General features: G+C 43.5%; 1 protein-coding gene and 2 long non-coding RNA genes across 3 annotated transcripts; 1 reads left to right on the top strand and 2 right to left on the bottom strand.

Moving 5' to 3' along the window:
- Positions 1–38,617: 38,617 nt before the first annotated feature.
- On the bottom strand, positions 38,618–67,364 carry LOC139060447 (uncharacterized). The gene is made up of 4 exons (XR_011514825.1): positions 67,288–67,364; positions 41,259–41,371; positions 40,047–40,109; positions 38,618–38,774 (listed from the first exon to the last, which is right to left on the bottom strand). It is a non-coding gene; the product is annotated as an uncharacterized lncRNA (long non-coding RNA).
- Positions 67,365–79,645: 12,281 nt separating this feature from the next.
- On the bottom strand, positions 79,646–83,808 carry LOC139060446 (uncharacterized). Its single transcript, XR_011514824.1, has 3 exons — positions 83,739–83,808; positions 81,088–81,150; positions 79,646–79,826 (listed from the first exon to the last, which is right to left on the bottom strand). It is a non-coding gene; the product is annotated as an uncharacterized lncRNA (long non-coding RNA).
- Positions 83,809–87,640: 3,832 nt separating this feature from the next.
- On the top strand, positions 87,641–104,011 carry LOC135901527 (uncharacterized). The gene is made up of 4 exons (XM_070539584.1): positions 87,641–88,184; positions 99,473–99,551; positions 102,532–102,594; positions 103,852–104,011. The coding sequence occupies exons 1-4, from the start codon at positions 87,654–87,656 to the stop codon at positions 103,932–103,934; spliced, it is 756 nt and encodes a 251-aa protein (XP_070395685.1). The 5' UTR covers positions 87,641–87,653; the 3' UTR covers positions 103,935–104,011.
- Positions 104,012–144,179: the final 40,168 nt, after the last annotated feature.

The following is a 144,179-nucleotide window of genomic DNA, read 5'->3' as shown; positions in this document are numbered from 1 at the left end:
AAAAAAAATGCTGCATGAAAGAGGGGCGCATTTGATGTGGAAAAAACAGTTTGCGTGAAATAGCAGCACAGACGTAGTGCCACGTGCACAGTTGGTGGTGTACACGTACACACTGGCTGAAGTTCTTTCTTTTCGAAATAATTTTTTCGGGCGCACACAGGCGCCCAAGTTGGCGAGGAAGTGGTTGAAAATTTTCATGGGCAAAGATAAATACCGGAAATGTCAGTAAGTATTCTAAGATTGCTGAACGAAATATTAACCGTGCTTCTCTTACCGTTTACTAAGTTCTGATGCACTGATGTACTAAGTTCTGATGCAAAAAAAATAATCTACAGAAACTAAAGTAATGTTTGACAGTCTCGGAAGAGAACAGCAATTTACAATAGGCAGTGAGGCAGTGGAAGTCGTAAGGGAATACATCTACTTAGGGCAGGTAGTCACTGTGGATACGGATCATGAGACGGAATTAATCAGAAGAATAAGAATGGGCTGGGGTGCGTTTGGCCGGCATTCTCAGATCATGAACAGCAGGTTGCCATTATCCCTCAAGAGAAAAGTGTATAATAGCTGTGTCTTACCAGTACTCACCTACGGGGCAGAAACCTGGAGGCTTACGAAAAGGGTTTTACTCAAATTGAAGATGACGCAACGAGCTAGGGAAGGAAGAATGATAGGTGTAACGTTAAGGGATAAGCAAAGAGCAGATTGGGTGTGGGAACAAACGCGAGGTAATGACAGCTTAGTTGAAATCAAGAAAAAGAAATGGGCATGGGCAGGAGATGTAATGAGGAGGGAAGATAACCGATGGTCATTAAGGGTTACGGACTGGATTCCAAGGGAAGGGAAGCGTAGCAGGGGGCGGCAGAAAGTTAGGTGGGCGGATGAGATTAAGAAGTTTGCAGGGACGGCATGGCCACAATTAGTACATGACCGGGGTTGTTGGAGAAATATGGGAGAGGCCTTTGCCCTGCAGTGGGCATAACCATGATGATGATGATGGTGATGATGATGATGATGATGCACGTGAAGGCACACGGCTGCTGCTAGGCGACTGGCTTTGGGACGTCCAACACGCAGAAAGGGACATCATAGAAACTGTCATCAGTACAACAGCCGCAAGAAGGCACTCAATCAGAAAGTATCAGAACAACGGACGGATGCTTGTTGGCTGCGGCCATTCTAATCTATGAAAACCTGAGGAAAATCATTTAGAGATGCGTAGCATGACAAACCCCTCACCGCTCAATGCTAGGCGAGGGCAATTGAAATAATGACTTGCAGGAGCGTAGTAAGAATATCTTGAGGCTCACTGCGGCTCTCGTCAGCTGTATTTAATATTGCAACACCCATGGATGCCATGCAAGGGGCGCACTTCAAAACATCACTACAGTCGAACATAGTACAGTCTGCTGATGTCGTTCTGCATGGGAAACAGAGGACCGAGTTAAATATTAGACGAAAAATTGGCAGAACCATTGTGACCATCATTGTCGACGTTGATGCGATTAGCATTCATGCAACGTGGTGGCAAACCTTATTGCTGGAGGCAGCATTATTTACAATCTGTAGTGGTTATTCTAGGAATCGTGTTGCTTCGGCTATACGTGACATGCAGAGCCTCCGTGGTCGGCGTACACTGCTATAAATTTCGCGCTCCTCTTTCGTCCACGACCATGGTGGCATATCGAATACCGTATGATAATGCGGTTATTCAAGGACTATGAAGGGATTACGCCTGATGTTTCAAGAATGTAGTATCCGATGACGACCAAGTCATGTTGTAAACTGGATACGATAAAGAAATTATGACGAAGGCATAGCGATGAGGATGCGGTGAAAACGGCAATGCTGGCGGATCTGCTATATGCGGCAAGCGCAAAACGTCCGTCAAGCGTGAAGATGACAGCGCTGGTAGGGAAAAAGAAGAAATGTATAAATGTAATTTAGGGAAGCCGACAAACATAAAATGATATGAAACTAAGAAACGTGAAGTGCAGGAAGAAGGCGAGAAGAACATAAATGGGAAAATAGATGTGGAGGGGGGAGCTTGCATTGCTGAGGTGAGCCTAATTGTGCAGACGCATAGGTATCTGTGCTCTGATGACGTGATCAGGAGTTATGAGTTACCCGAACCAGATAATGTACATATAAGGTATAGTCCCCATGAGTTCGAGCTCCTTAACAACGGCGACGGTTCCGTGGTACTGCCCCACAGTCTTGGGCCAGCAGCGCATCACCTGTCACCGTCCAGTTCCACGGAGCAACCCGCCGGGCCACATCAGCGACCAGCCGCTCTACCAGCTACAATGCGCTGTAGCTCGTGCGTCACGGATGCATTAGACAGTTTTAGTTACACGTACGTATAGGCTTCACGTACGCAAACGTGAAAAGCCTACGTACCTTACGTGCACGCCATCTGAAACGCTTTTAGCTACACGTACGCGACGCACGCCAAGAGGGACCCCGTAGCTCCATCTATCGGGAAATGTGAACACGGTGGTAGCCAATTGAATCCTGCCGCCGTGTTTCGATGCGAGCCGTCTGCGCGAGCGCGGACCGCTATCGCTTGTTCGTGATGTTGCGGAACTCCCGCGCGAAGCTGTCTACGTGCGCAAGAAACGCACGCAAAGAATTGAATGTCACGTACGTCTTTTAGACGCGCGCACGCCCGCTACCTTCTACGCATGCGCACTGCTCACACGTAGACGGTCTACGTACGCAAAGCCTCTACGTACGTGTAACTAAAACTGTCTATTATCGTTACTGTCGGAAACAGCCCCGCCAAGCGACACCGATAGAGGTCCACATCTTGGTCACGTTCGAGTTACAACGGCGGTGTCTTGTGACAGGCGGAAAGGCTAACGCCAAGTCGTGACAGTCACGCAGTTTGTCTTTTGGCTTATTAGAATCTTAGGCACCATATATTAGGTGTTGGCGTGTTGCGTATGAAGAGCTCGAATATAGCTTTAGCTTATGTTTACAAAGGCATTGTTGGTACTATTTCTTTGCCGTTCTTTTTCTTATGAGTATTTGTGTTACAAATGCATTTTTTCTATCAAATAGACGCTCTCGCCTGTCTGCGTAAAGAGCACCAAAATTTGTGAGAGTAAGAAAGGTAGTAAAAGCGCGATTGAAGGACGAAAGCATGCTAATGGCAGAATGACAACGCAATCACGTCGATATAACGGCAATCACGATGAGACAGTTGCAATGCATCAACTGAACGAACATGACCCTCTGACAGCGATACCGCGTCGATGACTCTGTGAGGACAATTCCATAAGAAAGCCATAATGAAGACTACGGGACGACCATGAGGACGATATAATAACGAAGAGGTTGCGAGGACTGTATCACGACAATGCAATTAAAACAATGAGAAAAGAACATAATCACCGTTGAATCGCGAGAGCGTGATTAAAATAAAATGACCAATAAGGAACGATGTCTCTAGAATTGCAGAGTATGTATACTGTCCACAGCAAGATGACAATTGCAAGTAATTTTTAAAAGATACATGTAATAAATGAGAGGTTGACCAGATTGGCATCGTTGCCATTGGATGACGATGGCGGTATGACGAGGAAGGTATACCATGCCAGCTTTGCCATAGCGGGACGACCAAGCTGAATTGACGCCGATGGATCAACTACGGGATCAAGTTACGTCACCAACAAGGGCACTAATTTGGCTTAGGAGAATAGATAGATAGATAGATAGATAGATAGATAGATAGATAGATAGATAGATAGATAGATAGATAGATAGATAGATAGATAGATAGATAGATAGATAGATAGATAGATAGATAGATAGATAGATAGATAGATAGATAGATAGATAGATAGCCATGATCGGGCGTCTATCTAGATAGATTTGCTCCGAACGTCTGGAGTTTACGAATAACATTATTCGTATTAAAATATATTGTCGTTTATTGTCCTTTGCCCCCAGCGCTTACTGTGTGAGCCTGTTGATCCAATATCTGCACACAAAAGATATCTTGCATCCGTTTTGAGGTTTTATGTTGTTTCCTAAAATACACAACTGATTAGGTCCACGCAAATTTCAAATACAATTCTTCTTTAGAAAGAGAGAGCTCCATTAGGTAAATCTAATTCGTTTTGGTAAAACCGGAGCACTCTTCAAAGTCAATCAAGTTTCTTCTAAGATTGCTTGCAGGGGGCCTTTTTATTTGTGTGTTAGTGTTTTGTGCAAATGTCAGTTGCTGGAATGAAATAGCTTACTCATAACTTCGGCAATTTTCCATTACTGCAGGGAGAGAAAGAGAGAAAGGGAGAGTGAAAGGACATTTATTCAATATTGTAGAAAGCTTTCATTATGCTCATGCTCTTTTTATGATTAGCCGCAACGGAAAAGCTCTCCATGAAAATGAGATGAAGCTTTGAGTGAAAGCTGCCATGCGTGTTCGATTATGTTCTTAATTGTGCTGTCCTTCGCTTGTCACTGTTAGGGTAATGAGGTTGACTGAACAATTATTCCGGCTATTTAAGGCCCACTTGTAGGGAGCTTCCAATAAACCAACCTTTTCTGCCAACATCGTTGAGGACTTGTCGTACAAGCACAGGTGAGTAAGTGGCACTGTACACTATTGTTTAAGATATAGATTGTATCACCCGGTAGATCGGCAAACTGTGAGCTGGTTAGCGATGGTTACTCTAAGAGCGCATGTTCGCCGTAGAAAATGCATGCGTGTAATGACATTATATCTAATGTTTACTCATTTCCTTTTCTCCTACAGTCATCATTCACTCATAGCACCACTTTACACGACAGACAAGGCTGCGATGCATTATACTGGCTTATACTTATTGTAAAAATTCTACAGCGTAAAGCATGTATGGGTGGAAATAAGACAAAGGCTAAAGCTGTTACGCGCGTCAGTCGGCTCAGAACATTCATTTCTAATAACCTAGGTAATATCCTCGGCCAAAAGACTGTGCTAAAGGTACTTCGGTAATTGGAACCACTGTGCTTGCGGAGTAACTTGGGGAACCCTTAGGGAATGATGGATAATTTTTGCTGAATAAGTGAAATGCGAGACACAAGCGATGTTTCTATGCTTGAGGCAGGGGAAGCAAATACAGACAGGGTTAATATTTCCTTATATCGAAACCAACTACTCCTGTCGAAGCTACATAAGTTTTCGTTTCTGCAGTCGTCCTTTCACGGAAGTCATTTTCACAACAAATTATTGGCATGATATATCGGCCTTTGAAACTCATACGGATGGTTGGCAAGACAGACTGTGCTGATTGCCATCTTAAACTGCCTAACCACTACCACCGATAGCTTGTGCTGTTGCTTGCCAATCACGTTTTCACCATCCGTTCTTAACAGTAGTAAACATTTCAGCATCAGTCAGGCACGTTACAATATCGCTTTCAGCATACAGCGGTATTAAGTCTCGTCACGTGGGTTACCTGAAGACGAGGACAGTATTGGCATGGAAATTGTCAATGCAGGTGGCGAATTGCGTGAATTTGTTTATAATTTTTTCCCGACTCAATGAATGACCCATCTTTCAATTGTGGATTTCAAGCTGCAAGCTGCAAAACCAGGTCTTCTTAGCATAAATCTTGGCATAACTTGACATAACCGTGAAATCTTAGACATTGTTCTCAAATAATAGGAATAGTAATAATAGGAGTTTGTTTGCATGCGAAAATGCATTATATAGACAAGAAAGAGGGCTAGCGGGCGGCGGCCAGAAGACGGGGTACAACACCGGCCGGATCTAAAAGCGCAAATCTGTGTAAAAAAGCCACATTGTGTGAAGAACAGCAGAGAGCAAGAATGCCGCAAAAGGCGAGTGGAGGAAGACAATAGAATAAATAGGTTTTGAATGACAGAAGAGTAACTCGTGCGCGAGTGTCACAAAGTCATGAGGCGTCACTTTTATTGCCAGTCGCTGTGGCACATGGTAAGTGAAGTGTGTTGCCACCTGCTTAACGCACAGTCGGATGAGTGAGGTAGAAGGGGACACGCAATACTCTATGGCTAAATGTTTGCATTGCAAAGCAGGACAAACAGAATGCACTGAGCGCTGCCTCTCTCAGTGAAACCATTCAGCCATCGTGAGCAAACCCATCACTAACGTTCAGTAACATAACTATAAGCCGGCGAGTTAAACTGCGGCCACGAAAACGTGGCGGATATACTTAAACTCAATGTCATTGATCAGCGCTATATTCACGTGGGGCGTGGCGGGTGAGCAGACTGCAGGAAAGTTCTTGGCAAATGCATCATTCATTTTCCCGAGATGGGCGTCGGTCGAATTCTTCATTCTCACGAATGCCCACGTGCGTCGGTATTCGAATTCAGAGCAAGGGTGACATGGAGCAGTCGACTTGATAATACAGGTTCCACTGTCTGGTTGCTATGGGTCTGGCTGCGCTGCGCCTGAGTTTGTCGGGAAAGCAATCTTTGAAGCTTTGAATTCTTCCCATGTGTATTTCAGCGCTACGTGAAGGGCAACTAACTGAGCACTTGTGTTTGATGCAAAGTATATACACTGGCGATACGTCGTTATTACGTTTTGTTCAGAAGGCTGCAGTATATTTAATTTGAAGGTTATAAATTGGGCGTCATGCACACGTTTAGCTGTACATTTAGTAGATTCAGTTTACAAAAAAAATGCATTGCAATTTTAAATACTAACATGTCAAAGTGCTTAACGTACGCTTTGGGGAAAGCGTTAATAAGAATGTCTGCGCCCTTTGTACTACAAATAATTTGGATTACACAAACGTTGTCCTAGTTACATCATTTGTGAAAACAAACTTGCACCCCGAGCAGTTCGGCTTGAATTTTGCAATTCTAAATGGCAACCTAAATTAATCAATAAAAATGCAGTCAATGCTATTCCTTACTAAAAGACCAATGCTGTTGCTTGCGCACGTAAATTTTGCATTTTGATATGTTAATCTGAAATCCCAAAAAAAAACGCTGCCTGCACAAAGTTTAATATATTGTTACGTGTTAAAAACAGCCAGACGTTTGTTCAATTTAGGTACCTTTGTGGGAAATGTACATGTTCTTGTACTTACCGATGTCTTTGGTGATTGTGCATGTTTATATTTCATGTGATTTATGTATATGTTGTACTCTGTATTGCAGCATGCAATAAATATATTTGCATTTTCTTGAAAATGCAGCATATATCTTACCAGTCTGTGTTGCATGTTATTTGGATATGGAAATCGTGATAGCCTTGGTGTTGATATACATGCTCAAAAGTGTCAAGTTTGCTAGCTTGTATTTGTGCAGCGAAGACAGGTTTTCCAATATACACCATGAATTACTAATATGTAATGTGATCCACACGTATAGGTGTTGTGTATGCCCATCGAAGCTTTAAGGCCGGCTGTTCAACGGTGCGTTTGGTAGCCGAACTTGAACCTTCTGGCACACGCAATAGTTGCGCGTGGATCGCTGTACATAGTAGTAATTGAAGGTGTGTACTGCCGAACCTGCCTTCCATACACGCCAGAAATAAAAGGGTGTACACCCTTCCAACACCCACACAGATGGGTGTTAATTTGGACGAGCACCCTTACACCCTAAATTTATTTTGCAGGACACCCTTCCTCTAGGGTGCTATAATGGCACCCCAACTGTAGGGTGTAGACAACAGCACCCTTAGGGTGTTCGTCTGGCGACAAACTGATTTACACCCTTAAGGGTGTTAAAAGGTTTAGTGTGTAATAATAAGCATCTAACATCGTCAATCACTAAATAGTTAACGACTGTACCATAACAATGACTGCACACCCTAGCACAATCGCGGCAAGTCTAATATAATAAAATCCCTTCATACCTTCTTGTAAGATATGGAACAAGTATTCTGCCGAAAATGTCAGTGGTAAACAAGGGCTCCTGTTTACTTAGCATATCTGAAGGTAGTTAAGACAATGCTTCGCTCTGATGTAGAGTTTCGAAATCAGTTGGAGTGTGCAAGAATTCCTTTTCATCAGACCCATTGTTTCCGTGTATCGGGCTGTACACGTGCCTTGCATTTTAGTGTATTATTTTAGGTGTGTTTTATGTAATGAATTCATCCGGTGTACTGACAGCTAAGTTGTAGTACTTATGTATGTTTTCCCTTGTAACTTTAGGTGTTTGTTTGAACTGCTGTTTTGACATCTATTCTTTATTAGTTTGGTATAATATGGGAGTTTCAATACTCACCGATCATTTACTGTGATGTATTCATTGTGTAATTATGAATACACACAACACTGTATTTTCATAAAACACCTCTTTTGTGCATTATATTGACGCCGTTGCCTCCGCCACTCTAACTGGGGGCATGGTACTTCTCAAGCCTGCGATTTAGCTGGTGTTTCATAATACGGTCCTAGCGCCAACCATGGAACGGATTGATTCATTTATTTATTATTTGAAACCGATAGCTTCATCATAAAACCAATGCCGTTAACTAGCGCCGAAATTTCTCATAAGGATCCATTTACTGATTAATGGAACGTTAACTTACTAACTCACTGTGGTAATACATTCTGCGTTTTCAGCTGTGATCATCATGGCCCCCAATGAAGCTGCCGCTCTTGGCGGCGGTGTTGGAGGAGCCGACGGTATCCTGCGGGGCCGCAAGAAGTGAATCAGCACAGACCAAAGATGAAGTGGTATCAACTTTTATGAAGAGAACGCCATCACCTCAATAAATAAAGTACGCAAATAAGGAAATGGGGAAAAGATTTGTATGCTTGGTTCCACGTGTTATTTAAACGGACGATGCCAAGACCTACTACCATGACAACAAATATGAGAATTTATTCTTGCAATGAGAGTTAATTAAGACAAACAACCATACACTAACATGAGAACAAAAACACAATGTATTTAACAATAGTTAGCTGAGCTATCGAACTCTCAGCATTCTGTTCATAGTATCAGTGGTACTAATATAGGAACATAACTGCGAGTCGGCCTAGTTGAAACAGATTCATTATTTAAAAACTATTTGTGCGCAAACACACAGCGACAAAGAAGAGGAGCAACACAAGGACGAGCGCTTTCTAACAACTGGTTTTATTTTCGAAGAACTTCCTGCCTAAATGCCCACAGATCTGCGCGATCTAGTTAAACATAGCACGCCTATAGCGCATATACCAATTGAGATAAAATGCCGTTGACCAAAGCCACCCGGTCAGCATAAAAAGATCAAGGCACATGTAACAATCACTTACGATGAAAATACGTTAAAGATGTGATGACAACATTGAATTTTATTTATCCAGCAATGAAATAGAAGGCTAGCTGATGCATTTTTCCTTTTTCATTTTTCAATCCAGTCCACTTCGACAATTTCTCTCGCGGTTTGATTCCTAGGCCTATAAAAAATTTCGGTGCTACTAAGACACGGTGAGCAATCGTGTTCTTGGCAATGCGTAGCCAAATGTGTGCCAGCGCAACCTTTCAGACTATATAAGTGTTCCCTTAGTCTCCTGTTGATGCATCTCGAAGTCTGCCCTACGTATACATGACCACACGTCATAGGAATCTGATAAACAACGTTTTTCACCCAATCAACAAATTGGTTCTTGAATAAATGTAGCGTTAGACATCCGCGTAAGAACCAATTTGTTGACTGCTAGATTCTTGTTTGGTCGTAGGTTAGCTTCAGTATCTCCCGATAACATGAGCAAAGATTGCATAACTCAAGCACACTCTGCGGCAATGGCAACACAGCCCCATGGGCTCCGGAGCTGCACCAAAACAAATCTGCTTGATTTTAGGGCAGACATTGTATGGGATTTACTAACATGCATTAGGATGAATAGCGGGTGAGATGTCTGCGCTCTGCTACAGACAGCGAGTCCACGGGGCAGTGTGTGCACCGAGAGTGCTTGTATATCCGATGATGCTGCGAGGGAACCATTAATTCATAAACAGTGCTTCTTATCTGTATTTCGTTTATTACACCACGCAGGCCTGGAACCACGTTCCATACAGAACCTGAACGAAAATTTCATTGAAGGACAAATTAAGTGCTACAAATTGGCCACATCCATGGAAAGGGAAAGGAAGTTAAAGCTCTCATGATACCAAATACGGGCAAGAGGCTGCAGCTAGAGAACGTGAAATTCGTCTGGCTTTCGTCCGGCCTAGGCGAACTCCAAGAACACAAAAACCTTACTCGCCTTGACAAATATATGGAAGTTCATGACCTGTAACTTCTCACGACGACTGGTTCCAGGAAGAAGCTTTCCACAGGACACGTCTTGAATTTTTCAATTTAAGCACGAAGTTATAGACGTTGATCGAAGCTCAGAACTTGATCAACTCAAAGCCTTCAACAATGTTTACCACGATGCCATCACAACCTGTCTAAACAAATGAGGATTTGCCTCCAGAGCATAGAATGAGGTCAAACACTTTCTTAGACAGAGGATAGCCAGAACCACCATCAAATGTATAAGCTTAGAGAGCATTTCTCTCGGAAAAAGAGGGACACGCAAGGGCTCGGTACTGTCTCCCTGCCTCGTCAGCATGGCCATGCTAGGATTGCCAAGAAAACGAGACAAAATTTCTAACCCTAATCAACAGCATAGCACATATGCAGACGACTTAACAATCTGAGCAACAGGAGGATGTGATGGAGAAATGCAATAAATATTGGAACGCGCGATTGAAATTGTCCCTGAGTACTAAAAACCTAAAACACTTTCCTGGTCCGCACTAAAGTCAGAGTAACTGTTTCTTAAACCAACCTGTAGAGGCAGAAAAACTATCACCACACACCCTAAAATTACAATAGGACCGAATAGACTGGAAATCCCAACAGTGCCGAGCATCTGAGTCCTGGGACTCCGAATACAAGCCAATGGACACGGCAACAACGTTACAATGGCATTGGACTCACACATGCATCAAACAAAAACACTCATTTCGAGCATCACGAAAAAGCATCAAGGCATGGAAAGAGCTAGTCTCCTCAGATTGGTTCAGGATTTTGTCATAAGATACTCTACGATATCATAGTCCACCCTACCCACTCATGCGACTAAACATTGATGAACGCACCCAATCACCCTCCTAATGATGAAATCCTAAAAATATGAACTACACAACTCAGTAACCACTGCAAACGAAGAGTTTCAGGCTCTAGGAATACAAAATACTCGTGATACCCTCATAGAAGTCCAAGGAGCTCTGCCCGACTGGAGAGCCTCTAGCAGTTCCACGTGGTGCAACTAATCCTCAATACGCTCGGGATTACATAGATCGACAAGTCCCGACCAAAGCGTGGTATTTCCACATAGTTTAAGAAAGGCGTAGATGTCCCATCATTTCTTATCAACACCCGGCATTTGCACAACGAAAAGCGCAGGCAGAAAGAAGCCAAATCCTTTCAAAAAATAGCGGAGCCCGCAAAACTTCTGGGGGCCACTACAAAAGAACTATACGGAACCTATTAGGGGGCTATATGCGGGTCTGCAAAGATCGGTGTTTTGTCACTTTCCACGTAAAGACGCATCGCACCGGGCCCTTGCTTCTTCCAAGACATACTTCCAAGGTCGACGACATGGCTTCGCGGGCGCTGCTGACGTAGACGCTAGAGCATGCATTTTGAAACTCGCACTGGACACAAGCAAATCCCCGAGTAATTTTATAAGCAAGTGGCGAGCCCTCTCTCGTGAAGCGATGAACAGTTAGGGCACCCTGCGATCTGGCCGCTTCTTGGTCTCGCCTATAACACCTGCTGGTGTGGAGTAGAGGTAACGCCTCTGGCGCTCAACAAAACCTACCTCGGCGCAACCTGGGCTTAGCTCCGCTTCCGGTGAAATGAATTTCGAATTTTAGCTTTAGATCCCTTAGCTTAATATACTTGGATAGGTCAACTGAACCACTTTCCACACCATTATGTCTTTTTTTCTATATTCTACATTGTTGTCATATCTAATATACTTATACATAATATACTTGCATTAGGCGATTCTACAAGTAAATGTGCCACCTCCTTTAGACCCTGGGAAAACGTCCAATTAGCCAATTGGAGCTTTCGCACTAAAATGCTCTGCCAACTCTAAAGATGCTGCCTATGTAGACGCGACAGTATATCCTGTTTGAGACTGCTTGACAGTGGCTGCATTGCGGGGTGACTCATAAAGACATTGCCCTTGTTTTTTTGTGAAATACAGCTGTAAATGCAAAGTGAGCATATCCATTCCCAGCGGTGAACCTCTTTCGGACTGACCCGGCCTTATCTGGCGGTAGCTTCGTGGCAGGGCACTGCTGTCTGTTGTTGAAACTGGCAATTGTGCTTAACATGTAAACTGCTACGAGCAAGGAAGTGTGATTAGTTTTCTATTCAGCAACGAACGAATGCCCATTGAAATCCACGAGGAAATGCAGATCACGTATGTGGAAAGTTGCGTTGCTTTGAGCAGTGTGAGGCGGTGTTGTTTCAATGTCGCAAAGGGTGTGAAGACTTGCATGACAAAAAGTGTTCGTCGAGGCCGCGTGCGTCGCTGCCTGGTGACAGCTCCGGTCATTTTACTGGAGGAGTCTACCACCCCCTATGCAAGTCGCATGAGACAGTAATTGCTCCGCTTTCGGTTCACGGAAGAATTTCCTGGCAGAACAGTGAATGCGCCTGCAATGATGAAGGCCTGGCAACAGTCCTACGGTGGTTCCACAGTCACCCGGATGAATTCTACCACAGGGGCATCTCCAATTTACTGCTGCGATGAGAAAAACGTCTGAACTGGTATGGATACCACGTGAGCAATTGGTGTACGTTACGTAGAATAGCAGATATATTTGTAGTTACCTGTATGTACCTTATTACGGTTAATAAAAATAGGGAAAAAGACTTATTCACCCTCGTATATTAGCAAAATACACCATCGCTGCGTACGCCTCCTGCGTAGCCACACTCAGAGTCAACAACTCAAAGACAGCCATACGAAATAGGTGAAAAGGTGCATTTCACCCAATCTCTGAAAATTCCGGCCAGGGTTCCTGAAAACTGGGGCAGATGGACGCTACTCACATGGGCACCGGCCCACTCCGCTCTTCCGGAAAACAAAGGCGCTCACACTGCTGCCCGAGAATTGTCCATCCGCCGCCGCAAGATATCTTGAGTTGAGCAGTTCGAATCCTGCCGCCGTTCAGGCAGGGACAGGAAGTATCCTAGAAGGAAATTTTCAAATTCTATCACCAGGGCAGGGGCATTGCCATACCGCTCACAATAGCGTATGTAGAAAGCAATGATTAACCTTGCGTTTCTTACAGGTCAGCACTTTCTCAAAACCATTGACGCACACTCACCTCTATCCCCGGTTGTAAACAGCAGAGTGCCAATAAGGCCCAGATGGAGCTAATCTTCATCACATCACATGCCCCGTGAGAAGTATCAAAACAACGTAGCAGCTCATTATCTCCCTTTCCCATCACCACCCTGAAGCAGCGGAAGACTGCAGTGCTCAGCTCAGACCTGGATCTCTAACTCCGATCATCCTATGGCCGAAGATGAGGCTAAGCACAAAGCTTGGCCGCTGCCTGCGGAAGAAGGGGATGGGACCTCTTACTCACTTTCTCCGTAAACCCCATCTCGGAAAACATAAAGTTTACTACTACTACTACTACTACTACTACTACTACTACTACTACTACTACTACTACTACTACTACTACTACTACTACTACAACTACTACTACTACTACTACTACTACTACTACTACTACTAATACTACTACTACTACTACTACTACTACTACTACTAATACTACTACAATCTGTATTTTGTAGAAATCGAGAAAGTCTAGGATTCCACAACGCACTGTGAAACTTTAGGGGTTCTGTAATCTCTGGGTGTTTCCAGTAGAAAGCGACCTGTACGAGAGCACCTACCGCGTCAGTGTTTGAATTGATTTTGCTAGATCATTCACCCAAGAGACTGGTGTACCGCAAAGCGCAGTGCCTAGCTTAACACACCTAACTGTAAAAATTAATTGTCTTTATGCAAAAAATTCAAAGAACCATGTTTACTCCGTTTACGTAGACGATGTACAAAAAGATTTTCGATCATTTTGCATTGTAAACTGTGAACGGCAAGTGCAGCTTGGAATAAATAATTATTTCATTTGGCAAACAAAAATGCATTTAATGTAAGCACCCAGAAAAACACTTGCGTACTCTTTCCAAGCAGGACAGTAGTAACGCCAATCCCATTTTTTAAACAATGGAGATGAGCTCTCTGTGAGCAGCCAGCATTAGTTCCTAGGAATCATTTTACACACTAAGCTTACGGATAGGGAGTTCCACCAAATACAGACGGGAGCCCGAGTAAGATTGTTTTTTTTTACTTGTGCTCGCGTCTGCATTTACTGGAACCCCGCATGTGTTCCCCATACACCAATTGTCAAAGTAAACTAGACAACTGAACTTACATTTATTCATCATCGTAAGTATCTCATGATTAAATGCCTTAAGACAATTAGCCATTTAAAGATTCGGTGGTGCAGAAAAGTGTTTAGTCATCGTAAATGCCTCCTGGAGTTGCCTGAGTCTTGTCCGCTCACGCCTTGTTTATCGTGCAATAACTACAGTGCCGAAGCTTCAAGCTCACAAAAATTTTAAGACCCCGTCCACATTCTAGGGATGCACATCGCATCTGGCGTGTTCAGTCCCAGTCCAAGACAGAGCATCTACGTATCATCAAATGTGTGGTCTTTTCCCCTACAGCGGTCGTATTCAATCTTTACATTTTGTCTTACAGTACCTGCAAACAGTGAACGCCATTGTTATGCAAGCATAAATGACACTTCTGCCAGGCTCTATCAAAACAGCCCTAGAGCAAGGGATCTGTTTTCGCTACGTGTAAAGAGTCTATGTGAACAAATGGATGCCCCACTTTTTTACATTACCCTGATGGCAACCTCAAAGGTGTTACAGCAATGGTACTGGCAGCTCATAGATTGTGAGATGTAATTTTTAGAGGCCACGAAGCGTGCCCCAGAGACGCACAGTAAAATGCAACTCATGTAACTCTAGACAAAGTACTCATTACCGGAATACTACACCGATGCACCAAGGTCGCATACCGGTGTGCTTTACGCAGCGCTTGGTCCATCTTTCTCTGAATCGCCCGTTCTACATCCTGAAACTAGTGCCTACTCGACCAAGGCGTGTGCAGTCTAGACGGTTGTCGAACATGTTAGGTAAACTAGAACTAGAAGAGCTATTGACGGACTCGTGAAGTTTGCTAAAATCCACAGGCTGAACCAGTAAACAAAAAAAATCTTGACAAAATGATCTTTATTCAGTCCTTTGTAGAAACAATATTTCTAAGCAGCATATACAAGCAAACTGGGTGCATGGACATAGATGTTTTGAGGAGAATGCCCATGCAGATGAAACCACCATGTCGATGCTCAAAGAACCTAGGAACTTCTCTATAGTTGCGCTAGATTTACAGAAAAAGCTTAGGAGCTATTGGCAGAGCTTGTAGAACACTGCAACGTGCAAGAATTCGCATGTCCATCCATATAAACAATACAGTGAAGCGAGGTTATCATCAATGAAATTAGGATTGGCTACACATACAACTGTCTTTTGAATGGTGATTATTCAGAGTTCTTGGTAAAGGTTGCGTGATGTTTACTGTCCCCCACATTTTGCAGCATTGTCGCGAATTAGTTTCAGAGAAGAAAAAGACCTTTTTATTGAACACATGGTGAACGAATTCCACTACATGGAATGACTTTCCTAGGCAACAACGCAATCTTTGACGTTATATTGACGTTATTTTTTATAGTGAAGTGTTCTTTGGCTATTCTCAGGAAAAACCGTGGCGGCGAGCAGAAAATGCCTTCCGGCAAAGTCATCTTTCTTGCGAATGCTCTGTAGCTCTAAACCTAATGTAGGCGTCTCGCAAATAGTCATACAGAAATCGGCCGCTAAGATGACTCAATCATAACGCTAAGCTTCATTTGCTACTCATAATTAAATCACAATGAAGTTCTACACGTTAAAGACGTCCCGGCTGCTGTCGGTACATTAGCATCTAAAGAGGGAGTATGGTTACAGAAAACTGCTGTAACTCTTGTTTTATTTAAACGATCCAGAAACAAGTATGACAGTTAGCCACAAAGACTATTCCTACGTTACTCCGAGCTTCATTTTCATTTCTTTATTATGTAGCTCACAGGGATCTTTGAAGTATTGTGGTACCCAGTTGAAAAACACAACAGGAAATTTTAAGAGTCTGTCGTATTTTGGGACGTTGTTTCTGTAGTTCTGTTGCCTGTAGTTATGTTGCCTGTAGTTCTGTTGCCTGTAGTTCTGTTGCCTGTAGTTCTGTTGCCTGTAGTTCTGTTGTCTGTAGTTCTGTTGTCTGTAGTGTGACGTCCTGTAGTAGAAAGTTGTGTAGTTCTTGATCAATATTTAATTAAAAATTGACAGAGACGTCCGTAAGGTTATGTAAATTTGTTAGTACAAAAAAACATAAAAGTTAAAAATAATTAAAAAAAAAACGTCTTCGCCTAGGATTCGAACATGCGACCTCACGATTCCGAGCCCGGCATCTTACCACTGCACCACCCCTTTTTTTTTTCTTTATTGCCTGTTTGCAGCACAAACCAAGAACACATTCAAACGCTAAAACATGTCAACCACACTTTGGCTAACATTATATATTAAAATCGCTTCAGCTTGATCAGTTCATCAAGAATAGCCACCCACTCGGGAGGCTCACTTTGGGCACGATATATTTCCCGAATAAACGCGACACTTTCGATGAAGTTTATTCTCGCCGGACGGGCATCGACATCGGAGTGTCGCACTGCCATTCTCGTTTTCCGCAGACTGTGGAGGCCAAGGAGCATAAACATATCGTACGGAACTCCTCCTTCGTTATCGGTTGGCAAATATCGAATACCAAGAGGTGTAATCGGTAGTTCTTTTTTAAGTGTACGTTGTAAGACATCCCAATGAAATATTGCATCCCAGCAATCGATGAAAACGTGTTCAATGGTCTCTGGCTTTTTACAAAGTAAGCAGTTTACTGTCCATGGCACATCTATTCCTTTTTCGTCTAACCATGTTTTTACGGGTAGCGTGTTTGTGTGCAGCTTAAAGAAAAACGTTTTTTGAGAGGGTCTAACTGGCATTTTTTTCACCCGTTTCAGTACATCATCTCCTTGGCCTCCCCAGTTTACAGACCTGTACAATGGTATTGGCAACATTGTATCAACTAAGTCTTTATACAGTGTTTTCCTTGTCACAGAGCACAGATATTCCATGGAAAACCGCACACGCAACATACGAAGTGACTCAACCACTTCGCGCAGATATCCCCTAATACTTCCTCCCTTCACATCACTGGTCGTTACAACATATTGCGGCAGTGCTTTTCCCAAACGAACTTGAATTACTGTGCGTAGAAAATCATTTCTCTGATCCCGAAAAAAAAGAAAACGCGACACAATTTGTTTAATAAACAAATGCGACAGACCTAGCCCACCACTTCGAGCTGAAAGAAACAAATTTGTTCTGCTTATCCTCTCCCAACTAGAAGCCCATATGAATACGGCAAAAACACGATGCATTTTTTGCACACTTGAACGACACATTGATAACACTTGCATAATATACCACACTTTCGCTACTAAAAAGAGATTGCACACAGAAGCACGTCCAAACATTGACAAATCTCGGCCAAGCCAACCCTTTGATTTTTCACTCATTCTATCAGCTTCATCGGACCAGTACTGTGCGGTATCATTATAGTGCTCGAGTGGCACACCCAAGTACTTAGTTGGCGTTGTTGACCACCGGATGTTTGCAAAGTGAGCTGGTATAATGTCCCAATGACCGTGCCATATGCCGATGCTTTTTTGCCAATTGATCTGGGATCCAGATTGTTCACAGTACTTCTTTGCAAGACGTACAGTAATCTTAGATGGCGTCAAAATGGCCTACGACCAATGCACGACACAGATTATAATTAATAAGTCCCTCAGCGAGAAGCTGTCAGTCAGGTCTTCCCTTAGACAAGGGTGTCCACTAAGTCCATTGCTTTTTGCATTGTACCTCGAGCCTTTCTGTTTAGCAGTGATACGCAATGACAACGTCCGAGGATTTCGGCTACAGCTTTCTGAAGTCAAGGTACTGGCATACGCTGATGACATCGCAGTCTTCCACTGCACCACCCCTGACATGCTTTTCGAGTGTACGTTTTGGCCATGTGAACAGTACGACGAGCCGATGCGCTGATGTTTACATTTGCATTTTGAGAGCCAAGATCCGCTATCACTCCACCGCGTCAAGTGCCGCATCTCTAGAAGAGCAAGTGTGTTCGTACCATCGACAGGTACATCTTGCAGTGCTAGAACATCGATTTTGATGTACGATATCCTTATTAAATAAGAAATTCAGAAAAAGTCAACGTTGACTTTTAGGGTTATTACTGCTAGTTTCGACAGTTGTCTCTCGTTCTTTACACTTTTGAGCGCGCATATAATTCGTGTGTTCAATGCAAAATAGCTACATGAACATTCGTGGATGAGAGTTCTTTCTGACAGCATATTGGCTTCTCACGGCAGCACTGTACCAGATTAATGAGACCCGAGCGAGACAGCTTTTCACGCAACTTTGTGGAACAACCCAAATCTTCTTTTCCGCTTCGCATAAGCTTGTGAAATATTCCTGGGAAATTAACTAATGTGTCAGTGTAACAGCACATGTAAGTCCACAGGCCTGTGTGCCACATCTTACCAAAAAAAAAAAAACGGATACGCAGCCATTCCCGCGGATGGTTTGATTTTGATCAGCGGCCGATTTTGAGGAGGCTGGTAGGGCGTTGCTGGTGCCGCGTCGTCACGGTACAATTATAACTATTCGCCACGTCGACTTTATTACCGGTGTCGGCGCCATCAGCATTGCCGGCTTCAGAGAAGCGCGATTGAATACCGCGCAAGAGAAAAGTACAGTGTACACCACCGATGCGAAAACATACAATTTTAAAGGACCGCGACGGAAAGAGCTTCTGTTGCGACTTCGGAACTCTTGGCCGTCGCGACCGAATGTTTCTGCTGCGACGTCAGAATTGGTGTCGTAACGTCGGAGTCGCTGTCAGGATATAAAGCTGTTGTTCCGACTTCATAACTCTTGCTGTCGCGACAGAATGCTTCTGTTGCGAAATCAGAATTTCTATCGTAATGTCAGAAATGTCTCCCCATTAAGAAATGTCAACAACTTCTGTCGTACAACAGAATTTCTGTAGTTGCGACAGGAATTCCTTTTGTCTTTTTCAACCGGGCACTACAGAAGCTTGTCGCATCACACAATTTCAGTGCACTTCTGTTGTCATCATTGGGTACATGTTGCGGCGATAGGTTTCCGTTGTGGAACAGTTCTCTGTAGTACAACAGAAGTTTGTCCATTACTTCAGGAACACTTCTGTTATGACAACTGGGGGCCTGTTGCAATGATAGGCTTCTGTCGTACAACATTTTTCTGTAGTACAACAGAAGTTGGTCGCATTACTTCAGGAACACTTCTGTTGTGACAATTGGGGGCCTGTTGCCACAATAGGTTTCTGTAGTATTTCAACAGCTCTCTGTAGCACTACGGAAGTTTTTCGGGTTACTTCAGGAACATTTCTGTTGGGACAACAGGGTGCCTGTAGTGATGACAATTTTTTCTGTAGTACTACAAAAATCTGTTGTAGAGCTTCAGCTTTCTGTTGTAACAACAGACATACGACAGATTGTACTTCTGTAGTAGCAACAACAAATGTCTGTTGTACATCAGAAAAGTCTGTCGCTCCATCAGGAATCTGTAGTTACTACAGAAAAATCCTGTTGTACAACAGAAATTTCTGTAGTACTACAAAAATCTGTTGTAGAGCTTCAGCTTTCTGTTGTAACAACAGACATACGACAGACTGTACTTCTGTAGTAGCAACAACAAATGTCTGTTGTACATCAGAAAAGTCTGTCGCTCCATCAGGAATCTGTAGTTACTACAGAAAAATCCTGTTGTACAACAGAAATTTCTGTAGTACTGAACACAACCTCTGTTGTCATTTTCAACTGGGTATTGATGTCCATTGTGAAAACATGGGCTTCTACGGAAGACAAACTTTCATCCACGTGTGGGTCCGCTATATATATATATATATCTATATATATATATATATATATATATATATATATATATATATATATATATATATATATATATATATATATATATATATCTACTCCTTCCAAGTTTCATTTGCCTTTAACTAGGATGTATGATCATTCGCTTATTACAAGTGAACGTGTTTTCTTTCATACACTCATTTGAACTGCGCCCCGGTCAATGCACATCATCACTTTCATCGATGCTTGGTTTAATAGCCAGTTGCGTCTAAGCCGCGCTGCGACGCAGCTGCATCGACAAAACTTGCGTCATTAGAGCATCTTCAGGCTACTGCCCTTTGTCGTCCCCAACAGTTTGGTCTACAGTGATACAGTGACCGCAATGTGTATACAACGACGCGTCAACAATTGGGCATAGATTTGAAGCTAGCCAAGAACCCAACCTTCGTCGTCACAGAGCCTTTGGCGGATATCATAGCCGCCACAAGGTTATTATTACTTGCTTGACAAAATTCAGGTCAAATAAATAGAGCAGGGGACAAATGATTGTGTATTTAGTTGTATTTCGCCTAAATGACATATACGTAATTATTTGTAATAGATCTGCGAAAATTTATACCAACATATCTTATAACGCCATAGCAGCTTCGCTTGTCAGTCACCTTCACTAGGCGGAATGGCTCCCTAATTGATTTTAAAGCATCCAGGTGTACTAAATGTTGCACACCCAAGTAATCCGCAGCACGCTATCTTTCCAAAGGCTGCTGCTAAAGCGGAATGAGCACTGTTTAGCACGTGCCTCCCGTTTCATGTGCTCAAGGGCCCAGGTTTCGCATCAGTGCCACTTTCATACTTCTAAATTTTTGATGTGCTAATGAATAAGGTATGATTATTTTGCAGACATATCACACTTCTCTAATAATTTCCATATTTGCAGCACACGTGTATTTTACGCCCTTACGAAGTCACTGATTTTAGGCCCCTTTAAGGCATGGTGCATCCTTGACTTCATGAACCATTGTTAACACTCTGCATCGTGTGTTTGCCGCTCTTTGGCCAGAAATGGCCCTTGCCGTATGAAAACTCAATCATAAATCGATCAGTGCCGGCTTCTGAAATAAATGGAAGCCATGCTCGTAATTAGGAAAACCGTGGTAATTATTGTCTTGTCGTCCGTATATTTGTCAATCACGCCCGCTTATGTTTGATACGTTCTCGCCTAAGCAGTCAGACAGACATTCTCCGTGAGATTATACAATGAAATGGTTACAACAAATGATGACGAACGACTACTGTCAACCTGACCGAAGCTATCGATAGTACATAACTCTTACATGTACATTACTCTTACATTTCTCAGCCACCTAAACGACTGCAGACAAGTCAGTGCCTCGGTGCGCTGCGACGCCCTTCTCCTGAGCGTGAAATGGCGCCATAAATATCGGCTGCATCTGTTGCACTCCAATCGTATGCAGACGCACTTGTCTACTTCTATGGAACACACATGAAGATAGCGAGTCAGCAATACGTATTTGCATATCGTCAATACATCGTGCTTTTAAAATGATAGACACACATTTAGGACTTGGAAGCGGAAATAACGCGCGAAGTGTCATTATTGCTAATCTGCGGCTGAATTCCAGAACGCCTTATTTTGATGCAGTATAAATAACGCAAATCCCTTGGTATTATCATTGATGTGCTCAATCGCATTCTAAGAGTTCGATCGTCCAGCTAATCATTTGGTAAACTCACCTGTTCTTTCTGAAGTAAGTGTAGGGCTGTTTGTCCTCATTCATTCTCCTTGAACGAAGCAGTTATAATATTTCTGCTCATAGTATTAGGTCTAGGCATGCTAAGGTAAAGTAACGCATGGCGCCAATGCATACAAAATGCTTCCCATTTTAAAACCATATTTCCGTTCTTTATTGCATGAGGTGTCGGCTTTGTTGCAGTGAAACTTGAAGCTCCTTCATCTTTTTTCGGTGGTGCTTGACTTCTTGCGGCCACCCAGGATTCCGTCAGCACCTCCAACACCACCGCCTAGAGCGGCAGCTTCATTGGGCGCCATGATTATCATAGCTGAAAATGCAGAATGTGTTAAAAGACAGGTTGGTAACTTACGCTTCCGTTTAATAATAAATGCTTCTTTGTCACGAGAACTGTAGGTGTTAGTTAACCGCATCGATTTTAACACGAATCTCTGTTACTAAAACTAAATAAATGAATCAATCAACCAATTCTCTTAAAGGCGTGGTTCCACGTTGCTACGAGCGTAGTGGAAAAATTCAGCAGAAACGCACGTCTGAGAGGTATCATACCGGCAGGTATAATGTCAGCGGAAATTGTGCCAATATAAGTACACAAAGCAGCTGTCTTTTAAAAAAATACAGTCTTGTCAGTATTCAGAGTTACACAACCAATAGGTAATAACAAGTTATCGAACTGTATTGAAGCTTGCATAATACATCAATTAAGAAACAAATAGAGGGCGGAACTGCATTTCAAGCAAACATTCTACATGGGGTTGCTGGAAAATTACAAGGAAAATAGCCATCAAGTAGACCGGGTGACCTCAGTACACAAAACACAGCTCAAATAAAACACTAAAATGCGAGAAATGTTTACAGACCGAGGCTGAGAAATCAGCCTAATGAAAAGAAATTCTTCCACATTAAAATTGATTTTGAAACTATAGATCACCGTCAGACGTGGCATTAAAATACATGTGCGTTTTTACCAGTGATATTTCCTCAAATCTTAGTTCATTGTTTTACGACAGTCTATTGCGCAATCTGTTTGCAAGAGACTTGCCGCATTCATGCTAAGCTATACCATCATTCATAAAGTATACTCGTTAATTACTTGGTAATTGATCAGGTTATCTTCATAATCATTACAGCACAAGCAAAAAAGACAAAGGGGAGACACGTAATAACATGACGACGCGCTGTAACAATCATTAATGAAAACCATTTATTCCAATTCAGCATTCTCTTAAAGCACGTTCTGTTTATGACGCATGGTTTAGTGGAGGACTGGGCATTAATTTTCACACGTGAATGTCTACTGACCTCGCATTGTGTGGGTCATGAGCGGTTTTGCATTCGATCCCGTTACCTAGTGCTTAGCAGAGCAAAGCTGTAGCCGCTACGCCACTATGGTGGGTTATTAGCATAACTCTTTTCACAAGGACTCATTTGTAAGGTCTGTAAGCATCACTAGGAAAAGCAATAACAGCGGTAATAATTAAAATTACACCACAGATATATATATAAGTAAACTTGGCATAGTATATTCACCTATGGCAACGGCAACAGCTGCGAGAATATCCATTCGCAATACACGGCTCATGTTGACTGGTGCTGGAAAAGAAAGTGCACACGTTGTAGTCAGAGACCAATAAAACATAAATAATGATGCCTCAGGTGAAAACATTCTACAACAGTTTCACGTTTACCCTTATTTCTCCTAAGCTCTGTTTCTCTTCTTTTATCGCGTGAATTAGGAATAGAAAGCCAAATAAGATTTGTCTTTCAGAGTTGCAACATATTTTTAACTTCGTACATGTACCGTTCTTCATGTTGCCGAAAGTAAAATATCAAAAAAGGAATGTCACGTATGCAAGCAGCAAAAAGGACCTCCTAGTGATCAAAATATTCAACGCATTTTTCCTTATTGATTTAAGTTAGCAGTTATAATGACAAAATTCATGCTGAGAGCGAGGGCATTCAAGTTTCTTTAGCAGTGATATTTCGACTAGGACAACTTTTCTATAATCTAGCTTCAATAGTGCTACAAAGTCCCTGGGCGTTTCGGCAAACATTTTCCTAAAACAGTACCCTAAATACTTCGGCATGATCTCATCTGAAACGCCAGTGCATTTTTTCGTCAACTAAACCTATCTCACAATTTCCTCGTCATCTAAAGCTGTACACCGACGCCCTAACTTATCACCTCCGCAGTGCATACACTGCTGCCTTCTGACCAGAAGCACAAGGACGATAAGCACAAGGACGAGACAAGGTGGCGCCAGTCCAAACATTTCTATTAAACAGACACAATTTTGTTGCTTTGCGGCTGCAAATCCAAAACTACAACATGCGCCTCCTCACGACTAAATACCAGTTGAATCTTGGTCAACAATTTCCCCATTCCTCACTTCGATTGACGTTTTCTATGCAAGTAGTGTCCTTAACTTCAGGTATTAGGCCTCTAATACCGCTGTACGCTAAATGCGATATTTGAAAGTTTCTGACTGACTGAAATTTCTATTGCAGTTAAGGGCAGACTGCAAAACGGGATTAAGAAACAACAGTACTAGCTATGAATAGTAGTTGTTAAGCTGTGTAAGATGGTAATGGGCACAATGTCTTCCCGACCTTCAAGATTAGTTTCAGAGAACGGTATACTACGACACTAATATCCTTTGGAAATAATGTGTATGAAACGACGATTGTGGCAAAGAAACCTTGGGCCCTATAACGTAAAACTATTCCAATATGTTTCTATTCCAATTTCCTGACGTCAAATTTGCGTAACCACCGACGCAAGCACCGGGTGGTCACTCATAGGGTTGTCTGAACAGACCAATCAAACGCTCTCCTCGTTCATAGGAGGTACCTCTTGTTTGCTTGAAAAACGAATAACATTGCCTACACTGAGCGGCTTGTTGTATCTAATTGGCTGACAAGAGGCGAGGAGAACGCTCAAGTGGAGAGGGATTCACTAGGGCAGAGCCAGTGCACTGAAAACCGATAACCGGATGAAGAGGGTGGTGCCGGCGTTTGCGATTGGTCGGCTTTCCCTTACTTAGCTTGTGGCGGCTGGTCGAAAATCGCGGCGGCATGCAACGGAAGCTTAACAATGAAGCTAAAATTGACCCTCAGCAAAGAAGAGTTGGCAGAATGAGGTAGTAAACGTGTCGAAAGTGCTTAAAAACGTTACACGGTCACGCAAGAAGTTTTATTATACGCAAATACACCCATGCTCTCCGGCAGGTGCGAATAGCCAGCGTCTCAGCGATCGGCGGCAGCTATCTTTTATTCCTTTCGGAACGGGGCAGCCTGCGGCTATTCCGAAAAAAATTCAGTTTTGTTCGGCATATTAATGCATCTTTATCGCGTACACGTCACTTTGACGTGGTGAGTTCGAGCGGTTTTGTGACGTCGCGTGACAGGTAGGTGAAGTGGGTGCAGCCCGAAATCTTTTTACCAATAGCCGAGGGCTAATGGCGAAAAGGGGTCGAATCAGAAAAAACTGTTTTTCATTTTTCTGTCAAATCATGCATAATCAGTGTGCACACATCATATCAGATGGGGAGGTGTTGCGGTTTTTGTAACGTCACGTGACAGACAGGTGAAATGGGGGGTGGTCGAAAAAAGTTTTTGACCAATCGCGGAGGGCTGATAGCAGAATTGGAATAGAAAAGTTTGGAATAGTTTTACGTTATAGCGCCCCTTATGTACCGTCGGCAAAAGTCGTTGGTTTCGATATGACGAATATTTCTCCCTGTCGGTTTATTGTCATGCCCTGTGCCAAGCATAGAAGCCCGGATTGTGCCTCGCATTACGCTCATTCAGGAAAAAATTTCCATCATCCCTTGAGGGGCACCCTATTTATCACAACAACAGTGCTTAATATTGCTACAAGCACTCAAGCACTGTGCTTTACTTGAGGGTACTATCAAGGAAAAAAATCAAGGAATGTTGGGAGCAGACTGAAGTGTGTACCAGCTTTAGCCTTTGTCTAATTTTGATTTGCAGGGCAATCATGAAGTGTGAGAGATATCCTTTGAGCTTATTAGTACGATAACGAGAGCGTGGAAGCCACTATAATGCATTGCAGACAGTCCCTCGCGTAAAATGATGATGCGTTGAATTACGACTGGAGAACGAAAGGAAATGAATAAACATTAGATATGATGTGATTTCGCACGCAAATATTCTATACCGAATATGCACAGTTAGGCACACCATTGGTAATAGACTCACAATTTGCCCATCTATATGGCGTTTTAATCTATATGTTATGGCAGAACGTTACAGAGCCGCTTACTAACTTCTTGTACGTCAAGCCTTGAGCGATGTCGGCAGGAATGGTTGGATTGATCGCTGGTCCCTTCTAGTGTGTCTTAAATTCCAGGAATATTTGTTCAAATATCTCCATTAGGCTAAACGTGACAAGCAAAAGGCAGCTTAATTAAAAACGAAACAAAAGACTCGGTTTCACTCAAAACTTCATCTAATTTTCATGCAGAGCATTTCCGATGTGGCTATTGCTATGATAGGTAATAATGCTTTCTGTATTAATTGAATATAGGTATTATAACTCTCCCTTTCTTTATATCGCTTCAGGAATTGAAAATTTCCAGACTAATAAGTGGCTTTCATATTGTATACTACCTAACACTTGCAAGAAACGCTAACACGTGCACAGAAAGGTCGCCCTGCCACCAGTTTTAGAATAAACTTGTCTGTCACTGAAGAATACGCCGGTATTATCGAAAAGAACTGGATTTGCCTAATAGAGCACTCTCATTTGCAAGGAAATTTGCGTTTGAAATTGGCGCGGACCTAATCAGTTGTTTATTTTAGGAAAAAGCATAAAATTTCAAAACGGATACAAGATACCTTTTGCCCTCATATATTCAATCAGGACACTGAAAATGAAAGTTCTGGAAAGAGAATAAATAAAATATGTTTTAATACAAACAACATTATTTGGTTACTTCAGTCGTTCTGAGCGCATCTTTTTGTCTAGAGTATTTACCTCGGCTATCTATCTATCTATCTATCTATCTATCTATCTATCTATCTATCTATCTATCTATCTATCTATCTATCTATCTATCTATCTATCTATCTATCTATCTATCTATCTATCTATCTATCTATCTATCTATCTATCTATCTATCTATCTATCTATCTATCTATCTATCTATCTATCTATCTATCTATCTATCTATCTATCTATCTATCTATCTAGCCGATTACAAATTTGCGAGCTTTTTTTATGAATTGACTTGTATTTGAAGTGTAAGATTTTGGACAGACAATACTGCACGTCTTAGTTATCTAAAAGCTGGGCATTTTGCGCGGTCTAAAATTTCGTTGCATTTGCCCTTTAAATCTCACAGCTCTGCGTCCCATTCCCTTAAATTGGCTGAGATGCCCCGTCGTAAAGGAACATAATCAGGACAAAGCAAGTACATGTTATGTCGCGTAGCTCTTTGGCAATGAAAGATGTTACAAAGAATTTCAGTCTTATCATCTTCTTATGTTTCCCTAATGAAATTCAGCCAAAGTTTTCCACAGCACGTGGTACAATGAACTATCTTGTGTAATTTCCGCAAACACATCGAACCCTTCAATCTCGCACTCTTTCCGTTCACTGAATCTCATATTTGAGCCACGAATCGCACACCGTGCAGCTGCAATCGAGTCTGGACCTAGGATATGCTGTGGACAATATCTATTTAATTTGTCAAGGAGCTGTTTGGTTTTTCAACGCTGGAAGCCTATCGTTCCGCGAGCTTTGGTTATAATTTTGCCAATGTGACGGTTCCATGATAAGTCGGTGGCGAAGATCACAGTCCATGTATCTGCACTCGCACACGGGAATTCGCTCAGAAGTGTTTATGAAAGTATGCGTAAACATGGGCGGATCGCTTGTTCATGAACGATATGCACCCTGTTTATTTTTTGTCATATTGACATGCATGCCCCAAGCACTGCGGCACTCTGCTACGCTCTTCAGTTCATTTCGCAAAATGGCGCAATTTTGTTGATTAGCAATAACATGAGAAATAACACAATCGCCTGCGAACAGGCGCACACAGGAAGATGAATCATATAAATTAAAGAGAGCAATGTGCCCAAAGCGAAACTCTGCGGCACACCTGATGGAATATAAACTTCGTGAGATATTTTGTATTAAATGACTACGCACTCACGTCTAGCACTTACGTCGTTGTCGATCCAGGAAATTACAAAGTGATAATTGTTAAACCGCGGAAATTTTTGAAGCAATTAGTGATGAGGTAAAACATCGAAATCCTTCTGTAAGTCCAAGAAAATGGCATAAACGGAGCAACCCATGTGACAATTGTTAAACCGCGGAAATTTTTGAAGCAATTAGTGATGAGGTAAAACACCGAAATCCTTCTGTAAGTCCAAGAAAATGGCATAAACGGAGCAACCCATGTTGAAATACCATGTGATTTAGCAAATACATTTGCTAAATCACATGTTATTTCAGCGAGTTTGTTGACGGATGATTAGCTACGTCTAAAACTATGGTGATTAGGGCTTCGCAACGCGCACGTGTCGAGATGGTTCAGAGCATTAGTAAAAATGACATGTTCGGAAACTCTACAAGCGCAACTTGTGAAAGGAATATGTCGATCATTTTACGCAGTTCCACGTGGTGTAGATTTGTGTGCAGGTACAACAGTGGCTATTTCCCAGCCATTAGGTTTGGTGCTTAGTTCTAAAGATTTAGTCAAAATACCAGATTGATATGGAGATACACAAGCAGCGCAATCGTAGAGAAATATAGGTGGCAAATCATCCAGCGAAGCCGCCGTATATTTATCAAAGCGCTGGAGTAGCAATTCAATTTCCCTCAAGGTAATGACAGCATCCGGCCATTCAGCATACTTTCTGCCATAGATAAGAAACGCTTCACTGTCATGAGAGTGCCTTCAAAATAACGATCCAAAAAAGGAATGAAAGCGATTGGTTTCATCACTGTTTTAATTGTCCGTAAATAAAGAGTTTACCATATCAAGTTTCTGAAACGAACACAAACCTATGGCGGCCTGGCACCTTGCCAGCGCACAGCCGCTTTGACGGGTTCAGCAGGTGGTGGCAGTCATAAATGCTCTGTGCGTGTGATGCATCACACTTGAGCTCTCTAGAAGTTCAATATTTCCGTGGGGGTTTCATCTATGACGTCGTCTTGGGCAACTATAATAAATCTTGTATGCAATGCAACAGGGTAGGCGGACATGCACACTACCAAACAAAATATATTAGATGAAGTGTCAGTTAGTTGAAAACATTAATTAACTGAAAAGTGTCAGTGAGAAGATTGCAGAGTAACATGAAAAACTCCCGATACAGCTCACTGTTCTTGAATATGTGCTGCAAAAAGGTGTTTTTTCAAGCATGGGAGAAGCCAACGAATATACGCCAAATTACAAAGCGACTTGCCGCTCAAGGCAGTTTGCGTGTATTCGGCGTTTTCTTTCTTGCATAGAAAAAGCTTTTTTGTAGCCTATATTCAGAAACAGGAAGCTGTATCGGGAGTTTTTCATGTCAGTCTAGAATTTCGCCATTGACACTTATTACTTATTGACACTAATCATTGACACTTATCATACCAGACATCCCTCACTAATATAAACAATACTAGATTTGCAGGCAATATGAAGTTCATTTTACCCTTCGTTTGCACCAACTATGGTAAGCAGTCATTACACTTTTCAGCTTTACCTCTCTTGAATACATTACCGTACCCTTTAAGTTGTTAAAAGCTCACAGATTTCGTACAGAACTGGACTTTCTTTTAGTTTCCTCCAACTTTCCAATTTGAGTGTTGTATTTGCTGTCTTTTTAACTTATATTTTGTTTCTATATTGGGTTACCGCATTTTTTTACTTCTTAAAGGGCCCCTGAAACGGTTCGGACAAATTTTGTAGGTGCGTAGGGTAGAGCTTAAGTAGAACATTCGCAGCACAATTTAAGTGAAGCGTTACGTATTAATGGAGCTGCAAGCGATTAGAAGTTACCCTCCTCCCTAGCTATGCTTTTCCTCCTCAACTCGCTCGCCGAGCGAGCGGCGCTAAGCTCCGCCTTCACTGGTTCAGCGTCACGATGCGACGTCACATCGCTCACTTCCGGTTGTTTAGGAGCGCGCCCCCTCCCGCGCGAGACCTCTCCGCTAGCCGCTTGGCCGTCGACCGAGAGCTATCGAAGCAGCGTGCGTTGCGAGCATTCTGTCGTAGCGCCGAACGTGTTCGGTACTCCGCTAAAAACAGGCAAGCTGGTCATTTCGGCAAATGACTGGAGGCATAAACTCAAGCTGATGAAGGAACTTTAGCGTAGACGTACGTGAGCAGCCTGATCGGTCTGCACGGTCCAGACACTTGCTGGCGCAGCGCTTAACCAGTCAAACAAAGCGCTAATATTGCTCTAACCAAGTGTAAAGCATTTTAAACATTTATAAATCAACGTGTTGATGATTACACTCCTGGGAAAAATACACACCAGCAGCAAAGAATACACTTCGTTGCTGCTATACTGTGTATGGTTGAGCTCTGTGCCACCAGGTGGCTGCACCGTGCAGACCGTTCACATTTGCCCTTCTGCTCATTTCGTGGCTCATCCCGGCACAGTCAAGCGGCCAGACTCTGTCCCCCTGCGCTTGCGTTTGCCCTAATACTGGACTCGCGGTTTGCAGGTCGCTAGGTTTGCAGTCCACAAGGCAACAAAGTCGAATCATAGTGCTCGCGAAAAGACTGAGACCGACTCTGACCGCGGAGCTCTCGTCAAAATGGAGTACGTTGTAACACAAGCAGACGTCACTTGCTGTGTGCCGGAAGTGCTGAAGTGTACTAAAAAACTATTGTTGTGTATTCTCTTTAAGTTATTTTCTTTCTACAAAAACAAAGTAACTAACATTCCAACTATTACGAGCATCATTTGTTCACCATAAGGTTGGAAAAATTATCGACCACGCGCCCTGGTCAGCCTATCAAATAGCTCGCCTATGTGACGTAATATGGGTTATTTGCATCATATGGGTAGGGGCGGCTTAAAATTCCGCCGAGCAGTGCGCTGCGATCGGCAGCGATGGGTATTTTTAAAACCTTATAATAAATTACACGCTTTACGCAGAGCACTTAGATGCATCAATTAATGATCAGAAGAACCTACTCTAACGACTCAGTACATTTGTAGAAAATTGCCAAAATCGTTTCAGGGTCCCTTTAAGCCCTCTTTTTAGTTTCACCATTTGTTGACTAGTGCGAAGCCTTGTTATTATTACCTGCTGCTTTTCTTTTCACTTATGCCTTGTCTCCTAAAAACGTTTATTATCGTAAATTTTACATGTTGCCATTGTTTGCAACATCATTGTAGTCATCATGCACAGGAGGTCTCATTTGAGTTTTTGACTACTGTACCTCCTTCTGTATATATTTATCATATAATTATCGACATTTTTTTCATGAATGAAACTGATACTGATTATGTATAATCTAAATACAATATTTAAAAGTTCAACAAGTAAATATTACCAACTTTGTACTCAGGCGGAATGCAAAAGTTTATATAAATATCTGCATGCAATAGAAAAAAGATTGCCTTTATTCTGTCAAGCTACGTTCAATTTGCATATTTTTAAGGTTTGGTTCAGGCCATGTGGGACACCATGTATATGCCTTTAATTCTGGGAAATCTGTGCTCTAAGCCTATGTGTAGAATAGAACTTCTCAGGTATTCCTTTAGACCCATCGAAAGGGAATTTGTGCCATAATCACCATCATCATCATCAGCAGCAGCAGCCTGGTTACGCTCACTGCAGGGCAAAGACCTCTCCCATATTTCTCCATCAACCCCGGTCATGTACTTATTGTGGCCATGCGGTCCCTGCAAACTTCTTAATCTCATCCACCCACCTAACTTTCTGCCGTCCCCTGCTACGCTTCCCTTCCCTTGGAACCCAGTGCCTAACCCTTAATGACCATCGGTTATCTTCCCTCCTCATTACATGTCCTGCCCATGCCCATTTATTTTTCTTGATTTCAACTAAGATGTCATTAACTCGCGTTTGTTCCCTCACCCCATCTGCTCTTTTCTTATCCCTTAACGTTACACCTATCATTCTTCTTTCCATAGCTCGTTGCGTCGTCCTCAATTTGAGTAGAACCCTTTTCGTAAGCCTCCAGGTTTCTGCCCCGTAGGTGAGTGCTGGTAAGACACAGCTATTATATACTTTTCTCTTGAGGGATAATGGCAACCTGCTGTTCATGATCTGAGAATGCCTGCCAAACGCACCCCAGCCCATTCTTATTCTTCTGATTATTTCCGTCTCATGATCCGGATCCGCAGTCATTACCTGCCCTAAGTAGATGTATTCCCTTACGACTTCCAGTGCCTCGCTGCCTATTGTAAATTGCTGTTCTCTTCCGAGACTGTTAAACATTACTTTGGTTTTCTGCAGATTAATTTTTAGACCCACTCTTCTTCTTTGCCTCTCCAGGTCATTGAGCATGCATTGGAGTTGGTCCCCTGAGTTACTAAGCAAGGCGATATCATCAGCGAATCGCAAGTTACTAAGGTATTCTCCATTAACTTTTATCCCCAATTCATCCCAATCCAGGTCTCTGAATACCTCCTGTAAACACGCTGTGAATAGCATTGGAAAGATTTATCTCCCTGCGTAACACCTTTCTTTATTGGAATCTTGTTGCCTTCTTTATGGAGGACTACGGTGGCTGTGGAGCCGCTATACATATCTTTCAGTATATTTACATACGGCTCGTCTACACCCTGATTCCGTTATGCCTCCATGACTGCTGAGGTTTCGACAGAATCAAATGCTTTCTCGTAATCAATGAAAGTTATATATATGGGTTGGTTATATTCCGCACATTTCTCTATCACCTGATTGATAGTGTGAATATGATCTATTGTTGAGTAGCCTTTACGGAATCCTGCCTGGTCCTTTGCTTGACAGAAGTCTAAGGTGTTCCTGATTCTATTTGCGATTACCTTAGTAAAGACTTTGTAGGCAACGGACAGTAAGCTGATCGGTCTATAATTTTTCAAGTCTTTGGCGTCCCCTTTCTTATGGATTAGGATTATGTTAGCGTTTTTCCAAGATTCCGGTACGCTCGACGTTATGAGGCATTGCGTATACAGGGTGGCCAGTTTCTCTAGAACAATCTGCCCACCATCCTTCAACAATACTGCTGTTACCTGATCCTCACCAGCTGCCTTCCCCCTTTGCATACCTCCCAAGGCTTTCTTTGCTTCTTCCGGCATTACCTGTGGGATTTCGAATTCCTCTAGGCTATTTTCTCTTCCATTATCGTCATGGGTGCCACTGGTACTATATAAATCTCTATAGAACTCCTCAGCTACTTGAACTATCTTGAACATCCATATTAGTAATGATATTGCCGGCTTTGTCTCTTAACGCAAACATCTGATTCTTGCCAATTCCTAGTTTCTTCTTCACTGTTTTTAGGCTTCCTCCGTTCCTCCATAATCACCATACGTAAACACAACAAAACTGCGTCGTGATAAGCGTAATCAGGTGCCCATTTCAATCTACTTTGCAGATTATGAACAATGAATGTCTCGCATTACCATTTGACTATGTCGAAGACTACAACACAGTAAATATAGCTCATCGCAAGTCCTTTTGTTTTATGTCAATCCAACTGGTGTCTGCTTCAATACTTCTTTAAAGGAAGCCGTACACTCCCCATTCCATTCAACTAGGATAAATGTGATTCTAGTCTCCTATGCTCCCTTCTATTCAAAATAAGCTGTTTAAGAAGCCAAAAAATACGAATAAAGAAAGAGCGTGAGCTCCGGCCATCGGATTTAATGGTTCTCAGTCCTCTCGCTCGTTGACTCACACATCGTTGTGGCGGACCTAGTCTCGGTCAATATACTGCAATCAAATTCAGCAGGGCGGGATCAATAAACAGCTTGACGAACACGTGGATTAACGTCGCTGCTGTAACACAGTCTATTACGAACTTCAAGAGAAGGAGAGAATTTCACTTAATAATTGCAGCGCTTCAGACACAAAGCACTAAAAAAATACAGGCACAACTGAGCACAGAAACAACGCTTTGCAATCCGTGACAGACGACCTCGTGCATATTTCGCACTAGAACAATTATAACCTTCTGCTAACCTCACCTATGACAAAAAGAGAAAATTGGCCTGGTATATTCCCCAGTGATTATTAACTCTTTTATGAAGTTTCCATTTAGAGGTGCAGCAGCTACGTCTAAGTCAAAGCAGAATTTCATCAAATGACACATGCTAATTATATGCAGGATGTCCCAGCTGTCATGCATTGCGTTAAAAAAATAACCTGGGGCCTTCAACGCGAAGATAACCAAGTGCACATTTTGCACAGTCAAATAGCCCCACCGCCAATAATATTTCCCTTGATAAGCTTCCATTTATTACTTGTTCGAAATGAACTTTTTAAGCTACTGTATTGAATAGCGTCCATTCAACGAGGAATCTGCGGAAAATTGAAAGAAACCTAAATGTCTCATATTTTAGCCAGGTACTTTTGGACGTTTGTTTTTTCTGGCTGATAAAGAAAGATTACGAGATATTAAAGTATCACGTGGCGAAACGCCCGTCCACTTCAGAAAGCAGAACCCTCAAACACGATCAGCAGGAGTTTGTGAGCGCATTCTTTTCACGAGGCATCAGCCAGCCGTTATCTGCACTGTTTCTTAATCAACACCGAGATGCCGCGTTGTCGCGGGCTGAGTGTGCCAGATAGAGCCCCACGTTTGCCCATAACTGTGCAGAATTTTGAGATCTACAATCTGCCTTACTACTTACGTTACTGTACCTTAGTCTTACATTAGATATTACCTCACATCTGCCTTACTTGAATTTCCAGAATATTTTCTACAGTATTGTTCAGCGATAAAATCAATGATAGCTAATTCTCTTAATTAAAATATATAGAAGGGAGCAAGAGCACATTTCTTTGCTGAGCAAAGAGTAACCGTCGTACGGGCTTACGTGATGATTATTGCGGGACTTACGTACACAAGACAGGTGTTCGGTGGGGCGTGGCATAACAGATTTTCGTGTTGAACATCGAAGGAAAAGACCATGCACCAAGCAAAAGGTGCAATTATATTGAGCGATGGCCCTACATTTGCAGTGAAAAACGGCAGCACGGATTAAAAAGCAAAGCAGGGTAACTGATATTCCGAGTTTGAAGGTGAATGAGCCAAATCAGCTAGAGCAAAACAGAGGTTATTGGAACTCGATGACAGAAGCTTTCCGTCTGCAGTTTATATGAAAAGTGGCTAATGATGATGAAGTGCAATTTGGCACGTCAGAAAATGCGTCGGGAAAACTTGTGGCATATTACCACTGCAGAATGTATGCCTAGGAAGACCAAATGCTGTTAACAGCTGTAGAAGAAAACGCAGCGTGAGGAGATTACCAAATTAACAAGTTTTAGGCCTAAATAGGCTTACCCGTGCACTTCTAAATCACCGAACGGCATCTTCATAGAGTATTTATGCCTTGTATCAGTGATACTCAGAGCGATACAATTATACCTTTTCGATTACTCGATGAAATTTGTGATATTCTAGAATAAAATGGCACGCGAACGTCAAACTCGAAAAGCATAACGTGGATACAGCGTGTTGTTCGCATATCTTTGCATCGCTGTGACTATTGGCTACCCATACTATGTAGAAAATCGCTATTCTAGCAATACAGTGGTACTTACGGTAAATATTCTTGTGGATTGAATGCTATACTTCGAAAACGCAAGTGTCCCTCCTGTGCCAGCGGGGCTAATGTTGTAGGCTTAATTTCTTCTAGGTTCAACCCAGCTCGCATGTCTGTTGTACGGGCGACACGGCTATGAACAATGGAGCAATGAGAGCCACTCGACTTGCTTTTTTTTTGCACTACGGTGTCTCTTAAGTGCACCTAGATTGTAGAGGATCTGAAGTACACCTAAAGTTAAGGCCATGGCTTTCGCTTTGCACGAGCTATTTTGTTTGCAATTTGATGAATGACGTGCACCGTTTTATCGAATATGGTATCCAGCGCCTGTCAATTATGTCGAAAAGATTAGCTCTGCATGGTGAGCTACTATATTGAATCCTAACGTCCATAATATGTGAAGTTTAATATATATTAAGAATTGAAAATGAGCAGACGCAAAAATATTATGGCAGAGCTCATGTTACATGACTATCGACGAGTTTAACGTAATAGTCCAGCGGAGAGCCGCAAGGTGGAAAGTAGTAATTAATGAGAGAAAATCAGATTTCTCCGCAAAGGCGGTGGTGCCGGGTCCGAGTCGAAGACGAGAACAAATTTTTCTTCAACTGCGACGCTTTTCATTCAAGGAGAGAGAGAGAGACTCTTTATTAGAGAGAGAGAGAGAGCAGCGCTTAATATTTGAAACAGTCCCCAGCCAGGCCCGGTATCACGCTAAGGTGGGAAGGGTGCTTACTCCCGGAACCCTCTGGCATCGACGGCCCTCTTAAGCCTGGCGATGAGTTGTCATTGGTCTTCAAGATCCCCAGGGCGAGTTTGACATCCCACGTTTCGAATGGGTGGTTTGGTTCTTGTGCTCGTTCTGCGCCTGTTTACAGTTGCATTTCGCTGCCTTCCTGCCACGGGCATACCAGCAGCAAGTGTGCCAGAGTGTCGGGTACGTTGCAGAGTGGCAGAGCTAGCCATGGAGCGTCGGCAAGATGCGATGCATTATTGTTCCGTGAGTGTACGTGTTACTTTGCGGGCGTCTTTCTTCTCATGCTTGCTTCTCTGCCGTGTTTAGCATGCGGTGGAGGGTGCACTCGATGCTCGAGCCTGTAGTGTTGCAATATGGGCGAATAGGTAGTCGGCACGGCCTCCGCCTCTTCGGTCGAGGGTCGGAGAGCGCGTGTGGAGAGGGGAGACCGGCTGACGTGCTCGCAGGCCGTGACGTATGCCGCTTCGCTTATTTTGCTGACGCGTATACAACCGCTGGCCTGATACTCTGTATAGGGATCGGGAATGAGATTAAAGGATTCTAGAGGAGATTGGGAGAGAAAGAGAATAAAAATAAATATGAAATGCAGAAGTGGACTTGATACTGGTATTTACAGGTGGCATTGAGGGTAAATTTAGGGTTTTGTACATGAAATGTTCAATCTTTAAAGCTTTCCTATGAGATCGATGTCTGACAGGCATATGAACAATAAATCCAACACCCGCTGCTGTTTTGAAGGGCCGGACTTTGGACCTAAGATACTGGATAATGTTAACGGATCGTGGCAAATCATGTACATTTGTTGCTCAAAAAGTTGCCTCTCGTCGCGGTACGCAGGACAGTGTAGCAATATGTGCTCCACTGTGTCTAAGTAGCCGCAGTTCTCACAGTAGCTGTTAGTGGTAAACCCTATGCGGTACAGATAATTGTTCGTGTGTGCCACGTTCAGTCGAGGACGATGATACAATGGTCTCTAAATGTCGAAGAAGTGGTCGTGGAATTTTCGGTTTCATTTCTGTGTAAATATAGCGCAGGAAGGTAATTTGGTGGAGCGGCACATTCCAGATGTGGTCCTGTTCTTGATAGGCATATTTTCTTGCCAGGTTTGAAGCGTCGGCTTTTGTAAAACAATGTTCTTTTGAAATTTCGGTATTGGAGCCTATTTCGGGCAGCTTCGTCCGCGTTTTCACTTCCCGAAAAACGGGCATGGCCATAGCATCCACTGGAACTTGAGACAATGCCCATCAATCTTAGCCTCGTGGGGAAGATGAGCAATGTCAAATGCTGCAGGTTGGTTATCGCAACGCTTGTGCCTGTTCCACTTAAATTGTGGGGCTGCTTTTGAATCCGTGAAAATCACCCATGTCTTTGGCGGCTGCTATCAAATTACATACGCAAGGGCCTAGCTCCTTTATGCCATGTAGCTCTCCTGAAGTAGATGATGTGGCTCGCTCAAGGCAAAACGAGAATCGTCGCCCGTTAGAGGGAACAAAAACGCAGGCATTGACTGTGATATTTTACCATAAAATAGTAACTATAAATGATGACGACTGATTACAGTCAGCCTGACCAGAGCTATCGACCGTACATATCTCGTACATGTAACTTAACTATCAGCGCATTTTATTTCACGGCTAGCTGAACGATGACACACATGCGAGGGCCTCAACACACGGCAATGCTTTTCTCCCTCAAGTGAAATAACTTGATGGAATGTCGGCTTCGTCAGTTTTACTCCATTATAAATCATATGCAGACGCACTTGCCTACTTCTAATATGGAAGAGACATGAACATCGTCAGTCAGCAATACGTGTTTGGATACCGCCATTACGGAGTGCATTGGAAACGAGAGGTACACATTTACAATGTCGAAGCGGAGAACCGAACAAACGCCGACGTGCCATTATTGCTAATGTGCAGTTGAATTGTGGAACAAAATATTTTATTGGAGTAGAAATAACGCATATCCTTTAGTGTACCATCGATGCATTCAACAGAAATCTCAGAGTTCGTTTGTTCAGCTAACCTATTTCTAAAACCACAAATTCTTTCTGAACTATCAACATGGCGTTTCTCCTGACCCAATTTCCTTAGACTCCTAAGACTTCTTGTCATTGTAGTAGGTCTAGGCATCCCCCGTTGAAGTAACACGCTTTGCACAAGCATACAAAACGCTTTCCCATTTGCTCAATTATGCACTTTGTTGCGCGCAATGTGGGCGTTGTCAAAATAAAACTTGAAGCCCCTTCATCTTTTGTCAGTGCAGATTCACTTCTTGCGGCCGATTCCGTCAGTACCTCCAACACCGCCGCCTAGGGCTGCAGCTTCATTGGGGGCCATGATGATCATAGCTGAAAAGGAGGAGTTCGTAACTTACGTCACCATTTAATGATGCACCCTTCGTTGTCATGAGAAATTTAGGTGTTATTTAAAGGCATCAGTTTTTAAGCAAACATCTGTTTGAATAAGTAAACGAATGAGTTGATCAACAAGTTATCTTTAAATCACATTTCCATGCTGCTAGGAGCATATACGGGAAAAAATCCGCAGAAACGCAAGCTTGAGAGGTACCACGTCCACAGTTATCATGGCTGAGGCAACAAGGTCAACACAAGTAACACAGGCGTCTTGTAAAAAAGTGTGAAGTCACTATTCACAATTGCACAATTAATAAGTAATAACAAATTACTGGAGGGTATTGAAGCTTCCATTTTATCTCAAAAAACAAATACACGACAAAAGTGCATTTCAAACAAACACTATACATCGTGAAAGAACATTGCAAGGAAAATTTGTATCAGTGCTAGCACTTAGCAGGCAGTGCACTGGAATAACTGAGTATGAAAAACACAGCTGCAAAAAGACAATAAAATGTGAAAAGTGTTTACAACCGAGACACGGGAACGTGGGCTTGATGAAAAGAAGTGCTCGTGTAATACAACTGAATTTGAGACTCTACATTAGAGTGAAGCACTCTCTAATCTGCTATCAGATGTGCTATGAAAACACTGTTGCCTGTTTACGAGTGCCCCCCTTTTCTTCAGAATGTTTTTTCATATCTCACGAGAGGCTATTACGGGATCTGTTGCATCAGACTAACCGCGAACATTCTCAGCTTTAATGTCAGTCATATGGTATATTTTGAAATTCTTTGGTAATTTACCAGGTTACATTATCTATTATTAGAGCACGCGCAACGAAGACGAAGGAGTGAAACGTAAGGACATGATGACGGGCTGTAAAAGTCAAGAATCAACAACGCTTAGCCCAATTCAAAATTCCATATAGCACATTCTGATTTAAGGCACGCCGTAGAGGAGAACGGAGGAATAGTTTAGACCCCATGTGAACCTTTCACGAGCCTGCAATTTACGGGACACCGGCGTTCCCGTATTCTCCAGCATCGAAATGTGGCAACTGCCGTCGGGACTCGATCCTGCGACCTAGCACATACGAGAGCAATGCAATAGCCACTACGCCACCATGGCGAGTTATTTTGATAAATATATCTCACGAGGACACCCTCGTAAAGACCACAACCATCACCACGGAAAGCAATAGCAGTTGTAACAATTAAATAAGACCACGGATATGAATAACGCAATTTGACCTAGTACACGCACCTATGGCAACAGCAACAAAGGCGAGAAGGTTCATTCCCAATGCACGGTTCATCTTGTCTGGCGCTGGGGAAGAAAATGGGCACGTTGTTCTGAGAGACCAATAAAACAGAAAAACAAGAATGCCAAAGAGGAAAATGCTCTACGACATTTTCAGGTTTACTCTTCGTTAACCGCATCTTTGTTTCGCTTTTATCAAAGCATCAAGTTAGAATAGAAAGGCAAATGAGATTTGTCTTTATACTTACAACTTATCTTAAAGGTTGTGCAGGTAGCTTTCTTTCACTTTTACGAAATAAAATATCAAAATACAAAAGGTGCATGTGCAAGAAACAGGAATGACATTTTAGTATGAAAAATATTGAATGCACTTGCAAATATTTATTTTAGGTTCCAGTTAAAATTCCAAAGTTGAAGTTGATCTGTAAGGAGTTTAAGTTTGTCTAGGAGAAGTGTTACAACTAAGACAACTTATGTGCACTTTTACTCTAACGGTGCTACGAAGTGCGTGCACGTTTCTGTGAGCATTTTCCCAAACCGTAGGTTAAGCGCTTCGGCATGATCGCATGTGAAACACCAATGCATTTTTTTCATCAAATCAGTTGCTTCTATCTCCAAGTTTTCTCTTCATCTAAAAGTGTACACCAACATCCCAATTTATAACCTCTCAATAAAGTCAACTGCAGTCTTTTGAACACAAACATTAGAACGACGTATCGTCCCTTTGCCATATTCAGCCTCAATCACGACTACACAGTTAGTTGTCATCAACGTAGCGCAGAAATACACGTTGGAGAAATTGGGAGCTCTTTGCTTTACTCGATCATAGGATCTAGGATAATCAGAATGTCGGGAGAAGGCTGGCACGCATAACAGCCTTAGCATCTGCGTTATTTCCACCTTCCAGCGCCATCATGCCGCGTGAGAGACATGTTTAAGCTGTTTAGCTTTTAAGATAGGGTGAGCCTGGAAGCCACTATAGTGAGACGCAAACTTTTTTTCTCATGTAAATTGCTCTTGTGTTGAATGATGGCTGAACAATAAAAGGAACTGGGTAACCAATAGATATAATGTCACTCCGCAAGGGAATCTTCTAATCCCAATATGCACACTTATGCAAACCGTGGGTAGCCATCTAGCCATCTTACAATTTGCCCATCTAATGGCGTCCTAATCTATAGCTTGAACTGGCAGCCTACAGAGCCGCTCACTCACCTGTACTTGTGCGACAAGCCTTCAACGATGTTGGCAGAAATCGTTGGTTTGATGGAAGGTCCCCTCAGTGTGCCTTAAATACCACGAAGAATTGTTCAGGTATCTCCATTAGGCTAAATGTGACAAGCAAAAGACAGCTTAATTAAAAACGAAACTCAACACTCATGATAGGTTTCGCTCAAAGCTTCATCTTATTCATGGAGAGCTTTTCAGATGCAGCTAATGTTGTAAAAGGTAATTGCAAAAAACTAAGGTAAGCTTTCTGTATTGATCGAATACAGGCCTTTTCACTCTACCTTTCATTCTATTCCTCAATCACTTCAGTAATTGAAAACTACCAGAGTAATGAGAAAATTTCTTTTGCTACATCAGCTAACCTTCGCACGAAGCACTAACACCTGTACAAAATGGCCGTCGTGTAAGCAATTTTAGAAAAAAATATATATGACCTTGAGAAACGCGCCGGTTTTAATAAAGTGGATTGAACTCTCCGGATCACGCTCTCTCATTCCAAAGCACTTCATTTGAACATGGCGCGAACCTAATCAGTTGTCTATTTCAGGAAACTGAATAAACCTGGCCTGGCAGACTTCAAAAGGGAGCTAGATAGCTTTCGCGCACGCGTATTCGATCAAGACACTTAAAAAAAATGTGCTGGAAAGAAAAGACAATAAACGAGAATATATTTCTATAAGAATAACATTGCTTAGATACTTCAGCTGTTCTTGGCATATCCATTCATCTAAACTCTTGATCACGAGTATCTATCTATCTATCTATCTATCTATCTATCTATCTATCTATCTATCTATCTATCTATCTATCTATCTATCTATCTATCTATCTATCTATCTATCTATCTATCTATCTATCTATCTATCTATCTATCTATCTATCTATCTATCTCGCTGATTACTCTGCTCTACTGGACCAAGTAGTTTACCTACATGGGCCACTACGCTTTGGCTCCTGGTAGTGATTAGTTGTGGTCGTTGCATTGTCATTATTCCAGATTCCGCATATCGTGCTCTCGTCGTGCCGTCGTCACGGTTTCTGCCACGACGAAGTGACCCAAGGTGCTTGATAGTTTTAGCCACTTGACACAGCGTACTAGCGATCCCGACATCTTCATTGAATCCCTATCTTTTCAGCTTTGTAAACTGACACTTACCATGCCGTCGTCGGCACGTAATAATCAGGTTACGCTGCTATAGTGATGTCATCGTTGCCGTTCAATCATCCTCATTCCAATTTTGTGATCCGACTCTCGTCATTGTGTTGTCATCATGCCTTCTACTCAGCCCCAGTGGTCCACGTTGCATACTAGTTTGAGCAGCTAGGATGTTTTTGGAATTAGGATGGCGTCGTACCCGACGTATCGCCATCGTCCCAGCTTTGTCACAGACTGAAATCAGGTCATCGTCCTGACGCTTTTGTTTTATGGTTGTTAGCACTTCAGCTACGTCAACCCAATGCGAATATGCCTTCATCATAATACGGCTTTAGTCAAACTTTCTTCGTCATAGCTTTGTAAGTTACCATCGTAATGGAATAGCTATGATACTGTTCTCTTGCCGCCATTGACAGAGAGTCAATATAAGGCCTGTATCGACAGACCATCGTCGTAATGCCGTTGTATTCAAGTCACCATAGTCACTCCAGCTTCATGATCGTCACTAGGGTCGTCATACAGTCGTCACCATACAGCATTCCCGATGCAGTTATTGTCAGACCATTGTGATCATACATTCCTCATCATCCCACTTTCTCCACGTAGTTATGCCATTGTCGTGAATGAATCGTTGTCGTAGAATTGTCGTCATCCATTCGCTCTTTACAGACGTCGGGATGCCTTCATGGTCTCTACATCGCCATCGTTTTACCATCAACATCTCGCCCACCATGCCGGCGTCCTCATGCCCTTGTCATAACAGCTGTAATTTCAACATCGCCATCAATTCATTAGAGGCGTTTAGCTTGTACGCTATTCCGGTAAACGCGAGCGGTTTGGGCGGATTACCGGATGGTCGGGGCATAAACGTGAGCGGTGAAGCCGCCTTGTGTTGTAGAGCTCAACCAGACAAACGCAGAACTAAAACTGCAGTAACTCACCATATCCTGCTTCGCCACCCGTGCAAATTTTTGGCAGCGGCGTAATTGTGAACATGATTACGCCACTGTCGAAAATTTACGCCAGCAGCTAAGCAGAATATAGTAATTAGTTCTGTGTTTGTGTATTTGAGCTTTGCGCCACCAGCTGGCGCCACCAATCTGGCCGCTCAGGTTGGCGCCTCCGCTAAACCGGAAAACCGCCCGCGCTTGCCCGAATACCGGACACGCTAAAGGTCTCTATTATCACTATCCCCTTATTATCATGCTAACGTCATCATACCACCTTTGGCATTCCCTTGACGTCATTCAAGCGAGGTTATGGAACCGATGTCACGTTATCATCGTGATTGCGTCGTAGTCACACAAACACTTTGATGCATCTTTTCTGTCATGTGGTCTTGAGCTGACGCCATTGTCATTTCGACTTCTTCATCTGGTCATCGTGATGCTGTCTTTACCACGCCATCGTCGTCATCTCATAGCCCTACTGACACTGTGCTGCTTTGATCATGCCGTCGTGGTCACTTCGGCTTGTGCATCTGTTAGTCGTCATCCCTTCGTCGTAATGACATGATCGCTATCTCATGCTTCTCATATCGTCGTCACCGCGTTGTGGTTTTTATACCGTCCGCATAATTTAGGAAACAGCGTCTTAAGAATGTGATGCCACGGTCGTCATACGCATTTGTTGTTTAACATTTAGAAGTCCTTATTTGTTCTTTCATTGTTACTCCTTCAGTATCATGAAGTAGCCGTAATACGTCAGTGACCATGAAGTGGGAGGCTATCGGACTACGTTGCATACAGCCGACGTAAAATGTGCCAGAAAGCCACAACTGGTGGTCAATTAAAATTATGGGGTTTCGGAAATTTTGAACTCCGGAAAATAAACTCGGGAAATTTCAACCACCTGGGGTTCTGTAACGTGCACCTAAATCTATGTACACGGGTGTTTTCGCTTTCGCCCCCACCGAAATGCGGCCGCCGTGGCCGGGATTCGATCCCGCGACCTCGTGCTCAGCAGCCTAACACCATAGCCACTGAGCAACCACGGCGGGTTAACTGGTGGTAAATAAACGTTACTTTACGAACAGGGTGTGTCACTGCATTGCTCTATAAATATTAGCATTGCCATTGATAGCCGTCGTGAAATACGTTCTGCTGTAATCCTTAATCCTTTCTCATTCTACATTTATAATCGCTAAATCTTGGTAAAGGGGGTATTCACGGTCGTATATCATGATTGTGAGCTGATGTTGACGGCATAATTGAGGATGCTTGCGACCATATCCGATAACACGGGTCTTTGTCGTTCGTCAAAGCATCTAACAAACTACTGCTTGAAAAGCAATAACTTTAGCTTTAGGTGTACCACAGGTACTCCATATGTTAAAGAAAGGTCGAACGGTCTCTTATTGCTTCTTTACTACAGAATTTCTCTCGGTAAATAGCTGATAGACGTTTGAAGTGAGTTGAACCTAGAGGTAGCTTCACATACAACGCTTTTATAGTTTACAAAGGAAGGACACATGTGTGGTTTCGGAAGTATAAGAATCAGAAAACAATACTCTTTTTCTGTAAGAAGCAGTATATTGCCCCAATTGCGATTTTTCTATTACATATGGTTAGCTAGTACTCATGACGATCGAAAAAACGCGAAGATGCTTTGTGTATTTATAGCTTTACGAGTTTTGCCTTCTCGTGTCCTCTTATAGTAAAATGTCACAAATTTCACGGACTAAACAAATAGCGTGTCCTCGTATTGGTCTTCAGTATCACCATCACAATGCACAGTTACACAATAAATACGTCTTTCGGGGATCTCAAAATGCACGGGTAAGCCCATTTGTGACAAGTGGACAACAAAGTAGAAGTGCGTGCCGGGAAAGTGCGTGCGGAGATTCCATTATGGACGGCTCGTGAGAAGGAGCTCGGACTGGCGATGATCTGGCAGAACGTGTTCCAGGGCTGGGAGGGTTTGATTGGCGCCTGTCTGTCCACGGACACAGCCAGATCAGTGTCACCGATTGGTGTCTCTCTCTCCACGGACACAGCCGGGTCAGCCCAAACACGAGCGGCTAAAGGGGCAGTCATTCATCAGTCAAAGGGGCAGGCCACTCGGGCAGTCGTCCGGGATCCATCGGGTCCGGCGGCCGACGATCCGCAATGTTGGCCATGCTTTCAGTCCCACCTGAGAGTCTCCGCCACAACCGCACAGCGCTACAGCTCGCGCGGACGCCAGCCGTGGTGACGGCGCTTGCCGTGGGCAGGAGCCAGCGGAGCTCGCTGCCAGCAGTTCACTGAACATCCGCGAGCCCAGAGTGGCGGCCGTCTCTTCCTTCCCTGGTGCCTGGGCACAGCAGCTTCGCCTGCCAACACAGCCGCGGTTGTTCATCCTACCTTAAACATCGCTGTAGTACTACGGGCGGGTGATTCGCCGGCAGAGGGACATCGGACGCTTGAAGTCGCTAATTCTGGTACATAGCCGCATGCACAGGCAAAAGATGCCGAGAGCGAGAGGGGCTATACTATTCCACGTACAACCAAACTAAGAAGGCCCACAAAGCATCAACAAAGACACTACCTATACCAGAACAGGAATTGGCCTCTCTGGTGCAGCATTCGACCACTAGCTGCCTCATGATTCCTGCGATTAAACCAAGGCGCTCAGTCCACAGCAGTGGCGGAGCACCTGACAAATGTGGCGGTCACACCTGTAACACAGCAGAGGGTGCTCAGAATCTCGGAATCACTAAATCACCAATGAAGGATCAGTCAATTTGATCAATCGATTGCGCTCAGTCGCCACCAGCTGTTTAGTCCCCGAGCAATGTGGCGGTCTGACCTCTAACGCAACAGAGCGCACTAAGAATCTCTGGACTTCGACAGGCCGGCAGCGAACACTGACCCTGTCAACCTGTACCGCCCAAACACAGTCGAGTGAGGCTAGCTTACATGGACTCTTTGAGGAACTATATATGACATTGTTTGCGATACAATGGGCCTTACTCAGATTAGGATAACTGTGGAGACCTACACAGGGCTGCCTTGGCATGTACTCTGCTATAGAGATATAAGCCATACGGGGTAGGTTTCCTAGCCCATAACGACATAGTGGGCAGCACTGACAAATTCTACAGCATTTGTGAGAGGGTCGCAGTAGTCATAACCAAACTTAATAAGAGGTGTAGGTTAAATCTAGCACAGGCATGTGCTCCAACACCCACCCACAATGATGATGAAGTAGATAAGTTAGATGAAGATGTTGAATTTGCGAGAAAACTGCAAACTCAGTTTACTGTAGTAACTCGCGCTTACAATGCAAATGTTGGGAGAAAGCAGGCAGGGGAAAAAGCAGATGACAACTATGGCGTCGATTCTAGGAAGGCTAGAGGAAAGATGCTGATATAATTCGCAGAATTGAATGATCGAAGAAAAATGGAAACTTTCTTCAGGAAGCGTTGGAACCGAAATTGCACCTGGAAAAGCCCTTATCGTGAAACAAGAAATGTACTTGATTTCATACTTTCTGCCGATCCCAGCATACTGCAAGATGTAGAAGTGTCGCGTAGAGTAAAGTGCAGCGATCATAGGTTAGTGAAGTCTAGGATTCAACTCCATTAGAAGAGAGAAAGAGTAAAATTATTGAGGAAGAAACAGGCCAACCTAGGTGCAGTAAGGGTAAAAGGAGACAAATTCTGATTGGCACTCTCAGGCAAATATGCAGCCTTAGAACAGATATAGTAAAGACAACCTACAGGTACTAGATGAAACCGTAACTAAGCTGGCTTCAGAAGCAGCAATTAAAGTGGGAGGTAAGGCACCAAGGCAACCAGTAGTCAAGCTCTCCCAAGCAACGAAGGATCTAAACAAGAAACAACAAGGAATGAAGGTGTTTAATTGAAGAGCTCAGATAGTTTTCACAGAGTTTTCAAAACTTAACAAGGAGAAAATAATGGGATATTCGAAATATAAAGCAAAAAAGAGTGGAGAATAAGTAAAAAAAACGGATGCAGCATGACATCAGAGAGAACAAATCTTGGCATTGGACAATTCAAGAAGTATGCACTGAAATTTAGCAGGCTAATATCATCAGCCATTTCGAAGCTGCAGTGAAAGTGGCGGAAGAATTCTCTACGGATGGGTACCATATTCGGAGCAGCCCGAATACTTCCATTCGAAATAGTAAATAGCAGGTGACAGACCCCACTTTTATAACTACCGATGAAATTACAAGGGCTTTGGAAGACATGAAACAAAAGTTATAAATTAGTCGCTTTAATTAAAAATGGAGGAGACATTGTGCTCGAAATGTCTCATGGCTTCAAGTGTCTCGAAGAACTTAAGGAATACCAATATTATACTAATCCAAAAAGTACGATGCTGAAGAAGAGAAAAAATATTGGCCCATCAGCTTACTTCCAGTATTGTATAAAATATTCACCAAGGTAATTTCCTATAGAATAACTGCCACATGACTTCACTCAAGCAAGGGAACATGCTGGCTTCGGGAAGTGATAGTGTACAATGGATCACATCCACGTCATCAATCACGTAATCGCAAATCTGCAGAGTACAATCCGCCTCTGTATATGGTTTTGATAGATTATGAACAGCAATTTGATTCAGTATAGATACCAGTACACATAGACGCGTTACATAATCGATCAGTACATGCCCCTTGCTTAAATACCTTAGAAATATCTACAGAAATTCCACAGCTATTTTAATTCTGCACAAGAAAAGTAGGAAGACACCTATAAAAAATTGGTCAGACATGGAGACACAATCTGTCTAATGCTATTTACTGTGTGCTTGGAACCAGTATACAAGCTATTAAACTGGGAAGGCTTACGAGTAAGGATCAACGGCGAATATCTCAGCAACCTTCCGTTTGCAGATGACGTTGTTCTGTCCCGCAACACTGGAGACTACTTACAGCCAATAATTGAGGACTTTAAGAGAAAGATAATAAGAGGGGGCGGTGAAGAATAATATGCAGAAAATAAAAACAATCATTTATAGCCGGACAAGGGAACAATACTTCTGGCACGCGTCTGTGAAGGGGTACGTTTAGCTCGATCAAATAACCACAGGGAGCCCGGGCAGTCAGAAGCAAATTCACAGAGTAAGAATGGGTTGGAGCGCGTACGGCAGACCTTGTCAGCTACTAACTGTAAGCTCTCGATTATCATTGAAAATGAAAGCGTACAATCAGTGCATTTTACCGGTGGTGACATAGGGGCAGACGCTTGAATAATGACAAAGAAGCTTGAGTACAAATTAAGGACCGCTCTTAGAGCAATGTAACGAAGACTGCTAGGCATAACGTTAAGAAACAGAAAGATGGCGGTTTGGATCAGAGAACAAACTACAATTTATTGACAATGAATTGACAATAAGAGAAAAAAATGGAGCTCGCCAGGACATGTAACGCCCAGGTTGGATAACCGGTGAACGATTAGGGCGAGAGAATGAGTGCCATGAGAAGGGAAGCGCAGGCGTGGACGCCAGAAGACTAGGTGGGGCGATGAAATTAGGAAATTTGCTGGCGCTAGTTGGAATAGGTTGCCGCAGGACAGGCGCAGTTGGAGATCGCAGGGAGGGTGCTTCGTCCTGCACTGTTCATAAAATCGGCTGCTGAAGGTGATGACGATGAATTCTGAATGAAATATGTTGTAAATTGAAGTACGGTAGTGAAGATTGCCGATCTGTAAGCTCCATTCAGTTAGCGACAGAGCTGTCACTTCATTTGGCTCGCTCACCCGCGAAAGCACGGAAGGTCGGTGATGATTAGCAAAGAGTGCAGATAACAGGTGTTTGATGCGTTGTGAAAAGAAGGTGCTGACTAACTCTTACACAGCGTGTTTGAGGCCGCTGCTTTTTGAAGTTGCTGGACGGTTAGTCAAGTGAACTTTCCATTTCTCGTTAGCTTTCTTTAAAAACCAGAAAAAATGAACGGTGAAAGATCCCTGGCTAGAAACATGACTTTCAGTTTCTTTCAATTTTCTGCGAATCCTTCGTTGAAAGCACGCCCTTGAAACAATAACTCAAAGCAGCTAGTTTCAAGGAAATAATAAATAGCATCTCATGAACGAAAAATATACTGGCGGTAGTTCTGTATGTCAGTGTAGAATATGTATTTGGTTGTGTTCGCACTGAAGCACCCATCTTTTAAAAAACACGTTGCACGGTAGCTGAGGTACCCTGTGTGTAGTGCGGTTAGCATGTGTCATTTGATGAAATTCCGCTTTAATTTATACGCAACTGCTGTACTTCTACACGCGAGCTTCAAATCCAGGATTATTAATCACTGGGCAATATACGAAACCCTTTTTATGTTGCTTTCCTATGTAAGTTTAACAGCATGATATCATTTTTCTAGTGCAACATATGTACGAGTTCGTCGTTCACGGATTGCGAAGCATAGTCCGTGTACAGTGATGTGGGTGCATTTTTTTCATTCTTTTGTGTCTGTAGCACTGCATTTGCTAAGTGAAAAAGTCTCATTACTCGTGACGTTCGCAGTAGAATGTGTTATATCACCGACGTTCTTCCTCGTGTTCATCTAGCCGTTTATGCATCCTGCCCTCCCGAAATAAATGGCAGGATAGGGACTTGGCTTGGTCCCCTTAACAGACGAGTCAATGAGTCAATAGCCTGAGAATCATTCAGACTAATGGTGGCTGAAGCTTTTCTTCTATTCGTACTTGTATTGATAAACAGCTTATTTAGAAAACGAGCTCTGATAGGAGACAAGAAGCGCATTCATCCAATTTGAATGAAAGCGAGGGTGTAGGACTTCGTTTATATATGTAATTAAGTAGGCACCAATCTTCTTGCTACAAAACGCAAAGCTCGCGGTGAGCTACATTTATATTTTCTTGACTTCGAAATACGCAATGAGTTAACCAAAACTGTTATTGTTCACCATCTTCATTGTAGACTCCAATGCGCACCTGCCTATGCCTATCACGATGAAGTTTTGCTGAATTTATGTAGCCTGATTCCGGCACCAATTCCGTTTCGGTATGTATTAAGCAACAGCAGAGAAGCTCTATTCAACACAGGGGCTCTGAGCAGAGCGTCCTCCAAACGCACGTCCAGCATGCCGGGCAATTGGTCTCTAACGTCGTAATATGAAGTAGCTTCCTTAACAAATTAAGAAAGCTATTGTAAAGAGCATATATTAGGTACAGGGGATCCCTGGTTCAAAAATAACATTCAGCAAATATAAAGACTATAAAATTCATGTATAATATTTCCTGATCAGGAACGGATGCAGATAGGTTGAAGAAGGATAACGTGGTCAAGGAAAGGAAGAAAAGGAAACTAAAAGACAGAGATCAAATATGGCCATTAAGGTATCCTAATAAATGCTGGCAGGCTTCCAACATTCGAGGGCTTCTACATATTTGGCGCAGTCGGCTACGGAGTTGGACATGTGGTTGACGTTCGGCATGACACAGCGAGGAATCCAGCCTGTCATATCGTGCCACGAGCTTGATGGACAGCTCATTGCTTGAGCAAACGACGAGATGACCTCCTCGGCTCTGCTCGACGTTAGCATTACCAGGGCCAATAATAAAGTGGAACATGTCATCGCTCAAGCTGCTGCAACAATCAACGTGGAATTGAGTGAAGTCGTCCTGTGTGGAAGCCATGGTCTTCTGGATAATTGCAATGAAACCAAAAGTGTGCCTTTGTCTCTGTTTATTCTTTCAGACATTTGCAAAGCTCGCCACATTACAAATGGAACACTCATCAGTAGAAAGTTCTTATGACGGCTCTTGCAAATTACAGGAAGGTAGCGTTAATAGTGGAACCTTAGCCATTTGACGGTGATTCATCTAGCGCCAATACACTACATAGCTCGACTACTATGAATACACTTGCGGGCCATCTCCAGCTTTTCTGGAGACGAACCAACCAGTGCCTCAAATGGCCGCAGCACGAAGGTAGCGCGTTTTCAATGGAGTGTGTGCGTTTTTCGTGAATGATTAAAGCTGCATGTCGATTTTTTAAGAAAGCAGGTGACAGACATGTTCTAGAAGACAATCCACACGAGCAAACACAGTGACCACATTGTGGAAAGCTAGAATTTTGTTCCCAGAGCTGTTTCAGCTTCAGCATTGGAAGCTTATTGAAGCAACAAAATTTGTACTCGACTTTCTACGGCAAAAACTGCAGCTGCGACGCAACTAGGACCACTGTTAGCCACTAGCGTGTTTGTAGTCTGGAGATGCGGCTTTCGATTGCAATACCACGTGCAAGTTCACGTGGTATCTGTAAAAACCAAAGCGGATCCCAGCAGAAACTTTGGAAACAGTGGCCCTGTGATTTAAACGCTCGCACCTATCGTTGCACGTCATGCTAACAGCGTTTTGGTACCATGCAGAGTGGTATATTCTTAACACCACATAGGACCGAGTTCTACAGTTCTCCACCAGATCATCGAAACACGAAACTGACAACGTGTTTTCAGTCTAGGTTTTAGAACTGTTGTTCAAATATTATATGTTCCTTTTTTCTTTACTTCCGAAAACTTAGCAATACGCTGCTCTTTTCTTAAGTCGTCCCTTTGGTACCAGATTTTATTCCTTAGATAACCTAACAACAAGCTAGCGCTTGTCTTTGTTTTACATTAAGAAGACAAATGAAAAAAAACACTATTGAGCCTCGTAGCATGGACAATAATTCTGGACATTGCACCTTCGCCATTTTTTGGAACATCATGGCAATGCACATGATTAACTGAATGGGCAAATTTTAGAAAACCTTTTTTCAATATACCGGCACAATGCCAACAAGTTTCAACTCACTGCGCCTAGAAGGTAGTCCTTCTAGCAAGATATGCATTTATGGTGCTTAGAACGTTAGTGGGGCGTTAAGTGAGTGATGGATGGTTATGTCGCACAACAGAAGCAAATGGTTTTGCACCCTCTCGGCAGAGGGCTCAATGACTTGAAGAAACGCCGTATTTAAACCGTAAGAATATTTATTACAGGGAGTGTCATTTAGCGCGTTTACACGCGCATGTTTTGAGTGGCATCAGGGAAGCAGAGCGAGTGTATATGCGTGTGCGCGCCTTGAGCGTGCATGTGTGTGTACCTGCATTTGGGTGTACATGCATGTTTGTGTCTCTGTATTTGAATGTGTATGCACATGAGTGCATGTATGCACGTGCGAGCATACGCGCGTTTAAGTGTGCTTTCAGTTCCGTGTGCGTGCGTACCTACATTTTTTGTGCCTATTCATGTGTGGGCTCCTGTGAAACCCGTATGCGGATGAACGTGTCCTATCTCCGCGTATGTGTGGATTGACGTATTTTTGTGCATGCCAGCGTGCGTGTGTGTTAATATGTGTGTGTGTGTGTGTGTGTGAGTGGGAACGAGAAAGCAAGAAACCAATCATTTTTCCGCTTGCACCTACTCTAGGGGATGAATGGGATATCGAATTTACTTAAACTCATATTTAAATCTACGAGACAAGAACCAATAACACTGCATTTTTAGTATTGTATGTTTCTGCAGATGAAATCAACGCAAAAAAATGGAAAAAACAAAAACGCCCCAGCCTTTATTCTCGCCGTCCCACATTTTTTCGCCGTGGCACCATCACCAGAGGCACGACTGCGTGAGCACTTACCGAACTATTCACTTTTGTCATCTTCTGTGGGTGACAGAGAATTCTGTTGATGCCAGTGACGCGCTAACTCTGCACCATCATTGCGTCATGCATCACTTTTGCTACCAAGCAAGCTTTAGTCGGCGCATGTTCACTGCTATATTGACATTGAATCTTTAAACTGCTTGCCCTCGAAAAAAAAAAAAAAAGCTCCGTGAATAACATCGAAAACTAAGTGGCCACCACGAACCCAGGTTTCCTGAGTCTTAAGTGGTGCCACCTGTCCTACTCAGAATAAGTGAATGTGGGCAACCGGTCCAAATCAGTTCGCCTTCTACTATAGATGACCTTCTCTACATATGAAGATATGTCACAATCTCAGATCCACCACCTGCTGTCGAAACCGCATGCCCAGCAAATGGACAGGCGAAGGGTGAATCGGTTGTGGGTAATGTGCAAAGTAAGCGAACTTGCATGCATCATTGTGAGACCGCAATTTCACAAAGGAGATTACCTGAATGCGAGGAACCAGATGTGAAGTAACGTTGGAATGACGATGAAGCAATAAAACGAAATGGGAGCATATTTCTTGTTAGGATTAACATTCTTATCGCCCCCATGCTTGTAACATGCCGGAACACGCTTCTACTCGTAGACACTGACGCATCAGTCAGCGTCATAAATAAACGAATTGTGAACGAGGCAAACATTACCACTGGAAAGTCATTTCGAGTCCAGAGTTATGATTGTTGTGGAACCTCGCAGGGTGTGAAACAATGCACAGGCAGAAAGGTCCAGTTTAAACACCTCGAGATCACGACAAAGTGCTTAGTGTTCTCTTGGGTTGAGGTTGATGTTTTCTTATGAAGACCAGTAATGAAACTTTTAAACATTGATATACTGGGAAATTACGTGATCACTATCCATGAACAAAGCTGAAACGGAACAACCATTGAAACGACAAAAAAACGCTGTCATGTTCAGAAGATTTTGTATCTAGTTTTCCATAATTAATATGCGTAGGCACATATCCGCCACCTACAAAGGCTATAGAAGCTTCATTTCAGTTGCAAAATACGTCCGTTGTGAGAAAATACTGTAAAGTGTCAGTCGAGGGAAACTAGAGCTTCAAGTTGCGCTCGATTTTAGTAATTTTGTACCACCAACTTCATCATTTCGTTCACCAATGAAGACGGATCACTCCACTTATCCACGGACTACCAATTGATTAAGAACCAAAATGAGCCCTTCCTTTTGCAATGGCAGGCATACACGAAATTATTAAATTATTGATGAGGCGGGTGGCTGGTAATCTTTCTCAAGAATAGACCTATGTAAAGAATACTGACAAGTAACATTAAAAGAACAAACGCAGAAGTTCGCAGCGTTTGGTACACCTTTCGATATTGCGAAGAAGTACTCTCAAAGTAAGGAACGCAAGAGCAGACGACAGTGCGGCTGTCCTCAACAAGAGGAAAAAAAAGACAAGGGAGGCTCATGCAGCGAATGAAAAAGGGGCTCGCGCAGGGGAGATCGTTCGAACGCCGGCACAACTATGACTTCAGCGCCTACGGAACCAACATCTACGAGGGAGTTTCACTTGACCGGGCATCCGTCTTCGGGACAGAGAACGCCTCGGGTTGTTGCACGGCACGAGACCTCGTAGCTTCCTGCTGCAAGCTCGAACCCACATCATGGGCGACGTTCAGAAGAGCGGGCGTCAGTCATCAAGACGAAGCGTCCCTCGGGTCGTCGCCTTGCACGAGGCATCAAGTCGGCCTACTGACATCTCGGAACCCGCTTATACGCGCCAGCTTCAGAGGACCGGGCGTCCGTCACCAAAACGAGCGCCTTGGGCCGTCTTGCACGAGACCTCGGAGCGGCCTGTTGCAGTCTACGGAGCTGTGGGCCCACCATGTTCTTCTGCCCCGTACTGCTGCGTCTAGTTTTCCACGCCGTTCATCACTCTACCAGCGAGTGTTCCACCTCAAAAAGTCTGCGAGTCTCACCACGCTGCGGGCTTCAACCGGATCCTCGTGAGACTAATTTTTTTCCTGTTTACGAACAACCTTGCATGCCTGCTTCGTGTTCATCGGGTTTACGTGCCATCTAATAGAATTATCGTGTGTTTCCTAATCATGAACCATCTCCTCGATCTTCCTCGCGTTACACGCCTTGCAATGTGACGATCCTAACCATCACATATCTGGCATCCGCGACTGGACCGCTTTTACGCTATCGACAACATCACATTGCATATGCATGTCTGACGGGTGAGGATGGAGACAGACAAGCTTACGGCAATTGCAAAAGAACTGGGCCCGTTTGGCCCGGCCCTGAAACAATGGGTAGACGAAGAACGCGCACGCTAAAGTGAAGCGCGTGAAGCACGTCTGGCTGAACGCAATGCAGCAAAAGAAGCTGGTGCCGAAGCGCTGCATAGATTAAAGGCAGAAAGGGAAGTGCTCGCGCTCAAGTTAAAGTTGAGGGAGTTAGATGAGACATCGGGTAGCAAGACTACTCGGCAGCTTACAGAGAGTGTGCACGCAGGTGCTACCGAGAGTTACCAAAGTCTGCACAAACTAATCCCAGCATTTAACGAAGGACGCCATGAGTGGGATGCACACATTCGACGATCTGAGCGCGTCGCAACGAGCCAGGGCTGGCCACGAGACAAATGGGCCTTATCGCTAAGCCTCTCATTCACAGGCGTAGCTCTAACTGTTGTTGGCAGAATGGCACCGGGTCATGCCACGGACAATGCGGCACTAAAAATACGCTTTTGCAACGCTTCACGTTCACGGAGGAAGGATACCGAAGCAAGTTTGGGCCGGCGAAAGCCGATACTTCCGAAACTGGTAGATAGTTTGCGGGTCGTCTATTGGGATATTTTGATCACTCGCAAGAAATGGCCAATACGGACCAGAGAAATTATGCTCTGCGGGACAAGACTGCCTCAGAAGAGTTCCTGATAATTTGCCATGAGAAATTGGCTGTCTATTTGAGAGAAAGGAATTGTCAGGGACTTGACTAGTTAGCGGAGACTATTGATCATTACCTGGAGGCTCAGGGGTTAGTCAACCTTGGGGAAGGTAAAAACAAGAGAGGACCTATGAAGCCACCACGTCAAGCTCGAACTCCTGAGCTACAAGAAGCACTGGAAAGACCACGCTGCTTTCTTTGTCGTAAACACGGTAACAGAGCTGCTGATTGCTGGACCAATACGAAGGGTCCAAATCCAAATACATCTTTCCGCGGAAAGTGTCGCCGCACTGGGCATAATACAGCTGACTGCCCCCCAAAAAGCCAACAGTATCGAGATGCCTTCATGCTCGATGCCGCAAGTAGATATGGCCTAGGCCGTTAGCGAAGAGACGCACACCTTCTGTCGAGTTTCCAGAAGTTCGGAACGTGGGAGAAAGTTTAGAGGTCAGAAGACATGCCCCGGAACCACATAATAAAATGCACTTCCTTGAACTCAAGGCAAAGTACTCATTGCCGAAATACTTCACTCATGACCGAAGCTTATATACCGGTTTGTCTTATGCAGCTCTCGGTCCATCCTTCACTGATTCATACGTTGCAAAATCCCGAATCTAGTGTCTACACGGCCATGCCGTAAGCAGTATTAACAGCTTACCTTACGGCATCAGGTAAACGAATACTAAAGAGCTAAGAAATGACTCGTGAAGAGTCGTAGGATCCTTGAGCTCACCTACTATACAAAAGAACGTGCACTTATTGACCTTCATTCATTCCATTCTACAAGCTATATCTCTAACCAGCACGTTCATGTTGCAATATCCTGGGTGCCCGGACATAGAGGTATCAGGAGGAATGTCCGTGCAGACAAAATCGCAACCCTCGATGTAAACCTCGATGTAGAGAACACTCGATGCAGACAAAATCGCAACCTAGTAACTTAGCCATAGCTGCATCAGAATTAAACTTATTTTCCAGAAAATGCTTACACGCGATGGGTAACGCATATGGGGCACTGAAAAACCCTAATAATTGCATGTCATTAAACTTCAGCAAGAAATATGACCACCCATATGAAGAATACGGCAAACGTAGGTTACCACCTGTCGACTTAGAATCGGCCACACATACTGTACGAGCTGTTATCGCTCGACGCGTAATGAGCCACTTTCGCTGGTAAGAGTGGCGCAATGTTAACTGTCCTCCACGTTTTGCTGAATGTTGTTAAACAGAGGTTCACAGAAAAACGAGTCATCTTCCCTGAACACATCGTCAACAATTTCAACTACATCCAGAGATGGCTAAGGCAACGGGCCACTGTTCAATATCAAATCAACGCAAGATCTTAAAGAGAAGCTGTCAATAGTTTCTACAGCTACCGTCTTTGAAAATTACCGCCGGTAAATGAAAACGTTTTACAGTGAAGCCAACTTTATTCCGAATGTTCTGTAGCTAATTATCTCGTGTAGGTGTCTTGGAAAAAAATCATGCTGAAACTGTCCGCTAAGACAACAGAATCATTACGCGAAGTGTAGTTTCCTTGTAAAAATTAGTTCCGCAATGAAGTTCCACACGTTAGAGAATTCCTTGTGCGTGTGCAATAATTCGTAACAAATTCGTAACAATTCGTAGCAAGTTCTTAGAAAATTTGCTGCTAGGACGTGTCTAACGTTACTCCAATTGCCATTTACTTTTCCTAATTAATTGTTGTGTGTTGTCAAGACATGGGTTTCTAGGGGAAGGAAACACAGTGCGCCATGTTTTTCCGCTATATCAAAACTGGTGTCCTTCCGCGTTTCATTCATCTGATAAAATAGGAAGTATTCTCAATCACAAATTACAATCGAACACGTTTTGTTTTGAACCCTCCTTGGGACTCGTTGCTCGCATAAATTCTAGGTTTATCGTCTGCGTCTAAACAGTACTTTAGGGCGTCTTCAGGCTGCCGTCCTTTCTCCTCGAGCAGTTTAGTTTAGAGTTTTGCAGTGACCCCAAATTGCCCACGCGTTAGTGGTCATGAATAGATCTGACGCTAGCCAAGAATCTGACCGGCATCGTCACAGAGCCATTGGCAGTGTATCACAAGCTCCACAAGGTCATCATCACTTATATGAGAAAAATAACGATAAAATGAGGAGAAAGTAGGCAAGAAATTATTCAGTAGTTCTTTGCATTTCGCGTACATAACATGTGCATAATTATAGGTATAGCTATACAGGGAAAAAGTTAATACCAACATAATTTATGCCGCCATAGCGGCTTTGCTGGTCAGCCATCTTCTAAGGGCGGAATGACTCGTCGATTTATTTTAAAGCATCGTGGTGTACAAAATGTTGTAAACCCAAGTGATTTGCTGCACGCCCTCTCTGGGGAGGCTTATCCTGCTGCGGAATGAGTATTCCAAGTAGGTGCCTCCCGTTTCTTAAGCTCGAAGGCCAGGGTAAGGCATCAGTGGTACTTCCATATTATTACAATTTCACATCCTAATCAATACGCCATATCTATGATAAGACAAGGGCATACCTCACTTATCATTATCATGATTTTTAGCATATATGCATTTTACGTACCTCCACAGTGACTGATTTTAGGCCCCCTTAAAGTTGTGCTACATCGTTGGTTCATGAACGATGGTTAACATTTTGCATCATGTGTCTCGCCCTCTCTGGACAGAACTCGCCTTCGCCCCATAAAAACTCAATCATTAAACAAAAAGTGGCGGCATCTGATAGAGGTGGGTCGCATGTTCCTCAATTACGCTAGTCATACTAATTGTTTTATTCGCGTCCTTATATTCGTCAACTACGTATGCCATGACAACGCATTCGCTGTGAGATTTTACAATGAAATAGTAACTATGAATGATGACGAACGACAACTGTGAACCTGACAGAAGCAAGGTACAATGCATATCTTTTACATGTAACCTAGCTATCAGCGCTTCTTTTGTCTCAGCCACCTGAACGACCATGCATATGCCAGTAGCTCAACACGCTGCGATGCTTCTTTCCTGAAAGCGGAATCGCATAATAGAATCTCGGCTGCATCTCTTGCGCTCCATTCGTAAGCAGATGCATTTGTCTTATTATACTATAGAAGAGGCATGAACATCGCGAGCCAGCAATACGCATTTGGATATCGCAATTGCGGCGTACTTTCAAAACGAGAGGGCGCATATTTACGACGTCAAAGCGAAGAGCACAACAAACGCCGCCTTGTCAATGATGGTAATGTGCGGTTGAATTCTCGAAAATATTTTTATCGAAGTATGAATGCAGCAAGTGCAATAGTAGTATCATCGATTTGATAAAAAATCTGAGGGTTTGATCGTTAAGCTAACCAAGTGCTAAACCAATCAATTCTTTCCGAATATCTTTCCTATGGTTTTTTATCTTAATTCACTCTTCTAGAACGAATGAGTTATAATATTTCTGTCCTAGAAGTAGGTACAGGCAATGTTTGCTTAAAATTCACGTGGTGCGAAAGAATCCAAAATGTTTTCCCATTTCCTCATTTGCATACTTTATTGCATAAGATGTTGACGTTGTCGTAATAAAACTTGAGATCCCTTCTTCTTCAATCAGTGCTGCTTCACTTTTTACGGCCGATTCCGTCAGTACCTCCAACACCCCCGGCTAGAGCGGCAGCTTCATTGGGGACCATGATGATCATAGCTGAAAACGCAGAATGCAATACAAGGGTGCGTTAGTAAGTTACACCTCCGTTTAAGACTGCATACCACCTTGTCTGGAGAAATTTAGGCGTTAGTTAGCAGCACCCGTTTTGATACGAATGTTTGAACAAATAAATATCCAAGGAAACAATCTATTCTTTAAAACCACTCTTCCATGGTGCTAGGAGCATAGCGGAAAAAGTAGACAGAAACGCAGGCTTGAGAGTTAACATGGCCGCAGTTATACTTGCAGTGGCAATGGCGTCAATATAAATGCGCAATACAAGCGTCCTAAAAAAAGCAGTTGTAGTATTCACAATTATAGATAATAACCAATTATCGTGGAGTATTGAAGCTTCCATAATATCTCGAACAAAAGAGAAATAGAGCACAGAACTGCATTTCAAACAGACCCTTTACATCGTATTGATAGAAAATTACAAGGAAAAATATATATCGATTCCGGCAGTAAGCCGTATGTACATAGGATGAATGCAGTAGGGGAAACACAGATCAAATAAAACATTAAAATTTAAGGCGTGTTTACAGACCAAGGCACTGAAAAATTACTCTGATGAAAAAGAAGTGCTTGTACATTCTGACGGATTTTGAAACTATACATTCGCATTCTCTAAATCATTCTCTAAACACCCTCAGATGGGCTAAGAATGCATAATCGCTTGTTTAGCAGTGACGCTTTCTTCAAAATCTTACGGAGACGTTATTGCGGGATATGAGTCTACCGGACTAACTTCGACCATGATAAGCTGAAGTGTTATACATATAATGTATTCGCTCATAATTGGGTCATTCATCAGGTTAGATTCATAGTTATTAAAGTGCAAGCAAACAAGGTGAAGAGGAGAAACATAGATACGACCACGTGCTGTAATAATCATGAACCAATGTCATTTACCATTCTCACATACAAGACTGTAATTGTGATGCACGCGGTAGTGTAGAACTCTGGATTAATTTAGATCACATGAGGGTTCTTAATGAGCCCGCAAAAATATGGGACATGGACGTTCCTGGATTTCGACAGCATGCAAATGCCACCAATGCGGTCCGTATTCGATCCTGCAAGCTCGGGCTTACCAGAGAAAAACTAGAGGCGCTGCGCAACCATGGCGAGCTATTCTCCACGAGGACTTATTCGTAAGGCCCGTGAGCGTCACCACGAAAAGGGATGGCAGTTGTAATAATTAAAATAATACCACTGATAATTGTGTAATATATATATATATATATACATATATATATATATATATATATATATATATATATATATATATATATAAGCAAATTCGGCATAGTATACGCACCTATGGCAACGGCAACGGCTGCGACAAGGTCCACTCCCAATGCACGGTTCATATTTTCTGGCACACGTTTATGCACACGTTGTTGTTAAAGACCAATAAAGCTTAAAAACGATAATTCTTTTGATGAAAATGCTCTAAAACGTTCACAGGTTTGCCATTCTTTCACCAAAACTTTGTTCCTCTTTCTTTAAAACGTGAAGTCAGAATAGAGAGACAAATTTGATTTCTCTTTATATTTGTACCTGATCTTAAGCGTTGCGGATTTAGTATTCTTTCGCTTTTCCGAAATGAAATATCAAAATACCAAAAGTACGTGTACAAGGAACAACAACGCCCTTGTATTATTGAAAAAAATTCAATGTATTTGCGGTTATTCACATGACATTGCCAGTGAGAATTGCAAAATTGAGGCTGAGCTGCAGGGAATTCAAATTTGTTTGGCAGAAATGTTACGACTAGGACAGCGTTGTGCAAAGTGCGTCGATGATTCTACTAATATTTGCGCAAAAGTGTACGTTAAGAAACTTTCGCATATTCGTATCTCTAACGCGAATGCATTTTTGGTCGCCTAAATCTCTTCTATCGCACAATTTTCTCGCCATGTAAAAGTAAGTACAATTTGTAAAAGTACGATTTGTAACCTCCAAATTGCATGTGTTGCACTCTTCCGAAAATAAATTATGAATGACGTCTCTTCCGTGTACCACAGCCTGCCTCTATCACAACTCCAGAATTCACAGCTTGCCACTTTCCTCTCCCGACAGACTCATTCGCCGCCGCTAGTCACCCAGAGCAACCAGACAGTGCAACTTCTATTATCGAGTCGTCTGCTCAATATCATCACGAGGTGTATCCGTAAGCTGACTGCAAAGTACCCTAGCACGTCTGCATTGCTGAGAAGGAAGAGGCAGTGACGCTCATCTCGGACGAAGGAATGGTGCATTCGCCAAGAACTATCCGGCCTGCTCAGTGATTCTCGTCAGCTCAACCACCGCAACCTATTTGGACATGGCGCTGATGAATTTGATTCAGATTAAATATAGCCCATCACGTTTTCATTTCCGCAGTTTACCATGCTGCTTTAGAGCCATGTTACTGAAGGTTCGTGATGGGTATGTTTAAGGTGGCAGAATGGTTTGCCAGACAAGGGCGCAACTCAGCGCACTCTTTACCTCCGCCGGTGCAACGTAAGCACTTAGTCATACTACATTGGATGGTCCTTTTTACTGCACACAGCCAACTGCGTTCTAAGCAGAAGACAACTAACTTTGCTTATCATGTGCAGCAACTACCGAGAATAAAGGTGACGCCGTATGAATTCGTGGTACCCATGCGTGGATTATTCATCTGCTGTTGTCAACTAATGTTTATTATAATATCCTGCAGCCCTCGCCATGGGAGGCGCTCTTGCTCTCTGAGATTCTTCACGCGCAATATCTTTTCTATTCACAATTTAGCTTCTAAAACCACCCGGTGTTGTAGTCCTCTTGGTGGTACCTGCCAGGTGCTGTTTTTCTCAGTATGGTTAATTTTCGCGGGCAAATATAATAATAATAATAATAATAATAATAATAATAATAATAATAATAATAATAATAATAATTTATTAATAATAGTCTTCCCCGCGCTGAACTGGAAGCTCTGAAAACAAGGGTGTCAACTCAGGCAGTAGTAATACAAAAGCTAGAAGAAAACCAAAATGAAAGTAAGCAGTACAGCAGACTAAAGAATCTTGAGATCCACGGTTTGCCAGTCAAAACTAATGAAAGCGTAACACAAACAATCACACAAATGGCAGCAAATCTGGACCTCTCAGGGTTTTCATCTGATGATGTTGCAGCCGTACACCGCTTAGAAGTAAAAATCAGTGGTATACCTGTGGTCTTGCTGCGCTTGAAATCTGTAATTTGGAAAGCAAAATGGCTTGAAGGTCGGGGACAACTGAAGAAACTACGGGAAAATGCATCATTTCCAAAGATCTACTTCAATGATAACTTGACCAAAGTTAACCGTGATCTCTTCTGGAAAGCGAGAATGAAGGCAAAGGAGGAGGGTTATCGGTTTTGTTGGACGAAAGGAGGCAAGATCTTCGTGAAAAAGAATGAAACAGCGTCTCTTGTTCAAATTGGTAAACAAGCAGACCTGGAAAAGATTGCTTAGCCAACATGCCTTTTTTATTCAGTGGACTACCGGACTTCAGTTCATTTAAACAAGAATTTCCGTGCAGTTCTGATGAAGATTTTACCATTGTGAGCGTTAATATTCGAAGTCTGCGTAAATACTGGGACGAATTTAAATTTCTGGCTGAATCGGCAGTTAACTTTGTAGACGTATTTGTGATTACAGAAATATATGTTTCCCAGGCTTGCCTTGATACGTTTACCTTGCAGGGCTTTTCCGTACATTTTGTCACACGAAGCGGGTGTCGTGGCGGAGGCATTGCTCTCCATGTAAACGACAACTGTGAAGTTTCTTCTGTTGATGCTTCTTTTGTCGATGCCGAATCTATGATGGTCAAAGTTTGTAAGAGGTCATTTTCTGTCCATATGTTATCGATTTATCGACCACCTTCATGCAGCCTTTCACGGTTTCTTGCTAAGCTTGAAGAAGCTCTGCGGCAGTGGAGCTCAGTGGACCAATTTTCCTTGATTGGAGACTTGAATATCAATATTATTTATCTACGTTGTCCGCTTATGGTCTGGAATGCAAAATTGCAGCTCCTACTAGAGCGGAATTAGTTAATAATAGTCTAGTGCAATCTTGTTTAGATCACATAGCGGTCAGAGCTCCCAGCTGTTCATTCAGGTCATGTACTATTCTACGACGGATGGCGGACCATTATTTTGTAGCATGCCGTCTTGTTTTACCAGACGCATCTGGAATGTCATCGGTGGAAACTGGATCTGGGCAGCGTAAATGCCTTGTCCCTACTGGTAATCAATCCAAGCCAGATAACCTTATCGTTTCCTTTGACTGGGCATGCTTAACCAAAGAAGATTCTTCGGGCAAAGTATATGAAAGGTTCTGTATGCAAATGAAACATTTTGAATTACGTCGCACACGGCTGATAGCTAAGCCGATAAGAAAGAGTCACTGCTGGATGAACACGGAAATTCTTGCTTCCATTTCCTATCGAGACAACTTGTGGAAACGCTGCAAAAGAAATCCCAGAAACCAAAGACTGCGATTAGAATACAAGTCGGCAAGAAAAAGAGTTGTTGCTCTTCTGCGGGCCGCCAAATCCCATTACTTGTTTTATAAATACCAACAATCTTCAAATAATCTAAACAAAACTTGGCCTTTGGTAAATCATCTCAGAGGAGTGAGTTCCAATAACCGGTCTATTTTCGGTGCTTTTCAACAACCTCCCACAGAAGTCACTGATGCTTTCAACAGGCACTTTGTTCAAGCGTCCCAAAGGGCCGTCTCTCCATATACAAGCACTCCGCCATTAGGCCATTCCGTATGTGCGTCGGCTTTTCTTCCGAGAATTTTGAAGGGTGATCTAGAAGAAATTACTTTCAGTTTCCGTCCTAACAAGCCCACTGGATATGATGGAATTTTTATACACACCATCAGAAGGAATTTAAATGCGCTGTCAGATATTATCCTGCATATACTGAATGGTTTTTTGGAAGGCGACGAAATTCCAGAATGCTTAAAAATAGCAGTTGTTGTACCACTACACAAGTCAAGCAAGAAAAATAGTATTGAAAACTATCGGCCAATTTCAATATTGCCGATCATTGCTGTGGTCTTAGGAAAATGTATTTTCCACACTATGTCTTCTTTTCTTAACAAATTTTCTATCCTGACCAATTGACAGTTTGGCTTTATTCCAGGGCGTGGTACTGTGGCACTGCTTGAGGAATCTTCAGATGAACTGTTCTCGGCATTTGATCAGAATCTCTTCACATGCGCGCTATTTTTAGATGTAGCGAAAGCGTTTGATACCTTGAATCATCAAATCTTTATAAGTAAACTGCATTTTTGGGGATTTCGTGGGCCTTTTTACGAAGTTCTTGAAAATTACTTGAGCAACAGATTTAAGGTGGTCTCTACCGATGATAAGGGCGTATTTAGTTCTAAGCTGTCGGCAAAAGCTGGAGTTCCTCAGGGGTCCATTTTGTCGCCATTGTTATTTAATACCTTCGTTAACGACTTCCCCTTGGCAATTTCGAAATGTTCGGTATTCCACTATGCTGATGACACTGTATTATTAACGAAACACCTTTCTTATAAAACGCCCACTGAAATGTAGCAAAATGATGTTTACAAGGCGATGCTTTGGTTCTCTTAATAATGAAGTTGCTGTAAATGCCCAAAAAACAAAACTTGTTTCTTTACGCTCCCCACCTAAGACTACTGTTATTAACATACCTCTCTACTTGCATGAGTCAGACTGTGTTCATTGTAAATGTGCGCCTATTCCATACGTAGATTGTGTGAAATATCTCGGAATCTATTTCGATAGTAATTTATCTTGGCAACATCACTTATCACTTATTTGTTATAAACTGAGGTCAGTAGCGTGGCTGTTGTTTAATATCAAAAGGATCGCACCCTTGTCTGTAAAAAAGATTATAGCACATGCACTAGGTTACAGTGTGTTGAGGTACGGCATTACAGTCTTTGGCTTTTGTTCTGATCGTTGGAGATGCAGGGTAGACCGGATTATAAAAAAGATTCTTGAAAACGTTGCATACAATTTCCCAATGGTAACATCTCCAAATATCTTCCGTGAACTTGGTCTACCGAACTTCCATGCATTACTTATAGAAACAGTTGTCGTTAAACATTTCTGGAATTCCGCTTGCAAACAAAAAAGTGCCGCTACAAGGGAGCCTAGAAAACATGTCCGTTATGTAGTTCCGCGTTCAGCCACAAGGTATGGCGTGGCCAGACGCAGTGCTTATGTGCCTGACATATTTAACAAACTACCAGAAGAGTTATTTAACGCGACATCAAAAAGAACGCTCAAACACATCTTAAAACAGCTAGAGTAAAATTACCCTCTTGTATGTCGCTTTTTTTTTTGCATCGCAATATTTACCTCTTCAATTTTTGTTATATGTAGATAAACAAATGTTATCTTGTTCTTTTTAATTTTTTGCCTTGTCTATCATATTCATTGGCACAGTCCTACAAGCCAACTAAGGCTTATACCGGCCTGCTTGTGTTTTTTGTATATTGTGCGGCAATAAACGTTATTATTATTATTATTATTATTATTATTATTATTATTATTATTATTATTATTATTATTATTATTATTATTATTATTATTATTATTATTATTATTATTATTATTATTATTGAGAACGATGTCTCGCATATCCCGGTCATTTGGAAAGTGGTGCAAGTTCCAGTATCTCGGCTAGGAACACATAATTTTAGAGCATTGCGGCTTCAAATCCACAATTCCAACATGTGCTTTCTCGAGAATAAATTAAAACTTTAATCTACGAATTCTCTAAATTGACCGCCTGGATCGATATTTTCCATGCAAAGAGTGTCGTCCTCTTCAAGTGACGAACCTGATTAGCCCTAGTACTGCTATATGCTGAATGCTTGACTGATAATAAAATTTCTATTGAAGTTAAGAACAGATCTCGAAAACGCGACTGAGAAGCAACATTACTAGCTCTCATTGCTAGTGGTTCAAAATAATCAGTCTGTCTTCCAAACCGTCATGGTCACTTTCGGAGAACGATATACCACGACATCAATCTGTTTTGGAAACGAGTTGCACGAAACGACTGTGGCAAAGAAAACGTATCTACCATCGGCCGAAGTCGTTTCCTTTGACATACCAAAATGTTCCCTCTCTGTTTATTTTCTTCGCCTATCTCAACCACAGAAACAGAGCTTGTGTCTTGCAAGACACTTATCCACGAAAAATTTTCCATTATCAGCTAATGTAGTATCTCGGATATTAAGAAATGAATGTCGGCAGAGCACTGAAGCACGTAACAGCTTTAGCATTTCTCAAATTTGCACCTTGCAGCGCCATCATGATATGTGAGAGGTAGGCTTTGAGCTATTTAATTTTTACGATAAGAAGAGGTGGGAGGTTGCTATAACGCATGGTAGAATATTTACCTATCGGGTAAAATGCTGATGTGTTTAATGATAAGCGAAGAGTCAAGGAAATTAGTAAACAATATATATAATTTCATTCCTCAAATGAATTTTCTCAACCGAATGTGCAAACTTAGGTAAACCATGAGTAAGAAGCTCACAATATGCCCAGCTACATGGCAACATAATCTATGTGCTAAGCTATAAGTGGACAGAGACCCTTTCTCACCTTTACTTTTAGGACAAGCCTTCAACGATGTTTGCAGAAATGGTAGCTTTAATGGAAGGTCCTACCCAGTGGACCTTAAATACAAGGCAGAATTGTTCAGGTATATCCATTAGGCTAAATGTGACAAGCAAAAACAGCTAAATTGAAAACGGAACACAGCATTCATGACAGGTTTCACTAGAAGTTTCATTAGCTTTTCCGATGCGGCTAATGCTATGAAAGGCATTTGCAAGTTAATGAGAAAAGCTTTCTCCATTATTGAATAAAGGTCCTTTCATTCTCACTTTCTCTCTCTCTCTCTCTCGCTTTAGTAACTGAAAATTGCCAGAGTAATAAGAAAACTGAGAAACCTACAGAAAAATTTCGCAGTACAAGGAATTTTAGAAGAAATTATTTACATTGCCTGGTTAGTCGAAACGCAATGGATTGTTCGTATCGCTCTGTGTCATTGCAAAGAAGAATTTATTTCAGATCGGCGTGGACTTAATCAGTTGTTTGTTTCGGGAAACTGCAAAAACCTTGCAGACTTCAGTTAAGGGAGTACAATAACATTTGTGCACAAGTATTTTATCAATAATAATATATGGGGTTTTACGTGCCAAAACCACTTTCTGATTATGAGGCACGCCGTAGTGGGGGACTCCGGAAATTTTGACCACCTGGGGTTCTTTAACGTGCACCTAAATCTAAGTACACGGGTGTTTTCGCATTTCGCCCCCATCAAGTATTTTATCAACCCGCTCAAAAAGAAAGTGCTGGATACACAGAAGAATAAAGGAGAATATACACATATCAATGGGTATAACATTCTTTCGATACTTTAGCCGTACTGAGCCTATCCATCTATCTAGACTCTTATTCACGGATATCTATCTATCTATCTATCTATCTATCTATCTATCTATCTATCTATCTATCTATCTATCTATCTATCTATCTATCTATATATATATATATATATATATATATATATATATATATATATATATATATATATATATATATATATATATATATACGTCTATCTATCCATCTATCTAGCTGATTACGCTGAGCTACTAGACAAAGTAGTGTACCTTCTTGGGGCACCACGCATGGGCGCCTGGGAGAGATAAGTTTTGGTCGTTGCATTGTCATCATTAAAAATTGGTTAGATCGTGCTCTCGTCGGGCCGTTGCTCTCACAGGTTCTGCCGGTGCCGAGGCCGTCATTGCATCCCTGTCTTTTCAGCGTTGTAATGCGACTCTCGCCAACCCGTCATCACGTTCTAATCGTTAGACAATCGTCATGCATTTGAGGTTACATTTCTATAGTGAAGTCTTCGTTGCTGTTGAATCATCCTCGTTCAAGTTTTGTTGTCCGACTCTCGTCATTGTCCCTGCCACGCCTCCTATTCTCTCCCAGTGGTCCATGTTGTACTTTAGGTTGGGCCACTAAGATTGTTTTCGCTCTTTTGGTGCCGTCGTAGCCGATGCATCGTCGGCATTTCGGCTTTGTCGCATACTGTTGTCAAGACGCTGTCCTCACACTGTCGTTTCATGAATCCGTTGACGTTATGCCTTCATCGATGTACTGCTTTACTAACTTTTTTCGTGATTGTGATATATTTATAGCGCTACGGAACAGTATTTGCGATGACAAAGAGGCGAGCAGGGTGAAGACGACGACGATTAGAGGCTAGCGTGGGCTGTTGCCTCCTGGCGAACTGCTGCGTATTGCCTTGTAACTATACTTCTATATAGCTTTTCGTTGGCGTCTTCCTACATAACATATCTGGTGGAGGTGCGGGGTATCCATCCCCGTACCTCCACGAGATATATTGCGTACGAAGACGGAAACGAAAAGCTGGTAATATAATATAATATATAATATAATATAATATAATATAATATAATATAATAGTGCGGTAATTCAAGTCATTGTGGTACCGTTCTCATGCCGTCACTATCAGAGTCAATATCAGGCCTGTATCCAGAGACCGTCGGTCGTAATGCCATTGTAGTCAAGACAAAATTGTCGCTCCAGCTTATTGATGTGGCTCTTGTCTTGGGGTCGTCATCATGCGGCTTACTGAGTGCTGCGTGCCGTGACTCAAGTTACGTACGGTATCGCTCCAGTCAGTACCAGTGCCTCATCTCCCCCTAATTCCACTGAAGTTGTGCATGTCATACGCCTCTAAGTATACCACTCTCCTGCTATAACCTATATTAAGAGGCACCTGCACGGTGCTTCCGGTGCGGGGGATAATGATACATGCATATTGCGTGTTTCTTGTGGTCAATGCACGTGGACCCCCCAACGAATACGATCTATCTGGCTCTCGAGCTGTCGGCTGAACAGGCCAGCGCTGCAGTTATCCTTTATAAACATACTTTGTAAATAGTCTACAGTTAGTTATCCTTCGTTCGTGTAATAATGATCAGACAGTCGTCATCGCACTGTCTTCGCGCAGTTGTTATGTCATTGTCGTATATTCATCGTTGTCTTATATTCGTCGTGATTCATTTGTTCTTATACTGCCATCGAGATCATCTCAAGGTCGTTACGTTGTCATCCTTGTATCTTCGACATCCGTCCCGCCGTGCCGTTGTCCCCATACTACTGTTTAAACATCAGTTATTTCACTATCGACAACAGTTCTGTATCACCATCCTTCGTCGGTGACGCCATACCATCTTCGCCGATGCCTTGACATCAATCAAACGAGGTAATACCGCCGGTGTCGTGCCGTCATCATGACTGCGTCGTCGTCACACAATCGCTATCATGCATCTTTTCTCACAACGTTTCATCATGCGGTCTTGATAATGCCGCCACCGTCATTTCGACGTCTTCACCTAGTCGTCGTAATGCCATCTTTGTCATGTCATCTTCGTCATCTCATGCTCCTCATATTGTCGTCGTGGCGTTGTGATCTTTATACCGTCGTCATAATTATGCGCGTCATGACGAGGTCGTCATACGCATTTTTAGTTCAATATTGTTTATTGTTCTTCCATTGGTACTGTGTGGGTGTCATAAAGTCGCCGCAATACCTCAATGTCTATGGAGTGGGAGGATATCGGAGTACGTGGCATATAGCCCACGCAACATGCCTCATAATTACCACAATTAGGGGTAAATCAATGTTACGTCGAGAATATGGTATGTCACTGCATTGTTGTATTGCAATAAGCATTCGCACCTATAGCAATTGTGATATCCTTTCTGCTGCAATACTTTGTCGTGTATACATATTCGATTCTGTGTCTATGCTAAATTTTAAATTTTGCTTACGTTGGTATTCGCGGTAGTATCACACGATGGCGAGCTGACGTTTTCGACCTAATAAACCGATGCTTGCTACCATATTCGACAAGACTCATGTGCGCCGGTCATCCAACCATTATACAATATACACCGTGAAAAGCAATAGTCGTAGTTTAGGTGCACTTCGGAGAATTTTGCTCTATCTATATTTAGGAGACTCCTTAATTCAAAAAAAAAAGATCGGATGGCTCTGATTGTTTCTTCAGGGTAGAACTAATCTAGGTTAGCATACAACGCGTCTGTCGTTTGCACAAGAAGGCCGCTTGTGTGGTTTGGGAAGTATAAGAATGAGGAAACAACAATATTTATCCCTAAGAAAGAGTATGATCCCTGAATAGCAATTTTTCTACAAAATATCGGTAGCTTATATTCATGACAACAACAAAAAGCCCGAGCAGGCTGTATGCATGTGTTGGTTTACGAGGGTTACGTCCTCGCGCCGTCTTATCGTAGAATGTCAATATTCTCATTGAGTAAAGAAACAATCTATCGTCCTACTGCTCTCAGCGTCAACATCACAATGAATAAATACACTATGATGACGTCTTTCGGTGATTTCGAAATGCACGGGCAAGCCCATTCCAGCCTGAAGCTTGTTAACTCTCTAAACTTCTCCCCTTCACCTATCCTCTGATGCTGTTAACAGCATTCGGTTTTCCTTGGCATAGATTTGGCTCTGGTAATAGGCCCCAGTTTGCCAGACACATTGCATGAAGTGCGAAAATCCGCTTCATTGATATCATAATCGCGAGTTAGTCTTCATATCCCCTGCAAAAGGATGGTTTTCGGCACCGAACTCCAATTACGTCTTTGTTGCTTGATTTCCTTTATTCTTATTCAATCGAAATATATTCAACCATTGTTTGCTTTTGGATCCACGCTGCCCCTTTTCAATGTTAATGTCACGCCTTCACTTTATGTAATTCCACTTTTTTGCTAGGTGTAGGCTACGTTTTCTTTGTTATTCTACAGCAAAGTGTGTTATGCTGGGCAACTATGAAAACCTGTCTACTGCACGCAAGTCACGCATTATTCGTTCCGTATATGCGTCCGATAGCAAAATTTCGATCAGTACAGAATTATCTTCTTAGGCACTTCTATACGCTCTAATAAAGATAATTAGGTGCCAATCATTTTGCCGCTGAGCAATATTGAACGAGAGTAATGATTGTGGCCTTATGTGGCAGCCGTGCCCAGGACAGCACGGCAGCTTGGTGGTGATTAGCAAACAGTGCAGATGATGGGTGGTTGATGCGTAGTCGAAACAATGAGTTCGATAACTCCTACGTAGCGTGTTTGAGGCCGCTGCTTTTTGAAGTGGGCCTATGGTTAGTCACGTGGTGCTTTTCAGTTCATGTGATTTTTCTTTATCAGCCAAGAAAAATAAATGGTAAAAAAATACCTGGCTTAAAACATGACATTAAGACTCTTTCCATTTTCCTCAAGTACTTTCTTGAGTGCACGCCATTTAGAACAGTAACTAAAAAATGAATATCAAAACAAATAATAAATGGGATCTTATGAAAAAAAGAACTTACTGGAATTGGTTCTACTCATTTGTGAAAACAGGAGCTTAGTTATCTTCGCCTTTAGGGGCCCATTTTTTTTCCAATACAGAGCGCAATGTATGATAGCTTGAGCACCTGGCATGTAGAATGCAGGATGCTTTGAATGCCTGCATGCATTTGTTATTTGATCAAATTGAGCTTTGACTTAGAAGTAGCTGTTGTACCTCTACAGGAGCACTTCAAATCGAGGATTAATAATAACTGTGGAATATACGAAAATATTTGAATCTTTTTTTTTCATAGGTGAGTGTTGCAGCACGATATATTTGCTCCAGTGCTAAATACATATGAGGTTGTCGGTCGCGAATTGGAAAGCGCAAATTGTGGAAAGACCTGTGGCTGTAGTTTTTCCAATGCTATGTGCCTGAAGCGCTACAATTGCTAAGTGAAGTTATGTCATTACTCTTGACGCTCGCAATAGACTGTGTTATATCATCCACGTGCGTCCACGTGTCCATCCATCAGTTTGAGGATCCTGCGCTCATGAATTTGATGGCAGTATGGGACCGAGACTAGGTCAGGTTAAACAGCGTGCAATTCAGTGAGCGAAAGGCCTGACAATCGTTCGGGCCGATAGCAGGAGCTTAAGCTTTCGTTTTATTCGCATTTCTTGGCTTCATAAACAGCCCATTTAGAATAGGAGCTGTTATAGGAGACTATATGCGCATTTACCTTAACTGGTAGGAATTGGGACTCTACGGCTTAATTTATATAAGCATTAAGCAGACCCCAATCGTCCTGCCATGCAACCCAAAATTCTCTCTTAACTACACTTACCTTTTTTAGGCTTTCATACAGTGGAAGACTAAACGGAAAGAGGTACTGTTCATATTCGTTAAACGAGACTGAAGTGGCCGTCTTCCTATGGCCATCACGATGAAGTTTCGTTGAACCTATGTAACGTGATTGCCCCAAAAATTCGTTTCATTGCCTGTCACCAGCTGAGCAGCCCTATTCAAGAGAGAGGTTATAAACACAGGTTGCTATAAATGCACGTCCAGCATGCCGGGAAGTAGGGTTCCAGCGTCGTAATATAAAGCAGCTTCCTCCAGAAGTAAAAAAGAAGCATTGTTCACAGCACATATTAGGTCCACACTTGATTACTCCTGTGCTGCGGGAGAACCATGGCTCGAAAATGTCCTTAAGGAAATTGAAAGAGTGGAAAATTCAGGTATAACTATTCCTGGTCCGGAACGGAAGCAGATGAAGATGAAGGCGAATAAGAACGGTGTCAAGGAAGTGGAGGAAGATGGGAGACGAAGATGAAGAATGACGATTAGGTTGGCGTAATAAATGCTCAAATACTCCAAGCTTTTCCCGACTTCTGCATTAAGGATTCGATATGTATTCGGAAAAAGCGTTAGAGCGTTGAGTGTAACACATGCTAAGAAGAAAGTTGGCTGGATTTCACAATGGTTACATAGGAAGATGCTTAAACTTAAATAAGCTTTAATTTTAAACAAGTATACGGCGTGAAAGTAGCTACTGCATGTTGACCTTTTTCTTGAGAACGAGATGTTGTCAAAAATCTAACGAAATAAGGTGGAGAACGGCTCAATTTATTATGTAATTTTGTGCCTGGACAATTTCGGACTGGGACCAGACACCATGAGAAGTTGTCACCACCACAAGAAATGATTAATATTTTTCGTTGCTCCAGTAGTGCATTTATGTTGGCAGTGTAACCAATCCGAAAGTGACTTCTATCAAATACAAATAGCGATTTCTCGTAATTTGTAAGCATTTTATTGTATGTTTATGACAAAATTATCGCTTTCTATGTTTGTGGTTCATGCTGCAGCGTTTAATTTTGTGTATGCTAACAATATTTTTTTTCGCATAACAGTTCACCTGTATTATTTCTTTGTTACTCCTTGCATTGTGCTTCATACATTTTAGTGCCAATCATGTCGCGCTGGGTAAAGTGATAAAGAAATAAACGTTACAAAAATTTACTCTAAGAAATCTGGCCCCTTCCGTCCTATGGCTCGAAAAACTAGACATCACTTCCTCAACAAATCACAGCGTCCAGACACTGAACAAATTGATGCACGCCTGAACTTCTAAATAATCAAAGAAGCATTGATGCTGCTATTACCGAATAGAGGCCGGCAGTGGTGAAGCTAGTAAAGCAACACTGATTTTTAAATGTTGACAAGTTTCAGCTTCGCTGAAACGAAAGCTCTGCGGAAAGGTAGCGTAGCCGAAGTGGAGAAATTCTTTGCCGAGAACATCCTGGTCATCAAGAAGTCCCGATCACCAGCAGATGAAGGGCCTTTATAGCGGAGTTCACCTAAGCGATTCTGCAATACAGTCAGGCAAGACGCAGGAGCTCAGATGCCTACCACACTCAGGAAGGGTCTTGCGTAGCGCCTGAATGAGGATAATAATATGCGATATGCTAGCGATATGCTAGCAATGCACGTCGACGTCGAAAACAAGACCTAGTATGCCGTCCTGCCATGAGTAGCCAGCGCTTACTACATGTCAGCTTGGTTGGGTGCCATAATGATTGCAGCTTAACTTACAAATATATGTTGCGTTAGTGTTTTCACAGCCACACACACATATTCATTGCGTGCGTTGTATGCAATAAAGTTCTTTGTAAGCAGTGCCTCATCAGTGCCAAATCACAGTTGACGATTGTTTTTTATCGGAGCTACTTTTGACACCATGGTACCTGTCCTAACTGGTAGAAAACCTGCTTTTGAAATCGATATTGTTTTTCGCTAGTAAGTGTGCGTGAAAAGTAACCTCCTTCAAACCTAATGGCCTTTTCAACTATCTCTGACACACCATTTAACGTAGTTCACCTTGACTTCGTTGAACTTCAGAAGAAAGTGGAAAGAGTATGGAAGAACCAAGAAGGACCAAGCAACAGATGAATGCACCAGATTTCTTGCTGCTTAACCAGGCAAGGAAGCGATGAACTGCACCATTTGGCTTCTTGAAAGGACATATTTAGGAACTTAAAGTCGTGTTCGTCGACAATGGCCCCAATGTTTGTAGCGATAAGCTTCGTGCTTTAGCCTAGTCACGCGGCATCAAACTAATTTTCCCGCCCCGTGGAATGCACAAGCCAACTGATCTCTTGATTCAAAGCCGGCTGCAAGTGTACTTGAAGCGGGTGTTTCTAATCATAAAAGTTCCTATAATACTTTAATAGGAGACAGAGAGAGAAACAACTTTATTGGCCACTGCAGGGTTACAAGTTAGGGCAGGTCAAACTAGTGTTGCTCCCAGGTGGGGGCGAAGTCTTGGGCCCACGAGACGAGTGCCAGTTGTGTTTTCTTGTCTGCTCTAGTCAGCAGCAGGTTGCAACCGTCCTCGGAGGGAGCTGGCAGTAATGATTGTGGGGGAGGGTTACCCTCACATCCGCAGAGAATGTGTGCCCGAGTGCTGAGCACTCCGTGGTCGCACTTACTACTACGGGGTCGTAATCCCCGTCAGTGAAGAAATAAAGCACACAATGACTGAGAATGGAATCGGTCTGCAGTCTGCGAAGCATGGTGGCTTGCGCTCGGTCGAGGCCGGCGCGGGCCGGCGGGTACACGCGTCTCGTCTCCTTGTAGAAGCTAGTAATTTCAGCATAGGATTTGGAGGCCTTTGCAAGAGCATCCGGGCTCGAGGGGCCGCCCTTGGGGTACACAGCGGGAAAAGGTTACAAGGTTACACTGCGGGAAAAGCCGCTATTTGTGCTCATTTCCAACACATCTAAAGTTCCTCGCAATATTTGAATAAGTCGGTAAATACAAATAGCGAGCAGAACGAAAGCCTTTGATACGGATGTGTGCTACAAATGAGGCATAAAATCGTCCATATGCCTTAGCCGAGGCCCAGGTATCCCTAAACCCCTCTAAAAACTGCGCTCCAGGATATGAATGAACTATGCAATGCTAAAACACTTACATCCTCATACCTACTAAACTCCCCTTTATCATCTGGTCGTCGGCCTACATAACGTCTGTCGTTATACTCCAGACCCCAAAGAGAGCAAGGACCCGTCATTACCCTTCAGTTACAGGCCTATAGTCTTAAGAGCTTTTTCTTCAAGTTGCATCAAGCGGCACCTGCTGTAGCTTCTGGAGGTCAATGAGCGGCACGGTCCACACCAATTCTGTATGGATCGTCGGAATTTGGTATGCAATAGTTGAACCAATTGGTTCAACTATTGCTCATTGAAACAAATTACATTCGTAAAAGACACTTCTTTCCCGTGTTTATTTATTACGCCATCCGGACCTGGAACCGTCCACCCGTATGGAAACTGGACGATAATTCCATAGAATCACAATATATCCCAAGAAGTGTAGGAAACTAGCCACATAACTAAACGCTGGAAGAAAACTAAGGATGTCAAAGAAAAGGTCACTCAATAGGCGTCATCAACACTACCATGGTATTATGCCATTTGTCATGCATGTATGTCACGTAGCGTCGATGGATAAAACATTACATTGCAGTTCCGTTATAATACGCGATGTGTCCCGACAAGTAGCAGTTACATGTAGCAGTTGCATGCTGATGTAACCGACCTTCAATGTCGCCGGCTAAGTAACAAGTTGTCACCTTCCTCTTTCGAGGGAGATGCCATAATTACCATCACCATCAACCAGGATTCTCCGCGATAAGGTACCCTCGCAGCCTACAGGATAATGACTAAGCTTTTTCCATGGCTCAGTTGTCATAGTAACAAGTTCGAATCTTTCTATGACAAGCTTTTTTCCTTTTTTTTTTACTCTGAGCGTGGTCATCGTGAATTTTACCCCCTTCAATTAACTACGCCGCCAGCCTTGGAGTCACGCCTCATATGGCAAAAGATGCCGAGAGCCAGTGGGGATATCCCAACTCTGGTACAAACAAATTAAGAACACACCGAAAGCTTGAAGAAACTCTATTAGCATCACAGGGATTGTCCTTCCTGGTGCAGTATTCGCCCACTCCCTCCAGAATTACTCATTCCTTCAATCAATATCCCCAGCAGCGCAGCTGCGGAGCACCTGAGCAAGGCGGCGGTCAGACCTGCAACGATACAGAGCGCACGAAGAATCTCCGGACCCGGACAGGCCGCCAATGAAAACTGACCCTGGTAACCTTTCCCATCCGAACTCTCTGGAGTGAAGCTAGCTCCGCAGCACTCTTTGAGGAACTATCAGGCATTGTTTGCGATATCATTGGCCTTAGTGAGGTTAGAAGAGCTGGTGAGGATTATACAGTGCTGACTAACCTCCAAGTCCTCTGACATCGAGGTCTCCCAGATATGAAGAAATTTGGGGTAGGATTCCTAATTCATAAGAACATAGCGGGCTACATTCAGGAATTGCACAGCATTCTTTAGAGGGCAGCAGTAGTCGTCATCAAACTTAATAACAGGTATACATTAAAGGTAGCACAAGCCTACGGTCCAAAATCTGCTCATGATGATGATGAAGTAGATCAGTTTTACGAAGATGTTTTATTTGAAGTTTTATGAAGGTGTTGAAGCAGCAAAAACACCAAACTCGGCATACTGTATTATTGGCGACTTAAATGCAAGAGTGGGGGAAAACCAGGCTGGTCAACAAGGAATTCGGAACTACAGCCTCGGTTCTAGGAATGCGAGAGGAGAGATGCTGGTGCAACATGGGGAAAGGAGTTATATGGTGAAGTCCTATAGGAAACAGAACTCCTTTCAGCTTCCATGACATGGGCTTCGGCGGGGACAGTATGGTTACAAAAAACGGCTGTATCTCATGCTTTATCAAAACTATCCCAAAACAAATTATCTGGAAATTTGCCACTAAGACGACTATAACGTTACGGCTAGTGTAATTTGCTTTTTCTAACTACGCAATTCACACCCATGGTGTAAAGATCGTGAGATTGCCGTCTGTTATCAATACATGGGTTTCTACGGGAGGGAAACGAGGAGCCCCTACTTTGTCCACCATAATAAAACTGTAGATCTTTGGCGTTTCATTTTTCTAATTAACTAGGAAGTACCCTTAATCGAAAATTACAAGCTAACGTGTTTTGTTTCCAAGTTCCTTTGGAGTATGGCCAGGTCAACGCATATGGTCGTTCCCGTCGATGCTTGGTTTAACGACCAACTGCGTCTAAACGACGCTCCGTTGCAGCTGCGTCGACAACTCTTGTGTCTGTGAAGCTCCTTCATGATGCTGCCCTTTCTCCCTAACAGTTCAGTTTACAATGTTACAGTGACCCCAAAATGCCTACGACTCCTCAACCATCGTGTATATATTCGACGCTAGCCAAACGCCTATTCAGTGTCGTCACAGGGCTATTGGCGGTGTATCACAACCGCCGCAACGTCATGATAGTGTATTTCTTTGTATTTCGCCTAAGTGACATATGCATAATTATATGTATAGTAATAATAAAAAAAACCTTTATCGCAACATAATTTGTACCAACGTAGCAGATTAGCTTGTCAGCCGCTTCACAGGGCGGAATGGCTTCTCAATTTATTTTCAAGCAGGCTGGTGTACAATATCTTGTAAACACAACTGATTTGCAACAAAGCTCTCTCTAGAGGGGCTGCTGCTGCTGCACATTGAGCACTTCGAGCTCGTGCCTGCAGTTTTCTGAACTTGAGGACCCAGGTAACGAATTAGAGCTGTTTCCATACTTTTACACTTTTTTCTCCTAAACAATACCCCACGTCTATTGTGGGATTATAACATACTTATAATTTTTATGATTTTTAGCAGATATAGATTTTACGCAGTTACAGAGGGTCAAATTTTAGCCCTCTTTAAATCCATGGTACATCTTTGATTTCATGAACGATTGTTAAAACTTTGTGTTATATGTTTCGTGCTCTTTGGACGGAACTGGTCTTCGCGCCATGAAATCTCGATATGAAACAGTCAGCTGCGGGGTCTTAAATAAGTGGCACAAATTTCGCTAAATTGCCAAAGCATTATTAATTGTTTTATAATCATCCGTAGATGCAGCAATTACGTATGCAACGAGGCAGACATTCACTGTGAGATTTTACAATGGCATATTAACAATATATGATGACGAACGACTACTTTCAACCTCACCGAAGATACCTTCAATGCATGTAATCTAGCTATCAGTGCCTCCCATTTGTCAGCCACATGATCGACGACACACATGCCGGTGCCCCAACGTGATGCGATGCTTTTCTCCTGAACGAGAGATGGCATGATATAATCTCCACAGCATTTGGTGCACAGAATTTATATGCTGACGCATTTGTCTATTTCTATTATAGATGAGACAGAAGTTGGAATAACGCAAATGCTATAGTAGTACCATAGATACGATCATAAGGATTCTGAGGGTTAGATCATTAAACTAACCAAGTGCTAAACCAATCAATTCTTCCTGAGTATCTTTTTTATCGTTGTTTATCCTAATTCACTCTTCTTCGACTGAAGTGTTCTATTTCTTGTCCTAGTAGTAGGTGGAGGCATCGTTCGTTTTAAAAACACGCGGTGCGAAAGCATAAAAACTTTTCCGCAATTGCTCACTTGCGTACTTTATTGCATGAGAAGTCGGCGTTTACAGAAGAAAACATGAAGCCCGTTCATCTTCTATCAGTGCTTCTTCACTTCTTGCGGCCGATTCCGTCAATACCTCCAACAGCGCCACCTAGAGCGGCAGCTTCATTGGGGGCCATGATGATCATAGCTGAAAACACAGAATGCCATACAAGGATGGGTTAGTAAGTTACGCTTCCGTTTAATGCAACATACCGCCTTAAAAAAATTATGGGGTTTTACGTGCCAAAACCACTTTCTGATTATGAGGCACGCTGTAGTGGGGGACTCCGGAAATTTCGACCAGCTGGGGTTCTTTAACGCGCACCTAAATGTAAGTACACGGGTGTTCTCGCATTTCGCCCCCATCGAAATGCGGCCGCCGTGGCCGGGATCCGATCCCGCGACCTTGTGCTCAGCAGCCTAACACCATATCCACTGAGCAACCACGGCGGGTGACATACCGCTTGTCATCAGAAATGTAGGCGTTAGTTAAGGGAATCCGTTTTGACACGAATGTCTGAATAAATTATTTATTTAATGAAACAATCAATTCCTTAAAGCAATGTTCGATGGTACAAGGAGTATAGTAGAAAAAGTCGGCAGAAACATACGCTTGAGAGTTAAAATGCCCGCAGGTAAACTTGCGGCGGCAATGGCGTCAATATAAGTGCGCAAAACGAGCGTCTTCACATACGGAGTTGTCACTATTCAGACTTTCACAATAAAAAGGTAATAACAAATCATCATCTGGTATTGATGCTTCCATATTATTTAAACAATAAAGAAATAGTAGACGGAACTGCACTTCATACATACACTTTACAGGGCAGTTACATGGCGTTGATAGAAAATTACAAGGGAAAATATATATTAGTTCCAGTAGCTAGCCGTCAGTACACTCGATGAATTCAATACAGGAAACATCGAAAAAAAAAACTGTAAACTTCGAGGCGTGTTTACAGACGGAGACACTGGTTTGTAATTAATAAAGAACAAGCATAGCCGGTGAAAGGGAGAAACGTCGCATCTTGACCAAGCGTTGTAATAATCATAAATCAGGCCACTTAGCCCTGCTCACAATTCTCGTAAACCAGGCTCTAATTGTGAGGCACGTAGTAGTGTAGAAATGTGGAACAATTTCGACCACATGATAATTATTAACGAGACCGCAAAGTACGCGAAAGGGGGTTCCTGTATTTCACCGCCATCAAAATGCCGCCAATGCGGTCGGGATTCGATCGTGTGACCTCGTGCCTACGAGAACAAAACTAAAGGCGCTACGCCAACGTTTTTCCATGAGGACTCATTTGTTAGGTCCATAAGCGCCACCACGAAAAGGAATAGCAGTTTTAATAATTAAAATAGCCCCACTGATAGATATATAAGCGAATTCGGCAAGGTATATGCACCTATGGCAATGGCAACAGCTGCGAGAAGGTCCATTCCCAATCCACGGTTCATCTCGACTGGTTCTGGAGAAGAAAATGCATACGATCTTTTCAGCGACAAATAAAACAAAAAAAAACAGTAATGCTTCAGGCGAAAATGTTTTACATTCTCAAGTTTACCCTTCTTTCACCAAAGCTTTGTTTCTCTTCTTTTAAAACATGAAGTCAGTATAGAAAGGGAAAGTGGATTTGGGTTTATGTTTGCAACATACTTAAAAGTTCTGCACGTAATGTTCTTTCGCTTTCCCGAATTAAAATATGAATATACCAAAGTTACCTGTGCAAGCAACACGAATGTCCTTGTAGTATTGAAAAATATTTCATGCATTTGCATTAGTGTATTTGAAGTGAGCTGCCGGAAATTCAAGTTTATTCAGCAGAAATGGTTCGACTAGGACAAATTTTGTGCAAATTCGACTTTATTTGTGCTACAAAGTGCATGGACATCTCCACTAATATTTGCCGATCCATATCTGAAACACCAGTGCAGTTTTTGTCACCTAAATCTTTTCTACCTCACAATTTTCTCGTCATGTAAAAGTGCACATTGAAATCCTAATTGTAACCTCGAAATTGCATGTATTGCTGTCTTCTAAACAGAAACTTAAGAACAATGTCTCTTCCGTGTAACACCCTCTGTCTCTATCACAACTACGCAGTCAGTTGTCCTGTAGCAAAAATTACAGACGTAGTGAGAATTCACAGCTCGCAAGTTTCCTCTGCCGACAGACCCAGTCGCAGAGCTGGTCGCCCACAGCAAGCCGAGAATGCAGCCTCTATTATCAAGTCGCCTCCTCAATATCATCATGACGATTATGCGTAATCTGACAACAAAATACCATCGCGCGTGGCCATTGCTGAGAATAAAGAGGCAGCTGCACTCGACAAGAACATTCTTCCCTGCTCACTGATGCTCATCAGCTCAACCGCCGCAACCTACTTGGACATCATGCTGATGAATTTCATTAAGTTGAAATGTAGCCGCCACGTTTTCATGTTCGCAGTGAACCACGCTGCTTTAGAGCCATGTTACTGACGGTTCGTGATGTGTATGCTGAAGGTGGCCGAATCGTTTCAGCGACAAGGTTAGCACTCGCGTCGGTCTTTTCCTCTTGCGGTGCAACGTAAATACTTGCTCATGAAACGTTGGATGGTCCTTTATAACACACACAGCTGACTGCGTTTTAAGCAGAAGGCAAATAACTTTGCGTATCATGAGCGCCAGATACTGACAATAAAACTGAGACCTGTTGAATTCGGGACACCCATGAGTGGGTTATTCTTCTGTGGTTCTCAACCTATTTTTTATTATCTTGTCCTACTGCACTCAGCATGTGCGGCCCTGCTCGCTGCTGTTGTTTGCACACGATTGCTTTTCTATGCGAAATTTAGCTTCTAGAGCAGGCCGGTGTTGTGCTCCTCTTGGTGCCCCCAAGCGACAGTTTTTCTTGCATGGTTAATATTTGTAGGTAAATATAGTAAATTGTTATATTATTATTATTATTATTATTATTATTACTATTATTATTATTATTATTATTATTATTATTATTATTATTATTATTACGAACGATGTCTCGCATATCATAGACATCTGTTCAGGGATCTCCGCTAAGCAGGCATACTTTTAAAGCCTTGCGGCGTCAAATCCAAGATTCCAGCATGTGCCTGTTCAAGAAATAATTAAAAACTTAATCGCCAAGTTCTCTCAATTCACCATCTGGATTGATATTTTCCATACAAAGAGCATCCTCCTCTCGAGGTGACCAACTTGATGAGCCCTAGTACCTTTGTATGCTAAATGCATTCTTTTTTGAAAGCGCTTGACTGATGGTAAAATTTCTCTTGAAGAGAACACCAGAAAAAGGTATTGACAAGCAACCCTACTCGCTATCAATGCTAGCGGTTCGGCTGTGTAAGCTTGCAATCAGCGCACTCTCTCTCTTCCCCACCGTCAAGATGACTTTCAGAGAACGATATACCGCAAGTTCATTCTGCTTTGGAAATGACCTGTATGAAGTGACGATTTTGGCAAAGAAAACCTATGTAAATTAGGCAGAAATCAATGCTTTCGACATAACGAAATGTTTCGTCTGTTTATTTTCATCGCCTCTCTCAAGCGCAGAAACAAAGCTTGCGTCTCGCATCACACTTATTCGGGAAAAAAATCTCCATCATCCTCTAAGGGGCACTCAACTGAGTGAGTTTCATTACAAGTACTGAAGCACAGTTCTTTACTCGACGGCGTAAACTAGGATAATAAGAAATCATTGTCGTGAGAAGACTGACGCGCGTAACAGCTTTCTTATGTGTCTTATGTCCACCTTGCAGTGTCGGCATGATTCGTGAGAGACATCATTTGAGCTGTTTAATGTTTACGATGAGGAGGGCCTGCACGCTAGAATAATGCATTGCAGAATATTTTTCTCTCATTTAAAATGTCGATGTGCGCAATGATGACCGACGAGGATATGATGTCATTCCACAAGTAAATTTTGTGATCAGAATATGCACACTTAGGTCAACCACGGATAACAAGCTCACAATTCGCGCAACTATTTGGCGACACAATCTAACGGTTAAGCTAGAAGTGTACAGAGTCGCTTTCTCACCTGTACTTGTACGAGAAGCCTTCACCAGATGTCTGCAGAAACGGTTGGTTTAATGGAAGGTCCCTTCCAGTGGGCCTTAAATACAAGGAATAAATGCTCAGGTATTTCCATTAGTCTAAATGTGACAAGCAAAAGACAGCTTAATTAAAAACGAAACGCAACATTTATGACCGGTTTCACTGAAAATTTTATCTTATTTCATGGAGAACATTTCTGATACGGCTAATGCTATAAAACGTAATTACAAGGAAAATTGGAAAGTTTTCTGCAATTTTGGATAAATGTCGTTTCATTCTCCCTTTCTCTTTCTCGCTCTAGTAATTGAAAATTCCCGCAGTAATGAGAAAATTGAGAAATACGTACGAAAAGGCCGCCATACGAGTTATTTTCAGAAAAATAATTTACTTTGAGAAATGTTCCACTTTAACCGAAACCAATTGGGTTGTCCCAATCGCGCTCTGATTCCAAAGAAGAGTTGCACTTGTAATTGGCGGGGACTTAATTAGTTTTTTGTTTCAGAAAACTGCATTAACCTCGCAGACTTCAAAGGGAGCACGGTAACTTTTGAGCACAAGTATTCGATCAAGTCACTCAAAAAGAAACTGCTGGAGCCAAAGCACTCAAACGCGGGATCGAATCCCGGCCACGGCGGCCGCATTTCGATGGGGGCGAAATGCGAAAACACCCGTGTGCTTAGATTTAGGTGCACGTTAAAGAACCCCAGGTGGTCAAAATTTCCGGAGTCCTCCACTACGGCGTGCCTCATAATCAGAAAATGGTTTTGGCACGTAAAACCCCAAATATTATTATTATTATTAAAGCACTCAAACGAGAACATATATCGATAGGTATAACATTAGTTCGCTACTTCAGCCTTCTGAGCCCGCCTATCTATCTATCTATCTATCTATCTATCTATCTATCTATCTATCTATCTATCTATCTATCTATCTATCTATCTATCTATCTATCTATCTATCTATCTATCTATCTATCTATCTATCTATCTATCTATCTATCTATCTATCTATCTATCTATCTGTCTGTCTGTCTGTCTATCTATCTATCTATCTATCTATCTATCTATCTATCTATCTATCTATCTATCTATCTATCTATCTATCTGTCTATCTGTCTGTCTGTCTGTCTGTCTGTCTGTCTGTCTGTCTGTCTGTCTGTCTGTCTCGCTTATTACGCTGACCTACAGGATCAGCTAGAGTACCTACTTGGGCCAATAAGTTTGGAAGCCTGGCCGTGATTGGTTGTGGTGATTGCATTGTAACCATTCCGGATTGAGTATATCACGCCGTCGTTGTCACGGCTTCTGCCGGGACCATGTGACCAGAGGTGCTTGATAGTTTTAGCCACTTGACATAGGATTGTAGTAGCGATTCCGAGGTTGTCATTGTATCCCTGTCTTTTCAGCTTTCTAATGCGATGTTCGCAGTACAGTCGTCGTCACGTTATAATCATCAGACAGTCGTCATGCATTCGACGTTACGCTGATATAGCGTTGTCTTCGCTGTCTGTCAATCATCGTGTTTGCACCTTTGTATTCCGACTCTATTCATTGCGTCCTTGTCAAGCCTTCTTCCAAGTCTCATTGGTTCATATTGTATATTCGTTTGAACCGCTACGATTTTTTTAGTATAGTGAGGCCGTCGTACCTGACGTCGTCCGGGCTCTGTCTTATAGACTGCCGTTAGGCTGCTGTCCTCCCACTGTCGTTTCATCTCTGTTAGCACTTCACTTTCGGCAATCTATTGATGTCATGCCTTCATCGTCATCCCGCCTAAGCGACTCTTTCTTCGTCATTGTGTTGTGGTAATTCTATGGTAATTCAAGTGATTATACTACCGTTCCCCTGCCATCATCGTCAGAGTCAATATCAGGCCTGTATAGACAGACCATCATCATAATGCCGTTGTAGTCAAGCCACCATTGTCAATTCAGTTTCATAATCTGGCTACCGTCATGTGGTCTCATCATACAGTTTTCCTAATACAGTTATCGTCACGCCGTTAGGATCATACAGTTGTCACCAACCAACTAACTTCAAGCTCTTCTGCTATTGTTGCAAATGCATCGTTTTTATCGTTTTATAACGATAAAAACGTCGCGACTCATTCGTTCTTATACCGTGATCCGGATTGCGTCAAGGTCGTTACATTATCATCCTTGAATATTCAAAATCTGACCTACCATTCCGTAGTCCTCATACATTTCTTAAAACATCTGACATTTCGCCGTCGTTATCAATTCAGTATCAGCATCCCATTTTGCCATGCCAGCGACGTCATCCCATTTTCGCCGAACCCTTAACATCATCCAAAAGTTACGACGATTATGCCACCGGTGTCATGCAATAATCGTTATGGCGTCATCGTAACACCATCGCTATCATGCGTCTTTTCTCACACCGTCTTCGTCATGTGGCCTTGATAATGCCGCCATCGTCACTTCGACTTCTTCATGTGGTCGTCGTGATACCGTGGTTGTCATGTCATTATTGTCATCTGATTCTCCTCATATAGTTTTCGCCACTTCGTGATCTTTATATCGCCGTCATATTTGAGCAATCAAGGTAATAAGGACGTCATGACACGGTCATCATACGCATATTTACTTCAATGTGTGTCAGTCATTATTTGTTCTTCCATTGTTACTGTGTCGGTGTCATGAAGTTGCGGCAATGCCTCGATGGCCATGGAGTGGGGCGATATTGGAGTACGTGGAATATAGCCGATGTAACGCGTCTCAGAATGACCACTACTAGTGGTAAACCCATGTTCCTTCATGAATATACGTTGTGTCATTGCATTGTTTCATGAATAATAACACTACCATCGATAGCCATGGTGATATGAGTTCTGCTGTTATGCTTCTCCTGTACATTTTCAAATCTCCATCTAAGTTCATCTTTAAATCTTGGTAACGTGATATTCGCTGTAGTATCTCACGTCGCCGTGCATATGCTCTCGACATAATCAACCGATACTTTCTACCTTATTCGATAAGATGGGTGTGCGTCGTTCATTCAACCATTATACCAAACACACCATGAAAAGCAATGACCTTAACTTTAGGTGTACTTTAAATACTTTTAAATCAGATTGCTTCTTTAGGGTCGAAGTACTCTAGCTTAGCATACAACAATATTGTAATTCGCGCAGGGGGGACACTTGTGTGGTTTCGGAAGTATAACAAACAGCAAACAACAATAATTACCCATAAGAACCAGTACATTGCCAGAATCGGAATATAAAATATGTGTAGGTAATATTCGTGACAATGAACAAAAAAATTACGCGAACAGGCAGTATGTATGTGTCGTTTGTCGAGCTTTACGTTCTCGCGCCGTTTTAGTGTGGAATATCAGAGTTTCCTTAAGTAAAGAAACAATGTATCCTCCTATTGCTCTGAGTGTTTACATCACAACGCATAAATACACTATGATGACGTCATTTGTGGATGTCTAAGTGCACGGGTAAGCCAATTCCAACCTAAAACTTGTTAATTCTCTAATCTTCTCACACCACTCTATCTTCTGATACCATTAAGAGAATTTGGCTTTCTTAGGCACACTTAATGCACTGCTTATAGGCCTCAAGTTTGCCCGATGCATTGAATGAAGTGCTAAATTGACATCATTGATATCATAATCGTGAGCCAATTTTCATGTCGACTGCAGAAGAATAGTTTCTGCAACCAACTTACAATTACCTCTTTGTGCCTCTAGCTCATTTGTTTTATTTGAGCTGCTGTACTTCTACATGGACACTTAAATTCTAGAATTATTAATCACTGTAGAATATACGAAACCATTTTTATGTTTTTTTCCTTAGGAGAGTTTTGCAGCATGATTGTTCTAGGGCTATATAGAGCGACAGTGGGCACGGCGGCAACGTGTGGGCTATGTGCTCAAACAAGTTTCTGCTTTTTCAACAGGCCCTTCTCATCTGTGCTTCCTTCCATGGGAGTGCACGGAGCATGCGCCTGACCGATCCGGCTACTGCTAATGATTCTGCCGAATTGGAACTTCGCCCGTGGATTATCAACAACCTCGACTCCAGGAACCAAGGTGCAACAGCGCCGTGGGAAGACAGTATAAAGCAAGCACCCTTGCCGGCAGCATCCAGTGGGCACGGCGGCAACGTGTGGGCTATGTGCTCAAACAAGTTTCTGCTTTTTCAACAGGCCCTTCTCATCTGTGCTTCCTTCCATGGGAGTGCACGGAGCATGCGCCTGACCGATCCGGCTACTGCTAATGATTCTGCCGAATTGGAACTTCGCCCGTGGATTATCAACAACCTCGACTCCAGGAACCAAGGTGCAACAGCGCCGTGGGAAGACAGTATAAAGCAAGCACCCTTGCCGGCAGCATCCAGTGGGCACGGCGGCAACGTGTGGACTATGTGCTCAAACAAGTTTCTGCTTTTTCAACAGGTCAGTTCATATTCGAGCTATAGGAGCGACAATCGCTTTCTCGTAGTGCTGCCGTGCCCACGGTTGTTGTCTTCTGCTTTTGCATCACTGTGTCTGCTGTTGTCGGGGGACGTTGAGACGAATCCTGGACCTGAATTAAAAATACTTGTACAAGAGTTGTGTGAAGGCCAAAAGGCCATTCAGGCCAACCTAAGCGGCCTAGGCGAGAGACTTAAGGCGCTGGAAGAGATTGTACAGCTTTTCAAGGACTAAGCGGCAAGTCTTGCTGAGCTAAAAGAGACAAACGATAGGCTGAATTCAGCTTTGGAAAAACATGAAGAAAAACTGGCTCACTTAGAAGATAGAATGCGGCGAAATAATCTAATGGTGTTTGGGATATCGGAGAATGTCAATGAAACTTCAGAAGAACTTGAAAAAAAAGTTGTTGTAGAATTATTCAAGAAAAAGCTCGGTCTTAACTTGAAAACTATAGAGCGGATGCACAGAATCGGAAAGCCGCATAAGAACGAATCCGCAGAAGAAACCCTGAAGCCTCGTCCAGTAATACTGAAGCTTTATGATTATAGGGAAAAAGAAAAGGTTTTTCAAAACTGCGCAAAATTGAAAGGAACTGGTGTTTCTGTTGGCGACGACTATTCAAAAGAAACACTGAATAAGCGCAGGCTACTCTGGAAGTCTGCCTTGAAAGAAAAAGAAGAAGGTTCGCGCGTGCGCCTGAACCGCGACAGGCTTACTGTAGATAATAATGTCTACGTATGGGATTATTCCAAGAACAGCCGTGTCAAGATACGGCGATTTCCGAAAGCCAAATTGACACACTCAAAGACTACACCGACAGATAGTAACCATTGAACCAATACCGTCTTCCAGGAAACAGTCTTTCGACTTATAAACCTTAATGTTCGAAGCCTCTCGAATAAAGTCGGCGATATAGAACATGTGCTAGCCAGTTATGACCCCCATGTAGTCATTGTTAGCGAAACATGGCTGCGACCAGAAATACAAGATAGCGAGTTGTTACCTCCAGGTTATAAGATAATACGTAATGATAGAAAAACTAGAGGAGGAGGAGTTGCAATAATAATACAGGAAAATATTGAATGTGTAAGGATGAACGGTATCCCAAATCACGAGAGCGCTTGGTGCCAAATCAAACTGGGAACTACTTCAGTCATAATAGGAGCAATCTATAGATCCCCTAACGCATCGATTGAATATTTAGAGGCCATCCAACACTACTTAGAAAAACAAAAAGAGCGAAACCAAAGGATCATAATTGCCGGGGATTTTAACTTGCCAGGGGTTGACTGGAACTCGATTACTATACAGTCACGGGAACGAGCTGACTGCGAAGTGTTGCTCAATATTGCTTTCGCTAACGATTTAACACAGGTAGTACAGGAAAGCACTCGAAAAACGGGAACAATACAGTCCATATTGGACTTAGTATTTCTTGATGGACGGTTTGAAAGTTATCAGGTAGCAGTTGAAGCTGGCATATCAGACCATCATCTTGTATTTGTACAAATCAAAACCAAGGTTCCGGCAACAAATCCTAAAGAATGCACTACGCAAGTTCCCAATTTCGATAAAGCTGACGACACGAGCATCATTGATTATTTGTCGTTTCATCTAGGCAGCTTGAGCTCTGACGATGACGTCAATGTGTTGTGGGCAAGATTCAAAACCATTATCTTGCACTGCGTAAGCTCATTCGTACCAATAAGGAAAAAGAGACGAAATAAAAGAAACCCGTGGATAACACGAGAGATCGTTCGCCTGAAGCGAAAAATAGGAAGACAAAGGAAAGTAAAAAATCGTGAAAAGATATCTAACCTATCAGCACAGCTTCGAATAAAGCTTTGGCAAGCAAAAAAGAAATACTACGAGGAAACCCTTCCTAACTTCATGGTATCTTCTCCGCAAAAGTTTTGGCGTCACTTGTCGCAAACCACTCAAAGCCAATACCACATTGTTGCTAACAACGAAATCATAACTGACTGTTCAACTATTGCGTCTTACCATAACCAGTTCTTCCAATCTGTCTTTTCAAATGTTTCTAATTCTACTGCTCCAACTACAGTAACATCATTCTCAGACGTGTCAGATATGCCAGATGTACGAATTAGCTATGAAGGATTACTATCGCTGCTGCTAAATATCAGAGAACATAAATCTGTAGGTCCGGATGGAATCCCAAATGCCTTTTTGCGAAGATACGCTGAATGGGTTGCTAGATACCTAGAAGTTATCTTTAACGCATCCTTACAACAAAAACAGGTCCCAGATGACTGGCTTGTTGCGAAAGTTATCCCGATACACAAAACCGGTGACAAGCAGAAAATTGAAAATTATCGGCCAATTTCTTTAACCTGCGTCTGCTGCAAACTCCTCGAACATATAATATCGAAAGCAATATATAAGTACCTAGAAGATAAGAAAGCACTACATTCGAACCAACATGGCTTCCGGCAAAAACTGTCAACTATCACACAGCTGGTTGAAACCATCCACGACTTTTCAAAAGCAATAGATAACGGAAAACAGGTTGACGCAATATGCCTTGATTTCTCGAAAGCTTTTGATAGGGTACCTCATAATGAATTAATTATCAAATTGAAACAGCTAGGAATAAATAACAATATAGTGGAATGGGTCAGGTCATATTTATCAGGTAGGACGCAATACGTGGACCTAAACGGCTACCAGTCCGATCGTTTATCTGTCACTTCAGGCGTTCCTCAAGGGTCTGTCCTTGGACCGATAATATTTCTCGCTTATATTAATGATATTTGTTCAGATATTAATGAAAACGTAACTGTGCGACTGTTTGCCGACGACTGTTTAATTTATCGAGAGATATGTAACCACAAGGATCAAAAAATGCTCAGCGAGGCACTGGCGTCTGTTGAAGAATGGTGTGAAAGATGGAAAATGCAAGTAAACAAAGAAAAAACTGTTGTTTTACGTGTTACAAACAAGGTTAAGCACGTCCTAAATTTTGATTATCAACTAAGTTCCACTGTGCTAACTACCGTTAACAAATGTAAATACTTAGGAGTAACAATATCTGAAGACCTCAACTGGACTCAACATATCACTAATATTTGCTCTACCGCTGAAAAAAAGTTATGGTTCTTAGGTCGCAAATTAAAACTCGCTCCAGCCCACGTAAAGCTAAAAGCGTATTTAACAATAGTAAGGCCTACACTTGAATATGCAAGCATTATATGGGACCCCTACCAAAAAGGATTAATTCATAAAATTGAGCGAGTGCAAAGAAGGGCGGCTAGATTCATTCTTTCAAGGTACTCCCGTACTGATTCTGTGACAGAGATGTTGGAAGAACTAAATTTACCCCCCCTCTTGGAACGCCGTCGCATAGCCAGACTTAAATTCTTGTTTTTGCTTTCTCGAAATTTATTTAACTTTGATGCAGCGCAGTACCTAATTCCACGACAAGTCCGGAGCCTACGAGGTGACCACCACAACAACTTTCTAGTATGTCAATCTCGTGTGAATACATACACATACTCTTTTTTTCCCTAGAACCATAAGAGACTGGAACGGTTTACCGAACGCCATATGTGATTCTCAAACTGTAGAACATTTTGAAACCGAAGTTACAAAATATTTTCTAAATGGACCCTCATGATCTAATATTTCCCGTGTAAGTTGTAGAATCTAGTATTGTTATATGTATATTGTTTCGATGTATGTGATGTAATATGTATCATGTAAGTTGTAGTATGTAGTACGTGACGCATTTTTCGGCTACACATTGCTGCTTTATTTTCACATAACGGTTGTTAAGTCAGATTTTGTATTATATTTATGTATAATGGCATAGCTATACATTAGCTATACAGTGCTGCGTTATGTAAGCCGGGATGCGTTTTGTGCGAATATTGTACCCCACCCCTGTAACGGCCTAATCGGCCAACAGTACCTGCAAATAAATAAATAAATAAATAAATATATGTACGAGGTCGTCGGTCACGGATGGCCAAATGTAGTTTGTATAACGACCCTTGGCTGTAGTTTGTTGCATGCTTTTGCCTGAAGCTCTGCAATTGCTAAGGGAAGTTATCTCATTAGTCTTGACGTTCGCAATAGGCTGTGTTATAACAGTGACGTTCATCCACCTGTCCGTCGAGCCGTTTATACACATTGCAATCCTGAATATGACGGCAGTATAGGGACCGAGGCTTGGTCCAATTAAACAACGTGCCACTCAGTGAGCGAAAGGCCTAATAATCGTTCGGACCGATGGATCGAGCACAATCTTTTTTTTTGTTCGCATCTGCAGGCTTGATATAGAGCATATTTAGACTAGAAGCTGTTGTAGCAGACTCGAAGCGCATTTGCCCTACGTGAATGCGTTAGGGAGTGGACGGCGTCTTTTATGTCATTATTAAAGCAGACCCCAATCGGCTTACCATAAAAAGTCAAAACTTTTGATGAGCTAAATTTATCTTTTTTACGCTTCGACATAGTCAAAGACAATACCGAAACAGGTATAGTTCAGCATCTTTGAAGTAGGCTGACATGGGCGCCTGCCTATTGCTATCATGTTGAAGTTTTTTTTCTTAATTTAAGGGTAGGGATTACTCCACAAATTCCGTTTCGGTGCGCATCAATATCTGAGTCTCTATTCTGTACAGAAGCAATTAACACAGGTTTCAACAAATGCACGTCGAGCATGCCGGAGAATAGGTCTCCAATGTCTTAATACAAAGCAACTTCATTGAGAAATGAAAAGTTTTTGCACCTAGCACATATTAGGTCCAATCTTGATTACGCCTGTACCTTGGAGGATCTCTGGCTCAAAAATGATATTCAGAAAAGAGAAAGGGTGGAAAATTCAGGTTAGGCACGGCAGCGGATAAATATGTAGACGGATAAAGATGTCGTCAAGGAAGGGAAGAAGAGGAAGAAAGAAAACCGATCAAATCTGGCGAGTAAATTGCAGCCGGGCCGCGACACGCCATGAAGGCGGACGCGATCATGGGGCTGACGCCTCGAAGGGATCGTCCTCTATGTCGCTTGGGAGCACCACGCAGACGCATAATTGCTCGCAAGCAGCATGGCACACATCGGAGGGGACGCTTTCCCACCAGATGCGCTACGGCGCTGTGATCACGTCCGAGACGTCCCGCATCGGACGCTGCACCTAGGAATCGTGCTATGTGCGGAAGGAGGAGCCGCGTCGCCCAAACACTAGGGTTCGAGTGACGCACGCTGGAAGTTTGAAGGGGAGAGAGCGAGGAAACTTATTAAACGCAAGGGTATTGGGGCATCCTAGGAAGAGTCCCCGCACGGCCCCAATGCACACAAACGAGACGAAGGGGAGAAGCGGGAGAGTGGCGCGCCACCTGTCGTGGCAGCGCCGTACATTGCGAGTAGGGGGTCTTCTGTGTTTGCCGCAAGCTGGCTCTGCGTGTGCCGCCAAGCTCAGGAGAAATGTAGCGGAAACGAACTTCGCTACTCGTTTAACTGCGACTTTGGTAATTTACATCATCATAATTACTGGTATACACCGCAGTATAACTTTCCACGGCACGTTTTTAAGGCAACACCGTATTCACTAGAGGCGTTTTTGTCCCACCTTGAACTAGCGAACTCATGGCTGAGTGGTAACGTCTCCATCTTACCCTGCGGAGACCCTGGATCGATTCCCATTCAGCCCATCTTGCAAGTTGTTTTTATTTAAGAATAGCCTTACAAGATATTTCGCTCATGGTCAACACCACCGATGACGACACCGACGCTGCCGACACCGGCTTTTCTGCGACACGAGTTCCTTAACGCTGTCGCGGTAAAATGGCGTGACAGTAATGGTATCTGGAAGGCTGTATGATGTCGACTGAATAAGGAAATCCGGAGGATAAGCTGGAGTAAGAACCTCATATTGATTCTTATTGGAATATCAACCTGGCAACGTTTAACGCTAGAACGTTATCTAGTGAGGCGAGTCTAGCACTGCTATTGGAGAAATTAGAGGGCAGTAAATGGGATATAATAGGGCTCAGTGAAGTTAGGAGGCCAAAAGAAGCATATACAGTGCTGAATAGCGGGAACGTCCTGTGCTACCGGGGCTTAGCGGAGAGAAGAGAACTGGGAGTCGGATTCCTGGTTAATAAGAATATAGCTGGTAACATACAGGAATTCTATAGCATTAACGAGAGGGTGGGAGGTCTTGTTGTGAAACTTAATAAGAGGTACAAAATGAAGCTTGTACAGGTCTACGCCCCTAAATCCAGTCTTGATGACCAGGAAGTAGAAAGCTTTTATGAAGACGTGGAATCGGCGATGTGTAGAGTGAAAACTAAATACACTATATTAATGGGCGACTTTAATGCCAAGGTAGCAAGAAGCAGGCTGGAAACAAGGCAGTGGGCGAATATGGCATAGGCACTAGGAATAGCAGGGGGGAGGCATTAGTAGAGTTTGTGGAACAGAATAATTTGAGGATAATGAATACCTTCTTCCGCAAGCGGGATAGCCGAAAGTGGACGTGGAGGAGTCCGAACGGCGAGACTAGAAATGAAATAGACTTCATACTCTGCGCTAAACCTGGCATCATACAAGATGTGGACGTGCTCGGCAAGGTGCGCTGCAGTGACCACAGGATGGTAAGAACTCGAATTAGCCTAGACCTGAGGAGGGAACGGAAGACATACATAAGAAGCCGATTAATGAGCTCGCGGTAAGAGGGAAAATAGAGGAATTCCAGATCAAGCTACAGAACAGGTATTCAGCTTTAACTCAGGAAGAGGACCTTAGTGTTGAAGCAATGAACGCCAATCTTGTGGGCATCATTAAGGAGAGTGCAATGGAAGTCGGTGGTAACTCCGTTAGGCAGGATACCAGCAAACTGTCGCAGGAGACGAAAGATATGATCAAGAAACGCCAATGTATGAAAGCATGTAACCCTACAGCTAGAATAGAACTGGCAGAACCTTCGAAGTTAATCAACAAGCGTAAGACAGCTGACATAAGGAAGTATAATAAGGATAGAATTGAACATGCTCTCAGGAACGGAGGAAGCCTAAAAACACTGAAGAAACTAGGAATTGGCAAAAATCAGATGTATGCCTTAAGAGACAAAGCCGGCAATATCATTACTAATATGGATGAGATAGTTCAAGTGGCTGAGGAGTTCTATAGAGATTTATACAGTACCAGTGGCACCCATGACGATAATGGAAGAGAAAATAGTCTAGAGGAATTCGAAATCCCGAAGGTAACGCAGGAAGAAGTAAAGAAAGCCTTAGAAGATATGAAAAGGGGGAAGGCAGCTGGGGAGGATCAGGTAACAGCAGATTTGTTGAAGGATGGTGGACAGATTGTTCTAGAGAAACTGGCCACCCTGTATACGCAATGCCTCATGACCTCGAGCGTACCGGAATCTTGCAAGAACGCTAACATAATCCTTATCCATAAGAAAGGGGACGCCAAAGACTTGAAAAATTATAGACCGATCAGCTTACTGTCCGTTGCCTACAAAGTATTTACTAAGGTAATTGCAATTAGAATCAGGAACACCTTAGACTTCTGTCAACCAAAGGACCAGGCAGGATTCCGTAAAGGCTACTAAACAATACACCATATTCCCACTATCAATCAAGTGATAGAGAAATGTGCAGAATATAACCAACCCTTATATATAGCTTTCATTGATTACGAGAAAGCGTTTGATTCAGTCGAAACCTCAGCAGTCATGGAGGCATTACGGAATCAGGGTGTAGATGAGCCATATGTAAAAATACTGGAAGATATCTATAGCGGCTCCACAGCCACCGTAGTCCTCCACAAAGAAAGCAACAAAATCCCAATAAAGAAAGGCGTCAGGCAGGGAGATACGATATCTCCAATGCTATTCACAGCGTGTTTACAGGAGGTATTCAGAGAGCTGGATTGGAAAGAATTGGGGATAAAAATTAATGGAGAATACCTTAGTAACTTGCGATTCGCTGATGATATTGCCTTGCTTAGTAACTCAGGGGACCAATTGCAATGCATGCTCACTGACTTGGAAAGGCAAAGCAGAAGAGTGGGTCTAAAAATTAATCTGCAGAAAACTAAAGTATAGCTTAACAGTCTCGGGAGAGAACAGCAATTTACAATAGGCAGCGAGTCACTGGAAGTCGTAAGGGAATACGCCTACTTAGGGCAGATAGTGACAGCGGATCCGGATCATGAGACGGAAATAATCGGAAGAATAAGAATGGTCTGGGGTGCGTTTGGCAGGCATTCCCAAATCATGAACAGCAGGTTGCCATTATCCCTCAAGAGAAAAGTATATAATAGCTGTGTCTTACCAGTACTCACCTATGGGGCAGAAACCTGGACGCTTACGAAAAGGGTTCTACTCAAACTGAGGACGACACAACGAGCTATGGAAAGAAGAATGATAGGTGTAACGTTAAGGGATAAGAAAAGAGCAGATTGGGTGAGGGAACAAACGCGAGTTAATGACATCTTAGTAGAAATCAAGAAAAAGAAATGGGCATGGGCAGGACATGTAATGAGGAGGGAAGATAACCGATGGTCATTAAGGGTTACGGACTGGATCGCAAGGGAAGGGAAGCGTAGCAGGGGGCGGCAGAAAGTTAGGTGGGCGGATGAGATTAAGAAATTTGCAGGCATGGCAGGGCCTCAATTAGTACAAGACCGGGGTTGTTGGAGAAGTATGGGAGAGGCCTTTGCCCTGCAGTGGGCGCAACCAGGCTGATGATGATGATGATGATATTGATTCTAGGACTATGACGGCATGAGAACGCTAGCACAATCATTTCAATTACCACAAAATAATTACAATACAATGAAAAAGAAAGTGAGATAATGTGGTCTGACGATGAACATGACGGCAATGGGTTGACGGAAGTGAAGTGCTAACAGCGATCAAACGAGAGCGCAAAGACAGCAGCCTGACGATAATCTGAGACAAAGTCGCGACGAGGACGATGCATGGGCTACGATGGTGTCACGAGACGAAAAACAATCCTGGGTCTGAACATGAACCAATGGGTCTCCGCACAGGAAGTGTCGGATTACAGAGCTGAAAAGACAGGCGTGCAAGGATTATGCAAAAAAGGTGAGGCGTGCAGACAGGACCCAATAGAAGTGGACAACACGAGCGCCGACTATTAACTGAAGAAAGCGCCGAGGCGAAAAAAGAAAGAAGACACAAAACTCATCTCCGCAACCTCTGGAATGGTATCACCACGTGTCAGTCGGGTACATGTGCCGCTCTACGTGAGAGATTGCTGTTAAGGCACATACTCTCTTCCCTATGTAAAGTAATCGAAGGTTGACTCACGCACGCACTTCCACCATTTTAAATTTGTCATGCCTCTACCATAAGACGCGTAAAACTACCAATCCAAGCATTCCAAAATAGTAAGAAACGGAATTTCCATGTTGTGCCCTAAGTCTTCACTCAGCAGATCGTGCATGCGCGAAATGAACTCCAGCTTTAATGCACAGGTCCTGCGCGTATTAGAAGTAGGTTTTCCTAGCGTAGCAGTGGCCACTGTGGCTTAATGCCTAAAGAAGTCGGTTTCGAGGGGAACAGACGCGATTACAGATAGTGTAATGTACAGAAAGTGAAAGTGTAAAGTGTAAGTGTAATCAAAGGGTAGTGGCTATTCCGTACATTCATTCAGTATCGCACAGGCTTAAAGAAGTTGCAAGCAGATATGATGCTAATGTTGCTTTCACTGCTCCCAATGAGCTAGGTAAGATATGCGCTGCCGTGCAGAGGAAGAAGGAGCAGGTAAAAGGCAAAAAAAAAGAACAGATATTTGTCCAGTGAAGCACAATTAGAACAACAGTTTCACTGACGGTCATATGGGTGTGGTTTATAATGTTGCCTGTAACTGTGGCCAATTCTACGTAGGGCAAGCTAGGCGGTGTATCAATCAGAAGCTAATTGAACATAAAAGGTCTTTAACCGGCGGATCGCCTTCTAATCTTTTCCTTCTTTGCCAAGATTGTGACTGCAGGCCAGCGTAAGATGAATGCGCGATATTGTATATGCACAAGAATGAAGATATACGTCTTATGGTAGAGGCATGGCCAATGATGGAAGTGCGTGCCTAAGTCAACCTTCGATTACTTTACATAAGGAAGATATAAAGTGCCATATCAGCTCTCTCTCGCGTCGACCGGCCCATGTACCCAACTCACACGTGGTGATACCATTCCAGAGCTTGCGCGGATGAGTTTTGTGTCTTCTTTCTTTTTTCGCCTCCGTGCTCACTTCTGTTTATAGTCGGCGTTCGTGATGTCAACTTCTCTTGTGTCCTGTCTGCAGGCCTCAATTTTTTTCATAATAAATCCATACCAACTAGCTCAGCTTTTACTCGTTCTAAGGGGTGGTATGATGACGATACGACCACAGGTTATCACAACCAGGAGCCCATAGGCACTGGCTAAAATAGGTACACTACTTTGTCCAGTAGGTGAGCGCAATCAGCGACATAAAACGTATATATATATATATATATATATATATATATATATATATATATATATATATATATATATATATATATGTGTGTGTGTGTGTGTGTGTGTGTGTGTGTGTGCGTGTGTGTGTGTGTGTCGATAGATACATACATACAGACATAGCCGGGATCACAAGTCTAAATTTCTGGACAGGTTGAGAAAGGCTGCACTGCCGAACGAACGTTATTCCTATAGATATATATTCACGTTTATTCTCCTTTGTCTCCAGCACGTTCTTTTTGACCGTCTTGATCGTATACTAGTACGCAAAATTTTTCTTGCTCCCTTTTGTAGCTCTTTCAGGTTGATGCAGTTTCCTCAAAGAAACAACTCATGAAACACGCGCCAATTTCAAATAAAATTCTTCGTTAGAATGAGAGAGCACCATTCGTGCGATTCTATCCATTTTGGTAAAACTTGCGCATTGTTCAGTCATGAATTTTTTTTCTAAGATTGCTTACAGGGCAGTCTTTTATTCATGTGTCAGTGTACCTACCGACATTACCTCATTACTACGCAATTTTAGTTACTGTAGCCGGAGAGAGAGAAAAAGAAAGGTAGAGTGAAAATAGCTTTATTGAATTATGCAGAAAGCTTTCTTTTTTGTCTTGCAATCAACTTTTACAACATAGGCTGCACATGAAAAGATCTGCACGGAAATAAGATGAAGCTTTGAGTGAAACCTGTCAAGAGTGCTGCGTTCCTTTTTTAATTAGGCTGTGTTTTGCTTGTAAAATTTAGTCTAATGCATATGCATGAACAATGCTTTCTAGTATTTAAGGTCAACTGAAAGGGACCTTCCATTACACAAACCTTTCCTGCCAGCATCGTTGAAGGCTTGTTGTACAACAGGTGAGTAAGCGGCTCTCTACCCTTCTAGCGTAACAGATAGACTAGGTCTCTATGTAGATGGGCAAACTTTGGGCTTGTTACGAATGGCGCACATAAGTGTGCATATTCGGATTAGAAGATTCACTTGTGAAATGGCATTGTATATAAAGTTTACTCATTCCCTTTTCCTCTTCCGTCATCATTCGCACGTGTGTAATATTCTGCGAAGTATTAAAGTAGCTTTGAGGCTCTCCTTATCATAAAAATTAACAGCTCCAATCATGTCTCTCACGCTTCATGACGACGCTGCAACGTGGAAACAGTACAGATGCTAAAGCTGTTACACGCGTCAGTCTTCTCACGACATTAATTTCTTATTATCATCGATATTATTATCATGTTATCATATCAACCTCGAGTAAAGAACTGTGCTTCAGCAAGTGTGCTGATCAAACTCACTGTGTTTATGTGGTCAGTTCTGTGCCCCTTAGGGGATGACGTACAATTTTCCTAAATAAGTGTGACGCGACGCACAAGCTGCGTTTTTATGCTTGAGTAACGTTATGAAAGTAAACAGAGGGGACAACATTTCGCTGTAACAAAAGGAACACCTTGTGCCAAAGGCAGAAAGGAGTTCTTTGCTACAGTCCTAGATTCATAAGAACCATTTCCAAAGCAGATTAGTGTCACGGTATATCGTTCTCTAAAAGTCATCTTGACGGTGGGGATGACAGACTGTGCTGATTACAAGACTACAAAGCGAAACCACTAACGCAGGTAGCTATTTAAATTGCTTTTCAATCATGTTTTCCACATCTGCTCTAGCGTCAGTTTAGCGTCAGTCAGGCACCTTTAAAAAAAATTCAGGATACAGCGGTACTAGGCCTCGTCAGGTATGTTACCGGAAAAAGAGGACACTATCTTCAAGGAAAATATAAATACAGATGGCAAATTGAGAGAATAAGGTGATTAAGATTTTAATTAGTCTCGAGAATGCACGTGTTGCAATTCTGGATTTGAAGTCGCGATGGTTTAAAATTTTGCCTGCTGCGCGGAGAACCAGGAACTGGAGCCACTATCCTGCTGTCCATGATATGCGGGACATAATAATAATAATAATAATAATAATAATAATAATAATAATAATAATAATAATAATAATAATAATAATAATAATAATAATAATAATAATAATATAATAATAATAATAATAATAATAATAATAATAATAATAATAATAATAATAATAATAATAATAATAATAATAATAATAATGTATTTGTCTACACAAATTATTCATAGTGATAAGACAGAGAGAGAGAGTAGTTGGCAGGAGGAGTACAATATCGGCCGGGTCTAGAGGCTAAATTATGCATAGAAAATCAATTGTGTGCGAAGAACTCCAGAGAGCAGGGCGGCGTATGGTGAGTGCAGAAGGTCAAGGTAATAAAAAAAAGAATAGGTATAGAGCAGCAGAAGAAAAACCCACTCACGGGGGTCATGAAGCCATCAGGCGTCAGTTTGTTGTCAGTAGCTTGCGCACATGGTAAGCAAAGTTATTTGTCTTCTGCTTAAAAGGCAGTCGGCTGTGTGCGGTAGAAACGATCGTTCAACTTTCTGGGATAAGTGTTTACATTGCACCGAAAGCGCAAAAGACCGGACTGTGTGCCACATTTGTCTGTGAAACCATTCGGCCACCTTTGATATACCCAACACGAACCTTGAGTAACGTATCTCAAGGTGGCGAGGTAAATTGCCAACGCGAGAACATGGTGGATATATTCAAACTCAATTGCATTTATCAGCGTGATGTTCAAGTAGGTCGCGGCTGCCGAGCAGACGAGCATCAGGGAGCAGAAAGGGATGTTCCTGGCGAACGCAGCACTCCTTTGTCCGAGACGAACGTCGCTGCCTTTTCATTCTCAGCAATGTCCACATGCAACGGCATTTTGCTGTCAGATTAGGCATAATCACCAACATGATATTGAGCAGACGACATCATAATAGAGGCTGCACTACCGGCTTGCTGTGGGCGACCGGCTCTGCGACAGGGTCTTTCGGCAGAGCAAAGTTGCAAGCTGCGATTTTTGTATGCGTGTTTCATTCTTCCTGCATTAAAACTGACTGCGAAGTTGCGATAGAAGCAGAGTGTTGTACACAGAAGGGAGGTCGTTCATAAGTTTCCGTTCAGAAGACTGAAGCACACGTAACATATTTAACAGGGATAGGTGGGCAAGTTGGTGGTTGATATTGGAATGCATCAGGCAACCGCACAAACAACAAAGGACAAAGAAGGAAACACACAGGACAGTCACGCAGGACACGCGCCTGTCCTGTGTGTTTCCTTCTTTGTCCTTTGTTGTTTGCGGGGTTACATGATGCATTCCAGCACATGTAATTTGGAGGCTACAAATTGCGTTGCCAGTGCACACTTCTACATGGCCAGAAAATTCCGCTATAAAGGAGATTTAGGTGAGGAAAGATGCATTGGCGTTTCAGATACCAATACGCCGAAGTTTGTTAGCGCACCCTTTTGGGCAAGCATTAGTAGCAGAGCCCAAGCACTTCAAATCACAATTACAGTCATTTTGCACCATAGCTGTCCTAGTGCTAACATTTTTGCCAAACAAATTTGAATTCCCTGCAGCTCAGCTTCAATTTTTAATTTTAACTTGCAATCTAATGTGAATATTTGAAATTCATTCAATATTTTCATTATTACAAGGTCGTTGCTGTTGCTTGCACATGGAACTTAGGTATTTGTATATATTTATTCGGAAATGCAAAAGAACGCTACCTGCATAATGTTTAAATCATGTTGCAACCCTCAAGACAAATCTAATTTCCGCTCTATTCTCGCTTCACGTTTGCGAACAAGAGAAACAAAGCTTTGGTGATAGAAGGAAAGACCTGAGAATGTGAAAAATTTTTGCCTGAAGCATTATTGTTTTTATTGTTTTATTTGTATCTGAAAAAAAAACATATTTTATTTCTTCCCCAGCACCCGTCAAGATGAACCGTGGATTGGGAATGGACCTCCTCGCAGCTGTTGCCGTTGCTATAGGTGCACATACCATGCCGATTTCCTTTATATGTATATCAGTAATCATATTTTAGTTATTGTAACTGCTATTCTTTCTCGTATTACGCTTATGGACCTTACGAATAACTCTTAATGGAGAATAGCATTGCGCCTTTTGTTTTGCTTTGATAAGCACTAGGTCGTAGGATGTAATCCTGACCACAGTGGCGGCGTTTGTATGGTTTCGAAATCCAGGAACGCCCATGGCCTGTATCTTGAAGGCTAGTTAAAGACCCCCATGTGGCGAGAATTAATCCGTGGTTCTACACTACCACGTGCCTCACAATCAGAGCCTAAGTCATACGAATGGCAAATTGGAGTAAATGGCATTGATTCATGAATAATACAGTGCGTCATAATGTCGTTATGTGTGTCCCCTTCGCCCTCTGTGCTTGTGCTTCAAAAATTATGAATATACCCTAGCCAATTGCCAAATATTTAGCGAATATGCTATATGTATGACAATGCAGCTTAACATGGTAGCATTTAGTCCGATACAACCTAATCCCGCAATAGCCCCTCGTTGGTTTCTGAAGAAAATATCACTGGTAGACAAGTGATTGTTTTCTTAGCCCATCTGATGGTGTTTAGAGAATGCTCTAGAGAATGTGGATGTAGAGTTTCAAAATGAGCCGTAATAAACAAGCAGTTCTTTTTCATCATACTTATTTTGCATTGTCTTGGTCTGTAAACACACCTTAAATTTTAATGCTTTATTTCAGCTGTGTTTTCTGTGCTGAGTACATCCAGTGTGCTGGCGGCTAACTGCTGGAACTGATATATACTTCTCTTGCAATTTTCTATGAACACGATTAAAAATGTATGTTTGAAATGAACTTCTGTGCTCTATTTCTTTTTTTGTTTGAGATATTGTGGAAGCTTCAACACTAGACGATAATCTGCTATTACCCCTAAGTTGTGGTATTGTGAATACTGATAACTCCCTTTTTAAAACACTTGTATTGCGCATTTGTATTAACGCCATTGCCACCACAGGTATAACTGCGGGCATGCTACCTCTCAAACTCCGTTTCTGCCGACTTTTTCCACTACGCTCCTAGCACCATGGAACAGTGCTTTTAAAGAATTGACTGTTTCATTGATTATCTATTCATTCAGACATTCGTGTCAAATGGACGTCGTTAAGTAACGCCTAAATTTCTCCAGACAAGGTGGTATGCAGTCTTAAATGGAGGCGTAACTTACTAACCATCCTTGTAATGCATTCTGTGTTTTTAGCTATGATCATCATGGCCCCCAATGAAGCGGCCGCTCTGGGCGGGGGTGTTGGAGGTCCTGATGGAATCGGCCGCAAGAAGTGAAGCAGCACTGATTGAAGATGAACGGGCTTCAAGTTTCATTACGACAGCGCCTTATTGCCATGCAATAAAGAACTCAAATCAGGAAATGGGGAATGTTTTGCACGCTCTTGCACCACGTTTTTTTTTTTTTAACGAACAATGCCTACACCTGCTTCTAGGAAAAGAAATATCAAAACTCCTTCTTCGAAGGAAAGTGAATTAAAATAAACAAGCACAACAATTTATTTCGGAAAAAATTGATTGGTTTAGCACGTGGTTAGCTGAACGACGTAATTCTGAGAACTCAATAGACCGTATCGATAGCACAACTATGGCATTTGCGCTAATCCCATTTCAAGAAAAATCTTTTTCCAGATTTCAACCACAGATAGCAATTTTGGACCGGCGTTTGCTGTGTTCTCCGCTTCGACTTCGTAAATGACTGCCTCTCGTTTTCCAAACACACTGGTGCGGCGATATCCAATTGCGTGTTGCTGGCTCGCGATATTCACGTGTCTTTCATGGTAGAAGTAGAGACATGCATCTGCATAGGAATGGAGTGCAACAGATGCAGTCGACTTTATGTCATGGGATGATGCATTCAGGAAAGAACCTTCGCAGCACGTTGAGGTACTGGCGCGTGTGTCGTCATTCAAGTGGCTGAGAAATAAGCGGCGCTGATTGCTATATTAGGTGTAAGATATATGCATTGAAGATAGTTTCGTTCGGGTTGAAAGTAGCAGTTCGTTATCATTTATTGCTACTATGTCAACGTAAAATCTGGCAGCAAATGTCTGTGTCATGTCATAAGTAAATAATTAATATACAGGTAACCATAAAAATGTGTGTCATGTGTCATGTGTCTTTGTCATGTCATAAGTCATTAATTAATATACAGGTAACCATAAAAATTAATATACAGGTAACCATAAAAATAACATACAGGTAACCATGAGATTAAGGCGAGGAAGAAGACGAAGTGCTTCTCTTGCGGAACACATCTCGCCCGTCTCTGTGTTTTTCTGGACTTCTTACTGCACCTCCGGGGTCTACCGCCCCCTCCATCGCGGTGATGGATGTACAACACCCCGAGGATCCTCCCGGTTCCCGTTCACCCGCGGACATCGGTTCGAGGAAGCGAGGAAATACGTCGAGTGGTAGCGAGGACACAGAGCTGTACTGCGCATCAGGTGACGAGTCCTCGGAAGACAGCTTTCGACTTGTCCAGTACCGCAAGGCGAAACGAAGAATAATCACCTCATCTTCGGCGTCCAGCTCGAACACTGTGAAAACATCTCCTCAGCGATGGCCTCACTCCATCTTGTTTGTGCCACAGAACGCTACCGACAACCTGCGCATCCTCAGCAGGCAAGCACTCTCCGTGTATCTAGAAAACACCGTGCCAAATGAGATCAAGGATGTTAGGATAAATACTAAGCGAAACATCCTGACAATCGATGTGATGAACCCGAGTGCACTGACCATACTACAACATGTAACGCAGCTGGGAAACATCAAGTTCCCGTCCATCGTGCCAACGAATGGTGCCACAATAACAGCAGCCATCTATGACATTGACAATGAGATATCTAATGCAGACCTCCCAATTCTCATAAAACCAGCAAGCGAACACAACGTGATTGTGCATGTTGGTCGCCTCGGCAACACGCGTTGTGTGAGGATAACCTTCAAACGCGGCTGCCTTCCACCCTACGTGAAGGTCGGCCACTTTCGCCACCAGGTTCGGCCATTTATTCCAAGACTAATGCAATGCTTCAATTGTCAGAAGATTGCACATGTGAAGGGTGCTTGCAGAAATTCGGCCGTGTGCCCTCGATATGCCGAACCCCACTCAGAAGACAACTGCAGCACAACCACGTTCAAGTGTCCTAACTGTCAAGGTGATCACTGCGCCTCTTCCAAAGACTGTCCCCAGATCAAGAAAGAGATCATCATTCTTAAACAAATGGTGAGACAAAACTCTACCCACAAAGAGGCCGCTGTGAAAGTACGGCAAAGACGGCGTCACCGACGAAGGTCTTCACGGCGAAAAACATCAAGCTTTCAGGAAAAGTCCCCTCGTCAAGCATCATCATCAACGGACGTTTCCAGCACTCCGAACACAATGCCGGAAGGAAGCAATCTGCCAGATCTCTCTCCACAAAGGAATGGCCGCCACTTCCGCGTACACGACCGCCAGAAGAGCCGCAGAAGAAGCCGCCCCCAGTACAGCAAGGTGCTGTATCCGAGGTGTCGCGGAAAACAGATGAGCAAGTGATAGCACTTGTTAGGCCTTTAATGAATGCCATTCGCGTGCTGCTAAGCAACAAGCACACACCGTCTGCCAGAAGTGTGCTTCAAGTACTGGATGCTCTGAGTCCGGTGCTTGCAACCCTTGAGTACATCATGGCTCCACAGCCACAAACTTTTAGGGAAGAGGTCCGACAAGCAGCTATATTTCAGTGTAGTGCCCGCGGACTCAGAGCGCGCCTTTCGGATTTCCGTCGCTTCGTGTTCGCCAATATGTTTCCCATTATCGTCATTTGCGAACCGAACTTATCGAACAAAATAAGGCTTTCTGGATATGAATCATTTATGTCGTCAGCTGTTTATGAAAACAGTAAGGTTTTGGTGTTTATTCGCCGTGACCTCACCTACACTCATCAGCCTGTACCACCTAATGACAGTAATCAATATATATGCCTAAACGTAAGGAAAAAGAATCTAGCCTTCACTTTTGTAGGCGCCTACCTATCTCCGTCAACTCGGTTTGATTACAAAAGACTACGAGACATCCTTTCCTCAACTTCCTATCCCTGGGTCATCACTGGCGATTTCAACGCCCATCATACACTCTGGGGAAGTCCGATCATCAACGCAAGAGGCAGAGCTCTGGTATCTTTCGCCTCCAGTAATGAACTTTGGCTACTGAATGATGGAAGTCCTACGTTCTTACGTGGCTCCGCATACAGTAGCTGTCTTGACTTGGCTTTCGTCTCACGAAGGCTAGTCAGAAGTGCAGGGTGATTTGCGGACATAGAGGCGCGCGGAAGCGACCATATCCCCACGTACATCAAGATCAGAGAATTGACCGCTCGCAAAATACGGGATACGATCCAAAGATTGGACTGGCATAAATTTCAGTCTAATATGGAAGAACACTGCGACGCCAATTCATCTTTCGACTTAGAAGAGGCAATCAAGAGCGTGGTGAAAGACACTATCCGTACACTAACATGCTCCTCGAAACTTGATGATCTTGATGTGGAACTAGAACGACTTCGAGCAATCCGACGACGTGCTGAACGAAGATACTGACGTACGAAAGCAATGGACGATCTACGGACCGCCAGGCGCACGCAAAAGAAGATATAGCGCCGGTTAGACAAGCTCGAATCGCAACGTTGGGCTGCCTTCTGTGAGTAGCTAGATCCATGCAAGCCTTTATCGCAACTATGGAGAACGGTGCGCGGACTGCGGACACTTCCCGTACAGCGATTCCCATTCAAGGCACCTGCCCTCTCTCAAAAGAGATCGGAGATTGATGTGGCAGAGGATTTCTGCGCCAGAATATCCGGCCCACTCACAGCTACCAACATTCCATCGCCTTCGAGCAGCTGTCCGCCACCACGTGATCACCGGTTGGATCTACCATTCTCGATCCGCGAACTTATGGCAGCATTAGCTTTGTGTAGCCGCACATCAGCGCCAGGACCTGACGGAATTTCCTACCGAGCTCTGTGCCACCTGGGGGAGCGAGCGAGAGGGGTTCTTCTTGAGGTGTACAATGAATCTTGGAGAAATGGCACGCTACCAACAACCTGGAAGACAAGTCGCCTTGTTCCACTGCTGAAGCCTGGCAAGTCGCCGTTGGAGCTCTCATCATATAGCCCGATCGCTTTGGCGAGCTGTGTGGGCAAAGTAATGGACAGGATGGTCCTAGGACGCCTGGAGTGGTACTTCGAGTACCACAACACCTACCCAGATGCCATGGCGGGCTTCTGACGCGGTCGATCATCGATCGATAACGTCGTCGACCTGGTGACCTACATTCAACATGAGAAACGCCGTAAGCGTCTCTGCGCATCCTTATTCCTCGACCTTAAAGGCAACGTTACTAGAATAGGTTCAGTTGTCAAACTCTCCGTAGGCGCCGTATATCGCGGGTGCCCCCGTTTCTTGGTTTGCCGCCAGAGGGCGGGAGCACCGCAGGTAGCTCTACGCGGGCGCAGCTCTGCGTTGGCGAAGGGGCTCGAGTCTTCCTACTTCGCAACTTACGTACTCAGCAAGGGTTTTCACCGATGCGTCTTTAAATGTTTCTATAGTCTCGCGTATAGGAGATTGATTTAAAAATTTTACTTAGCTGTGAAAATACTGCTGCGCTCCCCCAGAGTCCGCAGTTGGAGTGTCCTTCAGAGCCCCAGCAGCCTTGGCTGTGCGCGGCGCCCTACTAATCAGCTCTCGCTGGTCATCGTGCGTTTCGCAAAGCAGCATAGCCAAGGTTCCCGTAACAATTTGTCATTGGCCATTGAGACGCCAAAGTCGCTTTTCAGATTTCGTTTGTTTACATTAATCTCGGTTTGAGTATATGCCACGCTTTCTTAGTAGTAATATGGACTTGAAAACGCCAACACGTTCGTCGTCCGCAGATAACTGTAGTCTGCAGAAAAATACGTCATTCCTTTCAAGCATATCTTTAATCGCGGACGAATTCGTGAAATATCCGTCAGCATGCCAATCGGTGCCCTTCTTTTGAAATAGTAGGAATGAATCCACGGCACCATCTCTGTAGATGTGTATACACTTTCAGCGCTTTATTTCGGATGAAAAAAAAAATGCAGCTAGCACTGTTTTATTTCATCAGAGCACCAAATACAGAGGTGCAATATTTTACGCCTACATGAGCTTGGCTCTCTTGCGAGCAGACCTCACTTGCACATTCAAGGCACGTTCTCTCTGAAGGAATCGTGCATAAAAATGCATTCGTGTCACTAAATAAAATTTGAAAATACGGGCAGTGAAATCTTCAAAATGTACACAGCAACCAACTCGCACAAGAGTGCCTTGGCCAAGCTCTTCTACAATGGTCCAAAATAGGTCCCCGAACACCTCATTAGATCGAGTCTTTTCTTCAATGACCCGCTCAATGCCTGGAATCAGGGCGTTCAGGGCACTTGATGGTTGCTGCAGGGCACCAGGTACATACGACCGCATTTCAGTCAGGATCGCTGCTTGTGGAACGTGGCAGGTACCCACGAGAGTATTGATACAGTCAGTACAGCTGGCGAATTTCCTTGCTTTTTTCACGACATACCCTGCAAGGTAATACAGGACTGCGTCTCTTGTGACGGGTCGATTGTAGTTGTGCTGGAATTCATCATCAGGTGCATGCTCCTGCAGTTGAATTGTTTGAAGAACCTCAGCCAGCCTTTCTTGCCGAGCCTGTTTCTGAACAAGAGCTGCCAACTTGCATGTATTAAGGCTCTCTTCAACAGAAACAAGCACAGGGTCGGCATCGCCGGAGCAATTACCCTTTGTTGCCATCTTTAGCGGCGTGTAGAGACTCAGAAGCCTAAATATTTGACTAAAATGCGTAATTGTGGGGTGACCTTCATCGCCGCCAAAGCTCCTCATGACTCTAAAGAAACGCTGCAAATAGAATACATAGTATTAAGATTTGATCAAAAGAATATGAGATACATGAAAAAAAAAACACTGCTGCCATTCACCTCCAGAGGATCCTGATTCAGCTTTGCTGTGAGTACATACAACTCTTCCTTCTGATGCACCAGAGCGATGATGTCCAAAACAGAAAGGAGGGTCACACGAAGTGACTCGGTTGTTTGCTGCGATGCGAACAATTTTGTGTTTTCTCGAATGCTGTTTCTCTCTGTTGTGTTCAGAAGGTCAAGGAAGTCTGTAATGACCTACAAAGAAGCCAAAAATTGTGCGGAACTTATTGACAGTGATGGTAATGTATTGGAGGGAAATCGCATCTCTGTATTTTACACGAGAAACATATGGAAAAGGATAGAAAAGAATGCCACAAGTCAGCTTTTCAGCCTGCCTGTACTGTTTAAAGATTTCAGGTACAATAACCATAAAACAACTCACTTTTATTTTCGGGGAGTTCCTCCGACTGCCTTCAATGGGACACTTAGCATTTAGATCATCAGACAACTCATTCATCAGTAGCGTAAACTTCTCTGTGCCCTCTGTCCCTTCAAACCCTGGCTCGCGTTGTTCTCTGTAGAATTTGAGTCCCATGGCAACGCTCCTACTGAAAAGCTGAAATAAAATTCAATACATTAAATTGTCTTAAGGCATTTGATGAGTAAATATCAAGTAAGATTCTCCTATACTAAAGAATTAAGGCATGCAATGAAATATTGAGAAGCAAAAGCAACATACCTGCGTTGCGAGCCGCACATTCATTTTTTCCAATTTTCCCGGATCGACATGGGAGGCGGTGAGCTTAGGGACAACTTTCAACTGCCTACTTTTCTCAGTTTCATAAAGTAGCTGATAATGCTTGTAATTCATGCAGTCAGGGCCCGCCTAGAAACAATTAAACAAAAAACGAAAAATGCACAGTACATTTATGCAGTTCCAAATTCTCAGCAAGTTTTGTGACTATTACCTTTGCGTATGTATGCGACAGCAGATGGTTCCTCACACACTTGATGATATGCGGCACATCACAGAGAAAGTGGAGAAAACGTCCATCTTCGAGGGTAGGGTGAGGGATTTTGTTAACTGGACTGGCCAGCTTGCCTGAAACTCCAACATGGGTCAACATTGATCTATTGTTCCCTGCACCATCACTAACGACTGCAATAATTGATGCACTGTGCCGTTCAAGCTGCGAGACACATTCTAGAACTAGCTTAGCAAGCAAAAACCAGGAGCCGCTCCTCTTGTGGTAAAATTTGCCACTGGCTGCACCCATTTGTGATACAGAGGGATGAACATAATAACTAATGCATGGTCAGCAGATATGGCTCTGTTTTGTCCTGTTGTAGTCGAAAAGTCGACAAATCCATCAAACTTATAAGTTGACTTTTTGAAGTCAACTGACTCCTTTAGTTTGATTTCATCTAGCACAAGTGTTCCACACCTCTGCACAGCAGGCTTGTCCTTAAAGAAGCTGCGAATTGTTTCAAGGGCAACTGCATTATAGCCATACTCGCAAGGTACGCCTGAAACTATCTGATTGAGACGACTGCTTGTGGGAAGTGGGAGAAGCTTCATGCTGCGCAGCAAGCCATATGCTTTCGGACTTGCAATTCGAAGTAGCAGGCTGTTCATCACCCACATCCTAGTGTACCGCATCCCTTGTGGGCCTTTGGTTTGCACTTGCTTCAGAGATGTCTCGAAAGCCAGTCGCCGTATTGGTTGAAGTGATCCAAGTGCGTCTTTCAAATTCTTGCAGCTGCTGCCCTCATTGCCTTCCTTTTGAGATTTTTCAGGTTTTTTTGTATCCGCTCTTGTCGTTCCTTCTTTCTTGACGCGTCTCCTTGCATGCATTTCTTCTGAGTGCGGCAGAAGGCGCAAGTTGCCTGCAACGAAAGGACCTTGCACTTGCGAGACGTGCAGCAGCTGCTTCCATGTGCATCTTGTCCTTGACAAACATGAAGTCTGTCAACGGTGCTTAGTAGGTTTCGCAGGTCGTCAATAGTGGCGATGCTGACACGCGAGTACACCTTTGCTGGGCGCCCGCGTGCGCTTGCTGTGGCCACCTTCTCGTCTCCTATGCAAACGCATTTTTCTATTTGTAAAATCCTGCTTGTCGAGCTGACCGTGAAAAATGCAATGAAGGCACCACTGCTGTCTCCAAGCGTTATTTTCTGCCACGAAGGCGGCAGCTCAACACGCTCCATGTCACTGAATGAGAGCTCTTGAATAGCTGCAGAACTGATGCCAGGATCGAGCACAACGTCTTCACTGTCCGACCCATTCTCTCCGATACCACGCACAGTACTTTGCAAGGTAGTTTTCTGAATGTTCTCTCTTTTTTTCCGCATCCTCTGTGGAGGCTTGGAGAGGCAAGAAGGTAGGTTAGGAAAAACCTTTGGGATGGCACCTTCAGCGAGGCTCCATTTTCCACGGGGCGATTCAACAACTTTTCCATTGATGACATGCACGTAGTTTTTCAGGATATCTTGATCGTGAAAGTGGATGTCACAAACCTTAGACTTTGCCGAGAGCTCTTTGTCGGCTCGCGGAATGGCACTATTCCATGCGGAACGAAGCGTCTCGTCGCTGGGAGCAGAGAAGAAATGCCGGGCTGATTTGTTTTTATCCGTCGCATAGCCGCTCTTGCAGCCATGTACACAGCACGTCGGCATTGTTCACATGCTGACCGCAGTCAGCACCATGCACCTAGGCTACGACAATCACAGAAAGCAGTGACAATGCAGCAAAAATATCGCCAAGCCACTTGAACAGCAACCGCTGAGAGCACTGTGAGCAGAGCGCGTCACCGCCAGTGTCGTCTGCTCCGCGCGATATCCGCGCGCCAGCCGCGCGGCTGCGGCTGGCGAGCAAAGTGCGACGGCAGCGCCACGAGGATCGGTGGCGGGTCCACGCAGTCACGGGAGTTTGAAAACTGAACCTATTCTAGTAACGTTGGTTAAAGGGCCGTATGACAACGCTACGCATGAAGCCATCCTCTCTGCTCTCTCAGAGGTAGGAGTGGGTGGTCGGATGTTTCAATGGATACGCAGCTATCTATCCATGCGATCCTTCTTTGTAAGCAGCGAGGAAGGTCATACTTCTCTACATTATAGCTACCGCGGCGTCCCCAAGGGCAGTGTACTTAGCCCCGTGTTATTTAATCTAACACTAATTGCTCTCCTTGAGCACGTGCCAACCACAGTCAGCTATCAATGTACGCGGATGACATCTGCATATGGACATCTGCAGTAACACGCCTACAGCTGCGAGGGAGAATTCAGAAAGCCACGACACAAACTACTATCTACCTCCGTAATCAAGGCCTGGAAATTTCCTCCCGAGAAATGCGCACTAGTGCTATTTACGCGCAAATCCATGGAAAACTACAGTGTAACGATAAATGGCCAAATAATACGACGGGTCCGATCGTACAAGTTTCTAGGTGTCATAATCGACAGGGACTTGTCATGGAGCCCACAAATATTTTACGTGAAAAAACGGTTGACAGGCATCTGCCACCTGTTCAAGTTTTTCGCTGGCAAGACCTGGGGAATGTCGCCTAGTGCCATGTTACAACTGCACAGGGTGCTTTTTCTGGGATTTCTGCGATACAGTTTGCCCAAAATAAAGAACACAGGCAAAACGAATCTACGCACAATACAAAGTCTTCAGGGTGAAGTGCTCCGGATCTTTCTAGGCCTGCCTCAGAGTGCCTCAACAGTGGCTACGATAGCAATTGCTAGAGACCACCTTGTCAAGACCCACATTGAAATTGAAGTACTCAGGACCCATATAAGGCGTCTAGCCAGGGCTCCTCATCACCTTTTAGCCTCTCTACCAGCGGACAGGCCACACACATCTTTCAGCCAAACGATAACTGCATATGATGACTCATTGCCAGCTTGTTTCACTCCGCCTGCGAGACCTTCCATCCCTCCATGGCGCCGCGCTCAGCCAAAAATCAACCTCGCAATACCTGGTATCTCGAAAAAAGCTGATCTGTCATCACCAGCCCTTAGACAGCTCACGCTACTATATTTGTACGAGAACTACCGTGACTCTACGCATATTTACACTGATGGATCTGTCCTTCCAAGCAGCTCCGCGGCGGTAATCGTCATACCAGCGAAAGCTACAACAATCAAATTTAAGACGACCCACGCGACAACATCGGCGGCAGCAGAGCTCGCAGTGCTCTTTACTGCTCTTCATCACATTGGTGATGAACCGCCACACAAATGGACAATATTCTGCTATTCGAAGGCGGCACTGCAGTCTCTACTGTCACCTTTATGACGCGGACCGCATGAACAACTAATATTACATATTACAGAGACATTACACCTTATAAGGGATGCAGGCCACGAAGTAACCTTTCAGTGGCTTCCAAGTCACTGTGGGATTATCGGCAATGAACGGGCGAATCACGCTGCCCACTCAGCCCATACTGAGGAGCGCCACGTCCCCATACCCTTTCTAGAACTGCCGCGGCAAGGAAGCTCCGCCGACTTGCTCGGCAGTGCACCGCGTCGCAATGGAATGAGCCACATCCAAGAAATCTGCGACTGTACTCACTTGGTCCAACATTAAGTCTTCGAGCGCCATCACAGCTTCACCGCAGAGACGCCACGCTTTTATATAGACTTTTGTTGGGCGTTGCGTTTACTAAAGCCTATGCCTTCCGCATAGGGATGACCGACACCCCTACCTGTGTCCACTGCGGCCACGAAGAATCAATTGGTCATATTTTGTGCACCTGCCCGCAGTACTGTCCACAGAGGGCATGTCTTAGCCACGAACTTGACCAACTGGACGACCAACCGCTATCCGAAAAAAAAAAATCTGCAACGTCGAAAGGACCTACCGTCACAGAAGAAGGCTGTGCAAGCGCTTTTGCGCTTCCTGCGATCTACCGGCCTGGTTGAACGACTTTAACTAGAACGCCTTTTGTGTGCGTGCCTCCATGTGTGCGCGTTCGTTTTTTTTTGCGTTTTCCTCTCTGTCATCTTTCTAACCCCTATCTCCCATCCCCAGTGTAGGGTAGCAAACCGGAGACTCATATCTGGTTAACCTTCCTGCCTTTCCTCTTCATTCTCTCTCTCTACAGGTAACCATCAATGATATCCCAAGCAATGCCTGATATTTCTCAAAGAGTTCTGCTAATCTAGCCTCACTCGAGAAAGTTCATGTGTTAATGGTTTCCAGGGTCAATTGCCATTGGCGACCTGTCCGGGTCCAGAAATTCTTAGCACCCCCTGTTGCGTTACAGGTGCAACCGCCACCTGGCGCAGGTTTCTGCAGCATTTGGGGGCATACACTCAATCATTCATTGAATGAGCCATCTGTTAGGGAGTGGCCCAATACTGCACCAGGGAGGCCACTTGCTGTTCTAATGCGGGAGTGTCTTCTGTTCAAACAAAGCGGGTCTTCCTAATTGTATATGTATAGCCCCACTGGCTCTCCGCCTTTTTGGTAGTGCCAGGCGCCACCCCAAACGTGGAGATTTAGTGTATTTAATGTAGCATAATACCTCGAGGATTACAACTCCTGACCATGGCAACCGAGCGTCCAACGTAGCTCAGTCAGACAAACCTGCTGGCTGCGAGCCCAGCTTATGGCGGATAACTTCAGCCCAAAATATCTTACATGCGTAAAAACTCCCTTGAATTATCTGCGCTAAACGGGTGGCAGTATACCTAAATAGTTCTATCCTCCTTGTTCCGGAACCTCGCGTACGCGTCACCATGAACATGGCTAGGCATACGAGACGCCTCAAGGACCTCGAACAGCACTTGCATTTCCTACGGGGCCAACTAATGGTGGAACCGGTAGCTTTTCTTACCTGAAGGCCACGAGACATTGCGCAAGGGGGTACATCCATCTTGTGCTACGTTGAAGGCCGAGCGGTCCAGTATGAGTGAGGTGCACTCCCATGTACTTAAACCTAAATATTTAATAAAACTTTCACTTACGAACACATCAGAAAACTCCAACATCAAATTTTAAGTGACTCGCATTCGAAAATAACGCGCATGATGCGCTCGATTAGGTTAAGAACGGCGATAATATAAGCAAGCAGGTTTCTGCAGCGCGCTTCCGAAGATGCCGCAGTCATTTTCCTAAATCTCACAAGCATAAAAACTAGACTTGTAGTTTTTCACTTCTTGTGGACACCTATGATTCTGCCGATTCGCCCAACACCACCGCCGAGAGCGGCGGCTTGGTTGGGTGCCGTAATGTTTAAAGCTCAGCTTATAAATCTACATTCCGTAAGTCCTTTTATAGCCACACGCACGTATGCCGGCGTGCAACGTAAGCAATAAAGTTCATTTGCCGCAGTGCCTATGGTAGTTTTAAATGGTACACCAATCACAGTTGACGATATTTACAACGGAGTTTTCTTTTCCTCTTCCTCGACTTTCCCACTGCTGCTGCTGCTGTGGGCTTCTATGGCTGTCGCTCTCCTGCAAACCTCGTCGGAGGGTGGTTCAGGCGCGAGTAAGAGAGGAAATGCGACGTGACAAACTCGTTTTCAACCCACCGCGTCGAATGTGAACAATGCTCTCTGGAGCTCCTTGACCGTGACCAGATTAGCCGCTTGATAGTTGTAATTAGCCCTGACTCCTCTCAGAAGTGTTGCAGTAACACCAGAGCTTCCCTTTCGACAAAGGTGCGAGGCCACAGGGGACGCAGATAGAACTGTAGAGAGGAGAAGGAGAGGGAGGAGAAGAGGTAGTTGCCATACAAGAGAGGGGTTGGAGGTCACGTGAGAAGGCAAGGAAATTCCGCGACTATACGACAGCGTTTGGAGGGAAACAGGATAATCTTAAGTTCAAGCTGCGGCAAAGTACGTTGCTGCTATTTCTGAAAAAAAAAACGCCGTACAAATACGTCAAGCGGGCAACTTACGCGGGGCTTGAGAAGCAGATCCACATTAATTAAAGCCCACCGCAGGGAACAGGAGACACCACAGAAGCGTTCGACCGTCAAATCAACACTTCTGTGCCCATGGCCTTAGATTTACCGCTATGGTATTGCTAGACAGGTTGAATTGTGTAGAAAGGTCGATGTCACCTAGCCGCTGTCAGGTCCCCCGTACCACGCGGGGATCAGAAGCCTATGGAATGTCGCATGCGTATGTGAGTTTCCGGAACCACAATGTTAGAATCATTGACAAATGATACCATATTTTGCTACCTATCGCGATCTCCAAAATCCGCCAGTCGTGGATAAATTAAGGGATTTTTTAGGGGTGCACGACCCTCTGGGCCAGAATCCTCCACGATAAGGTAGCCTCGCTGCCCACAGGATTATACGACTGAGCTATATCGGTGGCTCAGTTGCCTTAGTAACAAGTTCGAATCGTTCTATGGCAAGTATCTTTTTTTCTTTGTTAATCTGAGGGTGTTAATCGTGAATTTCACCCGTTCAGCTAACTACATCGCCAGGCTTGGAGTCGCCCTTGATATAAGAAACGTTGCCGAGAGCCAGTGGAGCTATAAGGATTCTGGTACACACAAATTAAGAACAGCCACAAAGCTTCAAGACAAGAGGCCCTATTAGCAGCATAGGAATTGTCCTCCCTGGTACAGTATTCACCCATTCCCTTCCAAATTACTCATTCGATCAATCAATGGACCTGAGTCCCCAGCAGCTTTGGAGGACCTGACCAAGGCTGCAGTCAGGCCTGTAACGACACAGAGGTCACCAAGAATATCTGGATCCGGACAGGTCACGAATGGAGACTGACCCTAGTAACCTTTAACAGCCGAACACTCTCGAGAGAGGCTAGCTTAGCAGTACTGCTTGAGGAACTTTCAGCCATCTTTGGGGTATCATTGGCCTTAGTGATGTTATAACTGGTGAATTTTTATACAGTGCTGCCTAATGGGAATGTCCCCTGTTGTAGAGGTCTCCGAGATATGATACGATTCGGGGTAGGATTCCTAATTCAGATGAACCATAGCGGGCAACATTGACAAAATTTTCCACAATTGCTGAGAAAGTAGAAGTAGTTGTATACAACCTAATAGAAGGTGTAGGTTAAAGATTGTACAAGCCTACGCTCTGAAATCCAGTCACGATGATGATGATGAAGTACATCAGTTTTATGAAGATGTTGATTTAGCGATGAGAAAACAGCAAACTGAGTGTACTGTAGTAACAGGCTACTTGAATGGAAAAGTGGTGCAAAGGCAGGCTAGTGAAAAGGAAATTTTCAACTATGGCGTCGATCCTAGGAATGCAATACGAGATATGCTGGTAGAATTCGCAGAAAGGAATAAGCTGCGTGTAATTAACACCTTCTTCAAAAAGCGTACTAACAGAAAGTTGGCTTGAAAAAGCCCTAAAAATGAAAGAAGAAATAAAGTTGATTTCATTCTTTCCGCAGATCCCAGCACACTGCAGGGTGTTGAAGTGTTAGGTAGCGTAAAGTGCTGTTATCGTAGGTTAGTGAGATCTAGAAATCAACCAAATTTAAAGGAGTAAATTTGGTGAGTAAGAAACATGACACCAAAGGAACCAGTATGCAAGCTCTCCTAAGTAGCAACTCAACTGATCAGATAGTCCAACTCAAGTGATCAGACAGAAATTAATGAATTGTCGAAACTGATCAACAAGGAGAAAATAAGTGATATTCGAAATTATAACGTGCGACCGACTGACGAAGCAGTAAAGAATGGACCCTGGATGAAATCAGTAAACAGAAATCTTCGCAAAGGAGAAAGGTGTGCGCACTGAAAGATAAGCAGGTTATATCATCAGCAATCTTCAAGGTACGCTAAAAGGAACAGAAATATTCTGGTCTGACCTATAGAGTACCCCGAAGAGCCACGGTACCTCCATTCGAAGTAACAATGAACAGGTTACGGATACTCCTTCTATAACTAGCGGTGAGGTTAGAAAGACCTCTCAAGACATGAAACGGGGAAACGCGCAGGAAGACGATGGAATAACAGTCAATTTAAATAAAGATGAAGGAGCCATCACGCTTGAAAAGCTTACTGCACTTTATACGAAACGTGTCACGATTTGAAAGGTTCCAGAGAAGTGGAACAATGTCAAATATAAATTAATACCTAAATATAACTAATGGAAGGGGTGGCAAACAATTAAAATTATTAGCTCATAAGCCTACTACCAATGTTGTATGAAATGTTCACCAACATAATTTCCAATGGAATAAAGGCAACACTGGACTTTAGTCATTCAAGCTAGCAGCTTGGCATCAGGAAGGGATACGCTACATTGGATCACATCCATGTCATCAATCAGATATCTGAAAAATGTGAAGAGCAGAATTAACTTCTCTATACGGCTTTCATAGACTACTGAAATGCTTTTGATTCAGTTGAGATAGCAGTAGTCATATAGGCATATCTAAATCAGGAAGTTCAATGAGGCTTACGTAAATACAATGGAAAATATTTACAGAGATTCCACAGATATCCTAATTCTCCAGTAGGAAGATATCGATAAAGAAAGGGGTCAGAGAAGGAAGTACAATTTCTTCAATGCTATTCACTGCATGCTTCAAGTATTCAAGCTATTAAATTTGGAAGGCTTAGGAGTGAAATTATCTCAGCATTCATCAGTTTGCAGATTACATTGTCCCGTTCAAATCATGAGAAGTCTACAACAAAAAACACGAAAGAAAACAGGACAAATTACTTGTACTTAGAAATTGAATTAAATATTTGATAAATTAAATGGCAATGAAAATGGTTGAAAAAACGACTTCGGCCGGTGTGGAATGATCCCACGTCTTTATTTTCATTGTCCTGTTCAGTAGCACAGCAGACGAGTTACAACAAATGTTTCAGGACCTTAAGAGTGAGAGTGTAAGAGTTGGGCGGAAGAATAACACGCAGGAAACAGATACTGTTAAATAAAATTGCAAAGGACCAAGGCTTGAGGATCACCAGTCTGCCTCTAGGATCTGTGAAGGAGTGCGTTTACTTAGATCAATAAGTCACAGGAAACCTGATATTGAGAAGAAAATTTCCTGAAGAACAAAGTGGGTTGAAGCGCATACGGCAGGCCCTATCTGCTCCTTACTCGACGTAGCAGACAGACATCATCATCGACAGGAATCATCATCAGACATCACCATCGGAAACAAAGGCGTACAATCAGTGAATTTAACTGTGCTTACATATGGGGCAGAAACTTCGAGACTGGCAAAGCTTGTCGTTAAGAACCGCGCAAGGAGCGAAGGAATGAAGAATAAAACTCATAACGTTAAAGGAATGGAATAGAGCAGTTTCGATCAACTGACATTACCTGATGGAAATCGAGCTGGGGAGGTGTTATAATGCGTAAGTTAGATAACCGGCGGACCACTAGGGTTACAGAATGGGCACCAAGAGAAGGTAACCGCAATCGAGGACGGCAGAATGCTAGCTGGGGCAACGAAAGTAGGAAATTATTGAGCGCTAGGAGGAATCGGTTAGCGCTGGACATGCGGAATTGGAGATCGCAGGGAGTGGCCTTCGTCCTGCAGCGGACATAAAATAGGCTGATGATGATGACGATGTGCTGCGTGTGCCACGCAGGCCTCTTATTTATTTTTTGTTGATCAGTCGCCCAAGAGACTTGTGTACTGCAAAGCGCAATGCTTTGGTCCGCATTCTTTGACCTAAGAATGAATTGATCATCATCATCATCATCATCATCATCATCAGCGTCATCACTATCAGGCTATTTTATGTACACTGCAGGACGAAGGGCTCTGCCTGCGATCTCCAATGAATTCACTTTATACGAAATTTCCGTGCACCATCTTTTACGCAGTGCACATTGACGATGTCCATACAGGCTATAAATCCTGTAACATTGCTATCGGCGAACTACAAGTGCAGCTTCAAATAAGTAAGTTGTCTGAATGGGCCAGCAAAGATGGAGTTAGAGCAAGCCCCCTGAAAAACAATAGCATGATCTTTAGGAAGAAAAAAAGAGCGACGCCAGCCCCAAGTATTCTAATCAATCTAGACAAACTCTCTATGAAGGGTGAGCATAAATTCTTATGAATCATTTTTCAACGTTTATTCCTAGTATCTATCTTAGAAAGGAATGCTTACAGGCAATATACTTTTTAAAACTTCTGCTTTGCACAAAATGGCCTGGTGATCGGAAATCTCTACAGAACTTGCATAAGAGTCTTGCATGCTCCCGCCTCCACCACGGTGCTATACATATAGTTCAGATGCTCCGAGCGCGCTAAAAGTTTCAGAACCCGTTCAAGATCTAGGTGCCGCCTAGCGAATGGCGCGTCTAGGCCGAGTCTAATACAGATCCTCTACGTAAAATTTATTGATTGGTCTGTTCAGCTCCAGTAGCCACATTCAAATTTTACACCCTTTACCTGCGTGTTTTATCCGCAAACAGCGAGAATCGTTGCCGTCCAAGCACAAATAATATGACATCGGCCAGCCTCTATCTAAGATTCCTCTGACAAGACAGCTCTTCTCGCCAAGTGTGAGGAATATATTTGATCAAACGGGTGCCCCACTTTTTTATCATTCATAGATTGTTAGATATGTTTCAGTAGTCAGAAGGTACGCTCGAGAGCCACATATTAAAATGCACTTTCTCGAACGCCAGGCAAAGTATTCTGGCCCGGAATACTTCAGTGATGCGACAATCTCACATGCTGGTTCGTCTTATACACCACTCCATCCATCCTTCCCTCAATCACACGTTCTGGATCTGGAAAATACTGTCTACACGGTGAAGCCGTAAGCAGCATTCATTGCTGTCAAATACATCCGGTAAACAAATAGTAGAAGGGCTATTGAAGGACTTGCGAAGTTTCGTACGATCCATAAGGTCATCGACTAAGCAAAATATTATGTACTAATTGACCTTTATTCGCTCCTTTCTACAAAATATATTTCCAAGCAGCATATTACAATACCCTGGGTGCCTGGACATAGAGGTATTCATGGGAATATGTCTGCAGATGAGCCGGCAACCTAGATGCTCACGAGACCTAGGAACTTCAAGCTGCGTTAGAATTGAAACCTGCCTTACAGAAAAAGTTTAGAATCTATGGGCAGTGCATATGGGGCACTGAAACATCTAACAACTTGCATGTCATAAAACCTCCCCTAGAATAATGGCTACCCCTATGCAACATACGACAAACCTAGGTTATAACTTGTCGACTTACAATCGGTGACACATATGGCACGAGCTCTCATCTTTTGGCAGGTGATGTGCCACTTCAGGTGGTAAGTGTATGGCTGGAATATCGTGAAACAGAGGTTAATGGAAAATATATCATTTTTTTAAGACAATGTCAACAAATTCCATTACATTCCGTAATGTTCCTCAATGGCGACCCGGTCTTTGCCTTGAATTCAACATTAGGCTTTTACAGCGAACCTGTAAAAGCTTTCTTTGGCTACACTGCGCCAAAGTCGCCGCGGCTAACAGAAAACGCCTAGCCGCAAATGGAACATTATCGCCAATGTAGGAATCTTGGAAAAAGTCATAGTGAATCTCGCCTGTAAGACGACAGAATCCTTACGCCAAGTCTCGTTTGCTTTTTATAGTTTGTTTCCAGTGATGTTTACACCGTACAGAATTCCTCTCGGCTTTCACTGCATATGTTCATACGGCATATGGTCGCTCTCGTCGATGCTCGGCTCAACACCCACCTGCGTAAACACGGCGCTCCGTAGTAGCTGCGTCCACAACTCCTTTGTCTGTAAGTCTCCATGCTGTTGCCATTGCTCCTCGAACAATTCAGTTTACAATGTTACAGTGACCCCAAAATGCCCACGATTCCTCAACGATCGTGTATATATTCGACGCTAGCCAACACCCTATTCGGTGTCGTCACAGAGCTTTTGGCGGTGTATCACAGCCACCGTAAGATCATCATCACTTGCATGACAAAATAAGGCAAAAATAAAGAGAAAATAGACAAAACCAGAAATTATAGTGTTTTTTTTATATTTCGCCAAAATGACATATGCATAATTATATGTATAATTATATTCAAAAACCTTTATCGCAGCATAATGTGTACCACCGTGACAGATTAGCTCATCAGCAACCTTCACAGGGTGGAATGGTTTCTCAATTTATTTTCAAGCATGCGGTCTATAAAATCTTGTATACACAAGTGATTTGCTGCAAAGCTCTCCCTAGAGAGGCTCCTGCTGCTGCACAATGAGCACTTCGAGCACGTGCCTGTTGTTTCCTGAACTTGAGGGTTCAGGGAACGAATTAGTGCTGCTTCCATAGTTTTACAGTTTTGTTCTCCTAAACAGTACCCCATGTCTATTTTGGGATTAAAGGATACATATTATTTTCATGATATTTAGCACATATGCATTTTACGCATTTACAGGGTGACTAATTTTACGCCCCTTTAGGTTCATGGTACATCCTTGATTTCATGAACGATTGTTAACACTTTGCATCATGTGTCTCGTGCTTTTTGGACGGAAATGGCCTTCGCCCCATAAAATGTCAATCATGAAACAATCAGCGGTGGCGTGTGATATAAGTGGCACAAATTTCCCTAAATTACCTAATCATTATTATTTGATTTATAATAATGTGCACACGCATCAATTGCGTATGTAATGACACAGACATTCGCTGTGAGAATTTACAATGACGTATTAACAATATATGATGACGAACTACTACTCTCAACATGACCGAAGCTATCTTCAATGCATATCTTTTAAATGTATCCTAGCTAACACTGCCTCCTATTTATCAGCCACCTGAACGACGACACACATGCCGGTGCCCTAGCACGATGCGATGCTTTTCTCCTGAACGCGAGATTGCATGATATAATCTTCAATGCATTCGTTGCACTGCATTCGTATGCTAACGCATTTGTCTACTTCTATTATAGCAGAGACAGAAGTTGGAATAACGCAAATGCTATTGAAGTACCATCGATACGATCATAAAGATTCTGAGGGTTAGATCATCAAACTAACCAAGTGCTAAACCAATCAATTCTTCCTGAGTATCTTTTTTATCGTTGTTTATCCTAATTCACTCTTCTTCGACTGAAGTGTTCTAATATTTCTTGTCCTAGTAGTAAGGTGGAGGCATTCTTCGTTTTAAGAACACGTGGTGCAAAAGTATACAAACATTTCCGCAATTGCTCACTTGCGCACTTTATTGCATGAGATGTCGCTGTTGACACAAGAAAACGTGAAGCCCGTTCGTCTTCTATCAATGCTTCTTCACTTCTTGCGGCCGATTGCGTCAATACCTCCAACGCCACCGCCTAGAGCGGCAGCTTCATTAGGAACCATGATGATCATAGCTGAAAACGCAAAATGCTATGCAAGGATGGGTTAGTAAGTTACGCCTCCGCTTAATGTAACATACCACCTTGTCATCAGAAATGTACGCGTTCGTTAAGAGAATCCGTTTTGACACGAATGTCTGAATGAATGAATATTGAATGAAACAATCAATTCCTGAAAGCAATGTTCCATGGGGATAGGAGCATAGTGGAAAAAGAATGTAGAAACGCAGGCTTGACAGTTACATGCCCGCAGTTATACTTGCGGTGGCAACGGAGTCAATATAAGTATACAATACAAGAATCTTAAAAAAAGAAGTTGTCAGTATTCACACTTGCACAATAAAAAGGTAATAACAAAACATCTTGTAGTATTGATGCTTCCTTCTTATCTGAAAGAATAAAGAAATAGAGGATGGAACTGCACTTGAAACCCTACACTTTAAATCGTGTCGATGGAAAATTACAAGGGAAAGTATATATCAGTTTCAGCAGATAGCCGTCAGCACACCCGATGAATTCAGTGCAGAAAACATAGCTCAAATAAAACAGTAAAATTTAAAGCGTGTTTACACACCGTCACACTGGTTTGTAATTATTAAAGAACAATCAAAGACGGTGAAGGGGAGAAACGGTATATCTTGACCAAGCGCTGTAATAATCATAAAGCAAGCCACTTTGCCCTACTCACAATACTCCTAAACCAGGCTCTAAATGTGTAGCACGTAGTAGTGCAGAAATGCGGAGCAATTTTGACATCATAATAATCATTAACGAAACCGCAAAGTACGCGAAAGCGCGTCCCTGTACTTCGCCGCCATCAAAATGCCGCCAATGCGGTCGGGATTTGATCGTGTGACCTCGTGCCTACCAGAACAAAACTAGAGGCGCTACGCCAACTTTTTTCCACGAGGACTCATTTGTAAGGTCCATAAGCGTCACCACGAAAAGGAATAGCAGTTGCAATAATTATTATAGCCCCACTGATAGATATAAGAGAATTCGGCATGATATACGCACCTATGGCAATGGCAACAGCTGCGAGAAGGTCCATTCCCAATCCACGGTTCATCTTGGCTGGTTCTGGAGAAAAAAATGCATACGTTCTTTTCAGGGACAAATAAAAGATAAGAACACTAATGCTTCAAGCGAAAATGTTTACATTCTCAAGTTTACCCTTCTTTCACCAAAGCTTTGTTTCTCTTCTTTTAAAACGTGAAGTCGGTATAGAAAGGGAAAGTAGATTTGGGTTTATGGTTGAAACATACTTTAAATGTTCTGCACGTAACGTTCTTTCGCTTTCCCTAATTAAAATGTGAATAGACCAGTTACCTGTGCAAGCAGCACGAATGACCTTGTAGTATTGAAATATATTTCATGAATTTGCATTAGTGTATTTGCAGTGAGCTTCAGGAAATTCAAGTTTATTCAGCCGAAACGGTTCAACTAGGACAGCTTTTGTGCAAATTCGACTTTATTTGTGCTACAATGCGCATTGACGTCTCTACTAATATTGGCCAATCCGTATCTGAAACGCCAGTGCATTTACTGCCACTATAATTTTTTCTACCTCACAATTTTCTAGTCATGTAAAAGTGTGCATTGAAACCCTAATTGTAACCTCGAAATTACATGTATGGCAGTCTTCTCAACAGAAACTTAAGAACTATGTCTCTTCCGTGTACCACACTCTGCCTCTATTACAACTACGCAGTCAGTTGTTATGTAGCTAGAATTACAGGTGTAGTGAGAATTCACAGCTTGCAAATTTCCTCTGCCGACAGACCCAGTCGCAGAGCTGGTCGCACACAGCAAGCTGACAATGCAGCCTCTATTATCAAGTTGTCTGCTCAATATCATCATGACGATTATGCGTAATCTGACAACAAAATACCATCGCGCGTGGCCATTGCTGAGAATAAAGATGCAGTGACGTTCATACTGGACAAATGAGTGCTGCGTTTGCCAAGAACGTTCTTCCCTGTTCAGTGATGCACATCAGCTCAACCGCTGCAACCTACTTGGACACCGCGCTGATGCATTTGGTTCAGTTTAAATATAGCCGCCACGTTTTCATGTTCGCAGTGTACCACGCCACTTTAGGGTGGAATATCAGAGTTTCCTTAAGTAAAGAAACAATGTATCCTCCTATTGCTCTGAGTGTTAACATCACAATGCATAAATACACTATGATTACATCATTTGTGGATGTCTAAGTGCACAGGTAAGCCAATTCCAACCTAAAACTTGTTAATTCTCTAATCTTCTCACACCACTCTATCTTCTGATACCATTAAGAGAATTTCGCTTTCTTAGGCACACTTAATGCACTGCTTATAGGCCTCAAGTTTGCTCGATGAATTGAATGAAGTGCCAAAATTCACATCATTGATATCATAATCGCGAGCAAGTTTTGATGTCAACTGCAGAAAGATAGTTTCTGCAACCGATTTACAATTACCTTTTTGTGGCTCTAGCTCATTTGGTTTAATCTTAGTCAAATAACGATATCAGCTATCATTACATTCTTTGCTTTTGAATCTATGCTGCCCTTTTTCAATGCTAATGTCAAGCGTTCCCTGTGTGTAATTCCACTTTTTGCGTGTTGCAGACTCCTTTTTCTTTCTTATTCTAAACGAAAGTGTGTTGCGCCAGGCGCACACGAAAACCTGTTTTGCAAACGTAAGTTCCGCAATAATCATACCGCACATCCGTCCGATGGCGACACTTGGGTGAGTAAACAATTGTGCTCTAAAGCACTTCTGTACGCTCTAATGAAGATAATTAGCAATCAATGATATTATCGCTGAGTACTTTTGTCGGAAAGTCAAGTACGGTAGTAAAGATGGCGGCCTTATGTGGCACGCCTGCCCACAACAGTGCGGCAGCTGGGGATTAATGAGAAAAAAGCGCAGATATCGGCGTTTTACGCTTCGTGAAATGAAAGCGATCGCTAACTCCCACGTAGCTTGTTTGAAGCCATGGCTTTTTGAAGATCGCCGATGGCTAGTCACGAGATACATTTCAGTTCTCGTGATCTCTCTTCATCAACCGAGAAAAATAAACGGCCAGAAAGTATCTTGGTTAAAATATGACACTATGATTCTTTCGATTTTCCGCAAATCATACGTTGAATGCAGGCCATTCAATAAAGGTAACTGAATAGAGCCCATTTGAAACAAATAATAAGTGGACTCTTAATAGCGCAAAAATTACTGGCGGCAGTTCCATTCACGCGTGAACGATATGTTTTTGGTTATCTTAGCACTGAAGGCACCATCTTTTCTTTTAAAAAACGTGATGTATGATAGCTTGGGCACCCTGTATGTAGAACAGTTAGCATGGGTTATTCGACAAAATCGCGATTTGACTTAAGACTTTTTTAGATTTGAGCTGCTGTACCTCTACATGGACACTTAAGATCTAGAATTATTAATCACTGTAGAATATACGAAACCATTTTTATGTTTTTTTTTTCTTAGGTGAGTTTTGCAGCATGATTGTTCTAGGGCTATATATGTACGTGGTCGTCGGTCACGTATGGCCAAATGTAGTTTGTGTAACGACCCGTGGCTGTAGTTTGTTGCATGCTTTTGTCTGAAGCTCTGCAATTGCTAAGGGAAGTTATCTCATTACTCTTGACGTTCGCAATAGGCTGTGTTATAACAGTGACGTTCATCCACCTGTCCATCGAGCCGTTTATACACATTGCAATCCTGAATATGACGGCAGTATAGGGACCGAGGCTTGGTCCAAATAAACAACGTGCCACACAGTGAGCGAAAGGCCTAATAATCGTTCGGACCGATGGAACGAGCACAATTTTTTTGTTCGCATCTGCAGGCTTGATATAGAGCATATTTAGACTAGAAGCTGTTGTAGCAGACTCGAAGCGCATTTGCCCTACGTGAATGCATTAGGGAGTGGACGGCGTCTTTTATGTCATTATTAAAGCAGACCCCAATCGGCTTACCATAAAAAGTCAAAACTTTTGATGAGATAAATTTATCTTTTTACGCTTCGACATAGTCAAAGACAATACCGAAACAGGTATAGTTCAGCATCTTCAAAGTAGGCTGACATGGGCGCCTGCCTATGGCTATCATGTTGAAGTTTTTTTTCTTAATTTAGGGGAGGGATTACTCCACAAATGCCGTTTCGGTGCGCATCTATAGCTGAGTCTCTATCTGTACAGAAGCAATTAACACAGGTTTCAACAAATGCAGGTCGAGCATGCCGGAGAATAGGTCTCTAATGTCTTAATACAAAGCAACTTCATTGAGAAATGAAAAGTTTTTGCACCAAGCACATATTAGGTCCACACTCGATTACGCCTGTACCTTGAAGGATCCCTGGCTCAAAAATGATATTCAGAAAAGAGAAAGGGTGGAAAATTCAGGTTTAGCATTTGCCGGTCAGGAACGGCAGCGGATAAATATGTAGACAGATAAAGATGTCGTCAAGGAAGGGAAGAAGATGAAGAAAGAAAACCGAACAAATCTGGCGAGTAAATTGCAGCCGGGCCGTGACGCGCCATGAAGGCGGACGCGATCATGGGGCTGACGCCTCGAAGGAATCGTCCTCTATCTCGCTTGGGAGCACCACGCAGACGCATAATTGCTCGCAAGCAGCATGGCACACATCGCAGGGGACGCTTTCCCACCAGATGCGCTATGGCACTGTGATCACGTCCGAGACGTCCCGCATCGGACGCTGCACCTAGGAATCGTGCTATGTGCAGAAGGAAGAGCCGCGTCGCCCAAACACTAGGGTTCGAGTGACGCACGCTGGAAGTTGGAAGGGGAGAGAGCGAGGACACTTATTAAACGCAAGGGTATTGGGGCATCTTCGCCTGGGTCACCACACGGCCCCAATGCAAACAAACGAGACGAAGGGGAGAAGCGGGAGAGTGGCGCGCCACCTGTCGTGGCAACGCCGTACATTGCGAGTAGGGGGTCTTCTGTGTTTGCCGCAAGCTGGCTCTGCGTGTGCGCCAAGCTCAGGAGAAACGTAGCGGAAACGAACTTCGCTACTCGTTTAACTGCGACTTTTGTAATTTACATCATCATGTATACTGGTATACACCGCAGTATAACTTTCCACGGCATGTTTTTAAGGCAACACCGCATTCACTAGAGGCGTTTTTGTACCACCTTGAACTAACGAACTGATGGCTGAGTGGTAACATCTCCATCTTACGCTGCGGAGACCCTGGATCGATTCCCACTCAGCCCATCTTGCAAGTTGTTTTTATTTAGGAATAGCCTTACAAGATTTTTCGATCATGGTCCACACCACCGATGACGACACTGACGCTGACGACACCGGCTTTTCTGAGACACGAGTTCCTTAACGCTGTCGCGGTAAAATGGCGTGACAGTAATGGTATCAGGAAGGCTGTATGATGACGACTGAATAAGGAAATCCGGATGATGAAGCTCGAGTAAAAATGGTCACCTGAGTACAAAGGCATTATGACAACCTCATATTGATTCTTATTGGAATATGGACCTGGCAACGTTTAACGCTAGAACGTTATCTAGTGAGGCGAGTCTAGCAGTGCTATTGGAGGAATTAGAGGGGCAGTAAATGGGATATAATAGGGCTCAGTGAAGTTAAGAGGCCAAAAGAAGCATATACAGTGCTGAATAGCGGGCACGTCCTGTTCTACCGGGGCTTAGCGGAGAGAAGAGAACTGGGAGTCGGATTCCTGGTTAATAAGAATATAGCTGGTAAGATTCAGGAATTCTATAGCATTAACAAGAGGGTGGCAGGTCTTGTTGTGAAACTTAATAAAAGGTACAAAATGAAGATTGTACAGGTCTACGCCCCTACATCCAGTCATGATGACCAGGAAGTCAAAAGCTTCTATGAAGACGTGGAATCGGCGATGGGTAGAGTGAAAATTAAATACACTATACTAATGGGCGACTTTAATGCCAAGGTGGGCAAGAAGCAGGCTGGAGACAAGGCAGTGGGCGAATATGGCATAGGCACTAGGAATAGCAGGGGAGAGTTATTAGTAGTGTTTGCGGAACAGAATAATATGAGGGTAATGAATACCTTCTTCCGCAAGCGGGATAGCCGAAAGTGGACGTGGAGTGGCCCGAACGGCGAGACTAGAAATGAAATAGACTTCATACTCTGCGCTAAACCTGGCATCATACAAGGTGTGGACGTGCTCGGCAAGGTGCGCTGCAGTGACCACAGGATGGTAAGAACTCGAATTAGCCTAGACCTGAGGAGGGAACGGAAGACACTGGTCCCGAGCCGAAATTGCCGCTGCCGTTCGCCCTGTGCGGTGGCAATCAGAGAGCCAGATCGGTGGCGGCGGATCTGTATATGTGCACCGCCCGAGCCGAAATTGCCGCTGCCGTTCGCCACTGCGAAATTATCTGCCAGTTCTTTCTGAGCCATGAGCGAGACGACCGATGGAAGTCCTCCGTCTGCTGCTGCTGCTGCTGCTGCTGCTGCTGCTAAACGAGCTGCCAGAGCAGAGGCCCAGCACCGTCGCCGTCAGAATCCACAGGTGCGTGCCGCCGAAGCAGAAGCTTACCGTCGCCGCCGTCGAGATGGTCCAGGAGTACGCGTCGCCGAAGCAGAGGCTAAGCGCCGCCGCCGAGAAGACCCTGCCGTTCGCGCCGCCGAAGCGGAGGCTCATCGCCGCCGTCGAGAGCAACCAGCAGTAAGCGAGGCTGAAGCATAAGCTCATCGCCGCCGCCGAGAAGACCCTGCAGTTCGCACCGCCGAAGCGGAGGCTCATCGCCGCCGTCGAGAGCAACCAGCAGTAAGCGAGGCTGAAGCAGAAGCTCATCGCCGCCGCCGAGAAGACCCTGCCGTTCGCACCGCCGAAGCGGATTTCTCCGACCACAAAGCTTCCTTCATGACTGTCAAGAACTGTTAGTGGAGTCTTTGTTAAAGGAATACGTGTGAAAAATAAAAAAAATATTCTGTGATAGCGCATACATGTGTTGCTCGATTTCTTTGCCTCAATCTATCGAAAAGGTGAAACAGCTTATTTGCTGCGCTCAAATTTCGCATTAGGAAGTAACGTAATCGTCGGTAATTTTTTTTTCTTCGACGTAAGATTAACAAATGTAACGAATTCATACTACAAGAAATTAAAATCTGGAAGAGATCTTCCAAATCGTTACTCTAAAGCGTATATTTACATCGCCACACATTCTATGGACCAGTAAATGGGTAAGCAACACACTATCGTAAAAGAACAAAATTTCACTTGCCATCGCTACCCTGGGAAATTGGATGTCGAGTGCAGGTGTTGGTAACCAGCCCTACAACTGCTGAGGGGAGTATGCAAGGCTCTGGAGTAGATTACGGCAAGGCGCCCAATATTTAATGAAGAATTTTGTACTGGGGCTCCTGCAGTTGTACTAATTGCCAACAGCCGAGCCATTGGACACGGTATTAAGACTTAGTGGAACAGTTCACCAGAGAACAACTGCGTACCATCCACAAACGAACGGATTGACACAACGCCTGAATAAGACGCTCGCGAATATGCTCTCATAGTAGGTGTATTTGGAGTACGAGAACTAGGATGAAATCTTGCCGTACGACCGCTTCGCATACAGCAGGGCTTAGGAAGTTACAACACGAATGGCAGCGTTCCGTCTCGTATGTGATCGTGAAGTCACAACTATGCTTGATGCGATGCTGCCCCGTGAAAGTGACGGCATCGAAGCTGTTATAACTGCAGTGTTCTTATCATTTCTCAGTTGAAATCTACAGCTACACATGCCAATCTGGTTTCTCATCTTGTGTTTTCTTACTTCCTTTCCCTTCCCCTCCTTCCTTAACCTGTCTTTATATTCCGACGTACACTGCAAATAAACGCCTATTCTTCCAGCTTGTCAGCGTGTGTCTGCCTCGCCTGCGTCAAGCGCAGTGTCCCGCTCTACGATGTAACAGTGGCGACGAGAAACGGAAAGCAAAACCCCTGGAAAAACCTTGAAGCACAGGACGGAAGCTACGCTACGGAGCGACGACTCGACGATGGCACACCAGCAACTGCCCGACTTCGACGACGAAAGAGACAACTGGAAAGCCTATGTTATCAAGGCAGAGGCATACTTTGAGGCAACGGGCGTGAAGGAGTCGGCAAAAAAACGGGCGCTTTTGGTGGCAGCTTTAAGCACGCGCACCGTTCAAATATTAGCAGGACGAGTAGCGCCGAAGAAGGCGAATTCTTTGGAGTACGCAGACGTCGTGAATGTCTTGGACGAGTTTTTTGATCCCAAGCAGCATGAGATTACCGAAAGCTTCCGCTTCTTCAACCGCTGCCAGCTTGACGGTGAGTCTGTTCAAGAATTCATTACTGAAATTCGTCGAATTGCGGACAACTGCAATTTCGGTACCATGCTCGACCGAATGCTACGGGATAGAATTGTGTGTAGTATAAGATCGAGGGCACTGCAGAAACAACTCCTGACAAAGAAAGATCTGTCCGTAGAGGAAGCTGAAACGATGGCACTGTCAGCTAAAGCTGCAGATAAGGACGCCAATAAAATGGCCGCAGACATGTCGGCGGTGCTTAAGATTAAGGCGCAGTCAGCCACAACGAAAGAGGTACTGGCCGAATGTGGGCGTTGTGGCAGCATAAAGCACAACAGTAATGCCTGCATTGGAGTAATGCTCGTTGTTATCACTGTGGTCACCTAGCAGTAAAATGCCGGAACGAAGAAAGCGCAAGATCTCGAACTAGAGAAGGGGCCCGGGATTTCATAGCAGAGTACTGGCTGTTAAGGAAGGGGAGACAGATGAAGACATAGAGGATAGCATGCACATTTGGACGCTAAAATCGACGCAGGAGGTAAATGTGAAACCCCCAATGCAATGTACCTTCACATGGGGAGGTGTGGACGTATCAATGATTATCGATACGGGTTCCCCGGTCTGCGTCGTGTCCCGACAGCTATTTGAGCAGCACAAAAACACTTGGCCTACGCTATGTTCTTCACGCACTAAGTTATCTTGCTACCTCGGAAAATTGCCAATTTTTGGAGAGCTCCTTTTGCCGGTGTTGTACGACAGTACAAATGTGGAATGCACATTGGTGGTGCTAGATTGCCCCTATCTAAGCTTATGTGGTCGAGACCTAATTTCCATCCTGAGCGACGCCGGCTCCCCTGTCCTCAGCCTCTCAGCCAAGCCGCTGACCACACAGCCGTCTACCACCACGCAGGTCACTGCTGACATGTTTGCCGAGTTTCCAGATGTTTTCAGCTCGGAGTTGGGCCTCATCAAAGGACCCGCGGCACACCTACAGCTGAAGGAGGGAGCCACGCCCAAGTTCTGTAAGGCCCGATCTATTCCCTTCGCTCTACGCGACAAGGTATCTGAAGAGCTTGATAGGCTCGTGGCATTAGGCGTCTTGTCACCAGTGCCACATTCCGAGTGGGCTACGCCCATTGTACCCGTCCTTAAGAAGGACGGCACCGTTAGAATTTGTGGCGACTTCAAAGTGACTTTAAATTCGGCATGTGAGCTGGAGCAGTACCCATTGCCAGTAATCAATGACATGTTCGCGTCCTTAAGCGGTGGAAAACATTTCAGCACACTAGATTTACGTGACGCATATAACCAAGTCCCTCTCGATGAGGCATCGCGCCAGTTATGCGTGATTAACACGCATGAAGGTCTTTTCTGCTACGACAGATTACCTTTCGGCATTGCCTCTGCGCCAGGTATTTTTCGACGCAGAATGGAAACAGTTCTACAAGGCTTATCAGGCGCGCAAGCTTATCTGGACGATGTCTTGGTGTCCGAAAGAGCAGGCAGCGACGACGTGCTAAAAGCCGTTCTACAGCATTTCCGCGAGAATGCTGTTAAACTGCGCCTCGACATATGCACATTTCGGCAAGCATCCGTTACATATCTCGGCCATTGAATCGATCGGCATGGGTTGCACCCAATAGAAAAGAATGTCGAAGCTATCACAGAAGCACCTAGCCCGAAAAATGTAGCTGAGCTTCGTTCTTTTCTTGGCATGATTTCTTTCTACGCAAATTTTTGCTGAACATATCGTCTCTGCTCGCTCCACTGTATCGGCTGCTAGAAAAGAACAGACATTGGCTCTGGGAACAAGAGCAGCAAACGGCGTTCGATAAAGCAAAATGGTGTTTTGCAGCAAGCAGGTGTGTTGGTTCACTTCGACCCTTCACAACTGCTGAAACTAGAGTGCGACGCATCGCAAAAAGGTATCGGCGCAGTGCTTTTTCACACGAAAGGGAACGTCAACAAGCCTATCGGATTTCGTTCAAGGACATTGTCGAAAGCAGAAAAATTATTCGCAACTTGAACGTGAAGCACTGGCCCTCGTATTTGGAGTAATGAAGTTTCGTGATTATCTTCTAGGCCAAGAATTCATCCTGGCCACAGATCACACGCCACTCCTGGGCCTGCTGAGACCGGATCGGCCCACTCCGCCTCTGGCTGCTGCTCGCATACAGCGCTGGGCACTGCATTTGGGAGGATTTCGCTACAAGTTACTCTATTCGCCAGGCAATAAGCAGCTGCTGAGCTCGGACGCACTTAGTAGGTTGCAACACGAAACTTTGGAGCCAACCACTGAAGGGGAGCCACCTGACTACGTTCTGGCACTCGTATGTGTCCAGGAGGGGCCGGTCTCGGTAGAAGAGCTGCAGGCGCTGACGGCAGGTGAAGCAGTACTTTCAAAGGTCGTGCAGTACACAAGAGGCGGGTGGCCTCCAAGCTCTGAAGCATTACAACGAAGCTTACTCCCCTTTTACGACCGCAAACAGGAACTGTCATTGGCCCACCGTTTGCTGTATTGGGGCCATGGAGTTGTCATTCCAGTTAACGCGCAACATAGAATGTTGCACATGTTGCACGAGACGCATCAAGGATCATCGGCGATGAAATCAATCGCTCGGTCAGCTTTTTGGTGGCTAGAAATGGACCACGACATAGGACAACTGTCAGCGGGATGCACAAGCTGCATCCAAAATCGACCAATGCCGGTATATGCTCCGCCAGTTACCTGGCCAACCTGCCAGGAGAACTGGTCAAGAGTGCATCGAGATTTCGCGGGGCCAATCAATGGAAACATGATCCTTGTTCTCGTAGATGCTCACAGCAAATGGATTGAGGCCGTACCAATGAAACAGGCGACCCCATCTACGACTATTACTTGCCTGCGCAGCCTCTTTAGCAGGTTCGGCATCCCTCGCACCATTGTTTCAGATAATGGGACGCATTTCACTAGCCAAGGATTTGCTGATTCTGCGAAAAACAATAACATAACCCACCTGCTCATGGCTGCGTTTCATGCACAGTCGAATGGCCTAGCCGAGAGAGCCGTCCGAACTGTTAAAGATAGGCTGAAGAAGATGAACCAGGGCATATTAGAAGATTGCCTTTGCAGACTACTTTTCAACTACCGGAGAACACCCCTTGCATCGGGCAAATCTCCTTCGGAACTTCTTCTTAGCTATCAAATCCGGTCCCGCCTCGACACATGTCTTCCTCCTTTGGTTGCAGGAAGATCGAGAACATCGGATGACTGGACTCTTGCACCAGACACAGATGTTTACGACCGTAACTTTGGTAAAGGTGATAAGTGGAAAACGGGCACGGTAAAGTCAGCAGACGGAGCTAGGATGCTGACAGTGAAAACGCCTGAGGGCCTCGTTCGGCAACACATTGATCAAGTTCACACAATGAAAGACCCAATGGCTACCCAAGGCCACAAGGAGAGTGAAAGCTCGTCCATATCGAGAACCCCGGAAGAAACTTTCGGAGCAATGCCAAAGGCAAAAGCCGAAACTCGTGAAACGTCACCCCCACAGCGTCAGTAATCACCCCAACCCCTGGGCCCACAAGAGAGAAACGGTGAACCTACAGTGGCCACGGAACTCTGGCGCTCAACACGAGAGCGCAGACCTGTGCAGCGTCTTCAGTATTATTGATGGAGAAGTGTTATAACTGCAGTGTTCTTATCATTTCTCAGTTGAAGTCTACAGCTACACGTGCCAATCTGGTTGCCTATCTTGTTTTTTCTTACTTCCTTTGCCTTCCCCTCCTTCCTTAACCTGTCTTTATATACCGACGTACACTGCAAATAAACGCCCATTCCTCCAGCATGTCAGCGTGTGTCTGCCTCGCCTGCGTCAAGCGCGGTGTCCGACCTACGATGTAACAGAAGCGGATGCTGGAAACATTACCCAGCCTGCTGAAGAATTCCGACCACTTGCTCGGATACGTATTCTAAGGCAGCAGAATTACGACCCCAGGAGCTATAATTTTCGTCACCGACCAGTCCACTACGAGCCCGGAAACAGTTTTGGTTTGGGCTCCCGTTCCCCGTCACGGCCTTTTGGAGAAACTGTTAGGTCGCTACTTCGGGAGCTACAGAGGTCTTCGGTGGCTCACCGATGTCAACTATGAGGTGCAGTCGATAGTCCGCATTGTTCATGGAGTCGATGGCATCTACTCGAGGTTGCGCATGTGGTGCGGCTGAAGCCTTATTTGTCCCATTGAATTCACTGGACCACAAGCTTGGGCCGTCGCTGCTGCCATAACGATAAAGCATCAGGACAATGCTTTCTAGGAAGAGAGGATATGTCGCAACTAAAGGCTAGCAAGAAAATAAAAGAAAAATTGGAGGACGCCTAAGCTTCGCTTTCAAGAGTGGAATGTGATAGCGTTATCGCACCCCGTTCACACCGCCCACTCAAACTATCTACGCGAGCCAAACGTCGCCAATGGCACGGACAGCCGGGCCACGACGTGCCATGTAGGCATACGCGATCATGGGGCGAGTGGCGCACCACATGGTTGAGCAGCGCCGTACATAGCGAGCAGGGGTCTTCTGTGTTCGCCGCAAGATGACTCTGCGTGTGCTTACAGTGCAGAAGGAATGTAGCGGAAACGTACTTCACTACTCGTGTAACTGCGACTTCTGTAATTTACATGCTCAAAATTACCGATATACACCACAGTATAACTTTCTATGGCACGTTTCTAAGGCAACCCCGCATTCACTAGACGCGCTTTTGTCCCTCTTTGAACTATCTAACTCGTGGCTGAGTGGTAGCGCCACCGTCTGACATTACAGAGACCCTGGTTCTATTCCCACCCAGCCCATCTTACAAGTTGTTTTTTTTATTTATGGAGTGCCTTCCCGGATTTATCACTCATGGTCGACGTGCCGACGCCGACGACACCGGCTTTTCTGCGACAGGAGCTCCATAACGCTGTCGCGTTAAGAAGAATTGAGGGAGACGAGCAACGCTTCCTTTGAAAGAAGGCGAAATTGGCGCGTCGCCTCTTGTGGTCTCTGAATACAGAGCTGGTTTTTGTTTCTCGCATCCTGGTCCTGCTTCCAGTTTTATTTTTTGGACGTCGTGACAATATTTCATGCTAGAACAAGTATATCGTGCTGCTAACCTTACGTATGCAACAAGCAAAAAAAATATCTCATGCAAGCCAATAACTATTACTCCTTGACTGAATGTTTGCATTCACAGGCAGCCGATCTACGCCTAAGTCGAAGCGGAATCCTACCAAAGGCACAGCTACTCGCTCGATATAGAGGGTGCCCTTATGCATGGCACTTTCAGAAAGAGATGGGTTATTCTACGCGCAGCTAACCAAATGCATATTGTTCGTAGTCGAGTAGTGCTAGCGCCATTAGCTTATTCGTTGATAACATTGTATTTAATAACTGTTCGCAATAGGGTAATCACGATAAACTGCTATGAATCACGTAGTGTTTACGTTGAATTTCTAGAAAAACGAGAGAGACGTAAAGCTGTCATGTTTTAAGACAGGTACTTCTTGCCACTCAAAGGCACTCAAAGAAAGCTCCCGCAAAATGAAAAATGTCATGAGGCTAACCGCGTGCCCGCATCAGAATGCATGGCCCTCAAACACGCTCCGGAAGAATAGTGAGAGCATCCTTCTCACGACGCATCCACCACCAGTAATCAGCACTCATCCCTTATCAATCAATACCAGGAAGCCGTGCTGTCAAGGGCGGGGCGCACCACAAGTTTGCCCCATACACTCCATGATATGTCTAATTACACTTCATCATCATCATCATCAGCAGCAGCAGCATATATACATGTCCACCATCCCAGAAGGAAAACTTCTCCTATCGATCTCCAATCACCCCTAAAACGCGGTCCTGCGCATTTCAGTTACGCAACCATCATCAGGCAAATGTGGAAATGGGATACTTTGCTAAATGAAAAATGACTCTGTTACAAACATGTATAAGTCTTTATAAAGATAACTGGCTATCACTCATTTTGTCGCTGAATAGATATAGCAGGGTACATGTTGGAAATTTGAGAAGGTTCAAAGCGGTTAGTCGCAGTGCTGGCGCTTGATGTGGCGCGCTACACCCTCGACAACGAGGCCTCATGATGTTGCCTCAAATCGGAAGAGTGCCTATCACTGTTGGGGGATGCGTCGTTAAAAGACTGAGCTTACTATTCTTGCGCAGTGTGTTCGGAGGCGCTGCCTTTTGATGTCAGCAAACGGTTTCTCTGGTGACATATTTAGCTATTCGTTCAATTTCTGTATTAGCTGGAAAAAACAAATGGGCAACAAGTACCTGTCTTAAAATAATCCAGTCACAGATCTCAACTTTTTCTACAAGTTCTTCGTTGACAGCATGTCATTCCTTACAGAAATTCTTAAAATATCAAGTTGCAGTCAGTTAATAAATACGTTGCCATCAACAAAATTATATGATGCATGATATCTGGGGCACCTTGTATATCGAGTGGTTAGCTGTGTCATTTGATAAAATTGCGCTTCCATTTACACGTAGATCCGGTGCCTGTAATTAAAATTATCTGGGTTATACAAGATCTTTTTGTGCTCTTTGCATTGGCGGGATTACTTTTGGCACTAGTGAAGAAAAATATACTTGTTGTAGAGCGAAATTAATACCTGGTCGTCTGTAATAGATTGTAAAGCGTAGTTTCTGAGCTGAATTGGGGCGTATTTTTTGCAGTGCATTGCGTTTGAAATGTTTCATGCACAACATTAAATTCTCTCATTTTTCTTCAACATCGAAATATACTGTTTTAGAGCATCCTAGATCATCCACGATTTCATTCACCCCATCATACATCCTGTGCTCCGAAAGCCTGATGACCGGTTCATTGCATGCTTCCCGGGTGTTGCATTCCATTATCAAATAAATACCTTTCTACTTTATAACCGACACAGCTGGGATACAGAACTCTCTTGCGAAGTACATAGCGGCGAAACACGCTCATCTTGTATTTCATCGGCAGCTTTAGCGAGCGCGAGTACTTCTAGTGGAGGTAATTAAACTGTGGCTGCATGAGTCACAAGCTTCTTCGATGAGGCTCGCAGAATCGTCTCCCATTGGGTTATCGAAAAATAACGCTGCCCGCTAAAGGAAATGATATATTGCTTTGTTCTAATTGGTTTCTTTCTACAAAGATTCTGTTCTGAAATATTCTTCGGTTAATCATATTTCACCAGTCTCAAACAACTGGCTCAGCAAACCGTATTGTTAAAATTATAGGAACACACAAAAAAGTGCCGCTTTGATAAAACACACAACGATGGATCATTTGACGATCAGCTTTTACAAGCGAACATAGTGGCGCATGCTGGTTACAATAATGCAGTGGCAAAAACTATACAAAATTCTGCAATTTCTACATATGCGGAGAAGAAGCAAGGCTGAACCACCATCGGACTGTCAGACAAAGAACTGGGCTTGACCTGTTTAGGTTTGCGCAAGAAAAGTAGGTAATCTTATGATCTACACAAATTACAATACCCCCCATATAAATATTGGTGATGAAAACGTACGACAAGCGTTATGCCCTCTAACAGAAGAAAGTCGCACACATAACCATATTCAGTAATCGTTACGAGGTGTGCTTTGTTGAGTACCTACGCCGAAGCGTAAAATAAGCTAACATAAGGTAATAATTAAACAAAATATGCAAATTGTGACTGGCGTAATCGATACGGTCTTGTGAGAGGGGATGCTTTTCATTCATAGAGAAGGGGGATCCCATCTAGTTAACCGTAGACGGTTGGGCCACAGTTCTACGCCTCAGGAGTACATCCAAAACTGCCACTAATGTTAGCGTACCAGTAATAGCTGTTCCGAGGAACAGCTACTACGTCAGGCGAAGGATTCAGTGCTTCACATTTCGAGCGATGAGTCGTAGTAATAATTCGGTTATTCACTTCAGTGAAACGAATGCAGCTAAAGCCTCTAAAAAACCAACGCTTTCCAGGAGGCGCTGTGGTTGTTTGAGTATGCTACCAAAATAGGCTTCTGTTCGTCCGCAGGCCCATGAAATGCCACGAAAAATAAAACTACAGTTCACGCACCACCTCATCGACGTTGGCATTACCTCAATCCAACCACGCCAAGTACTGCAAGTACTACCCACGGTTATGTAGTATGCTAGGACCGCATTGGCGCCAATTATTTAGCACGCTGATCACAAGACACCTGTTCCGCAAGATGTATGATAAAATTGCTGGATTAAACTTGCCGCATGTGTTGCTGCAAACTGTTTCCTCTGCTAGCTTGGCCTTGTGTTGCAGCACTGCCATTGGCACGCAAGGTTTCTGCGCTGGTTGTACTACACCTTCTCTACGAAGCATGGTAGATTGCGGCGGCGCTGGCCTCTCACTATGCGGACAAGCTCCTATCGCGTAGGCATCGACTAAATGAGCCAAGAACGCCACTGTTATTGAGAGATCGTAGGAGATATCGTCCATGTATTTTCTGTACGCATTCATCATCATCATCATCATCATCATCAGCCCGGTTACGCCCACTGCAGGGCAAAGGCCTCTCCCACACTTCTCCAACAACCCCGGTCATGTACTAATTGTGGCCATGCCGTACCTGCAAACTTCCTAATCTCATCCGCCCACCTAACTTTCTGCCGCCCCCTGCTACGCTTCCCTTCCCTTGGGATCCAGTCTGTAACCCTTAATGACCATCGGTTATCTTCCCTCCTCATTACATGTCCTGCCCACGCCCATTTCTTTTTCTTGATTTCAACTAAGATGTCATTAACTCGCGTTTGTTCTCTCACCCAATCTGCTCTTTTCTTATCCCTTAACGTTACCCATATCATTCTTCTTTCCATAGCTCGTTGTGTCGTCCTCAATTTGAGTAGAACCCTTTTCGTAAGCCTCCAGGTTTCTTCCCCGTAGGTGAGTACTGGTAAGACACAGCTATTATATAACTTTCTCTTGAGGGATAATGGCAATCTGCTGTTCATGATTTGGGAATGCCTGCCAAACGCACCCCAGCCCATTCTTATTCTTCTGATTATTTCCGTCTCATGATCCGGATCCGCCGTCACTACCTGCCCTAAGTAGATGTATTCCCTTACTACTTCCAGTGCCTCGCTGCCTATTGTAAATTGCTGTTCTTTCCCGAGACTGTTAAGCATTACTTTAGTTTTCTGCAGATTAACTTTTAGACCCACTCTTCTGCTTTGCCTCTCCAGGTCAGTGAGCATGCATTGCAATTGGTCCCCTGAGTTACTAAGCAAGGCAATATCATCAGCGAATCGCAAGTTACTAAGGTATTCTCCATTAAGTTTTATCCCCAATTCTTCCCAATCCAGGTCTCTGAATACCTCCTGTAAACACGCTGTGAATAGCATTGGAGATATCGTATCTCCCTGCCTGACGCCTTTCTTTATTGGGATTTTGTTACTTGCTTTATGAAGGACTACGGTGGCTGTGGAGCCGCTATAGATATCTTCCAGTATTTTTACATATGGTTCATCTACACCCTGATTCCGTAATGCCTCCATGACTGCTGAGGTTTCGACTGAATCAAACGCTTTCTCGTAATCAATGAAAGCTATATATAAGGGTTGGTTATATTCTCCACATTTCTCTATCACTTGATTGTTAGTGTGAATATGGTTTTTTGTTGAGTAGCCTTTACGGAATCCTGCCTGGTCCTTTGGTTGACAGAAGTCTAAGGTGTTCCTGATTCTATTTGCAATTACCTTAGTAAATACTTTGTAGGCAACGGACAGTAAGCTGATCGGTCTATAATTTTTCAAGTCTTTGGCGTCCCCTTTCTTATGGATTAGGATTATGTTAGCGTTCTTCCAAGATTCCGGTACGCTCGAGGTCATGAGGCATTGCGTATACAGGGTGGCCAGTTTCTCTAGAGCAACCTGTCCACCATCCTTCAACAAATCTGCTGTTACCTGATCCTCCCCAGCTGCCTTCCCCCTTTGCATATCTCCTAACGCTTTCTTTACTTCTTCCGGCGTTACCTTCGGGATTTCGAATTCCTCTAGAATATTTTCTCTTCCATTATCGTCGCGGGTGCCACTGGTACTGTATAAATCTCTATAGAACTCCTCAGCCACTTCAACTATCTCATCCATATTAGTAATGATATTGCCGGCTTTGTCTCTTAACGCATACATCTGATTTTTGCCAATTCTTAGTTTCTCCTTCACTGTTTTCAGGCTTCCTCCGTTCCTGAGAGCATGTTCAATTCTATCCATATTATACTTCCTATGTCAGCTGTCTTACGTTTGTTGATTAACTTCGAAAGTTCTGCGAGTTCTATTCTAGCTGTAGGGTTAGATGCTTTCATACATTGGTGTTTCTTGATCAGAACTTTCGTCTCCTGCGGTAGTTTACTGGTATCCTGCCTAACGGAGTTACCACCGACTTCCATTGCACACTCCTTAATGATGCCCACAAGATAGTCGTTCATTGCTTCAACACTAAGGTCCTCTTCCTGAGTTAAAGCTGAATACCTGTTTTGTATCTTGATCTGGAATTCCTCTATTTTCCCTCTTACCGCTAACTCATTAATCGGCTTCTTGTGTACCAGTTTCTTCCGTTCCCTCCTCAGGTCTAGGCTAATTCGAGTTCTTACCATCCTGTGGTCACTGCAGCGCACCTTGCCGAGCACGTCCACATCTTGTATGATGCCAGGGTTAGCGCAGAGAATGAGGTCTATTTCATTTCTAGTCTCACCGTTCGGGCTCCTCCACGTCCACTTTCGGCTATCCCGCTTGCGGAAGAAGGTATTCATTATCCTCATATTATTCTGTTCCGCAAACTCTACTAATAACTCTCCCCTGCTATTCCTAGTGCCTATGCCATATTCGCCCACTGCCTTGTCTCCAGCCTGCTTCTTGCCTACCTTGGCATTAAAGTCGCCCATTAGTATAGTGTATTTAGTTTTCACTCTACCCATAGCCGATTCCACGTCTTCATAGAAGCTTTCGACTTCCTGGTCATCATGATTCAATGTAGGGGCGTAGACCTGTACAACCTTCATTTTGTACCTCTTATTAAGTCTCACAACAAGACCTGCCACCCTCTCGTTAATGCTATAGAATTCCTGTACGTTACCAGCTATATTCTTATTAACCAGGAATCCGACACCCAGTTTTCTTCTCTCCGCTAAGCCCCGGTAGCACAGGACGTGCCCGCTATTTAGCACTGTATATGCTTCTTTTGGCCTCCTAACTTCACTGAGCCCTATTATATCCCATTTACTGCCCTCTAATTCCTCCAATAGCACTGCTAGACTCGCCTCACTAGATAACGTTCTAGCGTTAAACGTTGCCAGGTTCATATTCCAATGGCGGCCTGTCCGGCCTCCTATGACCTCCTATGAATACAACCTCCTAGTACGCATTCACTCGACCCCATTTTAATATTGCAATAGGCTCGTGAACATTTCCTTCCTAAGAATTCCAATAATTCACCCAGCTACGTTCCACGTTACCACCATTTGCGATGGCTGCCGGATGAAATAGTCTATTCCACAAAACGCGCCCGGTATCGGTGTGTGTCTCTATTGAGTAAACCGTTAATAAATTTTTTGTTACCACCTGTTACTAAATGTTGATAAAAAATTTCCTTGCAAATGTGAGCATTCGGGGTGTGGGAACCGATAGAGAATAGCAAACGCTGTAAGATTTCTCTGTATTAGAGGAGTGGCTTAAAAAGGCGCACGCCTCAATAATACACACATTATTGCATGAGCCACTTTCCATGTCTAAACAGATACGAAACTACACTCTCAGCCAAATCCTGGCTAGAATCCACGCGGGCAGGCAGGAAATTAAATCGAATTACGGCCGCTGATGTACCATTTGCTAGGCGGCTCCACAGGCGGCCCCGCAGTGACAGCGACCCATATTCAAGCGGCTAAACTTTAAGGCGGCCCAATTCCAAGCGGCATTCAGAATAGGCATGAGCAAAGCTATGCAGGATATCAAGTCAAATTTTTGCTGGCTATT

This window comes from Dermacentor albipictus, chromosome 5, assembly GCF_038994185.2.
Source record: "Dermacentor albipictus isolate Rhodes 1998 colony chromosome 5, USDA_Dalb.pri_finalv2, whole genome shotgun sequence".
Taxonomy (NCBI): Eukaryota; Metazoa; Arthropoda; class Arachnida; order Ixodida; family Ixodidae; genus Dermacentor; species Dermacentor albipictus.
The sequence above is the reverse complement of the archived record's forward strand: the minus strand, read 5'-3'. Positions and strand labels throughout refer to the sequence as shown.

Excerpts from the sequence above, each read along its gene's own strand:
- LOC135901527 (XM_070539584.1), top strand. The coding sequence starts at position 87,654 with ATGTGCTCAAACAAGTTTCTGCTTTTTCAACAGGCCCTTCTCATCTGT. Across the intron at positions 88,185-99,472 it reads AGTTTCTGCTTTTTCAACAG|TATTTAAGGTCAACTGAAAG; the intron begins GTCAGTTCATAT and ends AATGCTTTCTAG. Across the intron at positions 102,595-103,851 it reads AGCTGTTGCCGTTGCTATAG|CTATGATCATCATGGCCCCC; the intron begins GTGCACATACCA and ends CTGTGTTTTTAG.